The sequence below is a fragment of the Hibiscus syriacus genome, unplaced genomic scaffold, assembly GCF_006381635.1.
Source record: "Hibiscus syriacus cultivar Baekdansim isolate YM2019G1 unplaced genomic scaffold, ASM638163v2 tig00110346_pilon, whole genome shotgun sequence".
Lineage (NCBI taxonomy): Eukaryota > Viridiplantae > Streptophyta > Magnoliopsida > Malvales > Malvaceae > Hibiscus > Hibiscus syriacus.
This window is the reverse complement of record NW_024062697.1, coordinates 1049158-1193336: the sequence shown is the minus strand read 5'-3', so window position 1 is coordinate 1193336 and position 144179 is coordinate 1049158. Positions and strand designations below refer to the sequence as shown.

The 144179-nt window shown below is 34.6% G+C and overlaps 1 protein-coding gene, 1 non-coding gene and 1 pseudogene across 2 annotated transcripts; 2 read left to right on the top strand and 1 right to left on the bottom strand.

Annotated features, from left to right (window-relative positions):
- Positions 1–43946: 43946 nt before the first annotated feature.
- On the top strand, positions 43947–103106 carry LOC120120740 (annotated as a pseudogene).
- On the bottom strand, positions 60179–60284 carry LOC120120752. The gene has a single exon (XR_005515929.1). It is a non-coding gene; the product is annotated as a small nucleolar RNA R71 (small nucleolar RNA).
- Positions 103107–125158: 22052 nt separating the features above from the next.
- Positions 125159–127126, top strand: LOC120120739. Its single transcript, XM_039140285.1, has 3 exons — positions 125159–125278; positions 126561–126784; positions 126889–127126. The coding sequence occupies exons 1-3, from the start codon at positions 125159–125161 to the stop codon at positions 127124–127126; spliced, it is 582 nt and encodes a 193-aa protein (XP_038996216.1).
- The last annotated feature ends 17053 nt before the right edge of the window (positions 127127–144179 follow it).

The following is a 144179-nucleotide window of genomic DNA, read 5'->3' as shown; positions in this document are numbered from 1 at the left end:
GGGAAGGGTAGAAATATTGAACTTGGAGAAGTTCAAGAACAACATATAAATGAACATGAAGTTGAGCATGTTTCACAAGTTGTTGAGGAGAATTCAACATATTTAGAAACATAACCACTGCGTAGATCCACAAGAGAACGACGTGCACCTGAGAATTTGGATATCTTATTACGACACATGGAGATGTTCTTCTTATGGATCAAGATGAGCCCAAGACTTATCAAGAGGTAGTGTCTACCCCAGACTTAAAGAAATGGCTTGAAGCTATGAGATCTGAGATGGATTCCATGTCAGTAAACCAAGTATGGACTTTGGTTGAACTAACTGAAGGGGTCAAACCTATAGGGTGTAAATGGGTTTTCAAGAAGAAAATCTACATAGATGGTAATGTACAAACACACAAAGGGCGATTAGTCGCTAAAGGTTTTTGACAAGTTCATGGTGTAGACTATGACGAAATATTTTCCCCTGTAGCTATGTTTAAGTCCATCCGGATCTTGCTCACAATAGCTACATTCCATTATTATGAAATCTGCCAAATGGATGTCAAAACCGCTTTCCTTAATGGAAAACTTGAAGAGGATGTGTATATGACACAACCATAAGGTTTTGTCATTCCAGGAAATGCTGGAAAGGTTTGTAAGCTACAAAGATCTATTTATAGACTAAAGCAAGCTTCACGAAATTAGAATCTTCGTTTCAATGATAAAATCAAAGAGTTTGGTTTTATCAGAAATAAAGATGAGCCTTATGTTTATAAGAAGGCTAGTGGGAGCATTGTTTTTTTCCTAATCTTGTATGTAGACGACATACTCATCATAGCAAATGATATACCTACTTTACAGTCTATTAAGACTTGATTAGGTAGTTGTTTTTCTATGAAAGATTTGGGTGAGGCAACTTATATCTTAGTAGCTAAGATCTATAAAGATAGATCAAGACGACTTCTAGGTCTAAGTCAAAGTACATATATAGACAAAGTGCTGAAAAGGTTCAATATAGAAGAATCCAAGAAAGGATTTTTGCTTATGATACATGTCATTTCTCTTTCAAAGGAAATGTGTCCTTCAACTCCACAAGAAAGAGAACGGATGAATAAGATTCCATATGCTTCGGCTATTAGTTCTTTCATGTATGCCATGATATATACTCGACCAGATATATCGTATGCTTTAAGTATGACGAGTCGGTATCAAGTGAACCCTGGTGAAAATCATTGAGATGTGGTTAAAAATATCCTTAAGTACTTAAGAAGAGCTAAGGATAAATTTCTTGTCTATGGAGGGGAGGAAGAGCTTAGTATAAAAGGTTATACTGATGTCAGCTTCCAAACTGACAAGGATGACTCACAATTATAATTCGGGTTTTATGTTTTGTCTTAATGGAGGTGCTGTGAGCTAGAAAAGTTCGAAGCAAGACATAGTAGCTGATTCTACAAAAGAGGCTGAATACATTGCAGCCAGTGAAGCAATAAAAGAGGTTGTTTGGATCAAGAAGTTTATATTGGAATTAGGGGTTGTTCCCTGCATATCAGATGTTGTAGAACTTCATTGTGACAATAATGGAACCATTGCACAAGCAAAGGAACCCAGATCTCATCAACGATCTAAACATATTCTTAAGCGCTTTCATCTCATTTGAGAGATCATAGATCGAGGAAGCCTCTTACACAGCTCAGGCATGATCGTCACACTGAGTCACTCTGTATTAGATATGTGAGTGATTGGTTTTAGTGCTAGTAGGAGATTGTTAGAGTATGCCCAAAGACCAATCATATGATGATTGTAATAATATATTTATTTACCAATTTTATTGAATAAAGGAATTGCCACTATTATTTTCAGTTATGTGTCTGTGTTTAACATAAATTAACAGATAATAAAGTCCATATAATAACAATATTAAAAGATCCATAGTTAAGTATTATTATGGGCATGGACAATAATAATACACTTAAGACTAACATGTTATTGATTGATGACAAGGAGTTGTCATTGACATAGAGATGTCATAATTGATACATTATTATATTGCTAGAGAACAATGTATTGGATTGACCCATCATGAGCATATGTCTTGGATTATTATGTAACAGTCATAACATTGCTCATGCTGATGACTATATGTATGATCCTCAGACTTGAGATCAATGTCATCCCAACATATATTGTTGTATGTTTTTATACAATTAAACATGCTCCGTAACTGGTTGCATTATAAAGACTGTTATTGAATATATTTCGATATAAGTAGTGGGGTGTTTATGGTTAAGATAGGATTTGTCCTTCCTACATAATAGGAAATATATCACAGGCCACTTGATTGAGTGAGACTAGAAATGCATGGCCATGCTCGAATAAGTTGATATTTGATATCATATTCGTTAATTATAGTCTATTTTAGATATCAAGAAACAATACATGGGCTATACAAGTGTGACTATTCTAAGACTTGTGCCTATTCTAGATATAAAGGACAAAAGGATGTAATACATAAAAGAGTTAATTACGAAGATGATATGTCAAATCATAGTTTCATGTAACTTAGTTGATAATGATATATTGCTAGATGTCACTCATTGTATGTAATATTAGAATCGTTCTAATAATTACTACTAACGTTACAAGAACCTACAAGGTCACACCCTAGGATTGAAATGAGCAAAGATGTACAATTTGTTGTATGTTACTAAAATATATCTAGAGTTATGATATGTATATTTGATATACATATGATTTTAATTATCCCGAATATAGTAAGTAAACATTAAAAGAATGTAATTTAGATTACAACTCTTTTAATTGGTATATATAATTCAGAATAATTAAATAAGTTTTAAATAAACATTAAAGATTATAATTCAGATTATAAGTCTTTAATGTATATTTAATTGAATTAATTAAACAATATTTTATTATTAATTCAAAATAACCTTAAAACCCTAAGATATTAGTGTAATGGATATAAAATGGTATGTTAGGTCTAGAGCCATTTTTAACACACACACATAAACCTTCAGTTGTTTTTCTCTAAATACAGTTCTGGGGAAAACAAAAAAATTCTCTCAATCGGATGAACTGAGTAAAGGCCGAGATATGATTTCGTGGAGGCTTACGATTCGAACCGATCTACACCACCAGTATTCATTGTTGTTCTTGCTGTTTTTCAAGGAATTCACTGTAAGTATTCGCATCCCTTCCTCCCGATTTTGGTTTTACATACTTGGGTCGCTGGTGAGACCATCGAGTTTTGTTTCCACTGCGCCATGGGGTGCGCCGACGGTCCCAACATCTTTTACTTGTGCTTCATAGTAAATACGTGTTTTGAAATCCCTATACTCTGGCACTTTTCAGAGTAAGGCATAATAATCGATACTATTATTAATCAATATTTTGATGCTTATATAAAGGAACAATGAGGCAAACTTAAACAATTATATTAAAGAGAGGTAATGAGAAAGTACAATCTTTTGGGATAAGAAATATGAGACATTACATAAAGAATAAAGATTGAATACGGTTGATATCAAGTGTCGAGTCCTTCTATTTCCTCACCCAAGTCTTTCTTGAAAGTTAACATATGTCTAGAAGATTCAGATTGTACTAAGGATGTTTGAGTATGAGAGCTTCTCCCTTAACTGTTAGGCTTCTGAGGGAATCCGACACTTCCAATCCTGAATATTCGAGTAGTCCATTATGGATTTTCAACTTGAATCCTCCTTTGGTTTCAAGATGCCCATTTTTTCATCTTGAACCCCTTTTTATTTTAATTCGTTTTTCATTTTTTTTCTTTTTCTTTATTCAGGTGTAATATCAGTTGACTGAATCAGAATTCACAGGATTAGGCAAGTCTTCTCCATCCATTTCAATCAAAACCGAAGCTCCTCATCTGATTACCTTTTTCACAATATAGAGACCTTACCAATTTGTCATGCACTTCAATCAAAAGTCTTTTTGCATAGGGAGGATCTTTTTCATCCTAAATCCCCTTCAAGAAATTCTCAAGGTCTGACTTTCTTGTCGTAAGCTCGTATCATCCTTTTTCTGTACATCTGGCCATGGCAGATAACTCTAATTCTTTTTTCTTCAATTAAATTCAATTGATCAAACCTATTCTGAATCCACTCAGCCTCAATTAGTTTCAGCTCCATCAATACTCTCAGAGAATGGATTTCCACCTCAACGGGCAAAACTGCTTCCATCCCATATACTAGAGAGAATGGTGTTACGCAGTAGATGTCTGAACGAATGTATGATTAGAAAGTAGAGTAAAAGATAATTTCTCATGCCAGTCTCTATTTGTTTCGATTGTTTTCGTGATGATATTCTTGATATTTTTATTTGCTACCTCTACTTCCCCATTCATTTTGGGCAATAAAGAGCCGAGTTGTAATGTTTGATCTTGAACTTCGTGGAAAGTTCCTTTATTAAATCATTGTTCAGATTTAACACATTATCTATAATGATCATTTCTGGTGTTCCATATCTACAAGTGATTTCCCTTTTTAAGAATCTGTAAATTGCTACTTTTGTGACATTTGCGTATGAGGTAGCTTCGACCCATTTGGTTAAGTAATCAATGGCCACAAAGATGAAACGTTGTCCATTTGATGCCTTTGGTGAAATATCCCCAATGAAATCAATGCCCCACATTGAAAATGGCCAAGGTTCAGTCATTACATGGAGTGATGAGGGAGGAACATGTATTTCGTTACCATGGATTTGGCAGTTATGGCATTTTTGAGCAAAGCTGATGCAATCTCCTAATATCGTTGACCAGTAGTACGCAAACCTTAGGATTTGTTTGGCCATTGTGAAGCCATTGGCATACGTTCCACAAATCCCTTCATGGACTTCTTCAATTATCTTTTTGGCCTTAATCTTATCTACACATCTCAACAACACTTGATCTTTGCCATTTTTATACAAGATATCTGATTGCTTGTGAATCTATATGCTAAGGAAAACAAATATGTGCAAGTGTACACAATCGGTGTAAGTAATATAGTAGTAAGTTGAGTTATCATCTCATCAGGGATTTGTGGGAATTTTTGATGTTTTGCTATAGCGAGAATTAGATGTCAAGATCTAGTCCTGAAATTCTTGTCGAAATAGAAAACAATTAGTATATGAAGATATAACCAGATGGAAAAGTATTATCGAGGCAAGAAATATTGTGAAGTAGGGTGTGCATAAAAGTTTGGTAAAGGTAAGGAAATTTTGCAAGAGTAAACAAATAAAAATTGTCGAGATAAATAGAAATGTCGAGTTTAATATATTCAAGAAAAATCTCACACAATCATACTTCTTACGGAGCACTTAGGTTGGTTTTGCTATGGTGAGAAGTTATTTCACGATAAGAATAGTTTAGTGCACTATGCTTAGGTTGCCTGACAGTATTACTAGAGTATTCAAGGACGGTTGCTATGACAATACTACTCGACATGAACTACAACCCTTGGTTTGTCAAACTATTATTGTAGCTATACCCCTCAACGTAAACTGCAGTATTTTCTTATCCTACTCAAGTAGCTACCCCTTTTAGTCGAATGAAACCCTCCTTATCTCTAAGGCATAATAGAACCTCACCATCCCACATTAGTTCAATTGTTCACGTAGATTTAGCCTAACTCTCTAGATATTAGGCATCTATTCCTAGAAAAATGGCAATCTCTCGAAAACTCTTACAAAGTCTCAGAATGTTTTTTCGAGGCACCAAACTGTCTCTCAACAACTCTTATAGCTTCAAGGAAATTTATTAAAACAATGAACAAAACAACATTAAGCAAAAGAAAATTTCATCATTCATTAATATATTTAAATAACGTTTCATCTAAACAATAACCAACATCAAGTAAAATAGTTCATGGTGCAATAAATATCATCCAAAGTTAGACATTCAGTACAAGCCCATTAAGTGAAACAAAAATTAAGAACAAAGGAAGAAACACTCCCGAGCATAGGTCTACTGTGAGATTCTGATCACATTCATGCTTGCTCCAACGGCCAGCCTCTCTTGAGTATGGAGGGCACCAAGGACGGTCGAGTGAGGGAATTGTGGAAAATATGGTGTTGCAGTCGTTTACTACAAGCTTAGGGTAGTTCATCTCCTTGATTATCTATTTTTAGGCGATTATAATGAGGTATTTATAGTGGGAATTTCTAGGGTTTTGTGTTATTTTAAATTCCCTAAATACTCTCATTGACTTACCCTTTTTATGAATGATATAACAGATGGAAGGGGTTAATTTCCTTGATGAGGGCATGATTGCACGTAAGGATGAAGCTGGGCAAATGAAGTCAGTAATTGTCAAGCCACGTCGGATCTGCAAGATAAATCTTGCCTCGACAAGAAAAATATGTTCCTCACTATCGTCTTCTTATATTTCTCTAACCCTGGGAAATTGTTTTATCTCGCCAAATAAATTATTCCTTAGTTATTTCCTGCATCAACACAACCAACAAAGAACATTCCTCATCAGTAGCATCAGTTAAACCAAATAAATCTTGCCTAGGCAAAACTTATCTACCACATACAAATATAACCTAAATGCAACTATAATGCTATGACCATGACTTTTAGACACAAAAACTTAAGTAAAAAGACCTAAAATATAGTATTTTTATGGAGTTATCATACCCCCAAACTTAAGCTATTGCTTTCCCTTAAGCAATGGATAATAAGTAGTAGAAAATTAAATTGCCATGGCAAAGCAAAACAATTAGGACAATTATGTGCTTTAAAATTTCAGCCCTCAACAAAAAGTTTAGCCTCAACATGGTAGACTGTACGAGAAGTCAAGTACCTTTCCTAGGTTAAGATTCTTTGTCTATGCGTGTCTGTGATTGTATAACAATTTATGCTTTAACATAGTTATGAAACTCATAAGTAAGCGCTTCTGATTTGCCAAGGCATCAAATTATTTATCAAGCATAGTTTTACTCCTACTTATTCAACATGTAACTTCAACTTTTTTTAAGCATACTTCAGGGGTAGTCAGCTCATAACAACTACCATCCCACACTCTAGGTAAAAGGGAGCATACCTTCCACCCCAAGGTAGTCAGGTAGAGTCATTCCATGACTACTTTTATTCACTCATATGCAAAGACAACCATTTATTTATGAAATTTCCTAGGTTAGGCCGACACATAGAGGAATGTCCCTTTATGCTGAGGCATTTTTTTTGTAATTCAACACAATTAGAAACATTAAGGAGTTCAATTTATCCTTTCAAACATTTAATGCCACGATGTACAAAAAGTTATTTCCTAAAAATTTTCTAAGCACCTTAAGAAGAGAAAACATACAATCGTGTTCAAAGAGTCACAAAGAATCAAGTCCTAAGGTCGGTTCTAGCTTTTAACAGTCATGTAAAATAATTCTGACCTAGGTAATAAAATTTTCTTTCATCATCGGGTATCATCAACTTTTTCCAGCAATTATCATAATGAAATTTATGCCATGACAACAAATTTTTCAACCAATTATTATCAAAAAAGAAAAAACTAAGTACGGAGTACAATATCTCCCCCAAACTTGAGGGATGCATTATCCTCAATGCATGAATACGAATGCAAATGCAAATGAAAATTACTCTAAAATGCTAATGCAAATGCAAATGAAAGAAATATTACCTCATTGTGGTAGAGAGGCTTGACTGAACACGCGAGTTATGCGTTGTTTGAGAGTTGGGTGCTTTCGGATCCAATATCTCCTGAAGGAAGCGAAGAAGGAGATGACATAGTAAGATGACTGACTATGTGCTAGAGGTGACGTCATGTACTCGGTGGACTAGTTGGTAATGGCATCTCCTCGGTGTGCGAGGGCTTAGAAGGGATGTCTTCAGGTTGGCTTGGTTCAGGATCAAGATCTTGTTCAATATTGAGATTAGGGAGCTATTAAGATACTTGTTCTAGAGTCGATTGGTCAGGAACTAGGATAAAATCATCATCATCAAAGAATTCAGGCGGGATTTCTTGAGTGTTCTCGGAAGAGGAAGAGGAGGAGTTGAGATATTTATTTGTTTCACTGTGGCCTTCTGTATGAATGAGGGAGACATGCGTGGCAAGAGGAGTAACACCTATGGGCAACTTGGGTGGAACATTTTTGGCTGAGGCATGAAATGTAACGCCGCCTGTAGGGACCGACTAGCATAAGATTTCATTCAGAAAAGGTGGCACATCCTTATTTCTAATCGGGAGTATCTCCTTAAAGAAAACATTCATTTGTGCATCTCGAGCCTTGACATAGTTGAAGAAAGTCTACATGTGATCTTCTAGACACTCCAACCGCTCTCGCGTCTCCCTAGTAAATGTGACCACTGCTGTCATTCTTGCCGCGACAACATATTTTTCTCCTCGCTCCAAGCCCTCGTATAGAGCGTTGTCATCAAAACTTATAAGTTATGGTACCGTTTATTAACTATGCTTTTCATCTTTTTTATGATTCCATAACTTATGAGTTTTGATGATAACGCTCTACACGAGGGCGTTATTAGATGTCATCAAAACTCATAACTCATAAAGTCCTCGAAAGGCTCCTCAGGGACTTTATTCTTCCTGCACAAAGCGGTTATCAAATTGGGGAAAAGAAGGTTATCTTGGGTCCTCTTTGCACACTCATGGATCTACTAAAAAATTATATCATCCATATCGATCGCGCACCCGTAAATGATAGAGTGGAACAACTTCAATCATCTCACCAACACTGTCATGTTGTGTGAAGTGGACATCAACTTGCCTTTCAAAAAGTGGTTCTACAGTTCAGTTACTGGCTTAAGGGCTCGACGATCCACATGCTTATGGTTGAGCGTATTCCCTTCAAACTTTGCCCAAGAAAACATAAGTCTTCCAGCACATCATCGTATATTTCTTGATCTGCCTCGACAAGAAATTTTTTATGTTGATCTTCCATGTTGCTGAGCTTAAAGTAGTGGGTTGAGGCCGAGGGAATAAACTGGATGGATTTCCGTCTAACATACACAATGTGCTGGGATGGGTCACCTAGGTGGACGTAGAAATCTCACACCATTTCTGGCGCCATTGCCTTTGAGTTTTGGGTTAATTTCTCCCACTTATGCTTCTGGACGAAGTAGACGATTTTGTATAAAAAATAATGGGTAATGAGTGATTTTTTGGGGATAAAATGGTAAAAAAAATTAAAGGGAAAAAGATATGGCATTAATGAGGGAGATAGGTGATTTGACTATTAAATAATAAATTAAAGGGAAAATATCTTTCCCTCTTAAAAGTGTTGCCAAAACTAATTCTTTAGGGTTTCTCTCCCTCCCATGAATGAACTTAATCCTTAAGCTACCACGTGTACCATTGCTACAAAAAGAAACAAAAATAGAGAATAAAATAGGAATAAATAATTCAACCAATAATAAAAATTAAAAATAGATTATTTATATACAGAGTGCAAATTTTTTGTTTCCTAGGCAACAAAATTTGTTCAGGAAAGAAGGGTAAACTCTTGGGCATCGTGAATTAACGACGCCAATTTATCACGCATGATGGGTGCTCCATTGTACGCCTTCAGTCATTGACCATTCACCTTAAAGGTTGACCCATCATCCAGGTTCTTGATTTCTACTACGCTTTGACTATGGACTTGATGTACGATGAACGATCCTGACCATCTAGATTTTAGCTTGCCTGGAAATAGCTTGGGTCGTTAATTATGGAGCAATACTTGTTGTCCAGGAAAAAATTGCCTAGGCAAAAAATTTCTGTCATGCCATATTTTCATCTTTTCTTTGTAAAGGCGGGCATTTTCATACGCCTGAGCTCTAAATTCATCCATTTCATTCAGCTTCAATAATCTTCTTTCTCCAGCAAGCTGTGCATCCATATTTAGTTTCTTGATGGCCCAAAATGCTTTGTGTTCTAATTCCATAGGTAAATGGAACTCCTTGCCATAGACTAACTTGAATGGGGACATTTCGAGTGGGGTTTTGAAAGTTGATCGATAGGCCCACAATGCATCATCAAGCTTTGGCGACCAATCTTTGCGCTTTGGGTTGACCACCTTATCAAGAATCTCCTTGATCTCGCGGTTAGAGACCTCACCTTCCCATTAGTCTGGGGATGGTATGCTGTGGCAATTCTATAGCGCACCTCGTATCTCTTCAAAGCCTTGGCAATTAATTTGTTGTAGAAGTGAGTACCTTCATCGCTGATAATTGCTCGTGATGCTCCAAAACACGCGAATGTGTTTTTGTGAAAGAATTTCAACACGATCTTGGAGTCATTGTGAGGTGTGGTCATGACTTCAATCCATTTGGAAACATAGTCTACCGCCAAGAGTATATACAGATCCCCAAAGAACGATGGGAAAAGTCCCATAAAATCGATCCCTCATACATTGAAGAGATCAATTTCCAAAATGTTTTTCCATGGCATCTCATTTCTATTCGATATACTGCCAGTACAGTGATAATGATCACATGACTTATAGAAGTCATGCGCATCCTTGAATAAGGTGGGCCAGTAGAAGCCGGATTGAGGTACCTTGGCAGAAGTTATCATCCCATAAAAGTGCCCTACACACGGGGATGTATGGAAATGAAATAGGATCTCCTTATGTTCTTCTTCAGGGATACACCTACGTATTATTTGGTTTCCACATTGCTTGAAAAGGAATAGTTCATCCCGATAATAGTGACGTACATCATGTCTAAATTTTTTCCTGCCTTGGCTAGATAAATCTAGAGGCAAAACACAACTAATAAGAAAGTTAACTATGTCAGCGTACCACGGCACTTCCGTGGCAAATAAGATTTTCTCAACGGGGAAATCCTCCTGAATATCATTCATGTCGTGGCAAATGTTTTTTTTTCTATAGCCAAGACAAGTGTTCTACTACTTGGTTTTCAGTACCCTTCCTATCCTTCACCTCCAAATTGAATTCTTACAGTAATAATATTCATCTAATAAGCCTATGCTTTGCATCTTTTTTATTAACCAAGTATTTAATGGCATAGTGATCAGTATGCACAATGACCTTAGTTCCTATAAGAGATGGCCTAAACTTATTAAAAGCGAATACCACAACATGTAGTTCTTTTTTAGTGGTGGTATAATTAAGTTGTGCATCATTAAGGGTACGACTAGAATAATAGACATGGAAGATTTTACCTCTTCTTTGCCTTAGCACTGCCCCTACAACTAAGTCACTTGCATCGCACATTAGCACAAAAGGGGTATCCCAGTCAGGTGGCATAACAATTGGTGCCGAGGCAAGTTTTTTCTTCAGATCAGTGAACGCGTTGAGGTATTTATCATTGAAAATGAACGATTGATTTTGATTAAGCAACAGACAAAAAGGATTTGAAATCTTTGAAAAGTCCTTTATCACCCGCTTGTAGAGTCCTGCATGCCCTATGAAGCTTCGTATACCCTTCACAGTACTGGGTGAAGGCAAATTCTCAATTATTTCCACTTTGGCTTTATTAACTTCGATGCTTTGGGGAGAAATTTTGTGTCCTAACACAATTCCTTCGGTCACCATAAAGTGGCATTTCTCCCAGTGTAGCACAAGGTTGGACTCCTTGCATCGCTTCTCATTTTAGATAAATTATCGAGGTATCGATCAAAGTCATTACACAAGAAGAAAAAGTCATCAATAAATATTTCCATGAAATCCTCCACAATATATGAGAAAACGACCATCATACACCTCTGAAAAGTTGTTAGAGCATTACATAGTTCGAAAGATATCCTTCTAAAAGCATAAGTATCATACGGGCAGGTGAAGGTGGTCTTCTCCTGATCTTCATGTACTATGGCGATCTGATTGTATCAAGAATACTTGTCAATGAAACAATAAAATGCCTTGCCTGCTAACCGAACAAGCATTTGATCGATGAAAGGAAGGGGAAATGGTCTTTCTTCGTTGCCTTGTTAAGCTTTCTATAGTCCATTTAAATCCGCCAGCTCGTAACGATTCTTGTAGTCAAAAGCTCATCATTCTCATTCTTAACCACAGTCATGCCACCCTTCTTTGGCACGCATTGAACATGAGTATCCTGTGAACTATCGAATATGGGATAGATCACCCCAACATCAAACCATTTTATGATTTCCTTCATCACCACTTTTTTCATTATCAAGTTACGTCTCTTTTGTGGTTCCATAGAATTGCTATGGCTATCTTCTAACTGGATCTTATGCATGCTTATTGTAGGGCTGATTTCTTTTAAGTCAGCCATATCCACTCGAGAGTTTTTCTGTGTTGTGACAAAACATTCAACAAACTTCCGTCTTGCTTGGGGGTTTGTCTAGAAAAAATTATAATTAGTAAAGTTTCATCACTACCTAGATAAACATATTTCAAATGTAATGACAACGGTGTAAGTTATAAGGTATGTGCATGCTATAGCAAAGATTTTGGAGGAATAAATTCATTGAAATCAAGGGGTTCAAATCTCATACCTGGTCTAGTTTGAAGTAGACTAGATTGTTCCACTTCCAATGAATCATCTTCAAACTTCGTACTTGCTTTGTCTTCAGTATATACCTCATCTACTTCAATCAAAAAACTTTTGCCTAGGCAAATATTTTTGTATGCTATGTTCAAACAAGTTTCGACTAGGCAAAAATTATTGTGTTTCTCAAATTCTAAAACATTGTCTTGGTAAACAAGTGTACACTCTTCCTTCTGGAGAATTTTGTCTTGGAACAGATTGTCATACCCATCAATATGTAAAAATTCACCTTGGTTAAACTTTTTTGTTCCAGCTTCCTTCAGTGAATCAATGTCTTCAATGTAATTGCATTATTCAAAATCATCAATGTATTTAATAGTGTTTAAGACATTGATCATGACACTTTGATCAGCCACCCTCATTGTGAACTCTCCCTTCTCACAGTCTATTAAAATACACCTGTAGCTAAGAATGGACATCCAAGAATAATAGGTGCATTTTTATCGCTCACAATATAGATTAAGGAAATCAGCAGGAAAGACAAACTTTTCCACTTTAACAATCACATCTTCAATTCTTCCCTCGGGACGAACGTGTGACCAGTAAGCTAGTTATAAAATAACTGCAGTTTGTCGAGCATTACCCATTCTAAGCTTCAGAAATATGGACTTGGGCATCAGATTACGCTTGACCCCAAGTCACAAAAAGCTCTTCCAACATATTTATCACCAATGGAACATGGTATAAAAAAATTGTCAGGATCTTCTTGCTTTGATGGAAGTTTACTCATTGCCAAACAATATTCTGTTGTTGTGGCAACAATTTCTACTCTTTCCACCTTTCTCTTCTTTGAGACTATGTCCTTCAAGAATTTGGCATTGGAAGGCATTTGCTCAATGGCTTCAAGTAGTGGAACATTGATATGCAGTTGATTAAGGACATTATCAAACTTTCTGAACTGGATCTCCTTATTATACTTCTTCAATTACTGAGGGAAGGGTGGTGGAGGTATGATTTCATCCGCTGCAGGTGGTGAAGAAATTTTTGCCTTGGCAAATAATATTCCACCATTGGTGTGATGACTTTTTGAACCCTCGTTCTTTTCCTTCTCCTTAGGCAGTTATTCATGTTTAGAAATTTCAGCTTAAACTTCAAGTTCTACATGTGTGGTTCCTTGGATAGAATTTCTTTCTTCTCCTCCCAAATATATCATCAAGATTAATTTGGGTACCACTCCTCAATGTGAGCGTACTGCATTGCTCCTTTTCATGGGGTTTAGTGACCTGAGTGTACTAGGTAGACTTCCTTGTGGGCGAGAGTGTAGTTCTGTGGCAACTTGTACCACTTGATTCTCTATTTCCCTCAATGATAAGATATGGCTTTGTATTAGAGTTGCTTGGCTTTGCAACAAATTGCCTTGATTCTTGATTGTTGATGAGTATTCGTGTATTAAGTTCTTTGTTGAAGCCATTAAATTTTTTGTCGAGGCCATTAATTCCTGTAGTGAAGCTTCGAGGGAGTTAGAATTTGTCAAAGATGCATTACTTTTATTATTACGTTGCCAGGGCATCTGTTGATGTTGCGAAGCTGAGTGTTCAAAAATGTTTTTGTTGTGGCCTGTTAAAATTTCCTGCATAATTATGATTGTTGTTCTTTTGATTACCCCACAACAAATTTGGATGTTGTCACCATCCAGGATTGTATGTATTGAAGTAGGGGTTCTTGTTGTTGCTTTTATTGAAGTTGCCCATGAAATTGACGGACTCCTGGTTTTCTGGGCATTCACTCCCATGATGGTTGCTACGATAAAAGATGCATGCTGAGTTAGTTGCCTTGACTTCTTTCACCTCATTGGAACACTGCAAAATTTTCAACATATTTGTTATAGCATCAAGTTGAGCAGATACATAATCTTTACCATCTAGTTTGTATACTCCAGCCACTCTTCTTCCGGTTCCAAGCCTTGCATATGGGAATTGATAGTCATTGTTGGCTATCTGATCAAGTATATCAAAGGCTTCCTTGGGTGATTTGTCAAGTAAAGTTCCATTTACCGAGGCATCTAACATCATATAAGTAGGTTCGTAGATTCCATTATAAAATATCATGAGTTGATTCCATTCGTGGAATCCATGGTTAGTTCACTTGCGAAGCAAACTTTTATATATGTCCTAGCACTCGTACATAGATTCATCATCACCATGGTAAAAACTTGCAATGTTATTACGGAGCTGGGTATTAATATTGGGCGGGTTATAGCGAAACATAAAACTTTTGCATAAGTCAGCCCAAGATTTCATTGATCCAGAAGTGACTCCACTATGCCAAGCTCTTGATCGGTCACGTAGAGAGTAAGAGAACATTTTAAGCTTCAACACGTCTTTGTGCACTCCTTGTTGCCTGAACGAATCACAAACTTCAAGGAAAGCACACATATGATGTCTAGCATCCTCATTAAGCAAGCCACCAAATTGACTGATGGAATTGAGCATGTTAAACATCACCGGCTTGAGTTCAAAGTGAGCTACCTTTTTTAAGTGCCACGATTCTAGGATTGAGATCGATAAGAATGGGATTTAAGTGATCTCGTATAGCCCGTGATCTTGTAGCATTTTGGGGAATACTATTTGCTGTGACATCGGGATCTACCTAGTCTTCCATATTATTGTCAGCTTGATATTGTATTCGATTCATATAGTCTTTGGTATACTGGTTACATCACCATTTTTTGATTGACTGTTTGATCTTAGGGTTGAATGATATTAATGGTTCATCAGCAGATATCATGGTCATGCAAAAACCAAAACCTACAAAAGAAAATAAGAAAATACTTAGGTCTCTGGCACTTAAGTTGGTTTTGCTATGGTGAGAAGTTATTTCACGCTAAGGATGATTTAGTGCACTATGCTTAGGTTGCCTGGCATGATAGTATTCAAGGACGGTTGCTATGGCAATACTATTCGGTGTAAATTACAACCCTTTGTTTTTCAAACTGTTGTTGTGGCAATACCCCTCAGCGTAAACTGCAATCCTTGCCTATCCTACTTAAGTAACTACCCCTTTTAGTCAAATGAAACCCTCTCATTATCTTTAAGGCGGATTAAAACCTAACCATCCCAGATTAGTTCTGTTTTTCACGTAGATCTACCCTAACTCTTTCTATATTAGGCATTTATTCCTAGAAAAATGGCAATCTCTTGAAAGCTCTTACAAAGTCTCGGAATGTTTTGGTGAGGCACCAAGCAATTTCTCAAAAGTTCTTATAGTGTCAAGGAAAAATATTAAAACAATAAACAAAACAACATTAAGCATAAGCAAGCATCATCATTCATTAACATTCAAATAATGTTTCATCCAAACAATAACCAACACAAGGTAAAATAGTTCATGGTGCGGCAAATATCATCCAAATTTAAACATTCAGTACAAGCCCTTTAAGTGAAACATAAATTAAGAACAAAGGAAGAAACACTCCGAAACAGAGCTCTGTCGTGACATTTTGACCACCACCATGCCTGCTCCAACAGCCAACCTCTCTCGAGGGCCCGACCGTTGCTCCGATGAAGCCAAACTATGGAGGGAACAAAGGACGATTGAGTGGGGAAACGGTGGAAAATAAGGTACTACACCCTCTTACTCCAAGACTATGGTAGATGTTCTCCTTGATTGTCTCCTTTTGGAGGGCTATAATGAGGTATTTATATTGGAAATTTCTAGGGTTTTGTGTCCTTGAAAATTCCCTAAATACCCTTATTGACTTAACCCTTTTATGAATGATATAACCGCTAAAAATGGTTAATTTCCTTGATGAGGGCATGATTGTACATGAAGAAGAAGCTGGGAAAATGACGCCAGTAATTGTCGAACCACGTCGGATCTGCAAGATAAATCTTGCCTTTGCAAGAAAAACATGTTCCTCACTATCGTTTTCTTATATTCCTCTAGCATTGGGAAATTATTTTGTCTCGTCAAATAAATTTTCCCTCAGTTTTTTCCTGCGTCAACACATCCAACAAATAACCTTCCTCCTCAGTAGCATCAGTTAAGCCAAATAAATCTTTCCTAGGTAAAACTTATCCACCACATGAAAATATGACCTAAATGCAACTAAAATGCTATGACCACGACTTTTATACACACAATAATAACTTAAGTAAAAAGACCAAACATATAGTCTTCTTACGGAGTTATCAATATCCTCATCGAGGATATACCTTATAGTCAATCTTTTTAACGTTCTTTTATCATTTTCAGTTGCTTCAGCAGGTTAAGCTCGATATTTTATATATTGGAGAATATCATAATACCACGGGAGACCATCATCTTCTTTCTCTTCAATATTACAACAATGGGCTGACATTTTTCATTTAGGCATCGACCATTTGTTTCTCTTCGTGCTGGAGATAAGTAAAAGAAATCTCTTCAAACTCCTTTATCAAATCAATCACTAGATTCTTGTACTCTATCAGCTTGGAGTCTTAAGTCATCCATTCTCTGTGAAGTTGGTAAATAAATAGAGAAAAATCACCAAATACTTTTATAATTTTAATATTGCGCTCAATTGCAGCTCGAATAACCAACATACATACTTCATACTCAACCATATTGTTTGTACATTCAAAGGTGAGTCGACTTGTGAAAGGATAATGATCTCTTTCAGGTGAAACTAGTATTGTCTCAATTCTATTTCTCACATCATTCAAGGCACCATCAAAATTCATTTTCCAAACATCATCTTTCGGAGCCTCTTCTTCTTTTGTAGAAAATATGCTCATCAAGTCCTCATTTGGAAATTCAAATTTTATTAATTCATAGTCTTCCAATACTTTGCTTTCTAGAAAATCATCAATGGCGCTTTCTTTCATCATTTTTTGATTCATGTAGACTATGTCTAATTTGGATAACAACATTTGATATCTCGCCATTATTCCAGTAAGAGTTGATGATTCCGTTATGTACTTTAATGGATCCAGCATTGATATCAACCAAGTGGTGTGATATAACAAATATTGTCTTAACCTTTTAGTAGTCCATACAAAGCATATCACATCTTTTCGATCGAGGAATATCGAGTCTCACATTCAGTTAATTTTTACTGAGGTAGTAAATGACTCGTTCGCTTCTACCAGATTCATCATGTTGTGCCAATACACATCCCATTGACTTCTCAAAGACAATTAAATATACGATTAATGGTTTATCTAGGATTGTTGGCATTAGGACCGGAGCGTTTTTCGTGTAACTCTTGCATTTATCAAAACATTCTGAGCAACTATCATCCCATACTCCAGGATTTTGTTTTCCCAATAATAGGAAAATTGGATCACATTTATCGATTAATTGAGAGATGAATCTGGCAATATAATTCACCATTCCTATAAATCCTCGTACTTCTTTTTATGTTCTAGGGGTGGTAGTTCCAAGATTGCTTTGACTTTATCAGGATATATTTTTATCCCTTTTTCACTGACTACAAATCCCAATAACTTCCCTGAAGTAGCTCTGAAAGTGCACTTGGTCGGGTTAAGTTTTAACTGATATTTTCTCAACCTTAGAAACAAATTCTTTAAGACCTCCAGATGTTCTTCTTCGGTTTATGATTTGAAAATCATATTATCCACGTATACTTCTATCTCTTTATGTATCATATTTTGGAACAAGGTAATCATGGCTCGTTGATATGTTGCCCTGACATTCTTTAGTCCGAAGGGCATCACCTTGTAACAAAATGTGCCCATATTGTCATAAATGTTATCTTTCCATGTATTTGGCATCCATCTTAATTTGGTTGTACCTAGATAAGCCATCCATTAAGGAGAAAAGAGCATGTCTAACTGTATTGTCGTCTAGGGTATCAATGTGTGGGAGCGGGAAATTATCCTTTGGGCTCACTCGATTGAGATCTCGATAGTCAACACACATCTGAACCTTACCATCTTTCTTCTGAGCTGGAACTATGTTTGCTACACATTTAGGGTATTTTTCTACTTGTAAGAAACCAACATCAAACTGTTTCTTTACCTCTTCTTTTATTTTTAACATCATATATGGCCTCATCCTTCGAAGCTTTTGTTGCACCAGTTTGCATTCTATCTTTATTGGCAACTTGTGTACCACAATGTCAGTATCTAACCATGTTATGTCATGATAAGATCAGGAAAACACATCTTTGCAGTCCTGTAGAAGGTTTATGAGATCCTATCTTCTCTTTTGTGAGATCGAAGTACCAATCTTGACCTCTTTTTTATCCTCATCTGTCCCCAAGTTTATTGTCTCAGTTTCCTCTTTATGGGGAAAATTTGCTTATCATCATGTTCTATTATTCTAACAAGTTCAAGATTCAACTCGCATTCCTTATCATCCTTATAACCCTAAGATTCTTATAGACATGTGTCATTTTCAAAATCAATTTGTGGTTCAGAAATATCATTATTTGAACAATTGATATCTAGAGATCTACGAATGGAAAAGGAGCATATTCAGCTGTGGAAAAGAATTTATGTTTGATATCTACCAAAAGAATAAATAATAAATAATTAAAGAATTGAATAAGATATTTCCTTTGGAGAGAATAAAGAGAAATCATCATTTCATTAAAGAAATGACGAATAACAATTTGTCTTTTACAAAAGCCCTATTATATTCGGGTTAAAATATAAGGAGTGCTTATAGAATAATGGGAGTTCTTCAATAGTGTAATTTTTCTTAATATAATCAATAGGACATGGGTGAATCGATGCCAATAGGCATTCTTCAGTAGAATTATCTGTGATGGCATTGATGATTAGGCTTCCCATAAAATCTTCAATCACTTCCTCTTCTTCACAGTCCCATGATTGCTTCAGTATGTCAGCGACAAATCCAAAGCTTTTGTGCTTTCCTGACTATATAATGGTAGGTTGGCCTATATTCGATGCCAAAATAATTCCTTGTGCAAACTGGAGGCAACCCCTCTATGATGCCTTGGATATTCTTGCCCAAAGCCTTTCCCCACTTTCGCTCCTCTAGATAATGTCTCTTTTGGCTGCATTTTTGTATTTTTTGAAAGCTGAGGAGTAGGAATTCATTTACCCTCAGGGATGAAAGTGGCATTAAAAAATTCCAAAGTCAAGAACGATGACTCTAATGTATTCTCATATACCCCTACGTATGGTACATCAATAGTGATAGAAGTAACGATATCTTCTTCTGCCTTGATGGTCACTTGAGTTCCATCAACGATGAATCGAAGCTTTTAGTGAAGGGAAGAAGGAACTGCCCCAACAATGTGAATCCAAGGCCTTCCTAGCAAGGAATATTAACTCGAATAGATGTCCATGACAACAAAATCTACTTCAAATGTTACAGGGCTAACTTTGAGAAGGATAATCATTTTCCCCATGAGTTTTCGTTCTGTTCCATCAAATGCTCACACGATATTGCCACAAACCCTGATTGGGGAAGCATCCACTGGAAGTCTATTTAGAGTGGCAAATGGTATTATATTTAGGGACAATCCATTGTCAATTACTACCCAGAGATAATGACCCCTTTGCAATGGGCAGTGATGTGTAATGCCTTGCATCTTCCTTTACCTTCCTCAGGTATCTCATCATCATAGAAATAAATGAAGTTATCTACTTTTATTTGCTTCACCATTCTGTCCACCCATTCTAATGTTATTCTTTCCCTAGTGCAACAAAAGAGATAATATCAAAATCTATGCCAGAGTTTTATGAAGTTGCTCCATAATGTTATACTCGATATGCTTCAAAAACTTAAAAAATTCCTGAGCTTCCTCGATCTTGACAAGTTCTTTCACTTTATCCTCAGTATCATCGATTATCACAGCTCTTGCTTTTTTAGTTTTTATGGGGGCATAGTACCTCCCACTCCTGGTGAAACCTTCAACTTCATCAATTTCTTCTTCTTGGTTATCTGGAGTATTGATTTGGCACATATAATTCCAAGGGACACTCTTATTACTTTTATAGGAAAAAGGCATCGGTGTCTTAATCACCATTCTAGATGTTGTACTTCCCTTGCCCATCTCATAGCTTGGTTTGATATGACAAGGATAGGTTTCTTTAACTTTCCTTCGACTTTACCTGGAACCTCTTCAGAAGCATAGACATCTCCTTCATTCTTTATTTTCCATTCCTCGAAGAATTGCAATTCTCGTTTGTCCATCAATTCTCGGATTATATACTTAAAATCTTGACAATCTTGGATTTGATGACCATCTTCAGAATGGTATTCATAGAAATTGTATGACTTCTCGGTTATAAACTTCTTTATGGGACTCAACAACCCTCTCTTCTTCATTTGTTCAAATACCCATTGCAATGGTGTCTTTACTTCTTTGACCCTTCTCTTGATTCTTCAGTTTTCTTCAATGGAATTAACTGATTGGTTTTGGTGATTTGGAAGTGGATTTACAACAACGCATGGTGCCTCCGAGTTATTGAACGACACCACTTTTCTTTTGATTAGATCTTTGACCACTATTTTAAAAGTGAGAAAACTTTCAATATTATATCCCTGGACATTTGCATTATATTCACAGGTCTTGATTTCATTGTACGATTTCAGAAAATATGGTTTGATCAGATCTAAAAATTTTGGTGACACTACGTTTGCTTTGAATAAACCCTGGAATAGTTATTTGTAGGTCATAGGGATTTGACTAAATGACGTCCTTTCTATGTTATTCTCACGTTTTGTTTCCCCTTAAGATGAGGAATTTCTAGTCTTTGTTTTGTTCACAGAAAAATTCAAATTGTTCATTTCTCCTTAAGTCTTCTTCACATATGGCTTCTTTGCAGCGTTTTGGCTACCAGCTATTTGCCCCTTCTTTAGATCTCTCTCAATTATTTCTCCATACATCACAATGTCGAAGAAGCCTTCAGTTACTACCCCTAGTATATGATCTATGTAGGGTTATTTTAGCGTGTCAATGAACATTGTTATAAATTCCCTTTCAACCAGTGGTGGATGTACTTGAGCAGCAATGTCTCCCCAACGTTATGCATATTGGCGAACGCTTTCATTTTCATATTTTGAATAGTAACTCTATCAGACATCTTGTCAGTAAAATGTTGGTATTGTTTTTTAAAAGCATTTGCTAAGTTTTTTCATGACCTTATATTGGCACGAGTCAAGTGATTGTACCACCTTGCAGCTGATCCTGTCAAGCTAGATTAAAAACAATGAATCAATAATTTATCATCCTTTATAAAACCAATCATTCTTCTGCAAAACATAGTAAAGTCTGTGACAGAGAAAGTTTTCCCATTGTATTTGTTAAATTCAGACATTTTAAACTTTGGGGTAGAATTAAATCTGGCAACAGGCTCAATTCTACTGTATCCATTCCATCCTGAGATCCTTGTATTACCATTTCTTTGAGAAAAATATCATTGCACCAATATTTTAGTGTCAGAGTATACCCAAAGAACAATCATATGATGATTGTAATAATACATTCGATTACCGATTTTATTGAATAAAGACATTACCACTATTATTTTCAGTTATATGTATGTGTTTAAAATAAACTGAAATATAATAAAGTCAATATAATAAAATTATTATTATTATTAAAAGATCCATAATAAAGTATTATTATGGGCATGGACAATAATAATACGCTTAAGACTAACATGTTATTGATGATGACGAGTTGTAACTGACATAAAGATGTCAGTACTGATAAATGATTATATTGTTAGAGAACAATGTATTGGATTGACCCATCATGAGCATATGCCTTGGATTATAATATAACGACCACAACATTGCTCATGGTGATAACTATATGTATAATCCTCAGATTTGAGATCAATGTTATCCCAACATATATTGTTGTATGTTTTGATACAGTTAAACATGCTCCGTAACTGGTTGCACTATATAGACTGTTATTGAATATATCTCGATATATGTAGTGGGTGCATATGATTAAGATAGGATTTGTCCTTCCTACATATTAGGAAATATATTACAGGCCACTTGATTGAGTGAGACTACAAATGCATGGCCATGCTCGAATAAGTTGATATGAGATATCAGAAATTATTCGTTAATTATAGTCTACTCTAGATATCAAGAAACAATAGATGGGCTATACAAGTGTGACTATTCAAAGACTTGTGCCTATTCTAGATATAAAGGACAAAATGATGTAATACATAAAAGAGTTAATCACGAAGATGATATGTCGAATCATAATTTCTTGTAACTTAGGTGACAATGATATATTGCTAGATGTCACTCATTGTATGTAATATTAGAATTGTTCTAATAATTACTACTAACGTTACAAGAACCTACATGGTCACACCCTAGGATTGAAATAAGCAAAGATGTACAATTTGTTGCATGCTACTAAAATAATATCTGGAGTTAATATATGTATATTTGATGTACATATGATTTTAATTATTCCAAATATAATAAGTAAATATTAAAAGAATGTAATTTTGATTACAACTCTTTTAATCGATATTTTATTCGAAATAATTAAATAAGAGTTTAAATAAACGTTAAAGATTATAATTCAAATTATAAGTCTTTAATGGATATTTAATTTGAGTTAATTAAATAAGATTTTTTTATTAATTCGAAATAACTTAAAATCCCTAAGTGGTTAGGGTAACTGATATATTTAAAGTGAGGTAAGGTCTAGCAGCCACTTCTCTCTTCAGCCGTTTTTGTCAAAACTATTTTTGGGAAAAGTAAATTTTGCTCACAATCGGGTGAACTAAGTAGAGGCTGAGATGTGTTTTCGTGGACACTTACGATTCGAACCGCTAGTGATCACCATTAGTCGCTGCTGCCTTTGTTGTTTTTCAAGGAACCCATTGTAAGTATTCGCATCTTTTTCTCTCGATTTCAGTTTTCCTACTTGGATCGCTGGTGAGACCTTTGAGTTTTGTTTCCACTGTGCCATAGGGTGCGCCGACGGTCCCAACATTCAGATGTTCTAGTACCTTAATCTTGGATTTCTCAATTTCCTCATGATCTGTAGCAGTGTATTTATGTGGGTTATTTTGTGGATTTGTAGTAACCATTTGAGCTTTGACGGCAGAAGATCCTACGAGATGCTCAGTAAGCTTTTCAGGCAAAATAACCAATCTAGGAGTAGATTCTGCAGCGACACGTTCAGAAGTTTCAGCCAATGTAGTACTTAGATCTTTTGTTGTTCCACCATGCAACCCAGACATTCTGGCCCTGGTATCATTTACCATGCTAGTTTAGCTTTCCATGATATGATCTATGATTGATTTATGAGATTTTTCCATTTTTTCCCCATTCTTGTTGTATCCTCAACAAATCTTCCTGTATTTCCTTTTTAGCTATTCAAGCTTAGCCTCCATGGTTTTTCTTTTGGTGTGATGAGGATTTGTATTTTTTCTTGCCAGTATCTTCTGTCACATAATCCTCTATGAATTAATTTTATTGTTCTCTTAAATATGAATGTAGGTTATTGGTAATGTATTATGAATGATAAAATTAATGTTTATACGAAATAAATGATGCAAGTAAAAATGCAAATAAAATGCATTGATCAAAGTAGTAATCATTCTGAAATAACTTTCAGCGGATGAAAAATTTTGCTCATTACAAAGGAGTTTGATTACAAATAAGGTCTAGCCCTCAAGCTCAACTCTACAATTTCATTCATGATTGTAATGACCTCCCTCACATATTCAAAGATTGGATTAGTTTTGACTTGGATAATCTCAACCCTGTTAGCCAATTCATTCGTATATCGAGCTACTTCACCCAATTGTTCTATGGCTTCACCCATCATACGTTCTCATTCTCCTACCAAAGAGTGGTAATGTTCATATGTGTTTTTCCACCCAGTATTGATAAGCTTGATTTCCTTTTCCAGGTTAGTAATTTGAATCCGACACCGTTGGAGCTCACCCTTCATCTCTCTGATTTCTTTCCGAAAAGCTTTATTTTCTTCGAGAGAAATTCTTAAGTCCTTTGATGTAGATGGAACTTGCACTTGAAGCAGCGATTGTTCAAGATGTGATATGTTACTTTTAAGTTCATCGTTCATGGCTTGAGATTGGTTCAACTCTTATTCAAACTTTATCTACAATTCTCCCATTTTTCTAGTGAGCTTATCCACTCACTAACGTTTTGTGGAAAATCTTTACATCCATGACTTGATTTCTGCTTGCTTTCTATCGAGAATACGATTCCAACCCTTCCTTTAAGACCATATTTCATAGTATACTATTCATTTAAATTTCCAACCCTTGGACTAAATTCTTTTCATCTTCTAATTCTTTCAGACTATCATCTTTCTCTTTCTTGAATTCTTAAACTCTACGAGTCTTGGCTTTGTATTGTTTTATCAACTCTTTCTTGTATGCTTCTAATTGCCCTGCTCTTTCCTTCTCAACTTATAACTTCTTGAACTTACACTTATTTTCAACCTCAAGACTTTTCATTCGTCATTTCATAGTTGCTAACTCTCTACCCCACTCTAAGGTGCTTTACTTGACCAAACTCCCCTTTTGTCTTGTTGCAACTTTTGATAATCATGCCTTAGGTTTTCTGAGTCAGCCTTCACCACGTCTTTTCTTTTCCTTGTCATTTCGACCTATTTGGTGTGAAATTCAGCATCGAGAGTTATCATGTAGTTTTCCCTTTCCATTTCTTCAATTCTCTTAGAATCTTTGGCTTTTTCCTCATCGAATTCCTTCCTCTAGATTTCCATATTCAAAGGAACTTTCCTGAATTGTTCTTCTATCAACATTGATCCTTCTCCAGAAGTTAAGGGGATTTTATCATTTTCCCTTTTAACTTTATAGGCTTCATAGTCAGGTGTTAGCATAACATCAACTCCAACTACCTTGGTTCAGAAAGTCAACCTCCATGAATAAGCCACATCTTTGACCTTCTTCTTATAATTGACTTCTTTCTAATCTCATTTAGCACTAGCTACCCCATAAGTCACTTGAATGAATTATCGAGCATCGTATTGTCTGAGGATTAAAAAAGGAGCATACGCGACTCCTCCCACAGTCTCAGAAGCACAATCCAATCCAAGTCACTGTATTTGAACAAAATTTGAGTGTGCATTAACCATGGGGTTTGCCATGCTATACTTTGATCATACATGTTCCTAAAGAAGTCAATCCACTGGTCTTTATGTGACGTTTCATTTCATTATTTTGTAAGATACTCTATAATAGGAGAATAATCCCTCAAAAAGCGATTGCAGTTGACTTTTTCTTCTTTACAGAAATTACTTCTGATCCAAATACTGAGTAGCTGAGCTCAACCTATAAAGCATCGTCCTCCTAGTCTCCTACATATATTTAAGAATCAGAAAGTCTAAGCTAGAATTGCAGGAACCAGATTCAGTTATCTCTTCATTTTTTTAACCAAGTCAACCGCATCTAACTCGATGAGCCCCAAACACTTTGGAAAATTACCAAACCATAGATCCCCATGGAAAACACATGGTTTCAGCTTTAATGGGGAAAAAGTACTCGAATTTTCCTTGTTACTGGTGCCCCCTTGGGCTACGAAACCCTCTATCCTAACCCATTACAGGAATAAATAGATCGATTTCAATACGAGGGGGTTCACTTTCTTATACCCATATGATGAATAAATTCCTACGAATGTATAAGGTCTGTGTACCCCAAGGGTGATTTGCTAAAACTCATACAAAGAATAAATTCTTACGAGAGTAAAGTGTTTACCCCTACTTACTTGGAAAGATGGTAGGGTATAGAGCTTATGTCATGTAAATGCACGTGATGTGTGTGAGGAGAAACATACAAACATTTGACTAAAAAACAAAAAAGAAAAAAACTCTCAATAGAAACTTTGACAGAGCTGAAAACAAAAATTAAATCGTTAGTATGAAAATTAAAAAGTAAAGAAATTAAAAACTTAAATAAATGGGTCATAAGCCAACTATAAACTCAAACTCATAATTTCCACCATTACAACAATGTATAAGCGACTGACAGCCTGACTCTCTAGTTCCCCAACAGAGCCGCCAAGCTGTCATAACCATTTTTGAAATCATTTAAAAAAAATTATGACTTTATTTGAGAAAAAGTGGGATTTTGAATTAATTTGAATTAAATTAAATATGAGTCGCCATCGACCTTTGGGTTAGGTAGGTTGAATACCTAAAAACGTCTTTTAAAACAATTTTAAGAAAAATCGATTTTAGACAAAAATTAGTCTACATTATCAAAGATTCATCTTTTGGATTCGGGATTCGATCACATGTGGGGAGTGATTAGAACCCCCACAACGCCCAAATATTGTTCCTAATCGCTTACACGTTGTTGCAAACGGTGGAAATTGTAAATTTAAATCAATATTTAAAGTATGATCCTTTTATTGAACATGTATTAATTTATTATAAATTAATTATTAGAGAAAAATCTTTGACTTGAAAAGAAATGTCGAGATTTGCAATCCTCCAACGGAAAAGCTATCTCACCCATTTGTTATCAGTAAAAGAATATTCTCTCTTTAAAAATATTAAATCAAACTAATATCAGAATTTATATGAAATAAATCGTCACTTTTTATCCAACAAACATAAATTGTCAATAATTGGATTTAAATAGAACAAAATAAAAATAAGATAAAATAACATAACATAAAAATAAAATTTATAAAAATATATAAAAATATAACTATCATTTAATAAATAAAAATGTTCGATTTATTTCAAGTTCACCCTTAATTCGAATGTTGTATTGAATCACACTATCTCTGTAAGGTGATGCTTTTCACACTCGTTCTACATCGAGTGTTCTTGAAAATATTCAAATAAAACACTAACTAGTGGATATTTTAAAAATTAATACAAGATAAATAAGATAAGATTAATTATAATGATATATATATATATATATATGTATACAAGAATTAAGAATATTTAGTAAATAGATTTACTTCCATAATAAGATATGATATATACATATATATATATATACTAAACAAATATAAACATATATATGACAAAGTGAAAAGAAACAAAATCTAACTATGCAAAGAATTAAAATATAGTAATGACTAAGATGAAACTAAGTATAAAATACCACATTAAAGTAATGTAAAAATAAAGTGGCTATTTATGTATTAATCCATATCATTTTATGTCAAATATTAAAATAGAATAATGACCAAAACACATGCATAGCAGAACTAACGGGGACCAAAATTGGAATAGAGCAATACATTTTAATATACAGGGGGCATCAAGGGTTAAAATGAATTTAAATATAAATTACCAACTAAAATAAAAGATTAAACCACTATGCATGCAAAGAGGCAAATAACGGTCCAATTTCATTAAATAAGGAATTAGCAAACACGATAGACATTTATCCAAAATAATTAGAAATCATATAGTGTATGAAATGTAGGCATAAAAAAATTAAAGCCCGAAATTAAATATGGAAGAACTTTATTTAAGGACCAAAATAAAATATTGAAAAACAAGTACGATCCCGAATGGGGTTATCCCACACGCTAAAATACGTTCGAGTCCTCTCCCTAAACTACATCGTTTCATCTCTTATATATATGGTTAAGACCAAGCCTAAACCGACCATTTCTTCTCATTTTACCTCATTTATATTTTTCATTACCCCTTTTGAGAGAATAAACTCTCTCACATTCCCCTTCTCCCATCCCATGGAGGTGAACCATCGAGACTTCCCGACCACCGTAGATCGACAGTCACGGGGAGGAACAATACCCCATAAACCTCATTTTCCCCCACTTTTAAATATTTAAAACCCAAAACCAACCCCTCATTTGAAACCCTAGAAATCTAAATATAAGGGAAAAAGAAAAATTACCTCCAGCGGTGGGTTTCTTGGTTCCGGTGAGGCTATCAATGGTTATATTTCCCTTAAAGGTAATTTTTATTTAGCTTGAAAGCTTTTTTTTTCCGTTAAAATGCCTCTTCCTTTTTTTCTTTTTATCTCCCTGAATATATTGATCGCCTCCCCCTTTTTTGGATGATTTTCCGGTAAAAATCATGAGATTTGTTCATAGGAGAATGATTTCCCTAGGCTCGGGTTGGTAAAAAAATCCCGATATTTCAATATTTATCATTTTTATTGGTTGTTTTCTAATTTAGTTTGTATATTTGATTGACTTGATGTGTTTTTCATATTGTTCGACCGAATTTGCTTATGATAGCGGCATGGTAGTCTTTAGGGGTGACTCACGTAGCGGGGATGCTGGAGGATGAGTGCTTGCATCTCAGGTGCTAATCAGTCAGTTCAGATTCCATCGGTCAGGGTAGGAACTGAGATGTATTAGGGTAGATCCCAATTTTGGCCCGATCTGGACCATTGGATGGGCCCAAATCGTGCGGATGAGAGTAGTGTAGTAATTGAGAGGTTCTAGAACCCTAATTATTTCCCTTTGTAGACCGTTGGATCTAGATTAGATCCAACGACTATAGATCTGCGACGTAGGAGTTAAGGATGGGAAACCCTAGCTGGTGGTATGGGTCATACGTGGGCTTTATCCATGTTAGGCCTGAATTGATGGGTTAGGCATGTGGGCTTGTTTCCTTTTGGGCCCAAATCGAACAGGTTACTTCAACTTGTATTCGATATGTAAAATAATAAAAAATAATTTATTATAACTATTTATTTATAAATTAATCATAAATTTAATTATTTAATTAAACCTAAGCTTAAAATACATATATGTGTGTATATACATGTAATAATAGTAACCTTTAATTATTAATATTTGTAACAAAACTTTAATCTAATATTAATTACGATGATAAATAACCATGATAAAATTAAGTAAAACTTGTTTAACTATAATAACAATAAAATAAAAAGGAACAAGTGAGAATATTTTGGAAAAAATTTAGTGTCTACAGAGACAACATCTAAATTTTTCTTGGGGTAATCAAGGGAGAAACAAAAACCATGTAGGCAATTTTAGTAGGCCACAACAAAATGTTTCTGAACATTCAAGTTTTCAGCATCCACAGATGCCTTGGCAAATTAATAACAAGAGTTCTGCATCTTTCTCAAATGCTAGTTCCCTTGAAGCTTCACTGCAAGAATTTATGGCCTCGACAAAAGATTTCATGGCTTCAACAAAGGCCTTAATGCATGAACACTCGTTAACAATCAAGAACCAATGCAATTTATTGCAAAGCCAAGCAACCTTATTACATAGACATAGCTCATCTTTAAGAGAGTTGGAGAAGCAAGTAGGACAAATTACCATGACATTATACTCTCACCCACACGAAAGCCTCCCTAGTGATACTGAGGCCAGTAAGCCTCATGAAAAGGAGAAATGTAGTGCACTTATAGTTAGGAGTGGTACCCAAATTAATCTTGATGATAAGTTTGGGGGGAAAAGAAATAAATTTCTTGCCAAGACACTATAGGAAGAACCAGAAGGTTAAGCCGAACAAGAAGATTTGCTGGAGGTGAAGGAAATGGACGAGAGTTCAGCAAGTCATCCTACTGATTGAGGAAAATTTATTGTCAAGGAAAACATTTTATCCCCACCTGCAGCAAATGAAGTCAGGCCCCCACCTCCCTTCCTACAACTGTTGAAGATGCACAATAACGAGATCCAGTGCAAAAAGTTTCTTAATGTCCTTGATAAGTTGTATATCAACATTCCATTGCTCAAAGCTATTGATCAAATGCCTTCCTATGCCAAATTCTTGAATGAAACTATCACGAAAAAAGAGAAAGGTGGAAAGAATAGAAAATGTTGCCACGATGACATAATATTATTTGACATTGAGTAAACTTTCACCGAAATAAAAAGATCCTAGCAAGTTTGTTATACCATGTTCCATCGGTGACAATTATGTTGGGAAATCCCTTTGTGACTTGGGATAAATCATAAATATGATGCCCAAGTCCATATTTTTGGAATGGGTAATGCTCGACGAACAACCGTGATTTTGCAACTGGCTAACCGATCACATGTTTGTCCCGAGGGAAGAATTGAAGAAGTGATTGTTAACGTAGAGAGGTTTGTATTTCTAGTAGATTTCCTCATTTTAGACTGTGAGATCGACGAAAATGCACCTATTATTCTTGGGCATCCCTTCTTAGCTACAGGGTGTATTCTAATAGACTGTGAGAATGGAGAGTTCACAATGAGGGTGGCTAATAAAAGTGTCACAATCAATGTATTCAACACTCTTAAATATGTTAATGATTTTGAATAATGGCATTGCTTTGAAGATGTTGATTCAATTGAGGAATCAGGAACATAAATTTTTGGCCAAGGTAAAATTTTTCATCAAGATGAGTATGATACTATGTGCCAAGATCATATTTTGCAAATAGATGATTGCAAAAACTTTTGCCACGATGATATTTTACGACTAAAGGGATTCAAAAATTTTGGCCCAGGAAAATTTTTCTGATTGAGGCAATTTAAAGATTTACTAAAGATGAATAAAAAATGGAGTTCGAGGATTATTCATTAGAGGTGGAACACTCTGGCTTACTTCAAGGTAGACCAGGTATGAGATTCAAACCTCTTGACTTCAATGAATTTATTCCTCCAAAACCTTTACTACATCATGTACTTACCTTAGAACTTAAACCTATTCCATCACTTTTGAAGTATTCTTATGTAGGTAGTGATAGTACTTTGCCAGTTATAATTTCTGCTAGTTTAACCCTCACACAATAGGGTAGTTTGTTGAATGTTTTATCGCAGTACAAAAAAAACTCTCGGGTGGACTATGACAAACTCGAAGATAATTAACCCTATCATATGCATGCATAAGATCATGTTAGATGATTTCCATAGCAATTCTGTGGAACCCAAAGGAGATTAATCCAATAATGAAAAAAGTGGTGATAAAGGAAATCTTCAAATGGCTAGATGTTGGGGTGATTTATCCCATATCCAAAAGGTATTGGTTCAGCCCGATTTAATACATACTGAAGAAGGTGGTGTGATCATGGTAAATAACGAGAATGATGGGCTTTTGACTATAAGAATTGCACGGGATAGAATATTTGTATGGGTTATAGAAAACTTAACAAGGAAAAAAACAAAGACCACTTCCCCTTCCTTTTATTGATCATATGTTTGATCAGTTAGCATGCAATGCATTTTATTATTTTCTCAAGGAATATTTTGGGTATAATTAGATTGCCATAACACCCGAAGATCATGAGAAGACTACCTTCACCTATTCATATGGCATCTATGCCTTTCATAGGATGCCGTTCGGATTATGCAATACCCCGAAAACTTTTCAGAGGTGTATGATGGCCATTTTCTCAGACATGGTGGAGGACATCTTGGAAATATTTATGGATGATTTCTCCATCTCAGATGATGACTTTGATCGATTCCTCGATAACTTATCTAAAGTGCTAAAGTGTTGTGAGGAGTCCAACCGTTTGCTAAACTGGGAGAAATGTCACTTCATGGTGACAGAAGGAATTGTGTTGGGACACAAAATTTCTCGCCTCGGCACCGAGGTTGATAAAGCTAGGGTGGAAGTGATTGAGAATCTACCTCCACCCACCACTGTGAAGGGCATAAGAAGTTTCCTATAGCATATAGGATTCTAAAGGCATTTTATCAAGGATTTTTTAAAGATTTTAAAGCATTTATCTCTTATGCTTCAGTAAAATCATCCGTTCGTGTTCAATGAGGATTGTCACAGTACATTCACGGATCTGAAGAAAAACCTTACCTCGGAACCAATTATTGTTCTACCTGATTGGGACACCCCTTTCGAGCTAATGTGCGACGCAAGTGACTACGTGGTAGGGGCAGTGCTTGGGCAAAGAAAATGTAAAATCTTTCATGTCATTTATTATGCTAAGTATACCCTAAATGATACACAACTTAATTATACCATCACTGAAAAATAATTGCTTGTCATAGTATTCGCCTTTGATAAGTTTAGGGCATACCTTATAGGCACTAAGATCATTGTACATATTGATCACTCTGCCATTAAGTACCTAGTGAATAAAAAGGATGCCAAGCCTATGATTATTAGATGGATACTCTTGTTGCAAGACTTTGATTTAGAGGCGAATGATAGGAAGGGTACCAAGAACCAAGTAGCAAACAACTTGTCTAAGCTAGGGAACAAAAACATTTTCCATGACATGAAAGAAATTCAGGAGGAATTCCCTGATGATAAAATATCATTTGACACAGCAGTTCGGGGGTACGCTGACATAGTTAACTTTCCAGTTAATGGTATTATACCTCCTGATTTATCTTACCATGGCCGAAAAAATTTAGACATGATGTACGCCATTATTATTGGGATGAATCGTTCTTATTCAAGTAATATGGAGATCAAATAATCCAAAGGTACGCCCCTAAGGAAGAACACAATGATATCCAATTTCATTACCATACATCCTCGTATGAAGGGCACTTTGGTGGGATGAGAATTACTGCAAAGGTCCTCCAATTTTTCTTCTACTGGTCCACCATATTCAAAGATACGCAAGACTTCTATAATTATGTGATCGTTGCCAACGCACCGAGAAGATATCAAAGAGAAATGAGACGCCAAGGCAACATATTTTGAAAGTTGAACTTTTCGAGGTATGGGGAATCGATTTTATGGGACCTTTCTTATCTTCCTTCGACAATCTATATATCCTTTTAGCTATGGACTATGTATCCAAATGGGCCGAGGTCGTGGCAACACCTAGAAATGACTCCAAGATCATGTTAAGATTCTTGTACAAATACATATTAACACGTTTTGGAGTTCTAAGAGCAATTATCAGTGATAAGGTGATAACTCCATAAAAAGACTATGTTTTTTGTCTTCCCACTCAAGTTATTGTGTGTCTAAAAGCCGTTGTCATAGTGCACTTAGGTCATATTTGCATGTGGTGGATAAGTTCTGCCTAGGCAATATTTATTTGGCTTAACTGATGCTATTAAGGAGGAAGGTTTTTTGATGCCTTTGTTGATACAGGAAATAACTAAGGAAGAATTTATTTTTCGAGACAAAAACTATTTTTCAGGGCTAGAGTAACATAAGAATACAACATTGATGAATAGATTTATCTTTCCGAGGCAATATTTATCTTGCATATCTAACGTGGCTCAACAACTGCTGATATCATTTTCCCAACTTCATCCTCACGTGCAATCACACCCTTCAAGAAAATAGACCACTTCCAGCCGCCTTTCCATTCATAACATGGGTAAGTCAACGAGGGTAATTAGGTAATTTCCAAGGACACAAACCTAGAAATTCCCACTTTAAATACCTCATTATAGCCACCCAGAGAAGAGAGGAAGTAAAGAGAGGATTTACCTTAGGCTTGGAGTAAGCGGCTGCATCACCTAATTTTTCACTGTTCTCCCACTCGACCGTCCTTGGTGCCCTCCATAGCTGGACTTCACTGAAGAAGCAGCTAGGCCCTTGAGAGTGGCTGGCCACTGGAGCAGTCATGGTGGTGGTCAGAATGTCATGGCAAAGATTTGTTTGGGTGTGTTTCTTCCTAAGTTCTTAATTTCCAATTCGCTTAAAGGGCTTGTACTTAATGTTTAACTCTTGGATGATACTTACAACACCATGATCTGCTTTACTTGGTGTTGGTTATGGTTTTGATGAAACGTTGCTTGGATGTTATTGAATGAATTAGTTTGTTTATGCATAATGTTGTTTTTTCATTATTTTAATATTTTGCCTTGACACTGTAAGAGCTTTTGAGAGATTGTCTGGTGCCTAGATAAAACATTCTTAGACTTTGTAAGAGCTTTCGTGATATTGCCATTTTTCTTGGAATATATGCATAATATTGAGAGTGTTAGGAAATATCTACGTGAATAATGGGACTGATCCCAGATGGTGAGGTTATAATCCACCTTATAGATAAGGAGAGGGTTTTACTTAATAGGATAGGGAACGACTGCAGTTAACACTGAGGGGTATTATCGTAACAAAAGTTTGACAAAACAAGGTTTGTAGTTCATGCCGAGTAGTATTGTTGTAACAACCGTTCTTGATTTCCTTAAGCATATAACAATAAGTCATTCTAGACATAAAGTAACTTTTCGCCTTAGCAAAACCAACCTAAGTGCTCCGTAAAGAAGTCTGTTTGTGTGAGGTTTTTCTAAATATATTGAACCCAACACTTTTAATTTCCTTAATAATTTTGATTTGTTTACTTTTACAATTTTTCCTTGCATCGACTAAACTTTTCTACACACTATACTTCATAATATTTCTTGCCTAGACAATACTTTCTCATTACTTTATTTCCTTTGGTACTACATTTTTTTGTTTCAACAAGAATTTCAGGACTAGTTCGTGATACCAAGCTCTAGCTATAACAAAATATCAATAATTCCCATCAATCCCTGAGGAGACGTTAATTCTACCTACTACTATATTACTTGCATCGATTGTGTATACTTGCACAAATTTGCTTGCCTTATCATGTACATTTACAAGCAATCATGAGGGCACCCACTTTGACAAAAATTTAATTGCCAAGGTGTTGCAAAGATATAGGATGCGCCATAAAATTACTACATCATACCATCCCCAGACCAATACATAGTGTAACATCCATCTCCTATATACTTTTCCGTACACGAGATATATATGTCACATCATTTTTAAAACAATTCTTCATTTGAAAACCTGTAAAATTTTGTTTCTTTTTATAAGACATTTTAATTAAAACTAATATAAAACATGCATTATTTTAATTACATAACAAAACGTATCATTCAAATGTTTTTGAGAGTGTTTTTACTAAATATATTACATGCCAACTAAATACATCAAAACGTAGACATGTATGTCATATTGTTATTGATGAGGTGGCCCTTGCTTCGATGTCCGATAATCTCCTTACTCCGCTTGTAGTAAAATCCTACGCTTGAAAATAAAATACGCTAAGAAATTTCTTAGTGCGTCATAAATAATCATAAGAAAAATTCTAAACACAATTTTTATCATTACAATTCAAATTTCCAATAATTCTTTCAATTCATTAAGCATTTAATGGTTTACATCGGTAGCGCTAATACTGTCATTTCTCAACCATTACTATAATCTATGTGGTTTGCATACCCATTACCAATACAAAACTCCACCTCCTTATTATGAATTTATTAGGTCTACACATATAGTACCCATACGGAAATTCATACACTTAGTATGAATTTCTTAATTTTACACACATAGTGCCCATAGGAAAATTTATACACTTAGTATGAACTTCTTAACTTTTTGCACACAAAGTGCCCATACAAAAATTCATACACTTAGTATGAATTTCTTAACTTTTTGCACACAAAGTGCCCATACGGAAATTCATACACTTAGTATGAATTTCTTAACTTTTTGTACATAAAGTGCCTATACAAAATTCATACACTTAGTATGAATTTCTTAACCTTTTGCACATAAAGTGCCCATACAAAAATTCATACACTTAGCATGAATTTCTTAACTTTTTACACACAAAGTGCCATTTGGTAATTACCATACATATATCAATCAATTATACTTTTATGACTATTGTACACATAAGTACATATTAAATGCACTCACTTGGCTTGCCTCGCTTTGGTATCCAAAACGCAAAGTTGATTACTCCAGAACTTGGCCTTTTCCTTTTGCTTTCTTAACTCGAGAGCTTTATTTATAACTATTCAATATCCATTATATACATGTACAATATCAATTGTTAGTATATTTCCTAACAATTACACTTAAACTTTACTCAAGAGTACCTACTATTAACTTTTTTATAACAATATCAGCCTATTTTACAATTTCTGGCTTTTTAGTATCGATCCCCTACGATGGTATTGATACTACTATACTATGGTACCGATACTCTATTATGGTATCGATACCATTTTTGCATTATGTTTTTAATGGTATCGATACGTTTCTCAAATTATCGATACCCCCTTTCGATATCGATACTGATTGCATCAGTACCGATACTACTCAACTGATTCTTCCTATTTTAGCCTATAGTATCGGTACTGTTCTATCATTACCGAATACCATTACCCATATTTTCCATTTTTCCTCCCCAAACATACCCAAATTTGGTCAAATTTCCTTATGGTTACCCCATAAATACTATTTAACTCTTCTCTACTTATCCATACTAACTTTCCTTCATTTAGCTACTTAAAACATCTAGCATCCCTCAAGATCAATTGATTTTAAGAATCACACCACATTTTCTAACTTGTTTTTAAACTCATCCAATGCTTCTTATCTCTCATTTACCTCTTTGACACGTCAAATCTACTAGTAAACATCAATAAACACTCAAATCTACTAGTAAACATCAATAAACAATCATATCTTAACATATCATTTCAAAACCCATTTTCTTAATTTTCTATTATTTCCTCCATCTCATAGTTTAAATTTTATATAACCTTTCCTTAAGATTACATGTCACTTAAGGTTACAATAACAAACCAAAATCAAAAGAAAACATTAGCTAGATGAAGTTTACCTTAAGCTATGGAGGAACACTCTCAACCACGGGAATAAGAAAAAGAGGAAACTAACTTAGAATAGGTTTTTAATTTCCCCTTTTTCTTAAATCCCTTATTTGAAATGGGTTTTAAATTCATTTCACTTAAAAAGACAAAAATGCCCTTTCATTAATCTATCTCTTACAAATTGGTCTTACTTAAGTTATTTCTTATACTTTGCCATTTACTCAATTTAGTCCTCCAAATTTTTAATTTATTTCAAATTAGTCACTGACCTACTATTTGGGGTATTACAATTCTCTCCCTTAAAAAATTACGTTCTCGAATTTAAAGAAGTACCTGAAACGAAGAGGTGTGGAAACTACTTCCTCATTATCCTCCACTCTTTCCCAAGTAGCTTCTTCTACCTTATGATTGTGCCAAAGCACTTTAACTAACATAATCCTTTTTTTACTTAATTCCTTGGTTTCTTTAGCCAAGATCCGCACTGGTTCCTCCTCATAAGTTAAATATGGGATATATATGATTTGTACCTCCTAAGCATTGATACGTGAAAAACATTGTAGATCTTGTCCATGTCCGGAGGCAAAGCTAACTGAAAAGCTACGGGTCCCACCCTTTTTAATATCTCATATGGCGCAATAAATCTCGGACACAACTTTCCTTTTTGCCCAAAACGTAATACCTTTTTCCAAGGCGATACTTTCAAAAAATACTTTCTCTCCCTCTTGATATTCTATTTTTTTCTTTTCAAATCTACATAGGACTTCTGGCGATCTGAGGCTATATTTAGATTGCTCTGGATAATTTTCACTTTATCCTCCATATCTTTCATCAAATATGGGCTAACCAAGTCTCGATCTTTCAGTTCAAACCAATTTAATGGTGTTATGGATTTTCTCCCATACAAATCTTCATATGGGGACATCATAATGCTTCCTTGATAACTATTATTATACGTAAATTCCGCTAAAGGAAAATACCTCTCTCATGATCCTTTAAATTCAATCACACATGCCCTTAACATATCTTCTAATATATATATAGCTCGTTCTGACTGCCCATCTGTCTGCGGATGAAAAGCTGTACTAAAATTCAATCGAGTACCTAATGCCTCATGCAAAGACTTCCAGAATCTTGAAGTAAACCTTAGGTCTTGATCAGACACTATCGATCTATGCACTCTATGAAGTCTGATTATCTCTTTTAAATACAACTCTGTAAACTTATCCATCGAGTAATCTACTCGAACTGGGATAAAATAAGCCATCTTGGTCAATCTGTCCACGATTACCCATATCAAGTCCTTTTTACTTGATGTCAAAGTAGCCCTGAAACAAAGTCAATAGTAACTCACTCCCACTTCCACTCAGGAATGGTTATCGGTTGTAGCAATCTGGAAGGCACTTGATGTTTAGCTTTCACTTGCTGACATGTCAAACATTTTGCCACAAACTCCGTTACAACTCTTTTCATACCAGGCCACAAATAACGACTCTTCAAGTCCTGATATATCTTATTCTCGCCTGGGTACATCGTCAAAGGGCTATAATGTTCCTCACGAATAATATCTTTCCTCATCTTTCTTGGCTTACGACAATCTCCTCAAGCATTTCTCATCTCGACCTTGCAGATCTTTTACCCGATCAAAAATCATCGGCTTTAACTTTAATTCAGCAATCACATCACCATCTTCCTTTAAAGGCATATGTGCATCTAAAGCCCTTAAAATCACAAAAGTCTTTCGACTGAGCGCATCTGCTACCACATTAGCATTTCCTGGATGATAGTCAATAACTAAATCATAGTATTTTAAGAGCTCAATCCATCTTCTCAGCCTCAAATTTAGCTTTTTATGAGTCAACAAATATTTTAGTTTTTTATGATCCGTATAAACATGGCATTGCGCACCGTACAAATAATGGTGCCAGATTTTGAAAGCAAATACTACTGTTACCAATTCTAAATCATGCGTTGGGTAATTTCTCTCATGATTCTTTAGTTGTCTTGAGGAATGAGCCACAACTTTCCCTTCTTGAATCAGTACACAGCCCAACCCATTATGGGATGCATCACTATAAACAACATAATCTTTACCTGACTCATGTTGCACAAGCACTGGGGCCTTAATTACTATTTTCTTTAGCATTTCAAAAATTTCTTGGAATTTATCCAACCAAACAAAAGGCACATCCTTTCGTAACAACTTAGTTAGTGGCAGAGCTAACATTGAGAAGTTCTTCATGAATCGCCTATAATAACCAGCAAACCTCAAGAAACTCTAAACTTTCATAATATTCTTTAGGGATTGTCAATCTACTATGGTATAAATATTTTTCGGATCCAATCTTATGCCTTCTACATAGACTATATGACCAAGGAAACTAATCTCCGCCAACCAAAATTCACATTTAGACAATTTTCCGTACAATTTGTTTTCACGAAATAACTGAAGAACCACTAGAAGATGAACATCGTGTTCCTCTCTTAACTTAGAGTACACTAATATATCATCTATAAATACCACAACAAATTGATACAAATAAGGTTGGAATAATATGTTCATTAAGTCCAAAAATGTTGTCGGAGCGTTAGTCAATTCAAATGGAATTACCACGAATTCGTAATGTTTGTACTGAGTCTGAAAAAATGTCTTTGAAATATTATTCTTCTCAATCTTTAACTGATGTTACCCTTACCTCAAGTCTATCTTAGAGAACACTGTTGCACCTTATATTGATCAAACATGTCATCAATCCTCAAAAGAGGATACTTGTTCTTTATCGTTACTTTATTTAACTGACAATAGTAAATACATAACCGTATAGACCCGTCATTCTTTTTCACAAATAGCACAGGTGCTCCCCAAGGAGAAAAACTAGGTCTGATAAACCCTTTATCAAGTAGCTCTTACAATTGTTCTTTTAATTTCCTTAACTCTGTTGGAGCCATTCAAAACAGAGCCATAAAAATAGGTTTAGTACCCGGGTAAACCTCAATCCTAAATTCTTCTTCCCGATCTGGAGGTAAGCCCGACATTTTTTCTTGAAAAAACCTCTAGAAACTCCTTAACTGTGGGAATATCATTTAATCTCACTCCCGGCACTCGAGTGTCTATCACATTAGCTAGAAAAGTATCCATCCCTTTGACATCATGTTTTTTGCAGTCATGGCTAATATCACATTGGAGGGTAATTTAACTTTATAACCAATCCCTATAATTTTGGAGCCTTTCGTATCCTTTAAGAATAATCGTTTACAGTGACAATCTACCCATCCATGATGTGGAGACAACCAATCCATGCCCAAAATGATTTCAAACTCATCAAAGGGCAACTCTATCAAGTTTTCCAAGAACACAACCCCTTGAATCTTAATTGGACATTTTCTATACACCCTAGCCACCCTTGCACTTTGACCCATAGGATTTATCACTATCATTTCACTAGAAATTAGTTCTAAAGGAATCCCTCTAGTTCTAACCAACTTGGTACTAATATACGAATGGGTAGTACCCGGGTTAACTAGAATAAAAATAGGCTCATCAAAAAGTTGGAATGTACCAATTATAATCTCCGGATCATCCTGATCCTCATTGGTCTCTATATTATAAATTCAGGACACTCCCCTTATCTCTTGTTGTTGGCTAGCCTCAGATTGACCATCTGATCTTCCTCTACTTCTACTTAGTACGGCTACTGATCTTTCAGTTTGTGCTGATCTCTCTCCAGACTTCTTGGATAATTTCTTGCATAGTGACCAGATTCACCACAATGAAAACAAGCTTCGAAGAGTAATCTACATACTCCCCATTGTGGCCTTCCGTATGACTGACATAAAGGTCTCTCTCTAACAGCTCTACCCAAGCTAGTAGCAAAAGAATGAGACTGCTTAGTTTTCTATGAAGCTGCAACATAATCAGCTCTGTTAGTGTATCGGGAACCTGAGCCCTTGCCTCTCTTAGCATAATGTGTAGATGAAGACATTCCCATCCTTTTTCCAATCTTCATACTTTGCTCCACTGCTAGAGTCTCCTCTTGAGCTCTTTCAATAGCCTTAGCTCTATTTATAACTTCTTGTAGGCTAGACAAGTTTAAGGCCAACATCATCTCTTTCAACTTAGGCCTCACCCTCAATAAACCAATCTCAATGAGCTTTTTCATTAGGAACTACCTAGATAGCATAACGGCTAAGTTTATTATATTCATCACACTCGTGCACTGCTCGATTGCCTTGCTTCATGCTAAGAAATTTCAGCAACATGGATCTCATAAACTTCTCCCTGATATACTTGTTCTTGAACTCATCTTGGAAAAATTGTCAGCTCACTTGTTCGGGCGATACATACATCGTCGTATTCGTCCACCACACCCGAGTTGATCCTCAGATTAATGATATAGCTCCGCCTAGTTTTCCATGATCAGAGCACTACAAACTTTCCAACATCACCTTAACATCATTCAACCATAAATCCACGTCCATCGAACCTTCACTTTCTTCTCCCCTGAACTCAGAAGGTCCCAAACTCTTTAACTCCTTAGGAATTAACATTTGACGTGCTGGAGGAGTAGAGGGAGGCAGAGGAGGTTGAAACCTTATCAAAATAGCATCAAGAGCTTGCATGAAAGCTCCAAACTCTGGCACCCTTATGTGCCGGTACGCTGGCATTCTCAGACGGAATCGGATGTTCCCTATTCTCCTCATAACTTCCACTACTCGATCCATCTCTATCCTCTTGTTCAACCGCTCTTCTCGAATTCGTAGAATCTGACATCTAGTATACCATACATAAATATAATACTTAAGTTAGTAAGGAGAGACATTTTTCATATTCTTAATATTCTCTATCAGTAACCTTGACATCTTAGTTGCATGTAAACCATTTTTACATTAAAATTACACTTGATTCGGTCGAGAATTGGCTAAATCTATAGCTCAGATACCAATAAATGTAACACCCATCTCCCAATATCTTTCTGTACACGAGATATAGATGTTACATCACTTTTAAAACATTTATTCCTTTGAAAACCCGTAAAATTTTGTTTCTTTTTATAAAACATTTTAATTAAAACTAATATAAAACACACTTTAATTTAATTACATAACAAAAAGTATCATTCAAATGTTTTTCAGAGCATTTTTACTAAATATATTACATGCCAACTAAATACATCAAAAAGTAGGCATGTATGTCATACTGTTACTAACGAGGTGACCCTTGCTTCGATGTTCGATAATCTCCTTACTCTACTTGTAGTAAAATCTTAAGCGTGAAAATAACACACACTAAGAAATTTCTTAGTGTATCATAAATAATAATAAACAAAATTCTAAACACAATTTGTATCATTACAATTCAAATTTCCAGTGATTCTTTCAATTCATTAAACACTTTATGGTTTACATTGGTAGCGCTAATACTTTCATTTCTCAACCATTACTATAATCTATGTGGTTTGCATACCCATTACCAATACAAAAATCCACCTCCTTATTATGAATTTCTTATGTCTACACATATAGTTTCCATACGAAAATTCATACACTTAGTATGAATTTCTTAATTTTGCACACATAGTGCCCATACGGAAATTCATACACTTAATATGAATTTCTTAACTTTTTGCACACAAAGTGCCCATACAAAAATTCATACACTTAGTACAAATTTCTTAACTTTTTACACACAGTGCCATTTGGTAATCACCATACATATATCAATCAATTATACTTTTATGACCATCGTACACATAAGTACATATTAAATGCACTCACTTGGCTTGCCTCGCTTTGGTATTCAAAACGCAAAGCTGATTACTTTGGAACTTGGCCTTTTGTTTTTGCTTTGCTTAACTCGGGAGCTTGATTTCGATCTATTCAATATCCATTACATACATATACAATATCAATTATTATTATATTTCCTAATAATTACACTTAAACATTACTCAAGAGTACCTATTATTAACTTTTCTATAACAATATCAGCCTATTTTACAATTGTTGGCTCTTTAGTATCGATACCCCTACCATGGTATTGATACTACTATACTACGGTATTGATACTATATTACGATATCGATACCATTTTTGCATTCTGTATTTAATGGTATCAATACATTCCTCATAGTATCGATACCCCTTTCGGTATCGGTACAATCAATCAATATCGATACTACTCAGCTGATTCTTCCTATTTTAGCCTACATTATTAGTACCGATACCATTACCCATATTTTTCATTTTCCAGCCTGAAACATACCCACATTTGGTCAAATTTCCTTAAGTTTATTCCAATAATACTATTTAACTCTTTTTTATGTATCCATACTAACTTTCCTTCATTTAGCTACTTAAAACACCTTAACAAATTTTGTTTCCTAGACAATATATTTTCCATTATGTACATAAATAATTTATCTTTATTTTATCTTGCACGTGTTATTTATATTTATATTTATTCTCTAACATTGTCTCTTTAGTAATCTATTGACAAATGATAACTTAGGGTTACAACTCAAACATGGGAGGAAGTAAAACCCTAGTAAAATAATTTGGGTGACACTTTTGAGAGGGAAAAAAATCTTTTCCCTTAATTTTATTCTTTTTTATCCCATCAAAAATCTTTTTCATTTATTATCCTATCTCACTTTTTATTTTTCTTTTATTAACCCCTAGAAAATTGCTTACTTACCCACCTTTTCTTAAAAAATACCCCTTTATTCTTTTCTCTCTCTCCGTTTCTCTTTCTTTCCTTTTGATCTTTATTTTTTCCTCTTCCCCCAAAACCTCCATAGTTACCGTCTCAAAGTTCAAATATTTCACTTTCTTCATTCAAAATCTTCAGCCAAGTCGATATGGTTCATTCGAAATCAAACCCAGGCGCTTCCACTTTCTTCGTTGCGGCTACAAACTTCCAGCTCTTTCCAAATGACGACGTTGAGAAAAAGTTTAAAGTGTTGCAAAAATTACAACTCTAACTTGAAGATGGCTTTGTGTTCTCTGAAGTCAATGAGGAGTCTTTCGGGCATAAAGTGATGGATATTGTCAAGAAACACAAGTGGGTAAAGTTTTTCCAGGCACCTGAAGGCTATGGCGTTGGTGTTAGTAAGAGAATTCTACGCAGATTTGGGAGGTCAAATGTTATTTTAAACTGGGCAAGGTTGTAAACCAACACAAAAAGTTCTTTGCTGAGGCGGACTTGCAAACTTATGATGGAGTGCTTCAAGATTTATGCTTTGATTGGGCATAATTTGAAGGTAACGCCCCAAACCGGAAGCCAATTCAACTGTCGTGCCCTCAAGATGATAACTAAGCTATAAAACCATTTCATGAAGGGCAAGCTGATGCCAACATCCCACGACACAATTGTGTTGTTGCGGCGATTATTGTTGCTTCATTCAATTATATATGGACGGTCCATTGATGTCCTAAAATAATCTTCAAACAAGTCCATGAGTGTGCCAAGCAGGCTAAAGGTAATTTACTTTTTCCAAATCTAATCACTAGTCTAAGCAAGAAGAAGAAGGCTCCCGAGGAGCCCTTGGAAGAATTCATAAAGTCCAAGGAGGGGATCACAAAGAAAAAGCTATCTAAGCTGATGAGTTTCGATGATAATACCCCGGTTGAAGGACTTGAACATAGTGCAAAATATATTGTTGCAGCAAGGATGACTGTTTTTGTGACCGCCACACGAGAGATGAGAGAGTGGCTCAAAAGGTTGGAAGGTCACATGCAAATATTCTTTCATTATGTCTAGTCGAGGGATGCCCAACTAAATGCATTCTTCAAGGAACTGTTGCCAGTTACCATTGAAGATCTACCATCCTTCCCTGATGAAATTTTGTGCAAGTTCATACCAATAGGTGATAGTACATTCTTTTCTTTGGCACAAAATGTTTCGCCAGAGTCTCCAGTAGGTGTCACCCCCTTACCACACAATTATATATGGTTCCTGATAACGGACAAGGCCAGACAGATGACTCCTTTAGTTCAACATCTTTCTCCTCCTAGGAGTACACTCAAGTGATTCCCCCCAAATTATTAGAAGAAGAATTTACCCCTGCCAAAGTTGTTGTTGAACCAGTTCTTACACAACCCACCCCTGATCAGTCACCAGATTTGCCCACCAAACCAGTTATTGATACCGAAGCTAGCCAGTCCTTGAATAGACCTGGTAAAACCTCACCCACCTAGGAGATGTAACTACAAGATAGTCATCCCAGGACTAGGTGTCACATCAAACGCTTAGTTGTCGTGTTGTTATTTTTCATAAATCACCGCAACCATTAGACGAAATAGGATCTACCAGCCCCCTCCTCTCAAGTGACACTGAACCCAAGCGTCTAGCAAAATTGACCCACCACAATGAGGTACCTCTTTACATTTACATTTGCATAGCATTTTAGAGTGATTAACTTGCCTTGGTTTTCATGCATTGAGGAAAATGCATTCCGTTTGATGGAGGTGTTGTGTTTCACACTTAGTTACTTGCATTGATAATGATTCGTAGAAATACTTGTGTTCATGGCATGAGTTATGGTTAAGATAGTTGATTGGAACGAATTAAGGATGCCCGATGATGAATGAAACTTTTTATTGCCTAGTCCAAAATTATTGTGCATGATTGTTTAGAAGGATAGAACCAACTTTAGGACGTGATTCTTTGTGATACTGTTAACACGATTGTATGCTTTATATGCTTAAGGTACTTTGGAGTCTTTAAGGATAAAACTTTTGTGAGACGTGGTATAAAATTATTGAAAAGATTAAGTTGAACTCCTTATCGTTTTGAATTTTTTTGAATTACAAATAAATGTCTCAACATAACTATAGAGGGACACTCCTCTTTGTGACGACATTACCTGTAAACCCCTTAAATAAATGGTAGCCTTGGCACACGAGTGAATGAAAGCAGTCATGGTATGACTCTACTTGACTAGCTCGGGGGTGGGAATTATTCTCCCTTTCACTTAGAGTGAGGCACAATAGGTGTGATGAGCTGACTCCCCTTGAAGCAGTGTTGAAAACAATTGAAGTTACAGGTTGAATAAACAGTAGTGAAACTATGCTTAATGAATAATCTGATGCCGGTAAAACAAAATAACTTTCTTAGGAATTTTCTATATTCGTTAAGCATAAACTAGATACAATCATGAACACATACTGACAAAGAATCTTGACCTAAGGAAAGGTACTTGACTTCTCATTCAGCCTAGCATATTAAGGGCAAACTTGTTGTTGAGGGATTAAATTTAAAACCACATTATTTTCCTAATTTATACTTGGCTTTGACACTTTATGATTCTATTTCTCATTATCCATTGCTTGAGGACAAGCAATAAATTAAGTTTGGGGTGTGATAACTTCGTAAAAAGAGTATATTTTAGGTCTTTTACTTTATTTATTGATTGTCTAAAAGCCATTGACATAGCATTTTAGTTGCATGTAGTTGTATTTAGGACATATTTGTAGGTGGTAGATAATTCTGCTGAGGCAAAGTTTATTTGATTAATCTGATGCTGATGGGGAGAAGGGTTGTGTGTTGCTTGTGATGATGCTGGAAATTACTGAGGAAGAATTAATTTGCCGAGAAAAATTAAATTGCTAGGCCAGTGAAACAGAAGACGATTACAATGAGGAACAAATTTTCTTGCCAAGGCAAGATTTATCTAGCCAGTCTGACGTGGTACGAGACAAAATTGTTGATGTCACATGGACAACTGTCCAATGCACCTCACGTGAACTCCTGCCACTGCTAAGAATTTGGGACCACTATCTGCTACCATTTTATTCACATAATGGGTATGAAAGCAAGGGTATTTAGGGAATTTCCAAGTACACTAAACCGTCCTTGGTGCCCTCCATAGCCAGGCTTCACCGGAGCAGTGGTCAGCCATCGAGATAGATTGGCCACTAAAGTAATCATGGTGGTGGTTTGATGTCACGGTAGAGCTCTGTTTGGGAGTTTTTCTTCCTCTTGTTCTTTATTTCCAAGTTATTTAAGGGCTTGTACTTAAAGATTATTTTTTGGATAATGTATACCACACCATAAAATGTTTTATTTGGTGTTGGAAATGTTTGGATGACACATTATTTGATGTTAAATGATGATTAAGTATGTTTTTTTTAATCTTGTTTTGTTCACTGTTTTAATCTTTTACCTTGACACTGGAAGTCTTTTTGAGAGATTGTCTGGTGCCATTAAGAAACATTCCTAGTCTTTGTAAGAGCTTTTGAGAGATTGCCATTTTTCTAATCCAGGATGGCGAGGTTTTAATATGCCCTATAGATAAGTAGAGGGTTTTATTCGACTAAGAAGGGTAAATGCTTGAGTAGATAGGCTTGAGCTATAGTTGACGCTAGGGGTATTGTCGCAACAACAATTTGACATACCAAGGGTGGCAGTTCACGCTGGATAGTATTACCGTAGCAATAGATCTAGGAATACTCTAGTAAATCTTATAGGGAAACATAGGAGTAGCATACTAAATCATCCTAGTCATAGAATAATTTCTCGCCATAGCAAATCCAACCTAAGTGCTCCATTAGAAGTCTGATTGTGAGAGGTTTTTCAAAATATATTGATCTCAAACATTTTTATTTGTTTTGACAACTTTTATTTATTTTCCTTTGAAAATATTTATTGCCTCGACCAAACTTTTCTGCTCACTTTGATACTGCTCGCTTTTCTTTTGTTAATATCATTAGAGAATAATATTAGGACTAGTTAGTGTCACCTAGTTCTAGTTGTAGCAATCATAAAAAATTCCCACCAATTTATGTGGAGACTATAACTCACTTACTACTATATTACTTGTTTCGAATGTGTATACTTACACAAATTTGTGTGCCATGACATACACTTATACACGTGATCATATACCAAATGGGTGAATACTCTGGTCGACTCATTGGTACTAGCTCTAGAAACTAGTGCCAAAGTTCTCATTCGATACTCAGATCTACCCCCACAGTCGAAACTCTAATCGACTCTCCTAGATTGGGTTGATGGGGTATCCATGAACCATGACTATCCTTCCCTCTCAATCAAAGTCTGTGATGATCCTGTTGCCTCAGGGGCTCTCCTAGTTAGTCCTATGATCCCACTAGACTGCCTGACCCTTATACTCAGAACCCTCTCAACTGCCTTTGATGGTTGGATAACTCTGCTAACATTCTGGGACTATCTGCTGCAAGATGTGATCAGATGTCCATGTGTAGTCATTCTCTGAATCTACTAAAACGGTGCAGCTCTAACAAAACTAACTCTTGAACATGTCTACTCAACCTAAAGAAATCTCTCTCGTACTCTATCACAGTCTGATCCCCGTGAGCTAAGAGTACAAATCGCTTCCTTAGATCATTAGTGTGAGCCTCCCTTATGTATTTCTATCTCATCTTGAAGAGGAACTGCTCTCATGATTGTCTATCTTGCTCTATAGCCAACTCTATCATTTCCCACCAGTTAATGGTGTCACCCTTGAGCAGGGCTATGAAGAACTCAAGTTGACCTTCAGGGGTAAGGTGCAACTTTCGAAGAGTGTGGAGGGTCTCCTTAAGCCACTAGTCTACCACTATAGGATCGTCATCCCATGATCCGTGAAAGTCAAAGGTCTTGTATCTATGGAGCCTCACTACTAGAGACTCTTAGGTGTTAGTTCTGGCTAGAATGAGGGTGGTAGTGGGGGAGGTGGTGCAATTGAGGTACTGCGTAAAGACCTAGTGATTTTCCCAAGTACAGAGGTGAGGTCCCTGAAGAAGTTCGTCTCCTCAACCCCTGTGTCTACTAGTACCCATGTTGTACTTAATACAAGACGAACTTGTCATCAGTGTCGATTGTTAACAAGGCATAACTCTTATCTCTATCATCCTAACTATATGTTGGGTCGTTTTCCATAAGTTTGTTTTTGGAATAGAAAAGAAACAATCATTATTATCATCATTCCAATCGTTAAAGTAGTGTTGACACTCTAGAGGCATGTACACTCACAAATGTTGATGGACTCTAATCTGTGGTACCTAGGAATGACAAAACATGATGCTATGATACAATTAAATTTAACACCCTAATCCAGTATGACTCGAATACCAATGGATTAGAACGTCACACGGGACCACAAAAATGGTTAACCCAAAACTTTTCTTTAAAAACTAATTGTAAAACATCTGAAAAAAATCCATCCATTGTAAAATAAAATAAAACATAAAAATAAAATATAGAAACAAAATATAGTTACATCTAAATATAAATTGATCTACAATAGTACATGTCCTCTAATACAAATCAAGATGTACTCCGAAGCCTCGGTTGTGTTGGAATATCTGGTGGTGAAAATGCTCATGAACTGGTCACCTAAGAACTTGTGCTCAAAAACACATTTCATACATTGAGATGATGAGCTTTGTGCCACACTAATAATTGTATTGTACTACATGCATTCACTAAATGGGTTGGTTACTGGCTTAGGTATGAATATATGTAAAATGTTGATATGAACTATTGAGTAGGCACCATGGTGTGGCTGAGGGTTCTGCATCTTGGATCTCACACACCACTTTAGCCTTCTTAGAAATACTATCGAGTATTTGGGGTAAGATCCAAAACTGCATCGAAAATGTACACCTGACTGACTTACTCCGTTGAATTTTGGGGCATCTGCATCGAGTCGACAACTAAAGTTCCCTGGAACTGACTGGGATATCCACCTGAACTGTCGTATTATATTAAAGAGACTCAATTATCTAGATTGTTTCTTGAGCGTCAAACAAGGCTAGTTTTATATAACCCTATCTGTTACTATTTCTAGCTATTTTAAAAATAATTAGTGTTATTACTTGTAGTTTAATTTGTTGCCATTTTAATGTTATTGAGCCCCTCATGTCTAACCCCTTAATCATTGGGTTATTTATCCAAAACTATTCACTAGTACAGATACTTACCCCTTCAGTATCGATATTGAATATTAGGTATCGATACCCACCTTTTGGTATCGATGCCTACTAACTCATATATAGTAAAATGGGAGGGTAGTACAAATACTCCTAGACGGAGTATTGATACTTTGGTGCTAGGGTATCGATACTGTCTTGAGTATCGATACCAAAAATGGATACTAAAATCTACTAAGTGATCCCAGTACCGATACTCCTACTGAGAGTATCGATAACTAACCCCCAGTATTGATACTTCCAGCTTACAATCCCCTTGTTTTGTACTATCTGACGAATAGTATTGGTATTTTTCTTCTAGTACTGATACTCATGCCCAGAAATACCTTGTTTTGGGTACAAAAAATGCTAAATTTCTACCTTAAAGGCCTAATGAGGTCCTCGACTTTTATTAAAGTCTTATGAGGATTAAAAGGGGTCTAATAAGACTATTAACATACTAAAAACATCAAAAGATGCAACCTACCATAGACATGCTTCATATCTCGTACAGCCTACCAAAACTTATCTAATGATCTTCATGTGATAGAGTAAACTTAGGAGTATGTTACATTTGATTTCTAAGCTGTTTGAAGTGTCCAAGGCTCAACCTAAGACAAGTTTTTCCTTCCCCTTATTATTAGAGTTTTCTCAAACTTCTCTTAATACAGAAGGATCAAACACTTGAGTTCGTAACTTGATTTAGAGGTTAAGAAGAGTTTAAGAATGATTTTTAAGGCTTTAACTCCCTAAAAATATATCGAAACACATAAGTTCCTTAAACCACCACAAAACCCATATTTGGTTAATATGAGAAAATAGAGAGATTAAGGGTTTGATTTGAAGCTATGGATATGGATGTTAAGAAAATTACTTTTAGGATTCCAAACTAAGGTTGAAAGGACACCAAGTTCTCATATTTTCTCTTTCTAAGTTGAGAGGAAAATGAGAGAGAAAAAGAAAGAAGATAAAGTGAATTTGGAGAAAAATATGATAACGGAACGTGAGATCTTCAAGCCATTAAGTGATTTCAGCTTTTAAAATTCTTAATGGTGTAATTACTCTTTTAGTCCTTCCTCTATCATCTTGATATTAAAAATACATACTTTTATATCAAATGTGCACAAAACAAACCCAATCTCAAACCCAATTGGACTAAGCTTCCTTGCAAGGCTAATGAGTTCATCTAAAGTACTCTCGGGTTACCTCAAACTCCTAACCTAAAATTTGGGACATTACAACTCTTCCATCCTATAAAGAAATTTTATCCTTGAAATTTACCTGGATAGAAGAGGTGAGGATACTAGAGATGTATATCATTCTCAGTATCCCAAGTTTCCTCCTCAACACCATGGTTCCTCCATAACACCTTTATTAGAGAAATCTTTTTGTTCTTGAACTCATTCGCATCCCTTGCTAATATTCTGACAAGTTCTTCTAAATAGGTCATGTCTGGGATAATTTTGATTTAGTATAGCGGTATGATATAGGAAGGATCAGAACGATTTCTCATGAGCATTGATACATGTAGTACATTGTGAATACTCTCTAACTCTTGGTGGCTAAGGGTACGCTATTGGTCCAACTCTCTCTAACACCTTGTAAAGCCCTATAAAGTACGGAGTCAACTTTTTTACGTCCAAAGCTAGGTATTATCTTCCATGGGGAAACCTTAAGGAACACTTTATCCCCCATAGTAAACTCAATATATTTACGCTTCAAGTTTGTATAAGATCTCTGCCTATCTGAGGCCTCCTTTAGTAGACTCTATGATTTGGTTGAGATCCACTATCTTACCCTCACTACACTCTGTCCAACATAACACAGTCCTACACTTGTGCCTATACAAGGCCTCATATGAAGCCATCTAAATGCTTGACTAAAAACTGTTGCTGTAGTAAAACTCCACTAAGGGCAAGTGGTTTCTGACTGGTAGTCCATGAAATGTTCTCTAAATACTTGAAGTAAATTGAGGATCTCTATTTGATATGATGAAATTTGATACCCCGTACAACCTCACTATCTCATAGATGTACAAATGAGCTAACCTCTCTAAGGTATAGTCTATCCGAACTGGAAGGAAATGGGTTAATTTGGTCAAACAGTATTCTATGACCCAAACTACTTCGTGTCTCTATCTGGTAATCACTAAACCGTTTACAAAGTTCATGGTCACCTTGTCCCATTTTCACTAAGGTATCTGAATAGGCTGAAGTAACCATGAGTGAACATGTTATTCTGCCTTAACCTAGTGACACACTAGACTTCTAGTGACAAACTATGACACTTCCCTTTTCATGCCCAACCACCAATACAACTGATGAAGCTCCTGATATAACTTGTTACTTTATGGGTGGACAAAGAGGGGACTGCAATGTGCCTCATGGAGAATCTTACTAAGAAACTGAGCATCTGTGATTACACACAATTGGCCCCTAAAATACAACATATCTTTATCATGAAACTCAAAACCAGGGGCCTCGCCCTGGCGAACCTGCTCAACCCTAGTCCTTAACTGGTCATCTAAACTCTTTAATCTTATGATATCTACTAAAAACATCATTTCAACTCACAACTCAACAACAACCTGCCTTTACTGATTGAACTTAAGTGTGATAGGAGGGCTCGAAACTCTGTCATTGATTTCCTACACAAGGCATTTTCTACAACATTTGCTTTGCCCAGATGGTAGCCAATCACGTAGTCATAGTCCTTAAGTAACACAACCCACCAACATTGTCTGAGGTTTAATTCTTTCTGAGATAGTATGTAACATCCCAAAATCAGGGCTAGTGACTAAAATAGAAGTTTTGAAAATTTGAGGTCTGATTTTGAAAAATTAGAAAGTTTAGGGACTTATTCGGAAATATTTTGTGAATGATTAGTTAGTAAATATGTGATGAAGTAAGGGAAAATTGGTCTTTTCAAAGGAAATATTTTTATTTTCCCTTTATAAGGAATTAACCACATGGAATGAGAAGGAAAAAGGAAAGGAAATGAAAAGTATGAAGAGTTTGAGTCTTCTTCCTCCTTCAGCCGTTAACCCAGTTGTTAAAGGTAAGTTTCATGTTGGTTGATAATTTCTTAAGTTTAAGTTTGGTTTATGTTCTTTAGATGATACTTAAGCTTAAGGAAAGCTTAAGTTGTCTTAAAACTAAAAGATGAAGAAGTTAGAAAGGATTAAAGATAAAAGGTTTCTACGTGAAATCTTGAGTAAGAGTTAGAAAATAATTTTTGAATTGAAATTTAACTTGTCAAGGGTCTAATTAAGAAGTTAGAAGTAATAGAAGTGAATTAAGAATATGTTGGAAATTTAGTAAGATTCTTTATTTTAAGAATTATTATGTGATATTGAAGATAGAGAAGTGTTATATGGATATAAGATGGTATGAGTTTGTATAGTTGAGGTTAATGGTATAAAAGGAGTTCAAAAATGTGAAGTTTAGGTAAGTTTTGGTAAATATTCGGGGTAAAAAAATGTATTCTGGGCAAGGAGTAATCGGTACAGATTCATCCAGTACCGATACTTCAAAGGAAAAATAGATGATATTTAGAGTAGTATATCTATATTATATGAATAGTATCGATACCATAAGCTGAAAGACGATAAGTTATTCAAGGAGTATCGATACCTTAGGGGTAGTATCGATACATAGGGTATCGATACCATAAGTCAAGTATCGATACCATTTTTAAATAAGGATTTCATAATCGGGAAAGTGTATCGGTACTAGTGAGTAGTATCGATACCACAGTGAAGGAAGTATCGGTACCATACCTTGAGTACCGATACTACTCAAAGTAAAAATGTGAATTAGCTACTTCTTTTAGTTCAAATTATTGATAATTGGTTATCAGTGATTAGAATTAAGATATTCATATCAATTATATGTATTATGTAGATATCGATCGAAAACAAGTCCAAGACAGTTCGAAGCTATAAGAGTGTACAATAGTTGTACCTATATGAATGGACTAGTGAGGCCAGGTGAGTGCATACTAGTAGGAAATATGATTTGATGGAAATTAGACTTGCGATAAGTCTGTTTTCGACATTTTTAAAATATGATTATATGAGTAGAATAATGATTATGATTCTAGTGTGTGAATATGCCTTGTATGTATTACATGTATGAGATTTATGTGAATATATGAGAAAGGATATATGGGAAACATATGTGAACAAGAGATGACAATGACATACATGTTTATATGAACACATGAGAAGTGTTATAAGCTATGTGACATATGAATGTGGAATCATATAAAAAGTGACATGTACATGTGAATATGTCTATGCGATATAAGTGATATGAACTTTCATAAATGCCCATGTTATGTGAGATGAGAGCTAGGGGTATAGCTGGCATGCCAAGAGTCGAGGGTTACATAGGTCTTTCGGGACATATACACATGTCCTTTGGGACATGTGCATAGGTCCTTTGGGACATATTTCATATGCCACTCAGTGAACCCTTATACGAGCTATGGTGACAGCATATGTGCACAACCTCATTGTACTCGTATATCTTTAGTTCTCACATGTGTACATGGGCTATCTAAAAGATACAACATGAGTAAATTCTATGTGATGTTATATGTTTGTTTGGTGATATGATATGATATGATATGATATGATGTGTATGAGTGTTAAAGATAATATGATAAGATAAAAGGGATTAATGATAATCTATATGAAAGTAATAAGAATGTAGATGGTGATATATGTGTATATGTGTATATGTTACAAGAAATAATATATGCTTTTGTATGATATGATAGCATTAATTACTCATGCATTGTTAGAAGTTATAGTTTACATTAGATATTTTATATACCTCACTAAGTCATCGACTTAGTGTGTGAGTGTTTCACACGTAGGTTTCGAAAAGATTGAAGAGCAAAGGGGAGAAAGACATGTCAGATTCTCCTTTCCGAATATCATATCAGAAACGTCTTTTATGTATTTTGTTCAATGAAATGTAGTTGACATGTAAGATAAAGTATTTGAATTGTATACACTCTGATAAGTTTTGTAAACCATTTTTATTGGAATAATATGATGTTTTATTTAATATTAGTGAGAAATTTTCATTATTGTGTAAAAGGAAAAGTTTTGAGAGAAGTCAATGTGACACCTCAGACTCGTATTTGGATCAGATACGGGTTAGGGGTGTTACATAGTAGATACTTGAAGCTCTTATGATTGGTGATAATGTGACACTTCTCCCCTGATAGGTAGAGTCGCCAAATCTTCAGGGCAAACACTATTGCTGCTAACTATAGGTCATGGGTGGGGTAATTGCGTTCGTGAGGTTTAAGTTGATGGGATGTGTAAACTATAACCTTACTCTCCTGCATCAATATGCATCCAATACCATTTAACGAGACATCGCTAAAAATTTTGAAGTCTTTACCCAAATCGAGTTGGGTCAACACTAAGTCTTGAGTCAATATGACTTTAAACTATTTGGAGCTTTTCTATCGCTTTTTACTCCAAACGAATGAGACTCCCTTTTGAAATAGTTTGGTTAGTGGAGCAACCATCATTGAGAATCCTTAAACGAACCGAAGATAGTGCCCGACTAGAGCTAGGAAACTATGCATCTCAGACATCTTTTTAGGTGGCTCCCACTATACATTGACTTGAATTTTCTTAGGGTCAAATCAAATATCTTCTATTGACATGACATAACCTAAGAATGAAACTTTTGGTAGCCAAAACTCACACTTCCCAAACTTGGCATACAACTGGCGGTATCGAAGTTTTGAAGGATGATACAGAGATGGTAGTTATGTTCTTCTTCTAATTCAGAGTAAACTAGGATATCATCAATGAATACTACTAAGAAGTGATCTAGGTGTGGGTGAAAGACTTGGTTCATTAGATCTATGAATTTCATCAGGGCGTTGGTGAGTCTTAATGACTTTATCAAAAACTCATAATAATCAAATCTTATCCTAAAAAATGTCTTTTTCACATCAGTGTCCTTTACCTTCAACTGATAATAACCAAATCACAAGTCAATCTTAGAGAATACACACGCTCCTCTAAGTTGCACAAAGAGATCATTAATTTTAGAGAGTGGATAACGATTCTTGATGGTTAACTTGTTCAATTGTCTGTAGTAGATGCACAACCTCATCGACCCATCTTTCTTTTTACAAAAAATAGTGGCACTCCTTGTTGAGAGATACTCGGCCTGATGAAGCCCTTCTCTAACTACTCATGAATCTGAGCTTTCAACTCTGGCAGTGTCTGATAACTCTCCAAAAGAGTTATCTTTCCTAGCCTTTTTCACCTAGATTTAGTTTGAGCTTGAGTATTTTTATAAGTATTTTAGGATTATATCTGTTTAATTTTACATATTTTACAAATTGAGAATTTAGTGGGTTGTCTAGGGTTGAATTTGAATTTTGTGCAGAAAATAAATACACTGATGTCGTAGCATTGTAGGAAATGTTGAGTGGATACTGCAGCAGCTGATAAATCACCAGATGGTTAGAAGAAAGTTTTGGTTGGGCAGCTGGCTTGGGCAACTGCCATTAGGCTGGAAACCACCTAAAACGTGGAAATAATCTATTGGAGGATGAAAATCTCCTAAAACTATAAATGAGAGTTCTTTGCAAGCTTAAAGGAGGACGATTTTGAAGCCATTTAAAAAAGTACCATCTCCACATTATTCCATTGAATGCCATGGAAGCTTAAACCCTCTGTCAGGGATTGATGCAGAGTAAGGAAAGCTCGTTGAGTATCTGTCGTAACCGATTTTCACCCGGTACGACTTTTCTTAGCGGAAACCATGTAAATAAATGGTTTTTAATGGAAATAATGGGAGACTCCATCGACCTTTTGGGTTAGGTAGGTCGAATACCTAAAAATCACCTTTTAAAAGTGTTTTTAAGAAAACATCATTTAAAAATAAATCAATCTACATATAACCAGAAGTTCATTCTTTTTAGTAATAAAAAGGGATTCGGGGTCGATTACACTTGGGGAAGGATTAATACCCCCATAACGCCCAAAACTGGTACCCCGTCGATTATAAATTGCCTCTAGTAGTGGAAATCTAAGAATTTGAATATAAATTTAAGTTACGATACTATTAATCGAAATTCAACTATAGTTTTTATATAACGGAAAATTCTAAGGAGAAATAGAAAATATTCCAATATTTCCAATCAAAGAGAAAATAATCCATAAATACTTTAGGACGAATATTTCTCTTTCTAACTGAAATAATAAGAATATTATAATTTGTCCCAAGAACTCAATATTAAAATAATTTGATATAACCAAACTAAATATAACTAAAGTATGCATATTTGAGTTTTTTAGGTTTCTTCAAGTTAGGTATTTATTTATTTTAAAATATCAGAATAGAGCATCTAGTTACTTTAAGACAGTACTTTCTTAATATTTAAAAGTAAATAAATATTACCCTTTAATCCAATTATGAAATTGGTCAAATTATACTTATGAGTCTTTCATATATATATATTCATGAAACTAAAATGAAATGAATAAAAAATAAAGAGCAATAATTAAATGAAAATATTTAAAGTATTAAAATATAAAGGACAATAAAAAATCCAAAATTACAATTAATAAGCGACCAAAATAAAAAATTGAAACTATAGCACCATATTTATAAATAAAATAATAACAGAATTAACTAATGAATAAAATGAAAGAAAATAGAAATTAGTATGCAAAAATTGAAATAAAATAAATAAAAAAATATTGGTGACTAAACTATATAAAACGCCTAAACTAGGAGGACTTATGGGTGATGAACCCACTAACTAGTGACTTAAATGAAAAAAACACGCTTAAAGTACTGGAACCAAAACGCAAAACTCAGTAAATATACAGGGAATTAGACGCGATTTAAACATAAAATTAGTGGCTAAAATGTAAACATGTGCTAAATATTCAGGGGCATGAGAGGGATTTTTCCAAAATAAAAATATAGCCTAATATATTTATCTAAAAAACTAAAATTAAAACCGAAAAAAATTAAACCTTCTTCCTCTCTTCCCCGCTCATCTCTTCTCTCTTTTTCTTATCCCCTCACTTCGGTACCGCTCAACCAACACAGCCCACCAACGTTGGCCACCAATTTAGTGGCCCTTACGCTCCGACTGGTGACCCTAGTGACTGAGAAAGACCAAGCAAGGGTCTAAGAGATCGAAAGCTTCTTTCTTTTTTCCTATTTCTCTCGACCGAGAACATCCAACCCCCAAAAAGCCACGAGTCAGTCGTAAACACTCCCAGACCACCATCATCGGTGGTCGGACTACCAATACGAACCCCCTATGACCTTCAAACTTTCTCCCCTTCAACTCTTAACTAAAAAACGAAACCTACTCCGGCGAAGATACAACTTGGGCTAAGATAAACATTCAAACTCTTTTCTGTTTTTTTTTTATTTAACCTAATGTTTGATTTTGAAAAAAAATGAAAAATAAAGCTGAGAACAAAAATGAAATATAACCTTTGCTCTGTTTTTTCCCCAAATTGTTTTGTGTATTGCTGGTATCCAATCATTTTACATACTGTTATGGGATTTTTATAAGCCCATTTTGCATATATAAATTAAAATTTGACATTATCTTTTTATTTTGTGATAATGAGCTGATTCGGGATGTAGGGCATTGGTGGCCATGGATAGAGCTATCGACAATGTGAAACATTAGGGACCATGGGCGTGGCGGCTGCTAGAATGAGGAGAGGCAGCTGTCTCATATTGGAAGCTGTTGGAAGCCACAGGTGGAGGGGCAGTTGTTGTTGAAGCTGGTGAAACGTGGAGCAAGGGAGTCCATGGCTTGGTTGGGGTTTTGGCAGCTGTTATGTGGAGTGGAGAACCAGTTGTCATTGCTGGAAGCTACTAGAACATGGACAAAGGTAAAACTAGTGATTATAGTATCATCGGTAGTCAGCAGATTACAATTCGAAGCCTACTATTAAGAGAATGAGTGACATTGGATATTTTTAAACTTTGTTGATGATATTTTGGATTGATTATTTTATGTTTGTATTGCTACTACTTTTATGTTCTTTTTGCTTCATGATTACTTGTAGAAATATTAGTGATTAAAAGTATGGTGTTTTCAATTATTTTCTAGAAATATATTTGATTGATTTGTTGTACACTTTTGATAGCATTGGTATTGTTTTTTCAATTATTTTCTAGAAATATACGTAATTGATTTGTTGTGCACTTTTGATAGCATTAGTATTGCTGAGTAGCATTATATGTGTTGAAAAGCATACATCTAATTGTTTATCTTTGTTAATACTTTGAATCCTTTAATTAATGAAAATTGATTAGAGTAATTCAAAGGATTTTAGTCATTGTTAATCGCATAAAAGTAGAATACTATGCTTACTTGAAGTATGATTTGCATTATATTATTCCATGTTATTCGATTGCTGGCTTGACGCTCTCTATAGTGATGTAGCATGACCTGATGTTTCTTAATTTAACTTTTATATCCTTTAATAGCATCTTTTTTTCATACCCATCATTTCTTTAATACTTACAATTATAATGAAGAACATTTTGCTCTATGTGGATACGATGCTCGTAGCTCTTTGAGCTACCACTTAATAATTGGGAATTGGTGTATACTTGCAATTAAGCTATGGCATTTTAGCACCCATTAAGTTTTTGGCACCATTGTCGAGAAGCATCGGTATGATTTAGAGTTTTCTTTCATTTGTTCAGTTTGTTATTTTCTTTTCTAGGTAATTTTTAGCTTTCATTTTTACTAGTGTATGCCCTACAGCGACAAAGAATTAGTGCCATTTGATCAAGAAATTGAGAGGACTTTTAGGAGACATCACCACGAAGCTACCAGGAACTGAACAACTATGGCTAAAAAAGGGAATGTTGTTTTACCCCCATTGCCTACCCCCATTTCCCGGTGGCTATGGGGTGGGGCAACCATTTTATAATATGGATTATCATGATCGACCTATACGATAACTTGTAATGCCAACGTTGGATGATTTGTATCCAGGCATAGTGAGGCTAGTTATTAATGCTACAAGCTTCAAGTTGAAACATAACTTAAATGCTACAATCTATGGGATAATATGGTGGGTTTGTTGATGAAGATTATAGGGCTCATTTGAGAACGTTCATGAAGGAACGTGATTTGTTTATTCAACAAGGTGCCCTAGAGAAAGCACTAAAGCTAACGTTATTTCCTTTTTCGTTGTGTAATAAAGCAAATGCTTGGTTGAGTTCATTGCCACTAGGTGTTATAGCATCTTAAAATAAGCTAGGACAAAACTTTTTGTTGCAATTTAATTCGTCGAATATGAATGCCAAATTTCAAAATGATCTAACTTCATTCAAGCAAATGAAAGATGAAAGCTTGTATGAAGCATGGGAAAGATTCAAGGATTTACTGCGAAAGTGTCTTATGCATGGGTTCCCACATTAGAATCAAATGGAGATGTTTTACAAAAGGTTAAATAATGAAGCTTATGATATTTTGGAAAGGATCTTAACTAATGGTTGCTAATACCCTAATACGAGGTATATGTTTGGTCGACGCAACGCTACAACAATAGATTCTGAAGCTTTCAACTCTATGGCATCTCAAATTTAGTATCAATAAATATGGTAAAGAAGTTGCAAAAAATAGGGGGAATATATGAGGTCCAGGCTGCTTCAATTATCACTTGTGTTTATTGAAGCGATAATCAAAACTTTGATGAATGTTCCCAAAATCCAGAGTTTATCTATTATGTGCGAAATTATCAAATGAGTGAAAATGATTTTGACAACAATTATAATGTTAATTTCAAGAATCCTTTAAATCTTTCTTAGTGAAGCCAAAACATTTCCAATTTGCAACAATAACATTATTAGCCGTAACATTATAATCAATAGCAACCAATGTCGCAGCTATAAGCACAACATCCAGTTGCACAGCCACAACAAAGGCAAACTTATCAAGGGCAATCTTCAACCCAAAATTCCCCTTTATCATCTCTTGAAGCTTTGATGAAAGAGTAGATGGTGAGCCAGTCAGTTTCGTTACAGGATATATATAATCAAATGGGCCAAATGACAAATGCTCTTAATAATCGGTTACAAGGAACGCTACCTAGCAATATTAAAATCCAAAGCAGCAAGGTAAAGATCATTGCAAGGATATTACTACAAGGAGTGAATTCATATTGGGCAGTCAGTTGAAGAGCCTCAAAAAAATGATGTGGAGGTTAATAAGCATGGCAAGGGAAAAAATGAAGAAGTTAGAGCCACCTGTGAGTCGTACCACAACATCAGATGCATGACAGTGTAGCAATTCAGATTCATTGCCGACAATAACACCTGCAACATCTAATGCTCTGCCAACTTTAGTGCCTTAGCACCAACATCCAAATATGCCTCCACCATTTCCACATACTTCAAAAAAGACAAATAAAGATCAATAATATAATGCTTTTATTGATCTCCTTTGCCAACTCACAATTAATATTTCGTTGATTGATGCTTTAGAGAAAAACCCAAATTACATCAAATTCATGAAGCAAGTTCTTTCAAAGAAAAAACGACTTGGTGAATTTGAGACTGTTGTTCTTACCTAAGGATGTAGTGCCATGGCTACAAATCAATTTCACCAAAGCTTAAAGATTCAGGGAGTTTTACTATTCCTTGCAATATTGGTGATACATTTGTAGGTAAAGCTTTAAATGACTTGGGTACTAGCATAAATCTAATGCCATTGTTAATCTTTAGGAAATTTGGGAGCGACAATGCAATACCAATTACAAACTCGCTAACCGCTCTACCGTGCATCCTAGTGGAATTGTGGAAAACATGCTTGTGAGAGTAAAGAAGTTCATTTTTTTCCTGCGAACTTCATCATTTTAGATTGCGAAGCAGCTAAAGATGTTTCAATCATTCTTGGTCACCCATTCGTTACCACGGGTTGAGCCTTAATTGATGTTGAAAAGGGAGAATTGAACATGCGTCTAAGCAATGAATATATCACTTTTAATTTTTTAAATGATGTTTATTATTTAAATGAAAGTGTTGAATGTTTCTCACTTGATGTGATTAATATCGTTGCATAAAAACACTAGGAAGAATGTTGCAACACATATATTTTCACTGGCAATTCGGAAGCAATTAAAGAATTATTTGATGATGCCAAGGGTGAATGTTATTGCAATTATCTGTAGAATATTGAACCTATAGAAATTTTTGATTGCATTATTCGAGCTCTGAAATCGTCTATTGAAGAACCACCAGAGCTCGAATTGAAATTGTTGATAGAACATTTGAAATATACTTATCTTGGAGATAATGAAACACTATCAGTCATTGTGGCAGCACAACTTATAGTATCTTAGTAAGCTTAGTTGATTGATGTGCTGAAGCATCACAAGAGAGTGATTTCTTTGAGCATCACATATATAAAAGGCATTAGTCCATCATTTTGCATGAACAAAATTCTTTTGGAAGATCCTAATAGTATTTTGATCAAACATCAACGAAGGTTAAATTCAATCATGGAGGAAGTGGTTAGAAAGGATATTATAAAATGGTTGGATGCTGGAATCATATATGCAATTTCAGACAACAATTGGGTTTGCCTTGTACAATGCGTTCCAAATAAAGGCGGAATTACTATAGTGATAAATGATAAAATTGAATTAATGCCACCAAGGACCACTACTAGATAGAGAATATGTATGGAATATAGGAAGCTCAACAAAATGACGAGAAAATATCATTTTCTATAACCATTCATAGACCAAATGTTGGACCATCTTACCATTAAAGTTTTTTACTATTTTTTAGATGGATATAATGGTTATAATCAAATTGTTAAAGGATAAAACAACTTTCACATGTCCATATGGTACCTCTGCTTTCTATAGAATGTTTTTTTGGTTATGTATTGCTCCAGCAACATTTAAGCATTGCATAATGGTTATATTCACCGATATGATTAAAAATTATCTTGATGTATTTATGGATGACTTTTCTATGTTTGAGCAAGATTTTGAGAGTTGTAGTATTGAGAAGATATGAGGAGACCAACTTGGTTTTGAATTAGGAGAAATGAAATTACATTGTAGTGGAAGGTATAGTGCTCAAGCACCGTATTTCCTACCGTGTCATTGAGGTGGACAAGGCAAAAATGGAAGTTATTGAGAAACTGCCACCTCCAACTAATATGAAGTTAGTTCAAAGCTGTCTTAGTTGTGCTATTTTTAGATAATATTTATCAAGGAATTTTCTCAAATAGCTAAGTCGTTGTGTTCTTTGCTGGAGCAAAATAGAATGTTCATTGTTGATGAGGAAGTGTTTAAGTCCTTTGAGACAATTAAAATGAAGCTAGTGAATGCTCTTGTCATTGTAGCACCAGACTGGAGTTTATCTTTTGAGTTAATATGTAATGCTAGTGAATTTTTTATTAGTGGAGTGTTGGGGCAACATAAAGAAAAAGTGTTTCATGATATACATTATGTGCGCAGAACATTAAATTATGTTCAAGTTAATTACATCACAACTGAAAAGGAGTTGCTCGTTGTAGTGTTTGCTTTTGACAAAATCCATTCTTACTTAGTAGACACCAAAGTAATTGTTTATACTGACCACTCAGTGTTTAAGCATTTATTTGCTAAGATGGATATAAATATTAGATTGATCTGATATGTGCTCTTACTGCAAGAATTTGATATTGAGATTCGGGATAAAGAGGATCTAAAAATTAGGTGGCTGATCACCTATCTAACTTGGAATCAGGTAGTAAGGATGGTAGTATTTTAGTAATTCCAAGTAATTTTCCAAATAAGTGACTGCTTGTTGCTAATATATTACTGTGGTATGATAATTTTGCCAACTATCTAGTTAGTGGGATGATGCCACTCGATCTTAACTATCAAGGCATAAAAACTTCATGAGGGACGTGAGGTAATACCATTGGGAAGAGTCATATTTATTCAAATAATGCAACGACCAAATCTTGAGGTGACGTTTTACTGAATGTAAACAACAAATCATTCTATAACATTGCCACAACACCCCTTATATAGGTCATTTTGGTGGTATGTGTACAACAACGAAAGTACTTTAGTGTTGTTACTATTGGCCATTGCTATTCAAAGATGCCAACGAATTTGTAAAGCACTGTGATCACTGTCGTGAACGGGTAATATTTCTAGGCGAAAAGAAACACCAATGCAACCTATTTTGAATAATAAACTTTTTAATGTTTGGGGCCTAGATTTTATGGGTCCTTACCCATATTCTTGTGGCAACTTTTTTATTTTTATAGCCGTTGATTATATATCCAAATGGGTGGAAGCTTTAGCTTTGCCAAACAGTAATGCTAAAGTGGTGTTACATTTTTGCACAAAAATATTTTCACTCCCTTTGGAACACCCAAAGCATTTATTAGCGATTAATGATCTTAATTCATTGGAAATCAAGTTGTTAGAGCATTGAATCATTATGGTGTGAAGCATAAGATCACTACAATATATCATCCACAGACCAATGGCCAAGCCGAAGTTTCCAATCAGAAAATTAAACAAATCCTTAAGATGGTTGTGAATCTTTCTAGAAAATATTGGTCACAATGCCCTAAAGAAGCATTAGCATTATGGGCTTATAGGATTGCTTACAAGACTCCATCGGGGATGTCTCATTATCGTCTTGTTTATGGAAAAGCTTGCCATCTGCCTGTTGAGTTAGAGCATAAGCCTATGTAGGCATTGAATAAGCTAAACTTTGAACTAAATGCTACGGGGGAAAATGAATGCTAGAGCTTAATGAGCTCGAGGAGCTCCGAAAAAACTATGAGAGTTCATGAATTTACAAAGATAAAAGAAAAAAGTTGCATGACCAAGATATTTTTCCACGACAATAACAAGTTATGTTATTTCATTCATGATTGATGCTATTTCCAAGGAAGTTGTGATCTTGTTGGATGAACCGTTTTGAAGTTCTTAAAGTTTTTCCTCATGGCGCTGTGTTACTAAAGAACTTGGTGGATAGAGGCATATTTAAAGTTAATGGGAAACGTTTAAAGAACTATTTCCAGCAATAAAATCCTAACATTACTTTAATCACACTGAGTGATCCCCTTGATTTTTAATTTATTTGCATTTTAAATAAGTTAACTTATTTGACATTTATTTTTCTTAGTTCTTATTTTTGTTTTATTTGTACATGATTTTATTGTTACATTCATAATCTCACTTACACTATGAAACTTGATCTTCACTGAGCAACACTTTTCACTCTGGCATGCATTCAATGTTTTTACTACAGCTACAGTAGTAACCGACCGAGCATATATCCACTATGGTAAAAGTAATTATGAGTTGTAAACTATTTATCCCCCTTAAATTTTTAATCGACAACCTTATCCAATCATAATCGTACATTAAAAACAAAATCTTATCCCTCCACCCTTGAATTTTGAATTTTTAAAACCAATATTTATCCCCTCTTACACGCCACTCATTTAATCAAATTTACTTTACTCTTTTATTTTTCACCCTATTTCCTTTTCTATAACTCTTTGATATCTCTCTTCTCTAACTAAACTTTACCCAATATCTACCATAGAACCAAAGAAGAAAGTAAGCACGAAGCCATCTGGACACACACCCACACTGCCACTGCAACACTTGTCTATTGTATACCTTTTCGTACACAAGATACAAAAGTCACATCACTTTTAAAACATTTTCTCATTTGAAAACCTGTAAAATTTTGTTTCAAATTTTAAAACCACACACTTTAACACAATGATAAAATATTCATAGAGATATATTACTAAAACGATCATTTTAAATACAACACAAAATATTTTCTTAAGTTCAATTACATTCCAGCTAAGTTTCAAAATGAATATGATTATCCCAATGTTACTGATGAGTAAACCTTAATTGATGATAGTTGTTGCTACTAATGCACTCCTTACTTGAATAGTCTCTGCTTTTACCTACGCATGAAAGCAACAAAAGTTAAGTATTTACTTAGTGAGACCAAATATTGTAAAGAAACATTAATGTATACATAAGTATATCATAGTTATTTAGTTTCGCACTAAATCTTATACTCCCTAAGGATCTTATATATCCTCCTCAGTTAAACATATTTTCATTCACACAATCATCATAATTATTCTACGTATGCCTAGTATACCTATCTTTCTTTATATTTTTCTTTTTCCCATTATCTCTTTAGTAATTATCCTTTATTTTCATTTATAGCATCCTTTCATGCTTATAATGCACCGTTATGCATTTCATTTATGGTATCCTTTCATGTCGTTAATACACCGTTATGCATTTCATTTATGGCATCCTTTCATGCCGATAATGCACCGTTATGCATTTCATTTATGGCATCCTTTCATGTCGTTAATGCACCGTTATGTATTTCATTTATTCATTCATCTTTGAGCAGTTCATACTCTAAAATTCATTCATAATATCCTTTCCATAAACATAATGAAAACATATTAAATATTGTAAAATACACATTAAATTAAAACATTCTAATTTGAATTTTTGTGAATCTTCTTCATCTCAAATAAATACAATAAATGTACTCACATGGTAATCCTTACTAATAAGATGTAATGATGTCTGGCTATTCAGTAACTTTATCTTTGTCCTTTTTCTTGCTAGACTCAGGAGCTTGGTTATGATCTTTGGCTATGGAGAATAGCACTTTCACGGGAAGAAAAATAGAAATAGCTTAGTTTAGATATATATTTTCAACAAAGTCACTGACCTGATATTTGGGGTATTACAATTCTCCCCTTAAGAAAAATTCATCCTTGAATTTAAAGACTTTATGCTTTTACCACATCACCTCAACAAGAGGAATGGTCTTGTTACGCTGTTTCTTGATTTCTCGAGTCTTGATCCGTATTGGTTCTTTTTCATAATTCAAATCTGATATAATCTATATTCCCCTTAATGTAAGAACATGTGATGAATTTGATCGATAATTATTAAGCAACGACACATGAAAAACATTATAGGTCTTGTCCATTTCGTGAGGCAAAGCTAACTGATAAAATCTTATAAGCTCCAATAATTCTCTGACTCAGTCCAAACCGCAATACTTCCTTCCAAGGCGATACTTTCATTTTATATTCCATTTCTTTCATTAAATCAGGGCCAACTAGATTTCAATCTTTTAACTGAAACCAATTTAATGGTGTTCAACCTTTTCTCCCATATAAAGTTTCATATACAACCATCTTGATATTTAATTAATAATTGTTATTGTAAGCAAATCTACTAAAAGAAAATATTTTTCCCATGATCCCTTGAAATCAATTACACATGCCCTTAACATACCTTCCAATATCTGAATAGTACATTCCGACTGACCATCTGTCTACTGATGAAAAGGTCGTACTGAATTTCAATTTAGTATCCAAAGCTTTATGTAAGAATTCTGAAACCTTAATGTGAATTTTGAATCTCTGTCGGATATGGTCGATACTGGAAATCCATGTAGTAGAACTATCTCTTACAAGTATATCTCATCATATTTATCCATCGACTATTATGCTCGTACTAGCATGAAGTTAGTTGTCTTGGTAATTCTATCCACAATCACCCATATTGAGTCTTTCTTGATAGGTGTTAAAGGTAGCCTTGTAACAAAGCTTATAGTGACTCGTTTCCCCTTTCCATTCATGAATCGAGATTGATTGAAACAATCCAAAAGATACTTGATGTTCAACTTTTCCTCTAATACTACGTCAGACACTTTGCTACAATTTTCGTGATTGCTCTTTTCAAACCAGACCACCAAACTGACTCTTTAAATCTTATTTCCATCTAAATGCATAGTCAATAGACGTAATGCCTCAAAAAGAATATCTTTCTAAATTCTTAATCGTCGAGAATACAAAGTCTCCCATGATAATACGAACATCAGTCGAACTTGACCTCAAATGTCCTTAATATCTTTATTTTCTACTTATACAAATCTTATCATGAAATTTTCGTCTTTCCTTTGTAATTCTCTTATCCAATCTAATAAAAACATCAGCTTCATCTTTGATTTAGCTCATAGTTCCATTTTCATTCAACACTAATCACATATCCATATCTCGAAAAACTGCAAAAGATTTCTGACCAAGTACCTCTGCATCAACATTGGTCTTTCCTACAAGATAATCAATGATCACATCATAATCCTTTAAAGGTGGTGTCCATCTTTTCTGTCTTAGGTTCAACTCTTTTTAATTCCACAAGTACTTTAGTCTTTTGTAATTAGCACAACTATAACACCACTCACCATACAGATAATGGCGTCAAATCTTTTAAGGTAAACTCGATTGCTGCCAACTCTAAATCATATGTAGGGTAATTCCTTTTGTGAGTCTTTAACTTTATCGATACATGTGCCACAACCTTACCTTTTTGCATAAGCACATTTCCTAAGCCGTTAGGAGATGTATCAGTAAAAACACATAATCTTTACCCGACTCAAGTTGTATAAACACTAGTGCCTCTATTAAAATCTTCTTTAGCATTTTGAAACTCTCTTGACCCTTCTCTGTCCAAAAAAATATACATATTTATTTCAAAACCTGGTTAGCAGCAAAACTTACATCGAAAAGTTCTTCACTAACCTTTGATAGTAACCAGCAAACCCCAAAGAAATTCAAACTTTAGAATCATTCTTTGGGAGTTTCCAATCTACTACAACATGAGTTTTTCTTAGGATCTACTGTTATACCTTATGCCAAAACAATATGGCCAAAGAAAGCCATCTCTACTAACCAAAATTTTACATTTGGGTAGTTTGGCATACAACTTCTTCTCTCGAATAGTCTTATTTAACTGTAAAAAAAACTATGCATAACCACATAGGTTAATCTTTCTTTTGCTAATAACACAAATGCTCCCCAAGATGAAATACTCAGGCTGATAAAACCTTGATCAATCAACTCTTATAATTGAGCCTCTAATTCTCTTGACTCGCTTATGTCATTTGATACGAAATCATATAAACATGTTTAATACCTTAATAGCCATCAACCTTGAATTCCACCTCTCGATCTGGAGGTAACCCAATAAATTCATCTGAAAAGACATTTATAAATTCCCAAGTTTGTGAAATTATCATACAATTCTACTTTAATTATTTGAGTATCTATCACCTTATCCAGAAAAGATATATATATCTTTCTGACATCATTTTCTTTACAATCATTGTCAATATCACCTTAAGCGATGATTTTACTTTCTCTGCAAAAACTATAATTTCCATATCCTCTGCATCTTTCTAAACTAATCATCTCTGGAGACAAACAACCTATACCCAATATGATCTTAACTCATCAAATGATAATTCCATCAAGTTTACCGGGAACATAGCCCCTGGAATCTTTATCAAATGTTTACTACATGTCCAACTCACACTTGCACCATGACCCATTAGGGTTTACTGCTATCGTCTCACTCGAGTTTAAGTTGAATAGAATACTTTTATTTTAAAATATCTTATTTTCTTCTTGAGGTAATCCGTGTAATTTTTTACCGGATCCATTAAAAATATTCTCAAGCAATTGAAATATTTTCTATCTCAACTATGAAAGTCTAATTATCCACATCATTTAATTAGAAGACTTGACAGATTTGTAGCAATAACTTAATAGCAGTTAATGCTAAAATTACACTAGTAACCAAATTTACTTTTTTCATATCAGTACGAACTTGACACTTTTCCAGGTTCTCGAGAATTAATCTCGATTCTAATTAATAATTCATTGAAGCATGAAATGGGTAGAAAATCCATTTTAACAAATGACCTTCTAAAAGTAACTCTATTAAGTCCATAAAACTTGACATTTATTTTCAAACAAACTCTTAATCATTTGATCCGTTAATGACTCATCTTTCTATAAGCTTTTAGCGGTCAATGTATTTACCGTTTACTCATTTCCTCTTACTCAAATTAACAATATTTTAAACAATTTAATGCTTCATTTAAATATTTCTCAATCATTTAAGCTTACCTGAAGAAACCTCGAAATCATCACTAGATTCAGAAATCTCCTCTGGTTCCTCATCTGGTTCAACTTGTCTTGTAAATCGTTCAAACTTTTTAATGGATTCCTCAAATACAAAAACCTCGTTAAACATTGGGGCATTCCTTTCACATAATGGAGGAAAATCACTAGCAACTTCTACTCTTCTAAGGCATAATACTAAAGTCATGGCGGATTCTCTTGGGTCAATTTTGATATTGACATTCTTTTCAATATTATTAACTTTCTTACCTTTGTCCTTAGTTTCTGACATCTATTAGGACATACATATTAATAACACTCAAGTTAGAAGGAATGACATCAATCACACTCTAACTGACACCATATCAGTAACTTTGACAATATTAATGGCATGTAGTCCTTTTTATCAATTCAATTAAACCCGGTTTCGACCGAGAATCAGCTAAACATGTAGCTTTGATACCAATAAATGTAACACCTACCTCCCGTATACCTTTCCGTACATGAGATACAAATGTCACATCACTTTTAAAACATTTTCTCATTTGAAAACCTGTAAAATTGTGTTTCAAATTTTAAAACCACACACTTTATCACAATGATAAAACATTCATAGAAACATATTACTAAAACCATCACTTTAAATACATTACAAAATATTTTTTAAGTTCAATTACATGCCAGTTATGTTTCAAAATCAGTATTATTGTCCCAATGTTACTTATGAGTCAACCTTAATTGATGATAGTTGTTGCTACTGATGCACTCATTACTTGACTAGTCTATGCTTTTACCTACGCATGAAAGCAACACGCGTTAAGTATTTACTTAGAGAGACATAATATTGTAAAGGAACATTAATGTATACATAAGTATATCATAGTTATTTAGTTTTGCAATAAATCTTATACTCCCTAAGGATCGTATATATCATCCTCAGTTAAACATATTTTCATTCACACAATCATCATAATTATTCTTCGTATGCCTAGCATACCTATCTTTCTTTATATTTTTCTTTTTCCCATTATCTCTTTAGTAATTATCATTTATTTTCATTTATAGCATCGTTTCATGCTTATAATGCACTGTTATGCATTTCATTTATGACATCCTTTCATGCCGTTAATGCACCGTTATGCATTTCATTTATGGCATCCTTTCATGTTGTTAATACACCGTTATGCATTTCATTTATGGCATCCTTTCATGTCGTTAATGCACCATTATGCATTTCATTTATTCATTCATTTTAGAGCAAATACTCTAAAATTCATTCATAATATCCTTTCCATACACATAATTAAAACATATTAAATATTGTAAAACATACATTAAATTAAAACATTCTAATTTGAATCATTGTGAATCTTCTTCATCTTAAATAAATACAATAAATGTACTCACCTGGTAATCCTTATTAATAAGATGTAATGATGTCTAGCTATTCAGTAACTTTATCTTTGCCCTTTTTCTTGCTACACTCAAGAGCTTGTTATGATCTTTGGTTGTGGAGAAGAGCACTTTCACGGGAATAAGAAGAGAAATAGCTTAGTTTAGATATATCTTTTCAACAAAGTCACTGACCTGATATTTGGGGTATTACAACCACCATCAGTATCTATATAGCAAGAAGTCACCCTGCCTGAAGATGTGATAAAATTTGTGGATGACGAGCAAAGGCGATAATATGAGGAGGAATTTTTTTGTAGTGATTTTTGCTTCGAATAGGGATTCAACTTCTCTACTGAGGAGGAGAACCAAGTTTTTATTTATATTTCATAAATGATCACAAGGCGAGGATAGGAGAAATTTTAAAATCACCTCGGCGATATCAACCAACAAGTTGTTTGGGAGTTTTACAGCAACCTTACCGATCAAACCAAATGGTTGTTGTTCATTCATAAGAAAATAGTCCATTGGAGGACGAAACCCATTAATGCTTTGTTGGTATCGCTAATGAGCCTTGTAAGCATCCAACGTTCATTGAAAATTTGACTAAAGAAGATTTAGAGCAAGTTGGACGAGACTCTGTTTGCCTAGGAGATCATGGAGAAGATCGACGATTGACATTCGCACTATCAAGAGACTAGATCTTCATCGGGATGCTAGGGTATGGTTCATTTTTCTCCGAACTCGTCTAATGCCCACTATGCACTTTTCTTCTATTACTAAAGATAAAATATTGCTTCTTCATTCTATTTTCTCAGGTAGAAAAATTGATGTTTAGAAGATTATATCTGTTGAAATGTTTACTTGTGCTCGAAATACTTTAGGCTATTTTATATTTTCCATTTTTAATCACTGCACTATGCTATCAAGAACAAGTGGATTCATTATCTTCTTAATAGATTATAGAGAATCGTAGCTCAATTACCCATGTTGCTATGAGGCAAACATTACTGAAAAAAGGGCTAGATCCCAATGTAGCTCATGAAAAGTCATCTACTCCCATTGCTACATCGCAACTTCCGTCTTTTGATGACCAAATTTTAGAGGAACTGAAGAGTGCTATAGCATATCTTAGTGCTAAACAAGATAACATCATGGCGTTGCTGAGCCACACTCTTCAGAATCAATCTCAAATATATAACATTCAGATCTAATATTGGGAGTATGTCAGGAGTAGAGATTTAGCAACCAAGAAGATGTTTTCCAAGTTGTTTACAGAAGCAGGAAGAATGTTTCTAGCTTTTCCAGTAAAGCTTTTGGAGGATCTGATGTAGCCATCCATGCATGATGTTGGCCATATCTCAGCAAGTATAACAGTGCTAAATCTACACAGTCGAATGGTGAAGAAGAGGCGATGGCTACTGATACCAAATCGTCTAAAGCTGAAGACGAAGGGGATGGTGATGAAAATGAATGAGAGAGAGAAAAATAGGTGGAATCAAAAAAGTCCACTGAAATAGTTAAAGTGGCATTGGAAGATGTTGATCTTGTGGTGGATTAACAAAATTTGAGTAGTGAACAGTCGAAAGAGAAAGTAATTGAAGGAGATGATGCTCCAGTAGAGCAATCTGCGGAACAGTTGTTAGATCTAAATGAAAATAAAGTTGCAGGAAATGCTACAACTGCTGAGGAACTTGAATCAGACGCAATAAAGGTTCTAAGAAAGGCATTAATACTTTCAAGTAAACTACTACTGCAAGTCCTCCTGAGGGCACTCTTATTACTAAGGTCGCCACACTAAGAGACCAGAAGAAGCGAAGGTAAAGTGCATCCAACACTCTTGTATCTGTTGCTTTTATGGCGAAAGCTACGTCAACGTCAGCCATTCAGAAATTGAAGAGCTCGATAAAGGTTAAAACAAAAGTCATGTACATTTAATTATTCACAACCATGAAAAAAATTCTATAATCATTGGGAATCATCAAATTATTTCAAAAACTATTTTAAAAACCAAACAAATGCCATAGTAAAATTATGTTAATGACTATCAATTCAAATTCATCACTATGAACACTACCTCCCCCAAACTTAAAGAAGTCATTCTCCTCAATACATGAAAGCTAAATTAAAATGAAATGTAATGCAAGGTGCCTTGGCTAACTCTATTTTGGTAGCGGTGGGGTTGTCTTATGCATCATATGCTTGACACACCTTTTTTTTAGTGTGACAATGTGCTGGTCAGATTTGGTTTTGGTACATATCTTCATTAGACTCATCAGGTGGAGAAGTCCACATTCGACCAGTAGTTTAATGTAAGTGATTCCTCGTCGGTGGTTTTACAGTTTGTTCTCACATTACAACATGAGAGACCTCTTCATTTATTGCATCGTTTGTTCTAGCAACAAATGGGTCTTTTTCCTGAGTAGGTTCAACATGGCTTTACCCTTGTCCTCATGTTTAGGAGTCTATTATACTAAAAAATAATATTAAAAGAAATAAAGATAAGAAAGTAAACAAACAAACTATCGAAATAAAACAAAAATTGCAATAGCAGAAAATAAAGAAGGTTGAATGAAAGTAAACTCCAAATTATGAATTGATATGAAAGTTTTATCACGTTCGATTAGAGAACTAGTATAGGCCAAAATGATCCACACATATAATAGTTTCACTCTCAGTATGTTTTGTTTGGGCATTTCATGTCTTCCATATAAGTTCACCATCCTTTAGCATCTATCACAAGATTTCTAGAAATCTTGGGTATACCAAAATAGTGTAGGCCAATAGAACTTAGATTGTATGAACCTTGCAGCAATCCTTGCTCCTCTAAAATACTCTCCACATGAAATAGAATGGTAGTGTTCATCCCAATGATAATAGCGAACATCGTGAATGAACTTGCTCTTTCCCTAGCTATTCTATTTAGGAGGCAAAATATGACTAATGAGAAAATTGATAGTCAATGTACCACAAAATTACCGCAGCAAATAATAATTTTTCATTAGGAAATTCCTCATTAATTTCTAATTCATTCCTTACTTCTTTTTCAAGACTAGAAATATGGGAAGCTATTTGGTTTCCAATCACAGACAAATTCTCATTACATCCATGTAAGCATACTTAAGGTTTGAAGGTAAGAGCTTTAACTCTATTGTGGATGCATGCTCAAATAAGGGTTTGGGAGGAGTAAATTTAGTAGCATTTAAGGGTTTGAATTCCATACCTAGTCTAGCTATGAGTAAGCTAGACTGTTGCAAATCCGTTGGAATTTACTCAAGCTCCTTTTTCTCATCTTTATCGAGCTCCAATTAATCATCAGTGTGTAAAAAATTGCTACAGCAAAATTTTGTAGCTTCCTCTTTTATTGTATATTCCACATCATGAAGCGATTGACACTCCCTAGAATCATCAGTATATTTGAGAGTGTTGAAGACATTGATAGTTACCCCTTTTTCATCCACTCCTGTTGGTGGGGTTTATCAGTTATTGTAGCAATATTATACTTGTATTCATTGATGTCACTCTTTAAACCCCCATCCTTGTTCTCCACCGAATATGAGTTTTCTTGCATCTTCGAATCTTCATACACAATCTCATAGATGGGTTCTTCGAGTGTCTCCCCCTAAACTTATCTTCTTGGTTGTCTGGGTTCTACTGCTTAGTGTGGGTTCACTAAACTACTCCTTTTCATGAGCCTTAGTGACTTCAGTATCACTTGGTAAATTACCTTGTAGGCATGCATGTAATGTTGTAGCAATTTGCCCCACATGAGTTTCAAGGCTCTCAAAGCCAAACTCTGACTTCGTTGCAATGCTCATCGACTCTTAACAGATATGGTGTTGTCTTGCAAAAGAGCCTTCGTAGTCACTATAAAATCTTGGAGAGTAGCTTCCAAAGAGTTGGTATTCGATGAAGATATTGACCCATTGTTGCTATTTTGCCATGGTAAATTTTTCTGAAAATCTAGAGGTTCAGTCATGTTATATTGTTGATTGGAGCTGTTGACATTGTTGGCTCTTTGATTTTCCCATTAAAAATTAGGATGTTGATGCCATCCTTCGTTGTAAGTATTCGAGTAAGGGTTGTTGTAGCTCCTATTGAAGTTCCCCATATAGTCGCTAGACTCATGGTTTTCGGGGCACTAGCTCATATGATGATTTCTATAGCAAATGACACAGGAATAAGTTGATGCCTTGACTTCCTTCATTAGGTTGTTGGAGAGACTTTAACATCTTGGTAATGGTGGATAATTGAGCTGAGATAGATAACATCCAACTCAAACGTTCCTTGAGCTCTTCTCCTTATTCCTAGCCTCGAAGAAGGGAATTGATAGTCATTAATTGTTATCGTATCAAGGATATCAAATACTTCTTTAGGAGACCTGTCCAGCAAATTTTGGTTTGTTAAAACATCTAACATCATCTGTATTGGAGCATTTACACCATTGTAAAACATAATAACAAGCGTCCAATCATGGAATCCATGGTTCGTGCACTTGCATAAGATTCACTTATGTTTATCCCAACACTCATACATTGAATCATCATCAGCTTGACAAAAAGAAGCAATGTCACTCCTAAATTGGGTGTTCATGTGCAATGGATTATGCCACAGTAATATTTTTTGCATAAGTCTGACCATGATTTTATCGAGCCAGAATGTACTCCACTAAGACATACCTTAGCTCGATATCTCAAGGAATATCGAAATAAATTCATTTTAGCACACTTTTATGCCAAAATGAATCACAAACCTCTAAGAAAGCACGAATATGTTGCCTTGCATCCTCATGAGGTGCACAACCAAACTTTCCAATCAAGTCCAACAAGTCAAACATCACCTATTTGAGCTCGAAGTTGAATGCCTGAATATTGGGAGCTATAATTCCAAGGTTGATATCGTCTAAATTGGGAGCTAGATGGTCTCTAATAGTAAGTGGACGAGCTACAACTCCATCTTTGCAGATTGCTATAGTATTTTGGTATGTAGGGTTCTCAACTGGATTTTTAACTCCGTATATGGTTCTTTCAAACTTTGAAAGCATATTCTTTGATGAAAGAGTTGTTTTATTTTAGGTACCAAAAGAAACAATGGTTCCTTATATCCTCTACGGATCATGCAGTATCACAAATCCTAAAACAAATGAATAAAAATTACAAGTAAATTTATACAAAAAACAAGAAATAACATAGTGCAATAACTAAACTTAAAATCACCAGATGCCAATCCCCGACAACAACGCCAAAAACTTGTTGCGCGTATGATTTATTATGTTATGGCACACAAATATGTGAAAGTATGCACAATCGAACAAGTAGTAATAATGATGAGTGAGTATCGTCTCCACAGGGACTGGAGGAATTTCCAAGTTAAGTTAAGTTATTAAATATTTTTAATAATATTTTCATAAAATAAATTTTGAAATTAAATATATAAATAAAGTAAAATATGTAAAAAAAAAATTCAAACTCAAATTTTGTGGACTTTGAAATATTTTTAAAATATTTGATTAAGTTCAAAAAAATTATTTATTTATTATATCAAAATATTAGAATTCAAACTACAACACCTATAATTTAACAATATCTCATATTATTATATCAGATAGAAGATTAGACAACTTAAATAATGTGAACATTGTCGAATCTCATACGACAATAAAAAATATCAATCTATTTTAACATTTCACAACCACTAGCCATAACCACATGTTATTATATATTTTGTACTTTATCTTCTATAATATATATTTCAAATAATTTTGTTTTATAATATATCTTCATGTAATACAATTTCATTATAATTTAAATTCTAATCTTAACCAAAATTATTGCTATATCTATAATTACTTTCATTTCTTAATTTTATAAAATAACCAAAAACTTAAATATTAAAATAAAAAAGATGACCACTAAAACTAATAGGGTGTTCAAACAATTAATTCGACCATCGACCAAACTGAATTACCATTAATTGAATTAACCGAACTTTTATTTATTTAACCTCTATAATATATATTTCAAATAATCTTGCTTTATAATATATCTTCACATAATACAATTTCATTATATTTTAAATTCTAATGTTAACCAAAATTATTGTTATATCTCTAATTACTTTCATTTCTTAATTTTATAAAATAATCAAAAACTTAAATATTAAAATAAAAATATGACAACTAAAACTAATAGTGGTGTTCAAACGTTTAATTCGGCACAGACTGAACCGAATTACCATTAACTGAATTAACCGAATTGTTTTTCTTTAACCGTTAACCAAACCAAACTTTTTTTTTAAAACAAATATTAACCAAACCAAACAAAGTTCTATTATTTTGGTTGGTTAACCAAATTAGTTGAAATTTTTTATAATTTTTAAAATTATATTAATTTAAATATAATATATGTATATTTTTTATTTGAGTTATAAATTAATTATGTATTGATAATCTAATGAATCTAGTGTGATTAAAACAATAATCAGGTATTAATTTTAATGGGTTTGAACTTAAAATATGTTTATAATATATATTGTAATCACCATTTGTGTGATGCCACCACCAACTTCGAAGCAACCCCATACCCCAAGCCATCCCTACTCCAAGCCACTAGCTTCCCACTATGCCCTAGCTGCCAACTGCCATGAGATAACTCCCCTCTCCTCATCAACAATCAAATTAGCAAGAAAAGTCACCAAATCAGCAAGTAAAAATTATTTTGATTTTTGAAAGATGTAATGGGTTATAAAAAAATGCAAAATTATATTGTAATAGGGAGAACAACATAAAAAAAAGGGGAAGGAAAATGAAGTCAACCTTACTTTCGGTCATTGGTGTTTTCCAACGACCGGAGCCTCCTTTTTAACATTCAAACGATGAAAAGCTTTATATTGACGAGGAGACCAACATGCTTCGGAATGGCGACGATTTGACGGTCCGACTGTGACATAGAAGGCAAGGAAGCCGAGAAGTCTCAACCTTGATTCGCCAACGTCAGGGCAATTTTTTGCTAAACCAAGGTCATAAACATGTCCTGAATGCCGAGATGAGCGCCATGGTCTGTTTTGGAGTTCAAAGCCCACTATGGCGGCGGTCAATGCAGCGTCGAATGGCAGCAAGCGGTGAGGCCTTTCATCGGTTTCTGGAAAATAAAGAGAAAATGTAAAGAGTTTTTTTTACAAAAGAGAGAAGTGAAAATAAAATAAATAGAGGGCTTTATAGTCAAAGCGAAACAACATCATTTTGAGGCCCCATACCCGTGTGTTATGGTAGCTATGGGATATTAGCATATCAGGTCCTTCGTAGTTTGTAAGCCTTCCATTTTGGCCATTAAATGAAACTTTGTCCTCTTTATTTCGAGCCTCATATTTACTTTACATATTATTTTCATCATTGTTTCTTTGATAATATATATATATGCATATATTTATACCTTGGACATTTTACTTCAGTTCATTTATGCTTTGGTAGTGTATATTTTTGTTAGTTCACTTTATTCCCTCATTCTTGTCTTAGAAGATGAATGCTAAGTTTATACTTTAGACCTTAGGATTCAGATTTTGTTCAATTTAGTCACTGTATATGATTTAGTACTTAAGATTTAATGGTTTATCGCATATTATATCCTTAATATTTTGTTTCTCTGATGGTTTAATCTCTGAATAATGGTTATTGTTTCCTCTCATTTTTTCTATGTATATATATAAAAGTGTATGTATTTTTTATTTATTTATGTGTATTTTATGCATATGCATATTTTAAAAAACTCTCATGAAATGTTATTGTTGTTCGCTATTTTTATAAAAAAAAAATTACTCGTATGCTTTCAAGAACACTCTATCGTAAAATGGGAGTGAAAACTATTGCTTGAGCGAAGTAGTGCGATTCGATATGATATTCGAAAAAAGTGAACTTGAAACAAATCAAGTTTATTTTTATAAAATGATAATTATTTCATTTTTATTTTATTTCAAATAATGCAATACATGTTTCTTTAAATAGTAAGTTATTTTACGCTATTAGTAATATTCAATTTACATTCGATTTGTGCTTTTTGATAACGTGGAGGAGGGGACATTTTTTGTATAAAGGAGAAATAGATAGGATAGCCTTCCCATTATGGGATGTGCAAATCCCGTGATTTCTTCTCAAATTAAGGAGTGTTTACTAATAATTATTTGAACTAAATTAATTAATATTAAATAAAGGATCACACTTTAAATATTGATTCGAATTTTTTAATTTCCACCACGACAACATACAAGCGATTAGGTACCGATTTTTTGTTGTTGTGGGGGTGTTAACCCTTCCCCACGCGTAATCGACTCCCGAATTGTAACACCCATAATCCGTATAATTATACCTATACAAATTATAAATATTATCCGAATTTCTAAAACCATTTTTCAAATAAAAAACGATTTAAAATTTATTTTCTTAAAATTATAAATGATATTATAAAAATAATGTATCATATAAATCATGTTTTGTTGTAACCAATTTAATTCAAAAGATTTTTTTTTATGAATAGTGAACAGTACCAGTGAACAGTACCCATGAACAGTGGGGAATCGGTTCCCTGTTGGGGTGAATCGGTTCCCCTTTTACAGTAACTGCTACAGTAAGCTACAGTAACTCCGAAAATACATATAAGTTCATAAAATTCCATTTTTGTTTCCAATTTTTGTTCAACAAAGCAAATAAAACATAATAATTACATGCCACTAATTAAGTCTACAATACATCTTAGGATGTCTTACTGATAAAGAAATATACTTCTTGATGCTTGATGTTGCCTTGAACTCTCTATTCCTCTACGGGCTTTTTACCTATGCGTGAAAATCATCATACGCTAAGTATATCTTAGTCAGGCAATTAAAACAATAAATAGTGCAATACAATTCATGCATGAATTTAGATTTCAAATCCAATGCCATAAAACCATGCTAATAGCATATTCATTATTTTACCATGATCAAAATATCATAACTGAATATAAAAATATTCTTTCCAAAATACTTTTCATTCATTCCAATAACTCGTAAGCTTATTTGCAAAACTTACCATTTATTAACGAATAAACCATAAACCATAGACAATAGCCCAATATACAACCCTGAGGACCCTGGGTACACGAGTTAACTATAAGCACCGTAGTGCTAATCTGTATGACACATAAGGTCGTGTCCACCATCTGTACTAAGTATCCTTAAGTACAGTCCCGTATGGCACATAAGGTCGTACCCACCATATACACTAGGTATCCTTTAGTGTATCCCGTATGCAGCCTGCTGCTGGACTCTATGGCATGCCAACTATACCTTGTCCCTCAATAACTGACTTGGGCATACAGTCTATTTTATTTGATCCATCAATGGAAAAGTATATTATCAATATTTAACATTGGGCAGTTCATACCCAAAATAACATTCATGGTAAAATATCACATTTTCCAAACTCAATGCATTATAATTTCAATCTCTGACATATCAATGTCATGTCAATTTATAAAAATATGATATAATATCATGCTGATAAAACAAGGTCGACTTATCGCAAGTCTTCCTAATGATGTATAAAACATTCATGTATAATTTCATGCATGTATTGCACTCACCTTGACACTTTATAATTTTCCAAAATATAAGCCTCACTATTGTCCACAATAACCCTTTTCTTTTATACTCGAATAGTTTTGAACACCGAGTAAATCACAATCTGTACAAAATATAAATTCATACCTATATATGTTAGTATTGTACTAACATAAAAATATTTCCAAAATAAATTCCATAATCATACTTCAAACTATTCACCACAAAATACTTTAACATTTATTAATTCTTTTTAGTATTGGAACCAACTTTTTCAATTTACTCAAAATGGTCCTTCACCATTTTACCACCTAAATCCTTAATACCAAAAATTCCAGCATACCACATCAATTATATAACACTTACACAACAATCCCTCAATTTTCCAAAATTTACGAATTGATCTCTAACTTTTCAAAATTTATGAAATGGTCCTCAAATTTTCTAAAACTTGTAGCATACTTCCTTCATCATTTTCAACCCATTTATAATTTTTCCATAATTTTCTCACTCAAACAATCCATGACCAAAACTCATAGAACAAGTTCTAAAAAGATTAAACATGTTCAAATCATCACACATGCTTGAATATGAATCTACTACCTCACAAACATCAAAATTCATCATCAATTTCATGATTCTTTATATGAACACAAACCCTTAAATTTGGGATCTTTGAACACCAACAAGATTACCATGCAATATTGGTACTAAAAGATAGAGTTTTTCATGTATAAAATTTTCTATTTACAACTTACTCAAAATCCTAAGTAAATTACTTGAAATTTGAGTTGAATCTTTCCCTTACCTTGAGAGAAAACCCACGGCTGATTTGGAGAAGAAGATAGCAAATTTGGATGCATTCATCTTATTTTACTCTATATTCACTATAAATGAATATTATATTCATTTAATTGGGATATGATCAAATCACCCTTAATGAATCTTCCTATTTACCATAAAACCATGACAACTCATCTTTATCATAATTCAAAGTCAAAGATGAAATATTTTGACTTTAAATTTCTGAATTTTCCCATGAAATTTCAAAACTTGCATTTTAGTCACTAAATTCCAATATTTCGATTAAATCTGAAAAATTGCATATTTCCATACCAAATTTATCTAATCCAAAATATTAAAATAATATTTCCAACTATTTTATAACATCCTTCAAATTTTTGTAAGATTCCAATTCAATCTGAAATTATCGATTCCTTACCGGTTTTAACCATTTCACATTTTTCTTTACCGAATTCCAAATTCAAAATATAATTCCATAAAACCCCACTCTCAAGAGTAAACTATCTATTTATGAAATAAAATTCTTTTCAAGAACTTTAGTACTTAATTTCCTAAAATTTCTTCCAATTTTTATACTTTAACCATCAAACTTTCAAAAGTTACATTTTGGTCAGTAACCAAAATTTGGGGTATTACACGAATCCTTCAAAATGAATCATTGATAACGCATACCATTTTTTGTCTTACAAATGATTTTTCTTAAAATTATTTTAAAGTACGTTTTTAGGTATTCGACCTACCTAGCCCAAAGGTCGATGGCAACTCCCAAATCAATTTAATCAAAATAAACACAAAATTTTTACTTTTCCCAAATAAGTCATAAATTTGAGGTTTCAAAAGTTATCTTATGATTCTTTCGTTGAATTTTTTTTATTATTATACATTCTTTATGTAAATAGTTATACTAATGTTTAAGTTCATGTTTTCAGCTTCACCAAAATTTCTCTCGAGAGTTTTTCTTTTATTTTTTGTTGTTTTATTTGGTCGAAGGTTTGTGTGTTCCTCCTCACACACCTCACGTGCATATGACATAATCTCCATACCCGAGCTTCATCCCAAGTAAGTATGGGTACACATACCTTATACCTTCGTAGGAAATTATTCCTCATATGGGTATAGGGAAGTGAATCCCCTAGAATTTAACCTAGATCTGTTTAATCCTATAATGAGTGAGGATTGAGGGTTTGGCAGCCCAATGAGGAACCAATAGCAAGGACAATTTGAGTATACTTTCCCTGTTAGAGCCGAAACCATTCATGTAGTGAACCATAGAATGGTCACCCTAGGTAGGGCCATACAGAACCTCTGTCTGTTAGTACGTACAAAAATAAGTAAACATATAGGAGGATCGACTCTCAACCTTTACATTTTTCTTTAAATTCATAGAATTGATTTCTTTCCGAATGAAAGTTATAAACTAGATACCATGCGGATAAGATTAATTTCTTGAAATAAATCATTTTGGGTAGAAAGCTTGTCCATATAGGATTGTTGTTTAATAAAAGTATGCTTAGGTAGATATCATGATTGGGTAGGTGCTATATTTATCTTTAAATATAATCTTTTAACCCTATTGATTATCTTGCATGTACTAACTCATTTCTTCTCATTTTTGTGTCATTTATCGCCTTTTTTGCATTGTATGTTCATGACATAATGGAATGGCATTGATCCCTAATTGACTATCGAATAGAAATATTTCATAAAAGGGAGTAAAAAGTTTCAATCAAATAGCCGAATACACAGACGTACACTGATGGCTAAAGGAAGTCCATAGAGAACAAAGATAAAGCATCAACCTATTTTAGATCAAGCGAGAGCATGTTTGTAAAGATGGACTATATTGTAATAATGTAGACTTTTGTCTCTAATGAAACTTGTTTTGGATATCCATCTTTGGGACTAACACTTTTTGCAATCGCATTTGCATTTTTGCATTATGCATGGTATTTATTTAGGCATATTTACATGCATTAATCATGGATACATGGATTTATTTAGGCATGATGTATCGCCATATGTTGCTACCAGAAAGCTCAGGGCACACCACTGATAATTGTAGGGCATTGAAGCGCAAGGTCCAAAATCTGATTGATTCAGGGGCATGAACATTCGATGTATAATGGGGCATTATGATCAGGAGTGGGCTACGACATCCGTCAAGATTTTTTTTTTGCAATCACATCAAAAGCATTTTATCTTGTTTGAACTTGTTTTTCTTTCTTTCTTCCTATGTTTAAATGTTTGTAAGTCATTTGACATTAGAACATTTTAAATAAAATGTTACCTTCTGAGCTTATAAGAAATGAGAAAATTTTAATCTTGAAATTCTTTTAATATCAACTCAATTAAAAGCTCTTTAATAATTGAGGTTATAAATATTTGACAAATGACAATATTGAACTTCTACAAAACAAGAACCCTTAATCCTAATCCAAAAGCTACACCCGAATATCACACCCTTCTATTATTGGGACCAAGATAACCATTGTTGAGTTAATCGATTGACAGAATCGACCAAGAGGGGGTGAATTGGCAATTAAAATTTTGGTGGAAGCTTTTGCAGAAAATTGAAAGTAATTGCACAGCGATTTAGAGTGGTTCGACTTTATCAACCAAAGTCTACGCCCACTACCTTAGCTATCCACACTATGGATTTTCCAACAAATTCACTAATTTGTTCTTTCTTTTGAGGACAAAGACTAACCTTAAAGCTCCCTCAAGAATTATACCCCAAATTCTTGAGCACACTCTTTTTCAAAGAGAAATACACAAATTTGCAAAATTAAAAGGAAAACCTCACAAGGTAAGATGTTTGCACAATTCTAGAATAAGAAAAGAACACTCACAAATAATTACAAATGAGCACAAATGGTGTTCTTTGAAAGCAAAATGAATATTGAAAGGAAAATTGGCTTGATTTGCACAAACTTGGTGTTTGATGCTTTCTCTCTTGTTTCTCTATGATTTCTTATCAATCAAAGGCTTCAGAACTTGTTTAAATACACCTTGAATAACTTATAAACGTTGGGGATGATTAGTGAAGATCATATAGCCGTTTTAGTGTGAAAATAATTAATAAAACAGCTTGGAGCGTGGGGGAATCGGTACCCCCCTATGGGGAATCGGTTCCCTAAGTGTAAAATTCAAATATTTCGACCGTTATACAAGGGGGAATTGGTACCCCCTGGGGGGGAATCGATACCCCTTGGGGGGGAATCAGTTCCCTCTGAGCAATCTGGAATTTTTGGCTTTGAAATGGTTCGAAATACTTTGTAAAATTATTTTGAGATTGTTTTAAGATTAAAACTTAATTTTACACTTGAGTAAGGATTAAAAATTATTTTTGAAAGATTTGGAGTAATGTTTTGATATTTGAATAGTTATATTGAATATACTTAGAAAATCATTTGGAAAATCTTAAAATTCATTTAACTTAATTTGTTATTTCGAAATATCAATATGTTTTCAACAATCTCCCCCTTTTTGATATAACAAAACATTTTAGTAATTTTAAGTTTTGAAATCAAGTTTTGAAATTACTCCCCCTTACTTTAACACTTCTCCCATTTATCATTTAAATTTAAAACACATTTAACACTTCTCCCCCTTTTTGTTAAATCAAAAAGACATTTTAAAGAATTTAAACAAGGTTTTGAAATCATTTAGCCAATTGATTATATATAATATAAGCTGCTAAGATCACAAGCAAGAGAAATGTTAGCCATTAGTTTCATAATCAATATTCATAATTAATGTGACATGGCAAAATTGGTCATATATCTAAAATGAAGTAAATGATGCAATAATGAATAAATTTAATCACACCAAATAGATAAGTTCTCACCATTCATAAATCCAAACAAATTCAAAATCAATCAATCCACAAATTCAAACATTCCAAAATATTCAAAATGTTAAAAAAACAAGTTTGGAGTTCAAAGCAAAACATAGAATCACATATCAGGATCAGGAGGAGGAAAACGAGCTCGCATAGCGGCCATTTCGTGAGTGAGTTCATTAATACGCGCGTTGGTTGCTTCGTTGTTTGCACGCATCTCCTAAAGAATTTCTAATTGTTGAGCTCCCATTATTGATAAATGAGACTCTATAGAAGTAAATCGCGAATCCATGGTAGCAAATCGAAAATCGAATGTCTCCATAAAGGATTGAAAATATGGAGGCATTTGATGCGTTTGTTGTGCTTGCTCCTCGGGTTGCTCAGGCTCATCTTCAGCTTCATCGATGTCTCGTATTAATTGCTCAAGCTCGAGATTGTCATCAGCTTCTGGTGGAGCTCGTGAAGAACTAGCTCCCAGAGTATTTGCAGAGGATCGAACCCATTCACCGGTTTCCTTATCCTTTATCCATCCTGCTCTCGTTAAGGAAAGAAGATTAATTTGTTTCTTAAGGGAAAAAACGACATCTAGACCGACTCTGAGCCCAGCTTTGGAAAATAGATTACTCAAAATGCAACCGTAAACTAGAGATGAACATAGCTTCTTATTAGGAACAAGATTTACGGTTTCAACAATTTCAGCAAAAATAATCTGAGGTAGTTTTATTTTAATATTGTTTTCAAAACAATGTTACCACCAAAGAGCTAAGGCTCTAAGAGTAGAATAACGACCTCCAGATGGTCGAAACCACCAAGAAATCATTAGATGAAGAAAACGTTCATGAAGGTCTAAGACACTTGCACTATCCCTTCTTTTATAACAAGATCCTAAGATTTGTTTTTCATTTGAAATACCATCGTTATCTAATCTGAATGTATTGGTTATGTAAGCCGAGTCAATATATAAGAATTGTCCTAGGAGGTAGGAACAAATTCCTATGGTTTCGGTTTCAGTTTGGTTTTTAACACAAACGACATTAGAATAGAAAATACGAACAAGTTGATGGTAGACAATGGGTTCAAGATCAAAAAGTTTGTCAAATTTCCACTCTTGTAAAAGAGGAAGATATTTAAAATTAATATCTAACATAGCTTGACGAGAAGGAATATGTTCTTCTCTAATTTTGTAAGAGTCGAAATATTGATAATACCAAAAACGATGATTTCTAGGACCAGGATGATTGAAGCACGAATTTTGGATAGTCAAATTAGGATCAATGGGATTAGGATTAAGAATTGGATTTTGAGGATTTGGAGGTGGATTTGGTTGACGGTGTGAGCGACTAGATGATGACCTAGCACGTTTAGGACTGGACATGGTTTAGGAAATCATAATAGAATGGATAACCTGCAATTTAGAAAACACATGTATGCAATTCAATCAATCCCAAAACTCAATTGAGTCCTCAATATTTCAAGGTTCTCTAAATCAATCCTAATGGGCAAAGTTTTTGAAAACTTTTGAAAAATATAGTTTTGAGAAACAATATATGTATAGTTTTTATAACAACAACATAATTCAATCAAAACACAATAATTTGAAAATCAACACAAATTTTTTTTTATATATTTTTTATTTCGAAAATTTAAAAAATTTTGGAAAATTCTTGTGTTTTTGATGAAATTAGTTGTGATATCTAGTTTCTAATCACTAAACAATCAATGCCCGATCTAAAGTTCATCCTAGAACTAATTAAAACTAGTTCTATGTTCATAAATTGATGAAATAGAAGTTTTTGAAAAATACCTTGAAGGATTTCGGATTTGAGTGAGATTAGATGAAGTTTGCACATTTTTGATGATTTCAACAGGTTTAGAAGATGATATTTGAAGTGAATTCCGATTAAGAACGTTGATTTGAGGCAAAAATTGAGATTTGAGAGAGTAGAGGAGTGATAGGCGGCAAGGAAGAGAAGAGAATAGGGTTTGAAGTTTTGAAGGGTTCTGCCCGTATATATCTAGAACCCCAGGGGGTATCGATTCCCCTGTGGGGGGAATCGGTTCCCCTTCAAAGGGGGAATCGGTTCCCTCATGGGGGGATCGATTCCCTATGCACCAAAATGCTAAAATCTAATTTTAAACACCCAAAATGCTAAATTAATTTCCTCTAGTGGTATTGGCAACTCATATATTGAAAATTAATCATGTTCAAACAATTAAATTAATCTTTAAACGATATTTGAACATAAAATTAATTTTTCATCAAGAATCATAAACTCCCCCTAACTAATAGCAATGAATGCAATCAAAAATTACTATTATAAGCATTTTTCATTTATTCTTAAAAGTGCTAAAATTATTTTAAACACTAAGTGAAGATAGGCTGGTCAAACCTAATTCTCTCCTAAGTGTCCAAAATCTTTCCTTGTCTAAAGGTTTTGTGAAGATATCCGCTAATTGGTGCAAAGTATCAACAAATTCTAGAAATACATCTTCTTTAGTGACATGGTCTCTAATGAAGTGATGTCTTATTTCAATGTGCTTAGTTCTAGAGTGTTGAATGGGATTTTTAGTGAGACAAATAGCACCAGTATTGTCACACTTGATAGGAATGGTACCAACTTCAATTCCATAATCAAAAAGTTGTTGTTTTATCCATAATACTTGTGCACAACAACTACCAGCTGAAATGTATTCGGCTTCAGTGGTAGATAATGCAACACAATTTTGTTTCTTTGAAAACCAAGAAATCAGCATATTTCCAAGGAATTGGCAAGTACCAGAGGTGCTTTTCCTATCTAATTTGCATCCTCCATAATCCGCATCAGAAAAAGCATGCAAGCTAAAGCTAGAGTCTCTAGGATACCAAAGTCCTAAACTAGGAGTGTCTTTAAGGTATCTAAAGATTCTCTTAACAGTTAGTAAATGTGATTCCTTAGGGTGTGATTGAAATCTAGCACATAAGCAAACACTAAACATAATGTCTGGTCTACTTACAGTTAGATAAAGTAGAGATCCAATCATTGACCTATATAATTTAACATCTACACATTTACCTCCTTCATCTAAGTCAAGCTTTGTTAAAGAGCTCATTGGAGTGTCATGAGGTTTGCCATTTTCCAGTCCAACCTTCTTGAGCATATCTTTGACGTACTTAGCTTGATTGATGAAGATGCCATCTTTTCTTTGCTTGATTTGGAGTCCCAAGAAAAATGAGAGCTCCCCCATCATGCTCATCTCAAACTCACTTTGCATTAGCTTAGAAAATTCTTGGCAAATAACATTATTAGTAGAACCAAATATTATATCATCAACATAAATTTGAACTACTAATAAATCTTTACCTTTATGCTTTAAAAACAATGTAGTGTCAACCTTCCCTTTTGAAAAACCTTTTTCAATTAAAAAACTTGACAATCTTTCATACCAAGCTCTAGGAGCTTGTTTTAAACCATAAAGAGATTTTGTCAATTTAAGAACATGGTCCGGAAATTTTGAATCTTCAAAACCTGGAGGTTGTTCCACATACACTTCTTCCTTTATAAAACCATTTAAAAATGCACTTTTAACATCCATTTGATATAATTTAAATTCATGAAAACATGCAAATGCTAATAACATTCTAATTGCTTCCATCCTAGTTACGGGAGCGTATGTTTCATCATAGTCTATGCCCTCTTCTTGAGTATACCTTTAAGCAACAAGTCTAGCCTTGTTTCTCACTATATTACCACTCTCATCAAGCTTATTCCTAAATACCCATCTAGTACCTACAGTAGATTTATTACTAGGCCTTTCAACTAATGTCCATACTTTACTTCTCTCAAATTGATTTAACTCTTCTTGCATAGCCATAATCCAATGTTCATCATTTAATGCTTCTTTAATATTCTTAGGCTCTATGCATGAGATAAATGCAACATAATTACAAATATTTCTAAGAGAAGATCGAGTTGTTACCCCTTTGGATAGATCACCTATAATTTCACCATCCTTGACATAGTTGTACTCTCTTGGATAAGATACTTCCCTTTCTTCAATGGTTGGATTCTCAAGAGGATCATGAGTTTCTTCATTTTTCGTTTCTTCCTTTGATGATGGTTCTCCAACGTCATGTCTAACGTCATTTATAACACCTACATCATCATTCACACAAGAATCCTTCCTCGGAAAGGGATTATCATCGAAAACAACATGTATAGACTCTTCTACAACTAAAGTTCTTTTATTAAATACTCAGAATTTAATGAATAACCCAAAAAAATTCCTTCATCACTTTTAGCATCAAATTTGCCAAGGTTCTCTTTACCGTTGTTTAAAACAAAACATTTACATCCAAAAGGATGAAAATAGCTAATGTTAGGCTTTTTATTTTTTAAAATTTCATATGGAGTTTTCTTTAAAATTGGCCTAATCATTACTCGATTTATAACATAACAAGCGGTATTTGTGGCTTCCGCCCAAAAATATTTTGGCAAATTATTTTCACAAAGCATGGTTCTAGCCATTTCTTCTAAAGTTCGATTTTTCCTCTCAACAACTCCATTTTGTTGAGGGGTTCTAGGTGCTGAAAAATTATGGCTAATACCGTTAGAGTTACAAAATTCAGTAAATCCAAGATTTTCAAATTCAGTTCCATGATCACTCCTGACACTAGTTATAGAGTAACCTTTTTCATTTTGGATTACTTTTGAAATGTGATGAATTGTTCTAATGCTTCATCTTTAGTACTTAAAAATAGAACCCAAATATATCTAGAATAGTTATCTACCAAGACAAATGCATATTGTTTTCCACCCAAGCTAGTAGTCCTAGTTGGCCCAAAAAGATCTATATGGATCAATTGTAATACTCTACTAGTTGATACGTCATTAATGGATTTAAAAGAAATTCGCTTTTGTTTTCCTTTAGCACAAGCATCACAGATTTTATCATTATCAAATTTAAGCTTAGGTAACCCTCGAACTAAATCACCTTGAATTAGCCGTTGCAAAACACTCATACTAGCATGTCCTAGTCTCCTATGCCATAACCAACTATCATGTTCATCCTTAGCCACTAGGCACAAATTAGTCATATCAATAGAATCTAAATGCACCATGTATATGTTTCCTATTCTATGACCAACAAGCATAATCTGATTAGATGCAATGTCAATAACTTTACAACCATTAATATCAAACATGATATTGAATCCTTTATCACCAAATTGACTAATACTCAATAGATTATGCTTTAATCCATTCACATATAAAACATTCTTAATTTGTATGGAAGAGGTATTACTGATAGTACCAATACCTTCAATGTGACCTTTTGAATCATCACCAAAAGTCACTTCTCCTCCATTTTTGGCGTTAAGCTTAATGAACCGGCTTTTGTCTCCGGTCATGTGTCTTGAGCATCCACTATCAAGGTACCATGAGTTTGAATTTGTTTATCGTGCCTTGTAGCAATGCTCCTTTTCCTACAAACATAGATTAATTTCTAATTTTTGGTACCCAAATTCTTTTGGGTCCATATTCATTAGTTTCCAAAATCCTAGTCCCCTTAGGTATCCATTTGTGTAGGATATCCTTATCTTTAGTAGTAATGAGCTCCTTAGGAACCCATATACTTCTAATGATTTTTCCATTAGAGGTTCTTTGGGGACCTCTATGATTGTAGTTTTTAAAACTTTTTCTAACAAAGTTGGATTTTGAATTTTCTCCACTTTCAAAATGTTTTGTTCCAACTTTATCAAAAGAAGCTTTAAGATCATCAATTTTCTTTTGATGATCATCATTGACCTTTGAAAGTAAATTTTACAAATGTAAATTTTTCTTTTCAAACTCTTCCAGTTTGATTTGCAAATCTTTGATTTTACTTTCAAGATCGTTGTTGGTTTTGGATATGAGTTTATTTTCATTTTTCAAATTTGAAACATCATTTTTGTATTTTAAAAACAATTTCTCATAATCCAAAGCCAACCCATTATATTCCTCTAATAGCTCATCATAGGATAAATCATCAAAATCAGATGAGTTAGAGGTTACCTTAGAATCTTCCCCGAATGCCATCAAGCACAAGTTTGCTACTTCTTGTTCCTCTTCATCGGAACCTTCTTCATCGCTCCATATAGCCACATGAGCCTTGTGCTTATTCTTTGATTGACCCTTCCTCTTTAATTGTGGGAATCATATTTGACATGCCCTGGCTTTTTGCATTCATAGCAAATAATCGGGTCCTTTTCTTTTGGTTCATTTTTGAGGCCTTCATTTCGTTTGAATTTTCTTCCTCGGTAAGGTCTCAACATTTTTCTGAACCGTTTGGCAAACAATGCCATTTTCTCGTCATCGTCATCTTCATCCAAATCACTCTCATTTTTTGTGGATTTGAGAGCAACTCCAATGTTTTTCTTCTTTTCCTTCTCCTTTGGTGTCTCTTTAATCTTATCAAGGTCCACCTCATCTTCAAGAATCATTTCATGAGTGAGGAGTGAACCGATTAGCTCTTCAAGAGTTAAGGATGTTAGATCCTTAGACTCGATGATTATCATCTTCTTTGATTGCCACGATTTTGGGAGGGAGTACACTAACTTCCTCACAAGCTTTTCATTTGAAATGATCTCTCCATATGATTTGAGACCATTGACAATCGTTGAAAATCTATCCGTCATAGCTTTGATATCTTCATTTGGTTTCATCCTGAAATTTTCATAGCTATGCTTTAGAATACTAATTTTAGATTTCTTTACCTCATCGGTACCTTCATGAGTGACTTGAAGTTTGTCCCATATTTCTTTGGCGGTTGTACAAGATGAAACTCTTCCGTATTTATCTGGTCCAAGAGCACAAAATATGATATGGATAGCTTTGGAGTTGAGCTGGAACATTTTTGTCTCTCCTTCACTCCATAATCTTGGATGAGTGAGAGGCTTGAAGTATCCTTCTTCTACGACATTCCATGCTCCCATGTCACTTGCTTGAATGAAGTACATCATTCTATTCTTCCAATAGGCATAGTTAGCCCCATTAAAGAAAGGAGGCTTGTTGACGGGCATCGAATCGAGACCGGAATCGAAGTTTGAAGCGGAGGCCATTGATGACTTTGATTATCGATATAACTCTTCCCGAATCGACTCAAGAGGTGATTAAACCTTGAAATGAGTTAGGCTCTGATTCCAATTGTTGAGTTAATCGATTGACGGAATCGGGCAAGAGGGGGGTGAATTGGCAATTAAAATTTTGTTGGAAGCTTTTGCAGAAAATTGAAAGTAATTGCACAGCGATTTAGAGTGGTTCGACTTTATCAACCAAAGTCTACGTCCACTACCTTAGCTATCCAACCTAAGGATTTTTCAACAAATTCACTAATTTGTTATTTCTTTTGAGGATAAAGAGTAACCTTACAGCTCACTCAAGAATTATACCCCAAATTCTTGAGCACACTCTTTTTCAAAGAGAAATACACAAATTTGCAAACTTACAAGGAAAACCTCACAAGGTAAGATGTTTGCACAATTCTAGAACAAGAAAAGAACACTCACAAATAATTACAAATGAGCACATATGGTGTTCTTTGAAAGCAAAATGAATATTGAAAGGAAAATTGGCTTGATTTGCACAAACTTGGTGTTTGATGCTTTCTCTCTTGTTTCTCTATGATTTCTTATCGATCAAAGGCTTCAGAACTTGTTTAAATACACCTTGAATCACTTCTGAATGTTGGGGATGATTAGTGAAGATCATATAGCCGTTTTAGTGTGAAAACAATTAATAAAACAGCTTGTAGTGTGGGGGAAACGGTACCCCCTATGGGGAATATGTTCCCTATGTGTAAAATTCAAATATTTTGACCGTTATACAAGGGGGGAATCGGTACCCGCTGGAGGGGAATCGGTTCCCTCCGAGCATACTGGAATTCTCGGAGCCAAACCATTCAGGGGGAATCGGTACCCCCTTGGGGGGAATCGGTTCCCTCTGAGCAATTTGGAATTTTTGGCTTTGAAATGGTTCGAAATACTTTGTAAAATTATTTTGAGATTGTTTTAAGATTAAAACTTAATTTTACACTTGAGTAAGGATTAAAAATGATTTTTGAAAGATTTGGAGTAATGTTTTGATATTCGAATAGTTATATCGAATATACTTAGAAAATCATTTGGAAAATCTTAAAATTCATTTAACTTAATTTGTTATATAGAAATATCAAAATGTTTTCAACAACCATCCACTACTACGAAGAGATAATAAAAGGGCTTGGCATTCAGATATGTGTTAGTAGCGGACAAAATGGGGCATCTCATGTGTATGATCTTGCAAAGCTTATTAGATTATACTTCTGTGGATGACGTTTGATGATGATCATGATCTTCATAGATGGAATAGTTGAGTAGATGAATTTAGTTTAGGTCAGTTGCTTAGAAATTTAACTCTAAAGATGAAATTCCCTTACCTCCAACGACACCCAAACTATAATAGATACTTCTTAACGAGCTTAAGAAATCTTGAATCCTGATACCTATAAAATTAATGAAATATTTTTATAAGGTGAATGCAATAAACCTAGAGCTATTCCACCAAAGCAATTGGTTAAAGAGATAACTAAAAAGCCTAGATTTATGAATAGATTTTATTCAAATCCTGACATTGATCAGATACATGGCAGTTCGGTGTTTGATCTATTGTGGATGTCAGGTCAAAGACTTTGTGACAAGATGAATCCCTCGGCTATGCCAAAATAATGCCAAACTAACCTGTCAATCCTGAAACTTGTCAAAGAATTGTAACTATGAAAGATTAAAAGAGCAGTTAATTCTTTTGATATTCAATGAACTCATGTTTTGTGATTTACTTCAATTGTGAGCCCAAAGATGGGACATTATTTTAGTTTATTCAACAATAAAAATCCACATATTCTTTTAATTTCTTCATTGAATTTTTTCAAAGGAAGAAAATCATTTTCAAACAAGATAATCTCTCCAGAAGTATATCTATGAATTGAACAAATATCTCTCAGACACAGAAGTTCATGATCGAAGTTGGGGCAAGGGAAGCCGAAATTTTTGGAGGCAAAATTTGTTGGGGCAAGAAGTACAAATTGTCACAAGTCGAAGTTTGCAATAGTAATCTCTGGTGGAAAATGAAGACAACCAAATCAGGAAGAGCATGAAAAATGATGGTGCGTCCATTCCTGACTATTGGTCAAGAAAGCATGCATCAACATAAACATACACGTCACAAGAATTTGAACATTTGCATCATACATTCATCATCACATGCAATAAAGCTTTGTTTCCCCTCTCATAAGGATGTCTTTATAATCTCTTTTGAGAAACTAATTTCGTCTTTCTCAAGATTATTAATCTAAGAACATCAATCTAGCCTTTCTTAAGATTGCTTTCCCTGAAATACTTATTTCATTTTTCTTAAAGGCCATTTTCTCCTCTCACGAGGACATCATCTAATTTTCCTTTCTCAAGATCATTTTGTCCTCTCATGATGAAAAATTCAAAAAGTCATTTTTATTAAAAATCAAAAACATGAAATAAACTTCATCTTGAAATCCATAAAAAATCCAAGATAGTCATTCATAAATGCATCATTTTTATAGATCTTTTAGGAAAGTAAAGTTTGGTGATGACTAGACGTCCTCAACATGAAGGAACAACGTCGTTCACATATTTGACGTCCTAAAATGAATGATCAGATCTTCTGAAGGCAACTAGATCTCCCCAACATGAAGGAGCAAATTGTCTGTCACCTTTGAGACAGTTTCTCTTGAAACAGATTTTGTCTCACTTGAGAAAATTTCTCTTGAAACATAAACCTTTGAGATTGTTTCTCTTGAAACCAATTTCGTCTCACTTGAGACAATTTCTCTTGAAACATAAACCTTTGAGATTGTTTCTCTTGAAACATAAACCTTTGAGATTGTTTCGCTCGAAACAAAGTTTCATCTCGCTTGAGACATTTTCTCTTGAAACATAAACCTTTGAAGTTGTTTCTCTCGAAACAAAGTTTTATCTCGCTTGAGACAATTTCCATTGAAGCCCAAATTTTGAAGTTGTTTCACTTGAAACAAAATTGATCTCACTTGAGATTATTTTCCTAAAAACAAATTTCGTCTCGCTTAAGACAGTTTTCCCTCGAAACACAAATTTTGAAATTATTTCATTTAAAATAAATTTTGTCTCACTTGAGATAGTTTTCCCTTGAAACGCAAATTTTGAAATTGTTTCACTAGAAACAAAGTTTCGACTCACTTGAGATAACTTCTCTTGAAACAAATTTCTTTTCACTTATTTGTTTTCACTCAAATGTAGAATATTTGACAGGAATTTGAGGAGTTAGCAGAGAATTTCATTTCACAACCCCATGTAGAAGAATAAGATTTCATTTTAAATCAATCGTAAAAGAATAGGGATCAACAATTCCAATGGAAGGGTTCACAATGAGGAGAACTTGTAGCTCGGGAATTCAAGGAGATCAGGACAAAAATGGTGCTTTAAATCTTTGCTCTATTCTTTTTCCACAACAACGAGCAAGGAGGAGCTGTTGTAGTCACCATCTTTGTGCTACCACTACCAAGTTTACAACACCATACCCCAAGCCATCCCTTCTCCACGCCAGTAGCTTCCCCACCATGCCCTGATTGCCAACTGCGACGAGATGAGTCCCCTCTCCTCGTCAAAAACCAAATCATCAAGTAAATTCACCAAATCAACAAGTAAAACTAATTTTTATTTTTGAAATATGTAATGTGTTACAAAAACCCCCAAAAATCATATTGTAAAGGAGAGAACAACAAAAAAAGTGAAGGAAAAAGAACTCAACCTTACTTTCGGTCATTAGTGATTCCTAGCGACTGGAACCTTCTTTACAACATCCGAATGGTGAAAAGTTACATATTGACGAGGAGACCAACATACTTCAGAATGACGACGATCTGATGGTCCGATGGTGAGATCAGAGGCAAGGTTTATTTTGGATTTCAAAGGCTACCGATGGTGGTGGTCAGTGTAGCGGCAAACGACAGCTAGCGATGAGGCCTTTCATCGGTTTCTGGAAAATACAGAGAAAAGGGAAAAAGTTTTTTATTTACAAAAGAGTGAAGTGAAGATAAAAAATTTAAAAAATAGAGGTCATTTTGAGGCCCTATACCCGCATGTTTCGATAGCTAGGGTATATTTGCACACCAAGTCCTTCGCAGTTTATAAACCTTCCATTTTCACCATTAAATGAAACTTTGTCCTCTTTATTTTGAGCCTCATATTTACTTTACATATTATTTTCATCACTGTTTCTTTGATAATATATTTATGCATATATTTATGACTTGGACATTTTACTTCAATTCATTTATGCTTTGGTAGTGTATATTTTTGTTGTTTCATTTTAGTCCCTCATTCTTGTCTTAAAAGATGAATGTTGAGTTTATACTTTATACCTTAGGATTCATATTTTGTTCGATTTAGTCACTGCCTTTGATTTAGTATTTAAGGTTTAATGGTTTTATCGCATATTCTATCCTTAATATTTTGTTTCTCTTATGGTTTAATCTTTGAATAATGTGGTTCTTGTTTCCTCTCATTTTTACTATGTATATATATTAAAGTGTATGTATTTTTTTATTTATATTTTTATTTATTTATGTGTATTTTATGCATATGCATATTTTAAAAACTCTCATGAAATGCTATAGTTGTTTTCTATTTTTATAAATGTTTTTTACTCGTATTCTTTCAAGAACACTCTATCGTAGAATGGGCGTGAAAAGCACTGCTTGAGCGAAGTAGTGCGATACGATATTCGAACGAAAAGTAAAGTTGAAATAAATGAAGTTTATTTTTATAAAAATGATAATTAATTCATTTTTATTTTAATTCAAATGATGCAATACATGTTTCTTTAAATAGTAAGTTATTTTACGCTATTACTAATATTCAATTTACATTTGATTTGCGGTTTTTGATAACGTTGAGGAGGGAACATTTCTTGTATAAAGGAGAAATAGATAGAATAGTCTTCCCATTAGGTATGTGCAAATCCCGTGATTTATTCTCAAATTAAGGAGTGTTCTCTAATAATTAATTCGAAATAAATTAATTAATATTCAATAAAGGATCACACTTTAAATATTGATTCGATTTTTTTTAATTTCCACCACGATAACATACAAGCGATTAGGTACTAATTTTTTGGCGTTGTGGGGGTGCTAACCCTTCTCAACGCATAATCGACTCCTGAATCCTTCAAAATGAATCTTTGATAACGCAAACAATTTGTTGTCTTAAAAACGATTTTTCCTAAAATTATTTTAAATGGCGCTTTAACGTATTCGACCTACCTAGCCCAAAGGTCAATGGCGACTCCCAAATCAATTTAATCAAAATAAACACAAAATTTCGACTTTTCCCAAATAAGTCATAAATTTGAGGGTTTCATTGAAAAAGTATTTGTTCTTCAAAAAAGACGTTACGACATATATAATATATAATATTTAATAATTTCGATTAATTCTATTAATTAACCAATTTTGAACCAAATTAACCGGTTCCCTGACCGAAATAATTCGTTGACCGACTGAATTAACCAAACTAATTTGGTTCGGCCGGTTAATTTGGTTAAAACCGAATAGTAAACACCCTAAAAACTAACCTAACTCTATAAGAATCCTAAATCCTAAACCACTATCCTAGACAAAAATCGAAGGTGGTTTAAAATAGGGAAGGCATTTTCCATCCAACATGCTTTTCAAAGATATTACATGTATGCAGAATGTACACCGTAAAAATGGTTTTTTTTTTTATGATGATGATGAAGAAGATGCACAAGCCTTAACTATTTACAATACTTAATATAAGGAGGGCTTAAAATATTCCTTTCAATCAAAGGTACGATGAGAGCAAAAGCAATAGAGAAAATGTTCAGCACGTAATTCTATGGAAGAGGAAGTTTAGCCATTCCATCAGTCACCATATTTCCTTAACAAGGAGTATAAAAAATTCTATATACCAATTACTGTTACAAAATGAGAAAATAGCTCGAACAAAGGGAAATAAATCACAACCCAACTTTGAATCATTGAGAAGACGAATGGTTTGTAGATTGCCCAACTGAATTTGTAGAAATTTCAAACCATGAGACCAAACATGTAAATCAATATAGATAGTCCAGAGCTCAGGTTGAAGGGGGAAGTTATGCCAATCAATTTATGAAAACCGGTTATCCAGGCCCTCTCACTTGATCGAATACCCCACAAACAAAGCAAAACCTAGTGATTGCGTCAATCGCTGCATTAGTATTGAGACAACAATAGATATCACGCGAGGAATTCCACTTCATAATTGTCGCTTGAAGGGCAACAGAGGAATCTGCAGCCGGACGAGTGGTATAAAGTGTAAAGATCAATCGTGAATCAGGCAAAGAACATCCTGCATGGTCGAACAAGAATCGGTGAACAAGAACCAGTTCCTACAATTCTAAGTTTGCCATAATTATTTCATATTATTTTAATTATATAAATATATTAATGGAACTTTTGGTGTTAGATAGATGAAATCTAAAAAAAAAAAATTAAATAATTAGATTCCACGAGACCTATATCTAGATAAATTCGTTAATATGTGGATAAATTTATGTGGACTTAATGAATTTATCCTATATTATAATAAATATCGTATTTATCAAAATAAAATTTAAATTAAATTATTGGGTCAAATAATTAACCCACTTGAATTATCAGTCTAATTTTGCCGAAAATTTGCGAATTAAACTTCCATTTTGTTATTTTTAAGTAAACGGTCAACCGAAGGTTAGCGCAAACCCGAGAGGAAGAGAAACAGAGGAGAAGACAGCCTTCAAGAATCTTCATAGCAGAGAGTATCAAGGTCACAAGAAGAAAGTAAGGTTTTTTCCCCGTTCTTTTACCTGTTTGTATGCGTCTCCTAATTAAAAATTTTGATTACCTTTTCCAAAGGTGCATTCAGTGGCCTGGAATTGTACGGGCACCAAGCTTGCTTCCGGTTCCGTTGAATCAAACTGCTCGAGTCTGGCATATTGAGCCTCACGGTCATGTAATCCCACTTATTCTTCCATCATTCTTCCCTTTCTGGGTAGTTTTCAATTTTCCACGGAAACCGAAGGAACAATTATCTCTGGCTATTTTGAATGCCGATTTTTTATTACATCATTAAGAATGAATTAGAAGTGGATTCCAGATGGGTCTTCGTTTAATCGTTCTGATGAGTATACTTTTGCTTATGCTTTTAGGGTTGTATAAATATGTAATTAATCTCTGTAATTCGGCAAATTTTTATATTTAGTCTATGTACTAAAGTGTTTTAAAAAAATTAAATCCTTTTGATTTAAAAATTCTAACCCACTCATTGACACTTTTAATGTTTTCCGCCAAATTTTGCTTACTATTGGATATGCTCACTGAGCTCAAAATGATTTGCTTCTAAAGTTGGTATATCCGCACAAGTTTATTGATGACAATCTTGACCTAGAAATACTAATGATATCCATGATTGGATTATGATCTTTAAATCATAAAAGAGAAGCTTTAATTTTTAGCTTTTTATGTATAGAGACCAAGTATCTAACTTCAATCAGGTACGAGGACGGATGATATATTTTTTCCTTTTAGGATAAACACACAGTAATAGGAGCAGTTTTTGATACCTTGGCAGCTAGCTACCTAAGCTTTTTGCATCCGTTTTATTGTATCCTGGATGTTGGAAATTTAATAATGTTTTGTTGCTAATGGCGATTTTGTAATGTTTGGTTCAGGGAAAGGCTAAAGATATTGAATTGAAGGGACACACTGATAGTGTGGATCAACTTTGTTGGGACCCTAAACATGCTGATCTCATAGCGACTGCATCTGGTGATAAGACTGTTCGTCTATGGGATGCTCGAAGTAAGTGAATGCTGTTTTATGTTATTGTTTGGAAAACTGAACTTGTAAGGGAAAAGGCATCTATAGCTTGTACGTCGTTGCTGTGATTCTTATGTTGAATATCATGAACACTACAGTGATTCTGAATGAAAAGCTGCGTATTGAATATCATCATCTCACTTAGTTGTTTAACCACCAGATAGTTGTTTACCTTTGCCTGCATTGGCTTTTGCAGGCGGAAAGTGCTCCCAGCAAGCAGAACTTAGCGGGGAGAATATAAACATCACTTATAAGCCTGATGGGACACACATAGCCGTTGGTAATAGGGCAAACTTTACTTTCCTATGTCACTTGGAACATTTTACATGCATTTGATTTTTAGTTTTCGTAGAGCAGTTTTTGTTGCATTGTTTCATCTCGATAACAAATTAGTTTATCATTGATCTTACTCTGTTTTATTTCTCTGAAGGATGATGAATTAACAATAATGGATGTTACAAAATTTAAGCCAATTCACAGGCGCAAGTTCAGTTATGAGGTATTGTTCAGTTTTTGCTAATTTGCTCTCTTCTCCTTGGTTATGTTATCACCTTTGAAGATGTGGATTTTGGTAATCAATTGATGCTTGGATTAGAGGCCTTGTTCTATAAGTTTTAGTTTTTACATAAAACATGTAAAGTACCGACCACTTTTAAGTGCACAATGCATTCACTTGATACATTATTGGCATTAATGGAATATCATCATCATTCTTTGGCCTTTTCAGAGTTAACTCTTTGGAAATAATGGTTAATCATCGAAAGCTAGAAATTGTTACTTAAGTTGTACAATTAAACGGATGAATAAAATTTCTATTATTCTAATTCATGTTGAGTCATGCACTTCTTTGTCCAAGTAAATAAAATTGCTTGGAACATGACGGGAGATATGTTCTTTCTGACAACGGGAAATGGTTAGAACATTTTCTTTGTTAGCAATTGTGCTTCACTCTTTGATTCAGAAAGTATTAATTATTTCTCGTTAGTTTAAAGGATGTTTATGTTCTACGTGATGGTTCTTCTTTTCTAAGGTACTGTTGAAATACTTGCATACCCATTACTTTTTTTTTTTGATAGGAATGGAAGGCCTCGTTAAAAACCCCATTCTTGATTAATGGAGCTTGATATTAAACTCCTTAATCAGCGGAAGGAGGAAAAGAGTGTCTTACATTTTATTAATAATAAAAAGTTACATAAGATTTAACCATTACACCAAACTGCAGTACATAAAACTTAAAAACTCCTCCTGCCCTAAAAACCTTTACAGTGGACCAGAAAAACCACAATTTACTCCTAACAATTAACCTATCTCAATCTTTGCTAACTTGTCTGCCTCCCCATTGCACGCCCTTGGAATCAACCTCACTGAATGTACCTTGCCAGTGATTAAAGTCAACATCTGATAAACTAGAGGCGAGAAAAAAACAGGAGCCATAATCGGGGCTTGAATCCATTCCACTGCAGACTTACAATCACTCTCAACAATCAACCTACCGACAGATTCCCAACGTGATGACAAAAATATTTCAATGCCTCTTTTCATAGCCTTTAACTCAGCAAGTGGAGGAGTTCCTTGACCAACATTCTCTGAAAAAGTCAAAAGTGTGCAGCCCTTCCAATCTCTTAAAATACCTCCTATTCCTCCACCCGAGCCATCTCGCCTAACAGCTCCATCAACATTCATCTTTAGAAAATCAACTGGGGGGGAATCCATCGAATGACACGACAGTCTTTAGGTTTTGATAAAGAAAACCCATCTGCAAGATGGATTACCAATCAGCACATCCTCCTGTATTGGTAGCTTAGGGAACTTGGCTAGGAACCATTTACTGGCAGATATTTTGCTGTTGGGAGTGCTGATTCCTTGGTTAGCCTTTGGGATATATCGGAGATGCTTTGTGTGCGAACATTTACTAAGCTCGAGTAAGTTTCTCCAGAATTCAAAACTTCTTTTCAACTTCAGTCATATTTTTCATTGGCATGAAATGACCATTTGTGCTCCCACAGGTGGCCCGTCCGGACAATAAGCTTCAATTACACAGGAGACTATATTGCCTCTGCCAGTGAAGATCTATTTATTGATATAGTATGCATTGGTTTGGGTTTCCTTATCCGTAAATAGTTCATAAAAACTATTGTATTCATGTTTCTGCTGTTGTCTGAAACAGTCCAATGTTCATACTGGGTGAACTGTGCATCAAATTCCTTGTCGAGCTGCCATGAATAGCGTGAAATGGAATCCAAAATACAATTTACTTGCTTATGCTGATGATGATAAGAACAAATATTCAGCCGATGAAGGTGTGTTCCGGATATTTGGCTTCGAAAGCAGTTAGTTGATGTAGTTCTTGAGCTCGAGTTGAATATTTGCCATCTTCTCTACAAAAACCCCGGGCCGATGCCCTGCCTTTAAATCTTATGTATTTTGGGATATGTAAACAATTTCGTTTTTTTAACAAACTTGAGTTCATCGGCCGCACATGTTGTGTGGCACGTGGATAATGAGTTAACTTATAGGCTTGTTTGTCAATTCTGACTTCTGAATATTCAGTCCGATGATAATACAGTGGAATACCCCGAGCCGATGCCCGACCTTATTCAGCTATTCAAAATGTACTGGAACTTGGGGGAAAGATGCACATCCGAGTTGATTTTAAGAAATAAAATGCACGACTATCTTTTTATTATTTGAGGCGGATAAGATTTTATTGTGCAGCTAGCCTAAAATTGATCACACAAGTCGTGTTGCCATTGAAGATCCCTTTTCTCAGGTTTGTCAAAATAATTTCAAATATGAACTGGGATTTTGGCTCTGAAACCGAGGAGTTGCTGGTTGAATGAGTCAGGTCAAGAAGGTTACACAATCGCCTCGGCAACACTGTAGTGGTGGAGTTAGGCTCATATATTTTCTGTGATTACAATCCTTCATTAACGGACCAAGATGCTTCATCCCTGATGAGAAGTCAACCCGGATTTGGCTGTAATCCTCAATTGAAAGCCAAACCCGAGAAGCAAACAAGAGCAATAGTGATCAGGTACTGAGACCACCGTGTCACACCCTTCGATTTAATCCCAAGCAATCAACAAGGATGCCCCAGAGCCCCGCATGGAGAGGGTGGGAGATTCCAATGTATATTTGGAAACCAACAAGCCAATCACCGTCTGAACTGCGAAGAAGGCCACCGACAACACCATGGTTGTTCTCGGGGTTGAGGGCACCATCCGTGTTTAGTGTAATCCATCATGTAGGCACTGGTTGCCATTGAATTTCCTTTGACTAGTTCAGAACATGATGATTCGGGTTGTAAGGAGGCGAAGAACGATAGTGGGAAGCCCAAGTCTTGTTGTAGTTGAAGATAGCATTGTTGGGAAGCATGCTTGTCGAGAAGATCGTCGAATTTCATCGCTTCCAAACCTTCCAAAGAAGAAAATAAAACATAAAATTCCAATTGATAGCAGTGCCTGTGAGGAGGGTAATGGAGTGAGGTTTTAGAGGAGCCATTCGTGAAGGGGAAGCTCGAAAAAATTGGGAATTTACTGGGTTTGGGGGATGGAGAGCCAAAGGTCTTTAGTTGGTTCACAGACACGGAGAATGTGCAGGGTAGTTTCATCTCCGGATCTGCAGACATGACAAGTAGGGTCATCGGTAATATGGTGGTGAAAACGACTGTGATTGGTGAAAAGTTTATTTCTTAATGATGAATATTTTATTTGGTTAATATTTTGTTATTAATTAATTTGTATTATCTTATTTTATAGTGCTACTTTAGGTTATTTATGTTTGAATATGTGCAGGACTCTATTTTCCAAATAAACAATTAAAAGGCGAATTAAACAATTTTTCCTATTTTTTGGTAGAAGTCAACACCAAAACTGATTAGAAGATCGATCCAAGCACAAACTCTAAATAAATTTATTTAGGAATTAAAAGTTGTAACTAAATTCAAACATCTTAGATTTTATTATTTATTTAATTAGGATTTTGGTTTGCTTATAATATCAATTAGGATTTTAATTATTTATTATTAGGATTTTTGGTTTAATATTTATTAGGAATTTAATGTTTTAATTTTCTTGAGAATTAGTATTTTATTTTCTTTAGGTTTTCTCAAGCTATAAATACCCATCAGGGTGAAGCTTGTAGATGTACAAGTTTAGAATTCAGTATAGAATTGGTTCTGGCTTTTCTTCGTTTTAGGTTTTGAGTTTAATAAAATTATTTTTCTTTTTCATCTTCTTTCTTTCTACATGCCAAGCATGATCTCTACCATGCTTGGCTAAATTTCCTTTAGCTGATGGTTAAGTGAAGACTCAATCCATTCTCGTGAGAATTGCAGAAGCGATTCATATCTTCATATTTCTTTCTTGATTTTTGGTAGACAAGGGGAGGTAATCAACCTTCCTTCAAACATCTCAACATTTTCAATCCAAAGAGCGTGCATTGGTTTGATCGAAGTTTTGATGTACAGTTGGGGAGGAGAATCGGCTCGTAGAAAGTTCGATTCCCTAAGAACAAACTTAGCAGCGGTCTGCTAAGGGAAATCAAGATCGGGTTAGATTCTCATTGAGACACCATAATCCAAGCACGTGTTTTTCCAATTCCAAGCCAGCATTGGCGTTAATATCGATAATCCAAACATGGGCTAAATTTCACGAATTGGATTTGGAAATTAGTTCACCAGAGAGAAGAGCAAGTTACAAGGGTTGAGCCTTATAGACTGCAACTAGCAAGTATCCAGAGTAAAATTTATTTCACTGATCGAGACAGATTGAGGCGAAGCGAAGCTGGAGGCTATCTCTCATCTTAATTATTTCTTTACAATTTACTTTTCTTTTTTCTTAATTTTATTTTATTTTTTTCTTTAATTTTATTTTTTTTAGTTTACTTGATTATTTTAAACCATTTTTTTTAATTTTCTTGTTTTACAGATTTCTTGGTTAAAGATTAATTCAAATTAATATTAGAACTTTTCGAATCCCTATGGACCGACCCCTTCTTCCTTATTCTGCATTTTTAGCTACTTATATGAGAAAAATGGCTTATTTATTTGACAATTATGACGCTTGTCAAATTAGTGTCGTTGACGGGATCACGACCAAAATTTCTTATTAAAGTTTGTTTTGATATATGACTAGGAAAAATCTAGGCGAACTAGCAGATTGGGTACCTGAGATCAAAGAACTAGCCCGAAGAATACGTTCACGTACATTAGAAGAAAGACAACAACAACAAAATCAACAATTTGAATCCAATCCAAAACTTAATTCGAATACACATTTGGATGTTGAAACCTTCTCTGACGTCGAAGAAGACTTCGAGAAACCAATTCCAATGGATCAACAGACAATCCGAAAATTAGCTACAACAGCTTCTGAACAACAATCGTTATACATCGCATTCCCTCATTGAGAAACATCATTTGAGCTGAAAACGCGTTTGATCCATCTTCTACCTACTCACTGTGGAATGCCCAACGAAATTCCTCACAAGCATCTTACTAAGTTTCATCTCGTTTGGTCTAGCATGAAACCACATGGAGTATCTGATGATCAAATTAAACTTCATGTTTTTTTTCTTTAGCCAACTCGGCTAAAGATTGATTGTTTTATTTACTTCCTAATTCTGTTAATACATGGGCTGATATGACTCGTCTTTTTCTTGACATGTTCTTCCCTGCAGCAAAAGCGAGTAAATAAAGAATGAAAATCTTAGGAGTACAAAAAATAAATGGAGAATCATTGTATGACTACTATAATGATTCAAGAAACTCTACGCTAGTTGCCCACAACATGGATTGTCAAAACAAATACTTATTTAATACTTTTACGAAGGATTACTTCCTTTGGAGATGAAGATGCAGCTAGCGGAGGAGCACTCATTGATATGACTCCACATGCAGCTAGAAATGTAATCTCAACTATAGTTGTAACTCTCAACAATTTGGCTCTGTGAGTGAACCCACTTGATGGGTTCACGAGATAAGTACAATTTCTTTGGAAAATAAAATTGATAAATTAGTTGATATTGTTCAATCTCTTGTTGTAGGCAAAATAGGTACCACTAGACTTTATGGAATATGCAGAATTTCGTACCATCCCACGAATTGTTTTTCGACGTTATGAGACGACAATGTCACACAAGTTAATATAATTAAAAAAAAATTGAGACCACCCCAGAGACAGTATAAACCTAATGCAAATACATATAATCTACGATGGAGGGATCATCCAAATTTCAACAATGGGAAAAACCCAAGGCCAAACCAAGCGTATCAACTGAGGCCACCTCTACCCCAGCAGTTCCAACCGCCACAATAATCATTGGAGTCCATCGTCGAACATTTGGTGATATCTCAAGAATAATTTTAGAATAGAACTGAAACTCACTTCCAAGAGCTCAAAAAACAAATGAGTCAATTGGCTCAGACCGTGGGACGAATAAAATCACAGGGAAAACTACCATCTTAAACCTAGGCGAACCCATGAGAAAACGTTAATGTCATCACCCTTCAGAGTGGTACTATTATCGCACCAATCCGTAACGAATTTGTCTCAGAACCAAAGAAAGAAAAAGAAGAATCAAGATCCCATAAAGAAAAGGAAGAAGTTGACTCGAAATCCCAAAAGAAAAGAAATATGACTCACAACTTCTTCCCATTTCAACTCCCTTTGCAACACCACCTCCTTTCCCCTCGGGGTTAGTAAAATGTGATAAACAAGCGGAGGGAAAAGAAATTTTAGACATTTTTTTAGAAAGGAGAGATAAAAATACCTCTCCTCAAGGTAATCCAAAAAGTGCCAAGATATGCTAGATTCTTAAATGACCTTTGCACAATTAAAAGGAAACTCACCGGTAATGAAAAGGTAAACTTAGGTGAAAATATTTCATTTTTTTTTCAATGTAAGCTTCCACAAAAATTAAAGGATCGAGGTATGTTTGCTATAACTTGTAAAATTGGTAAAGTAGGAATTAAACGTGCTATGTGTGATCTTGGTGCTTCTATTAATGTTATGTCACTTTATGTGTACAACTTACTTTTGCTGAGCCTTTGAAGGAAACTATAGTAACGATTCACCTCGTCGATAGATCCGTCATCTATTCCGAAGGACTTCTTGAAAACGTACTAGTTGAGGTAAATGAGTTAATTTTTCTGGTAGATTTCTATATCATCGACATGGAAACCGACCGAACCAACACCTCCTCTAAAATCATTCTTGGTTTCCTATTCTTAAGCACGGCTAACACTAAAATTGACGTTAGAAGCGAAACTCTCACCATGGAGTTTAACGGTGAGATGTTAAAATTTGATGTTTATAAGGTGGTGAAATATCCTGGCTTTGTGACTAATGTTAGCTTTGTCGATATAATTAAGCCTTATATAAATGAACATGTTGAACATAATTTTTTTGATGAGTTGTACAGGAATTTGAAGGTTGAAACTGACATCGCTTCTAACATGGCTCGCAGTCACCAGGCGAAAAGCTAGGTAAGAATTTAAATTTGATGCCTTATCAATCTAAATTTTTTCCATCTGTTTTGCAGGCATTAAATTTGGAATTAAAATAGCTTCTGAAACATTTAAAGAACACATTTTTTGGTGAACTAAATAATTTATCGATTTTGAATAAACTTCTAAGGCTAAGAATAATCCGAAGAAAAGTTTGTGAGAATAATATATCTACAAGGATAAAAGGAAAAAAATCTATGATTGTAGAATTTCTTCAATGGAAAAAGCATATGAAGTGGAGGAAGCATATCTCTAAACCAGGTCATCGAGTTAACAACGTTAAACAAAAGCTCTCTTATGGGAGGCAACCCTTTTTACTATTTACTATTTACTTTTTTATTTTTATTTATTCATTTTTATTATTCATTTTTCTTTATATATTTAGGCACCTAAGGAATCTATAAATTCAACCGTCACTAAACACGGGGAGTATCTCTATTCTTTCTCCTATTCTTTAATTTTACATATTGGGACAATATGCTTTAAGTGAAGGGGTAGAGAAATTAGAGAACACTTGTATCGAATTATCATTCTCTTGTTTATATGCTTGAAATTGAGTTGCCTTGATTGATTTGTTGAAATCGCTTGTTATTAATCTTGAATCTTGTTTTGTTTCATTGATTACCTTATAAGTTTATTATCACGCTTTTATCGAATTTAGGGTGCATGATGGTAAAAACGGCATGATTAGTACTTTTCCATAAAAAATTTCTATTGATGTTCCATTAATCTGTTAGTTGATATGTTTCTTGACTTGATACAAATTACCCCTTTTTGTGAGATTTGAGCCTAAACGAGCATATCTTCTTATTCTTGATCATTTGTTTGATTGAGTGCACCGGGTTAATTTTGATATTCTAGAACTTGTGATTAAACGAATATCAAGATCACATATTGCAACTTGATGCTTTAAGATGATTAGGGAACTTAGGATTAACCCACTTCTCTACCTAAAATTGCCCATCCGTTTATATCCACCAGTGAACCAACTTTGAGCATGTACCATTTTCTTTGTTTTTACCACATTATAAAAACTTGAAACCTTTCAATTTTATTTTAACCCTCTCATGTTACCCTTTTCTAGACATGAGATAAAATTGTTCCATGAATGAAAAATCAAGGGAATAAATAGGAAGCATTCCAAAAAAATATAGATCAAACAAAGCATTGAAACATGACAAAAAAGCAAGAAAAATCTCAAAAAGAAGAAGGGAAGAAAAAGGAAAATTTTGATTGTTTGATTACGTTTTTTCGAGTGTGTTTACTTGGTTGAATTCATGGCTCAAACTCATATATTTTACATGTCCTGTCTTGACTTTTGAACCCAATTTTTTGGCCTTTTCCTTACCCTAAACTAAGAGCCGTTACAACCTTATCAAACACCCTTTGATTGAATGCATCTTGTTCGAACGAGTGGTGGAGACTTTATTTTCTTACAGGCCTATGGTAATGTCTTTATTAATCCTGGCTTTGAGCAATTTCTTTTACCCTAAACACTTTGAGTGATAATGAGTGAATCCTTGTGAGGTATTGAGTCTTATTACGTTGAAATTGATGGATAATTTAGATATCTTGGCTTTTTACTTAAATTCTCACTAGTTATGTCTATTTGCTCAACTTTTACCATGTTTTCAATAATTGATATGATCATTGGCTTGTTTGGTTTTCTTGATATATTATGAGACGAAAGATTGATGATTTGAAATTTTAATAATTAACTAAGGCATGCTTGTGGATAAGCATTGAATAAGTGATGGGGAATTTGATGAGTCTTTTATTTTGTTAATATTTTTTTATTAATTAATCTATGATACTTCTTTTATAGTGCTAATTTTGGGTTATTTATGTTTGAATCTGTTCAAGACTCTATTTTCCAAGAAACAACAATTAAAAGGAGAATTAAATAGATTTTCCTATTTTTGGGAGAAGTCAACGCCAACTCTGATTAGAAAATTGATTCAAGCAAAAACTCTGATTAAATAATCTGATGAGTAAGATCAAAGGAGAAAGACAAGGCAAACCACAATTATTTATGAACTAAAAGTTGTAACTAGATTCTAACATCTTAGATTTTATTATTTATTTAATTATGATTTTTGTTTGCTTAGAATTTCGATTAGAATTTTAATTATTTATTATTAGGATTTTTAGTTTACTATTTATTAGGAATTAAAGTGTTTTAATTTCTTGAGAAATAGTATTTTATTTTCTTTAGGTTTTCTCAAGTTATAAATACCCATCAAGGAGAAGCTTGACATATGTACAAGTTTAGAATTCAATATAAAATTAGTTTTGGCTTTTCTTTATTTTAGGTTTTCAATTTAATAAAATTATTTTTTTTATTCATCTTCTTTCTTTCTACACACCAAGCATGATCTATACCATGCTTGGCTAAACTTTTATTTAGTTGAAGGCTAATCGAAGACTCGATCCATTCTCGCGAGAATTGCATAAGCGCTTCATACCTTCAGATTTCTTTCTTGTTTTTCAGTAGACAAGGGGAGCAATCAACCTTCCTTTAAACATCTCAACACTTTCAATACAAATAACGCACATTGGTTTGATTGAAGTTTTGATATACAGTTGGGGAGGAGAATTGACATGTAACAAGTTCAATTCCCTAATAATAAACTTAGCAGTGGTCCGCTAAGAAAAACAATATTGGATTTGTTTCTCAATGAGACACCACAATCTAAGAACGGGTGTAATACACCCGGATCCCGGGTTAGGAGTTTTGGGTTAACCCGATATGGACCTTAGGTAAGTTCCTTGGCTTTTAGGAAACCTTGGCCCTAAAACAAGAAAAATTAGGCTAAGCTTGAGCCCAATAGTGGACAAAAATGATGTCTTTAGTTGTCATCCAAAATAAGAGGGACCAAGAAGGTAATTAGACCAAGGTTCAAATAAAAAGCTAAAACCTATTAAAATTTGATTATTCCACGTCTAGAACTCCTTATCCCTTTTTGCTTCACCAACTCTTGTTTTCTTCTCTTCTCTCATCTTCATCTTTTCCCTTAAGCCAAGGAAAAAGTTTGAAACTTTATTATTTTTCAAGTGTTGTAAAGGGAAACTAAGGTAAGAATCACGACCATATCACCTCTAGCTTCATTTTAAACTCCTAGACATAAAGTTTGGCCATGACTTTAGATAATGGGTTTTGGGAGGGCTTAAGAAACCTTTGAGTTTTAATATGATTTTTAAGAAGTTTAGACCTTTAGAAGTGTTTTTAAACCTTTCTTAACCCCTAAATTTAGTTAGTAACCTTTGCATTGCTTCTTGTTACAGAAAGAAGTAGGTGAGAGCTATAAAGCTAGGAGAAGGAGAAGCTCACCTTGGGTTGAGCCATTGTCATTTCTAGAAGCCTAGACACTCAGGTAACTCACTTCTAACTTAACTATACCATGTATAGGCCATTTCGATAAAATGTGGTACGTTGTATGAGCTTGAAGCATTTCCATGGTAGATGTATAATTTGGGTGTTTCAGCATGTTTTCAGACCTATTTATGGCCCCTAATATCAAATAAAATACTTAAACGTCAATTGGGGAATTCACTAGGGTTTTGGGTAGAAATATAGGATATTTCGAGCCAAAACAGGGTTTTTTCGTAGCAGGGGTATCGATATTGGTCTTATAGTATCAATATTGTTCTCTAGTCAAGATTAAAAATAAACATTTTTAAAAGTGGAGTATAGATACTCATTTATAGTGTATCGATATTGAGGTCCTAGTTTCTATACTGGTTGGGTGGTATCAAAACCAGTATAATATAATACAATTTTGGTACTACTACTGAGTATCGATACCAAGGCAGGAGTATCGATACCCCAAGAGGAGTATAGATATCATGGTTATTTTCAAAAACATCAAACCTAAATTTGGTCGATACTCAATTCAATATCGACACCCAGAGCCAGAGTATCGATACTCAACCAGGAGTATCCATACTCCCTTGTCCAAATAGCCTAATCAGTCAATAGGGTATCGATACCAATAGGTGAGCATTGATACCAATGGTTTATTATTGATACTAAGGGACCAATATTGATACTTAACAATTTTAGATAATATTTCAAAGGATGTTAGATTAGACCTGAGGTACCCCAAACACACTTCAATAACAACAATAAGACTTCAAGCGATAACAAAAAATAATATAAGAAAAGTAGAAACATTAACAACTAGGGTTACATAAAACTAGCCTTAACGCTCAAGAAACTGTCAGGACACCCGAGTTCCTCTTAGTAAATTTTGACAGTCAGTGGATATCCAATGTCAGTGCTATGACACTTTTCTTGCCAATTAGGCGCAGATTCCCCAATACTCAACGGAGTGAGTTGACATATCTACGTTTCCAATGTAGAATTCTAGATCTTACTCTGGTGTACATAATGGTATATCGACAATGCTAGAAGGGGTGCATGTGCTCCGAGATGCAAAATCCCTCAATCGTACCATGATGTCAGCTATAGATTAGTAGCTCAGTAGTTGCAAGTTTCATACCTTTGCTACTAGCCAATTCATTTAGTGAATGCATATAGTATAATACAGTTATTAGTGGGGCACTGAGGTTATAAGCTCACTGTATGGAATGTGTTTCCGTGTGCTGGTTCTTAGGGGCAATTTTTAGGGATTTATCATCTTTAGATATTCTAGTGCAGCAAACCATATTCCCAAAGGCCTTTAGAGTACGTCTTGAGTCGTCTTTAGAGGGCATGTATTATTATGGACCCTTTTATGTGTTTAGTCATAAATTTATTTGGTACTATGTATTCGTATTATGTATATGTATTTTGGGAGCTCCTCATTTTTTTGTAAACTCATAACATTATCATATTTTATTTTTATGAGCATGTATGATTATTTTCAGTAAACTATAAACAATTTTTAAAGAAACTTTTTCGGTCATTATTTCGGTAGTCTCGTGTGACATTGTAACCTTTGGGGTCAGATTGTATTAAGGTATTACATTTAGTGGTATCAGAGCGTCCATGTTTAGTCGTTCTTATGACCCGCGGGTTAGAATCAGTCAGCGTTTGTGTATGTGCATGCCTCTAGAGAGTGAGACGTATATTTGAATAGTTTAATTTTGAAACTTAAAAGAGTGAGACATATAATAGTGAAAAAAATATAAGTGCTATTGTTTATTGACTTTTTCCAATAAAATATTTTGACATGAACAATTTTAAAAACTAAAAGAAACACATTTAGTGAGACTGAGAGTATTTTATTATTATTTCATGCTTGATGTTTCTTTTGACGTCCCTTTAAATTTTTAATATAAATATTTATTCAAGTAAAAATAAAGATTAATTTAAATTTGTATGTTAATATTGTAAAATTGGAAAAAATATTTATTAAAAATCTAGATATATAAAATTTTTAAAATTTAAGATGGTATATGATTAGATCATAAAATAAAATATAAAATTATTTAAATTATATAAAAATAAAATATTCAAAAGATATAATAACTTTTAAAACCCTCGAATCATTTTAAATAAAGCTTTTTTTTCACAAAAATAAAAAATAAACTGATGTGATCCAATTTAGCATCATGTTTACCATGGCTATTCCACCCTAACAAGGGAAAAAACTTTCTAACTTTACACATATATATGTTTATTTCAAATGTTATATTATAGTTATTTTCATATATATAATATCTATGGTTATTATAATAACTTAATCATTAATATATGAGATATAAGTTATTATATACTATAGTTCACATTCTTATATTATACATTATATAAGTTTATATACTTAGTTTATTTCTTTATGTTATGCACATAGGCACATTCAGCCAATACTTGGGAGCTACATTTCATCATACAACATCAAGGATACTTGCATGAGAACGATTAAGAGAGCATAAGGAGCAAATTGGTGAAAAGTTGTCTAGAGGCCGTGAGCTCATAGCTGGATTGAGCTAAAGATTTGAGCTACAAGATGACCTCCTTTCAGCTGGGGAGATGCACCATCATCATCACCACTTAGGACACTTCAAATATGTCCTAAGTCAAAATTTGTGAAATCGTACCTTTTCGTGAATAGTTACCACCTCAAGAGGTACCTTTTCACAAGGAGCTGCCATAGTGTTCACCATGCTACAAGTCACCTATGGCCAGCTCACCTTTAGCTCATTTACACCATAAGTAGCTCAAACATGAAGGGTTATCTTTCTCAAATATTGTGACCTTTCATGAATGATGCTGCCCATGAAGATGCCTTTACATCCAAGAGCATGCTGGTGAAGACATTGTAATCATTGAAGGCTTAAATCACCATGGGACACGATATAAAGCTTCATATATATTCGGCCACAACACATGCTATGCACATGAGAGCATTTGGTGCCAACATAAAGAGATATAAGCCCATTCGGCCAAAGAGAAGAAAATGGCACCAAGATGAACAAGCATGCCTATTCAGCCAAGGGAGATGTATTCCCATCCTTAGTCGAATCATCAAGCCCCTTCATGAAGGGATAGCCGAACCAACACCAAGCCTATAGACATATTCTTTTATTTTGAAGAATTATGTATCTTCCTAAAGTCACGTATCTAGCCGAAACATCATGTAACCATTCGACCAAGCCCTCTCATTTCCTATAAATAGAGTGGCTTGCCATCATTTGTACTCATATCATCTCATATATAAAAATTACTCTTGTGAGTTAATTTCTCTTCAAAGTTCTTTGTTAACTTTATCGATTAAACAAGTATAATTCCTATACTTGTGGCGTCATTCCTTCCATCCTGATTCCTAAATTCCTAGATTAATAACTAGTGGGTTGAAGACACTATCACCACCCCTCAAACAAGTTTGTGAAGACCGGGATTGTGCTCCTTGGGACTATTTCATCTTTGGTGTGTTTGAGATATAACAACAACACCATCTCCATTTCAACATCAACACTATCAACTTCATCCATCAAGACCATCATTTCCGCAACCATCTTTATCCATACTATTTCATTTCATTATTTATCTTATTATTCCATTTATTATTCCCATATTAATCTTATTTTTTTCTTATCTTATTTGCAGCCCAAGCTTATAATTCAAGGACATCAGTACTTGTCAATCCTAGATCGGGACTCAATAAGGCTATCTACTCTCTTCTCCCAAAGCGTGTAGATCAACCAACATCAAGCGGTAATCAGAGCATAGTTGGATTGCCAACAAAAGTGTCATTGGCGTGCAAAGCAAAAGAAAAAGACTCCTTCAACAAAATTGGAGTGCAAAAAGAAATGAAAAACAAAAAAATCAGAAAAGAAAAAGAAATTCAAAAAAAGAGAAAACAAGCCAAGGAAAATTGCTCTACCATTACAAGAACATCAAAGAGGCCATCTACACTAAGAGAAGATAACTTTATTGTTTCTTGAGAACGGTTACAGTAAGTGTTGTTTCTTGAATTGTAAGTCACCTCTTCATTTTCTATCCTTTCATTTTCCTTGTCTTCAACCATTTCCTTCTTTTTAATACCTTGAATCATTTCTTCTACATTTCCATTTTCTTCTATTCTTTCTACCCTAATCCTATTTGCAGCCGACACACACAAGGAAAGAATTAACTTGTTATAATCTTGAGTATGTTCCTCAAAGGACTTAGCAAAAGAAATTGAGTGGGAACAAGGCTATTGAGAGAGTGAGATCAGAAGGGGAATTGTTAAAAGCCATAATTATATTCCCGAGAGTAAACTCGAGTGTTGAGTGGAGTGATCCTATCATTTCTTTGGAGTGAATTTTGAGAGGCTTTGTGAGTGTGCTGGTAAGGTTTACTTTTTGTTTTATTTGTCTACTAACCATGTCTCAAAGTCCTAAAGGAAATGCAGGTCAATCTAATTTGCAAATGCAAGCACTGATTGGAGAAATGATGAGAATGTTTCGAACAGAATTTGATGCTCTCCATGAGAAACTAGACCAAAGATAAGATCAACCACAAACTCGAAACAATGATACTCCTTAGAGGCAGCAACCTCTTCTAGAAGATGATGTCCTAAACAATTATGATGAAGAAGACCCAGCATTGATACATGGACCTAGGTGTGCCAATGTTGATGATAACATGAGCAATATAAAAATCAAGATTCCTCAGTTTCAAGGAAAAACTGATCCGGAAGCATATCTTGAATGGGAAAGCAATGTGGAACATGTTTTCAGTTGCCATAACTATTCTGAACTTAATAAAGTAAGATTGGCAGCCATGGAGTTTGTCGATTATGCTTTGATATGGTGGAATCAACTTATTATTACCCGGAGGAGGAATGGAGAGAGACCAATCTCAACATTGCTCGAAATGAAAGGTATCATGCGTAAACGTTTCATTCCTACCCATTATCACCGAGACATGTTTCAAAAATTACATAACCTGAAACAAGGCCAACAAAGTGTAGAGGATTATTATAAGGAAATGGAAGTGGCAATGATCTGAGTTAATATTGAGGAGGATCATGAAGCAACCATGGCCAGATTTCTTGCTGGACTCAATCCCGAGATTGCCAACACACTAGAGTTGTACCATTACATAGAACAGAATGAAATGGTGCAAATGGCTATGAAAATAGAGAGGCAATTACAGAGAAAAGCTATATCTCACACTACCATGCCTTCGAGATGGATTCCTAACAATTTGAAGAAGTCTACTCCTACTCCTATCAAGGAAAAATCCGAATCATCAAATGCTTCCCAAATTGGTAAGGGGAATCGAGGAAAATAGATCCCTGAATAATCAAGAGACATTTGTTGCTTTAAATGTCTTAGGAGGGGGCATGTATCCATACAATGTCCCAACCAAAACACCATGTTATTACTTGGAAATTGTGAGATTGAATCTGACCATGAAGAAGAAGAAGCGACACCGCTGCCAACGGAAGTTGAGGAAGAAGTTGAAATTGGTGCTCCGGTGGAAGGTGAAGCCTTAGTGGTCAAAAGAAGTCTAAGTGCTCAAGTAATAGAAGACAATGCACAACGGGAAAACATCTTTCATACCTACTGCTATGTGAATGAAAAGGTGTGTTTCATGATCATAGACGGTGGAAGTTGTACCAATATGGCAGGTACCATTTTGGTGGAGAAACTGGGATTTAAAAAATGTTGAATCCATCGTAAATCGTACAAATTACAACCATTCATGATTCTTTTACCAATCAATATTCATTCAACCATGAAGGGAAGAAGATCATCCTAACACCCTTAACGCCTAAACAAGTCCAAATTGATCAAATCAAGATGAAACATAGTGTTGAGGACATGAGGAAAGGAAAATTGAAGTTAAGCCAGGAAGAAAATAGTCCAAAAACAAGTGCTATACATCTAAGTTCTTGTTACAAAGATGTTTACAATCAATATTCATTCAACCAGGAAGGGAAGAAGATCATCCTACACCCTTAACGCCTAAACAAGTCCAAATTGATCAAATCAAGATGAAACAGTGTGAGGACATGGGAAAGGAAAATTGAAGTTAAGCCAGGAAGAAAATAGTCCAAAAACAAGTGCTATACATCTAAGTTCTTGTTACAAAGATGTTTATTGACAAGACGCAAAGTTGAAGATGATTTTTCTAACCTTAACAATGTAGGAGTTTTCTTTGATTTGTAGGATGATCTAAGCGACATAATCCATCAATTTGGTGAACTAAAATATGTGACTTTTCAAGAGCCAAAAGGTGCAACTATTAAGAAAAGGATGGTAATTCTTCATTCAAAGGATGTGATCCTTCAAGAATCAAGAGTTATGCCTAATGAAAACCAAAGGGAAATGATTATTCATCCAAAGGGCGTGGCTTATGAGGATATCACTATTCCAAGAGTCATCACCTTTCATGAATCAATGCATATCTCTATTGAAGAACAAAGGGGCATGATTTTTGGAAAACAAAAGGGCACCAACGTTCAAAGCCAAATGTCTTCAATAGACATGAACTTTGAACCTACATTTTACAGGAAGTATTTCTTAACTTTAATTTTGTTCAATCACATTTTTACTAATGAAAGTTTTATTTCTTTTCAGATCAAGAACTTCCAATGCATTCTTTCAAAAGATATGAACCTTTTCATAAAGGTATTTATCGAATGGAAGGACTCAAGGAAAAGAAGATCTTTCGATTTGAGGATAAATCAATTAAAAGAAGGGGAGGATGATGTGATCCAATTCAGCATCATGTTTACCATGGCTATTCTACCCTCACAGGGAAGAAACTTTCTAACTTTACATATATGTTTATTTCAAATGTTATAATATTATTTTCATATATAATCTATGGTTATTATAATAACTTAATCATTAATATATGAGATATAAGTTATTATATACTATAGTTCACATTCTTATATTATACATTATATAAGTTTATATATGCATGTAGGCATATTCGGCCAATACTTGGGAGCTACATTGGAGCTAAATGGAGCATGCAACAGCAAGGATACTTACATGGGAATGATTAAGAGAGCATAAAAAGCAAATTCGTGAAAAGTTGTCTAGAGGCTGTGAGCTCATAGTTGGATTGAGCTGAAGATTTAAGCTACAAGATAACCTCCTTTCAGCTGGGGAGATTCACCATCATCATCACCACTTAGGACACTTCAAATATGTCCTAAGTCAAAATTTGTAAAATCGTACCTTTTCGCGAATAGTTGCCACCTCAAGAGGTACCTTTTCACAAGGAGCTGCCATAGTGTTCACCATGCTACAAGTCACCTATGGCCATCTCACCTTTAGCTCATTTACACCATAAGTAGCTCAAACATGAAGGGTTACCTTTCTCAAACATTGTGACCTTTCATGAATGATGCTGCCCATGGAGATGCCTTTACATCCAAGAGCATGCTGGTGAAGACATTGTAATCACTGGAGGCTTAAATCACCATGGGACATGATATAAAGCTTCATATATATTCGGCCACAACACATGCTATGCACATGAGAGCATTTGGCGCCAATATAAGGAGATACAAGCCCATTCGGCCAGAGAGAAGAAAATGGCGCCAAGATGAACAAGCATGCCTATTCGGCCAAGGGAGATGCCTTCCCATCCTTAGCCGAATCATCAAGCCCCTTCATGAAGGGATAGCCAAACCAACACCAAGCCTATAGACATGTTCTTTTATTTTGAAGCATTATGTATCTTCCTAAAGGTCATGTATCTAGCCAAAACATCATGTAACCATTCGGCCAAGCCCTCTTATTTCCTATAAATAGAGTGGCTTGCCATCATTTGTAATCATCTCATCTTATATATAAAAATTACTCTCGTGAGTTAATTTCTCTTCAAAGTTCTTTGTGAACTTTATCGATTACACAAGTATAATTCCTATACTTGTGGCGTCATTCCTTCCATCCTGATTTCTAAATTCCTAGGTTAATAACTAGTGGGTTGAAGACACTATCACCACCCCTCAAACAAGTTTGTGAAGAACGAGATTATTCTCCTTAGCACTATTTCATCTTTGGCGTGTTTGAGATACAACAACAACACCATCTCCATTTTCAACATCAACACTATCAACTTCATCCATCAAGACCATCATTTCCGCAACCATCTCTATCCCTACTATTTCATTTCATTATTTATCTTATTATTCCATTTATTATTCCCATATTAATCTTATTTCTTTCTTATCTTGTTTGCAGCCCAAGCTTATAATTCAAGGACATCAGTACTTGTCAATCCTAGATCGGGACTCAATAAGGCTATATACTCTCTTCTCCCAAAGCGTGTAGATCAGCCAACATCATAAACGACAAATATATTCAATTAGCCTTCAATGGCATCATTCAAGACAACAGATGAAATATTAACAGGACAATTAGTTGAATTTATTATTATAATATGTGACTTAAATATTTTCAAGTATAATCATTTTTTCTACTTGAAATTTAAGTTCAAATATAAAGAACCTAACATAAGACATGTCTATCAATTTTATTTTTTATTAAGTCAATAAGTTCCATCAAAACATATTCAAACTTAAATTAGAAAGTGAAATTTAATGGTAGGATGATAAATGAGACGAGATAGATCATAAGTTGTTATATTTCAACTTGATTAGAGTCCGATCAACACTCAATTCAAATGGATATGATTTGATCTCGAACTTGACTCGAATTCTTAACGAGCCAAAGCAAACTAATATATATCCGATTTGAAAAGTTTGGAGCAACTCACCAAAATAATATTTTAATGGATAAATTACATGTTTAGTACTTAAACTACCAGCTTTGGTACCTATACTTTCAATTTTTCCAAAATCATACTTAAAGTTTAGTTTTTGTTTCCTTTTAGTATCCGCCTTTAAAAGCTTTAGTTTTTGTTTCATTTTAGTACTCCGTGCAAAATTTAACGTCAAGTTTTGAAAAAAATTGGAAGTTTAGGTACTAAAACTGATTTTTAGGTATTAAATGCATAATTTACCGTATTTTAATTTTTTGAATTAAATTATTAATATCTATATTTATTAATTATTTTTTAGTGCAACGTAAGGTTTTCATATATTTAAGGTTTAGGTTCGAGCTCGAGTTCTAACTTCAATCGAGTTAAGCTTAAGAATATTTTGAGTTTAAATTTTCTGAAGTCTGAATTGAGCTTCAATTTTTAATTTCAAATTTGAGTCGAACTTTATAACTTTATACACCGAATCGAATTAAATTTAATATTAATTTTTGAAGTTTAAATTGATTCTAACAATATTTGAACGCGAAATTTCTTATTTACAAACCTAGGTAATAGAATTTATTAATCAAAGTATTAGTACACTAGTTGGATTATTAATTGCTAGAAGCTAGAGAGTGGTTGTTTGTATAAATAGGACTATAGTTTTATACAACGAGGCGAAGGCGGACTTTATCCAATACAAAGAAACAACAAAACATCATGTGGAGTCGGCGTAGGAGCTGACTAAGCAAACCAAAAGCTATTGCTCAACGCCATCTTTATATTGCCTTTTTACTTTCACCACATCATGAAAAACTTTAAAAATTAAAATAATAGCTAATTTATCATAAATGAAATGTTAGAACTTTTAAAATAATCTATTACTTTCATGATAAAATATATAGTATCAATATTTTAATCATGATGATGAGATAACATTACCACATTTACTAGATATTTAAAAGAGAAAAGTTTTATTATATAGAATACGATAACAATTAAAATTAAAATAACTAACTAATAAAAGTGCTTGCTTTCAAAGGGTTTACTTTCAAATTTCCAAGTCTGATTGGAATGTGATAAACCCTTGTTGGGAACTAATCTTGTAACACCCTTAACCCGTGTTTGTACCTAAATATGAGTTAAGATATCACATAACATTTATTTATTTGAAACTGATAAAATTTTATTTCTTTTAAAATTTCAAATTTAACATTTACTATCAACTTATTTAATCACATAAATTCATAATGTAATATTTTAATTTCTAAATCATATCCATTTTCAGCAGCAACTCGATAGTTTAATACTATTTTATATCACAATTAAAATTGCCTAATTTAAAACTCAACCGATTATTCTGTTTAACATAATTTGTTACTACGCTCGTACATAACCGCTTAGCAACTTATCATATTTGCACGTCTCTTCATTAAATTTTCTCATACTATTTTTTCTCATTTTAATATAATTCTTGTAACATCTTTATAGGTGAATCATTTGTAATGTCTATAATCGGTGCATTTAAAACAAATTCTTTTGGTTGTTGTCTATCGCCACACGATCACCCATTGACAATAACTTATTATTATAATTTCACATCATGCATATAGATTTTCTTAAGTTAAATATATATGGTTTGCCCTCAATTTATCCACAATTTAGATTAAGCAACCATTTCTCCCTTTACATTATACAGTTATCAATCTCACCACCTTCATCCCATATTATATTTATTAGATCTTCCTTGTTCCAATCAAACATATCTAAAGAAATTGTTGTTAATACCAAAATCTACTTAATATTTAACCTATTTAACTCATACCTTTCAAATCGCACAACAATATTATGTAACACATATATTTTAATACCAAACATTGTATGAAAACATAAAATAAACCCATTTAATCATTTAAATAAGATTTTTTTAAATTATTTCATATACGAATAATTTATAATTCAACTTTTCATCTATAACCATTCAATGTTAAATAAAACCTATATAAAACTTTACTGTTATAATCAAACATAATAATAAATTAGTATTGTCATTTATTTCTGTATTGTTTCTCTCTTGTATTGTTCCTAATTTTTCTATACCATTCCTTTCATTATACTATTTTCCTTTACCTTAGTATTTCTTTTATTATACTTTTTCTTTTACCAATTCTTTTTGTAATGCCCCGAATCTCGGGTTAGGAGTTTTGGGTTTATTTGAAAGGACCTTAGAATAAATTTCCATTAGCTTATTAAGAGTTGGACCCAAATGGAATTTATTTGGGCTTCAGATGAGCCCAATAAGAATTTAAAAGGTTGTTTTTAATATTGACCCAAATATGGAGTGACTATGGGAGTAATTACCCTATTTTTTTCAAATGAAAACTGAAAAGTCTGCCACATTCTCCTCTTTTTCATCCATTTGTTTGTCTCTTGTCCTCTATTTCTTCATCTCTCTCTTCTTCTTCAAAAACCAAGCAAAGGTTGGACCTCTAAGAAATTTAAGCATTCATTGTGAATTCTAAGGTAAGGGCCTCAATCTACATCTTCCAAGCTTCAATTCAAACTATCAAAACCAATATTTGGCCTTAGTAACCAAAAATGGGTTTTAGTGGGGTTTATAAAATCTTAGGATTCTAATATGTTTTTGGGGAGTTTTGAGTTGTAGAAATCGTTTCAGATCTTTCCTTAAGTCTTGGAATGAGTTAACAACTTATTTTCATTGTTTTACTTAGTGAAAGAGCAAGGGGAGAGCTCTAAGGCAAGGGGCAAGGAAAAACTAGTCCTTGGTTGATTTGGGGATCTTCTCAGCAGCTAAGAATCAAGGTAACACGATTCTACCTTGTACATACCCGCATGTAGGTCATTAAATGTGTATGAACAGTTTGTTTGGCTTGTGGAAGCATGCTAAAGTATATCCATGGTAAATTATGCATTTGATGTTTGTAAGCATGAAATATGACTCCTTTTGACATCTAAGACCTTAAATAAGACTATTAAAAATGTTTGCTAGTCTTAGGGGAGTGAATGGGTGAGTTTGGGATGTGATTTCGCGCTCAAAACAGGGCACTTCATTCGTCAGTATTGGTACTGGAGAACATGATCGATATTGTTCTTCATGGAAGGCTAAAACAAAGGCAATTTGTGAGGGTATTATGATACTCCCTCAAGAAGTATCGATATTCGGGGTTCGATCTCGATACTCAAGGGGTGGTATCAATACATCGAAGCTATTTTATATTATTGGCACAATATCGATACCATCGTTAATTTTAGGCAATTTGATTCTTTCTATTTGAGTGATCGAGTTTGGGTGTTTTGAGATCGTATAAACTCTAAATATCTGATACAGGAGAAAACAATCAAGTTAATTGAAATCAGACCTAGAAATCAAGCAAGTTAGGATGACATAAGATTGACCTTTGGATGACTCTCGGGAAACGATTAGGACACCTGAGTTACTCTAGTATTATGACTAGCGGTGCTTAATGAGTTGAGCAGCTCACGAGAAGTTTAAACTTGACTCGGTCAAAGCTCGGTAAAAACTCAACTAAGGTTGACTCAACTCGAGCTCGACTCGAGACCCTAACAAGTTGAGTCGAGCAAGGTCCAAATCGACTCGATAAGTTTGTGCACAACTCGATAAGTTTTTGAACAACTCGTTAATTTTTTATATAATTTTCAGTAGTTATCTTAAAAATTATTTCATATACTCAAAAATCAAACCTTATTTATAATTTTAATTTATTTATGGATTGATACTTTGCAATTTAGACTTTAAAATTAGTTCATACACTATTTTGATAAATTTTTTAGTTAACTTTATTAATTTATGTTTATATTAAGTTCTATATATTATTAGTAGATTTTACCTATAGTTAAGAAAATAAGGTAAAAATTTCGATGAGCTTACAGAACAACAAGGCGAGCAATGGGCATCGAGCTTAACAAGTAACGAGCTTAATAAGTGACGAGCTTAATGAGCAACAAGTTTTCTTAACGAGCACAAGTTGAACAAAATTTTAACGAGCAACGAGTCGAGCAACAAAATTTTTTAACAAGCACGAGTAGAGCACTGCCTAACTAGTGATCGACTTGCTAGATAAACACCCCTAATTATGACAACCATCCTCTGTTTGTGAAATATCCATATATTGTTTGATCAAGTACGCATCTGATGCATGTAAAATTTTAGATCATACCCCTATGCTCGAATAGGTTTGGGATGTGAGCTTCCGATGCACATAAAATTTTGGTCCTCACTTCGACCTCTCTGGTATCTGAGATAGACTAGGGCTCTAAGTTTCGATGCACATAAAATTATAGTTCTTACCCCAAAGCTATCACGTTCTTACCCCGAAGCTATCACGTTCTAGATAGGATGTTATGCTGTTCGAGATGCACATAAAATTCCTCCGACCACATCATTAGGCCTATATCATGTTTTTTTGTATATTTGCATGTTTATGACTTTATGCATCGGTATGTTCATATATTGAATGCATGTAGTATTGTATAGTAATTTTTGTGGCACTGAGATTGAGCTCAATGTATCAAATGTGTTTTCGTGCGCAAGTCAATAGAGGATTGTTAAGGAGCCTGTGGTACTGGTACATTCTAGATCAGCTATTTCAGAGTATGTCTTTAGTCTGCTAGAGGGCATATATTTTATATGGACCTTGTATTTTTTCAAATCATAACTCTATTTTGATTTAAAACATATTAGTTATATTTGTACGTATTTGGGAGACTCTTGTATTTTGTAGACTTTGATTTTGATTTTGTTTATGTTATTGTGAATGATTATGATATTTTATAAACGTTTTGAAAAGAAATTTTTGACTTGGCCATTTCGATGGTTCCGTGTGACATCATAATTAATGGACCTTAGAGTCAGACTAGATTAGGGTATTAAATTTAGTGATATCAGAGCATCCATGTTTAGTCATTCCTAGGATCTACGAGTCAGACTCAGTAAACGTCTCCGTAAGTATATGCCCCTAGAGTGTCAAGAATACTTAAGTTTATGTAATGATGATAGTGTCATTTCTTTCCTTTCTAATTGCAGGATTAGCTTATGATTGATAGTACCGTTCCTAGTCATGAGGGTAAGGAGGAGAGTCATGCCTCCCTTGCTGGTGATACCAGTGATGATTTTATCCCAGACTTTGAGTACAAGTTTTCTACAGATGTTGAAGTTAATGAGACGACCTTCTTTTGTCACCTGACCTCGACTCTTAGGCAGATTGTTTAAGCCATTTTGAGTTCATCTGCTATTCCACCTCCCACACTGTTACCCCTAGTTTAGCCTATTATAGCGCCTCATGAGTCTCTGATCAATAGGCTCCGTAGGTATATGACCATCGACTTTTATGGATTTGGAGATAACAATCATATCTCTACAGAACAGTACCTTAGGGAGACATTTCATATCTTACGTTAGTCGCACCTCACTCCAAATGGAAAGCTAGAGTGTGTCACATCCCTTTTGAAGGGTTATAGGATTAACTAGTGGGAGACCGTAGAGTTGGCGATGAACCCAGAGAGACACACCTAGGAGTAATTCTTATTAAAGTTCAGAGAAAAATAATCGAAGAGGTTTGTACCGATGATTTGAAAGACCAGTTCTTGCACCTAACCCAGGGTGATAGGACTGTACTAGAGTAGAAAAAGAGTTCATTTGGTTGAGTTTTTATGCACCTGAGCTCGTGTCGACCAAGGCTCACTACTGTAGGAGGTTTAGGGAGGGCCTCCACTTGGACACTCTCTCTCATTTAGCACTCGACCCTCTCTGTATCTTTGTAGAGCTAACTCATTATGAAAAAGTAGTTGAGAGGATTCTATACAAGAAATCTCAGGTGATGAACAATTAAGTGGGTTAGAGTTGGAGGGCTCTAGAGGCCATTAGGCTATCTCAGTCATCAGGGATGTAGGCCAGGGCACCCAGAGTTTAGGGAGACCACCATCAGGGTTGTCTAAGGAAGCAACTCATAGTTTATATCGTGGAGGTAGATTTGGCTCTTACAGGAGACCCTTGTCATCAGTTACTGGATCGAGCGCAAGTAGGTCAGAGTGGGCACCAACTCACCCGGTGTGCTCAACCTGTGATATGAGGTTCCTAGAGGAGTTATCAAGCGATATGTGGTTGCTTCAATTGTGGGTCTCTAGATAATTTTTTCAGAGACTGTCCCAGATATCAAAGTTCACTCCCCTGTCATCATATAGAATTACAACATCTATTTAGTGAGACCTAGGGTTCTCGAGGAGTGGTAGAGCTATTTTAGGGTGGTACAGTAGATGCAATGCTAGATCCAAGATCAGTCAGGATCCTAAAGTAGCCTCATGCCAGTATATCGTTTGAGCCCATGAAGAATGCGATGTTGTTGATGTGATCTTAGGTATATTTACAATTTTCTCTGTTCTTGTTATCATATTAGTATATATGGATTTCACACACTCCTATGTTTGCTATGATCTAGTTAGAGAAAAATATCCCAGCGAAAGATTTAGAGATAGGGGTCAGAGTATCTAGTCCCTTAGGATTAGATGTCTTCGTTGACAAGGTTCACCAACAATGTCCCATGGTACTTCAAGGTCAGATATTCCTAGCCGACTCGATGGAACTACCATTTCAGGAGTTTAATGTAATCTTAGGCATGGATTGGATTTTAGAGCACGATGATAGTTTGAGGTGCAAGGCGAGGTAACTTGAAAAGTAACTTAAACTTTTCAATGATGATGGGACCAAGGTAGTGATGGCTAACGAGAGATCAGATTGCACTGCCAAAATTGTTTTCATCGTTATAGCTTAGAGATTGTTGAGTCAATGGTGCAAAGTCTTCTTTGCTCTTGTGTGGACACACGATTTTCTATTTCGATGCTTAAGGATATTCGTACGATGCAAAAGTTCAACGATGTATTCTCGGAGGAGTTACCAGGGTTACTGTCCGATTGTGAGGTTGAGTTCAGTATAGAGGTATTACCAAGTTCTTCTCTGGTGTACATTGCTCCCTATCTCATGGTCGGCATAGAGCTAAAAGAATAAAGAATCAGATCCAATAGTTACAGGAAAGGGGTTTCATTCGACCGAGTTTTTTGTCTTGGAAAGCACTAGTCCTTTTTGTCAAGAAAAAGGATGGGTCGATGAGGTTATGCATCGACTATTGGTAGTTAAATAAGTTGACTATCAAGAACTACTATCCTCTCCCTAGGATATATGATCTCTTCAACCAGCTAAAAGGAGCATATGTGTTTTCCAAAATTAATTTGAGATCAGGGCATTACCATTTGAAAGTTAAGGATGTCGACAATGCCAAGACAAATTTCAGGACAAGATATAACCAATTATGAGTTCCTTGTAATGCCGTTTGGACTCACCATTGCCCTTGCGGCATTAATGGATTTGATGAACTGAGTATTTCATCCCTACCTAGATCAATTTTCTAGTTGTTTTCATCGATGATATCCTTCTACCCTCTCGGTTTGAGGAAGAACATGATCAACACATTCACATCATTCTACAGACACTTTGGGATCGTCAGTTATATGTTAAGTTTAGGAAGTGAGTATTCTGGTTGATAGAGGTTGTATTTTAGGGTCATATAGTAGAAGTTGATGGCATTCGAGTAGACCCTTAGAAGATTTAGACATTGTTAGAGTGAGGACCACCTAAGAATGTTATCAAAGTGCATAGTATCTTAAGCAAGTTAAAATAAATCCTCACTCAATGATTACGACACCATTAATCAAGTTACTTCAGAAGGAAGTGCCTTTTGCATGGAACGAGAAATGCCAAAAGTGTTTTGAGCGGTTAAAATAAATCCCCACTCAAGCTCCAATTTTGACACAACAGAAATCGTGTAAAGACTTCACTGTGCTTAGTGATACATCAATAAATAGTTTGGGATGTGTGTTGATGCAATAAGGGAAATTAGTGGCCTATGTGCCTCGTTAGCTCAAGCCTCAAGAGTGAAACCTTCCTACCAATAATTTGAAACTTATCGCGGTGGTTTTCACATTGTTGATCTGGAGGCACTACTTGTTTGGGGAGAAGTGTCTGAATTTTGTTGCTAAGTGCTTAGTGTGCCACCAAGTTAAGGCATAACAATAGGTTCCCTAAGGATTACTGTAACCGGTTTTAATATCGTAGTGGAAATGTGATATAGTGACCATGGATGTCGTATCTGGTTTACCGATGACAATATCCGTATATGATGCAGTATGGGTTATAGTGGATCGATTAACCAAATCCACTCATTTTCTTCCAGTTTACATGGATTTCATGTTATAGAGATTGGCACAGTTGTACATCCGCGAGATTGTGAGGTTGTATGGAGTTCCTATATCAATTATATCTGATAGAGATCCATGTTTCACCTCTCAGTTCTGGAAAATGCTACATGTAGCCTTAGGTACCAAGTTACACTTTAGCATCGCCTTCCATCTTCAGACAGACGGGCAGTCTGAGCGTCTTATTTAGATTTTGGAAGATATGCTTAGGTGCTTTGTTTTAGATCTTGAGGGCAGTTGGGAAGATCATTTGCCTTTGGTGGAGTTCACGTACAATAACAGTTATCAGGCAAGCATTCAGATGGTTTTGTATAAAGCCCTTTATAGACGTAAATGTAGAACACCATTATGTTAGACAGAGCTTTACAAGTGTAAGATCCTATGACCCAACTTGATCTGAGAAATCAAAGAGAAATTTTATTTAATTGAAAGTCGGTTGAAAGAAGCTTTTGACAGACATAGATCGTATGCCGACGTAATGTGCAAGGATATCAAGTTTACAATGGAAGACAAAGTGTTTATCAGGTTTCCCCATGAAAAAATGTATTGTAGTTTGGTCATAAGGGTAAATTGACTCCACCAGTGGCTTATCGATTAGCTTTCCTTCTAGAGTTAGAGAGCATTCACAACGTGTTCCATGTTTCCATACTTAAGAGATACTGATTTGATTCGTCCCACTTTATGCACCTTGAGCAAGTTAAAGTAAGTCAAGACCTAACTTACGTGGAAGAACCGATTCGAATCCTCGCTAGAGACATTAACGAATTGAGAAACAAGAGGATTACATTGGTGAAAGTTTTGTGGAAGAACCATGGCGTAGAAGAGATGACATGGTAAACTGAGGAAGACATGCAACTTTAGTACATATCTTCTATTTAGATAAATTTTGAAGATGAAATTTCATCTTAGGAGGGGAAAGTTGTACCGCCTTAAATCTTGGGTTAGGATTTTCAAGTTTATTCGAATAGTTTTTAGAATAAATTCCCCTTAGCTTATGAAGCGTTGGACCTAAATAGAATTGATTTGGGCTTGAGATGAGCCTAATAAGAATTAAAAAGTGTGTTTTTAATCTTGACCCAAATATAGAGGGACCAGGGGAGTAATTCCCTATTTTTTCAAAAGAAAGCTAAAACCCGATAAATAGGATGATATCACGTCTGCCATATTCTGCTCTTTTTCATCCCTTTGTTTGTCTATTCTCCTCCATTTCTTCATCTTCCTTGTTCTTCAAGAATAAAGCAAATGTTGGACCTTTAAGAAATTTAAGCATCCATTGTGAATGCTAAGCTAAGAGCCTCATTCTACATTTTCTAAGCTTCAATTCAAGCTATCAAAACCAAGATTTAGCCTTAGTAACAAAAAGGGTTTTATTGGGGTTTATGAAATCGTAGGATTCTAATATGGTTTTGGGGAGTTTTGAGTTGTAGATATCATTTCAAGTCTTTTCTTAAGTCCTAGAATGAGCTAAAAACTCATTTTTCATTGTTTTGATTAGTGAAAGAGCAAAGGGAGAGCTCTAAGGTAAGGGGCAAGGAAAAACTAGTCCTTAGTTGATTTTGGGACCTTCTCAATATCTAAGAATCAAGGTAACACAATTCTAACTTGTCCATGTCGCATGTAGGTCATTAAATGTGCATGAATGGTTTGTTTGGCTCATGAAAGCATGCTAGAGTAAATTCATTATAAATTATGTATTTGGTGTTTGTAAGCATGAAAGATGACTCCTTTTAACCTCTAAGACCTTAAATAAGACTTTAAAAAAAATTTAGTCTTAGGGGAGTGAATGGGTGAGTTTTGGGAAGTGATTTCATGCCCAAAATAGGGCGCTTCAAGTCATCAATATTGGTATTGTTCTTACTGAAAGAATAATACTGATATTGTTCTTCATATAAAGGGTTAAAATAAAGATAATTTGTAAGGGTAGTATCGATACTCGGAGTTTGGTATATATACTCAAGGGGTGGTATCAATACCGTTGGTAAGTTAAGGATTCCATAATGCAATTTTGTTATCTATATTCATGGAAGTATCGATACCAAGTGTATAGTATTGATACTCCCCATAGGATTATCGATACCAGGGTATTTTTCAAGACATCGAAGCTATTTTTAGTGTCGATGCCATCGTTAATTTTTGGGTAGTTTGGTTATTTTAATTTGAGCGATCGGGTTTGGGTGTTTTAAGGTCGTACAAGCTCGAAAATTGTGATACAAGAAAAAATAATCAAGTTAACTGAAATCACACCTAGAAATCAAGCAAGTTAGGATGACATATGATTGGCCTTTGTGTGATGCTCGAGAAACGGTTAGGATCACACTAAAATTACACTTGTATATATATATATATATATTACACATTTTCTTCATGTACAATAAAATTGTGCATATGTAACACATTTATAAATTGCTCTTTTTAACCATTGGGTGTGACCCTGTAGTTCCCTATAACGTTAGTGGTAATAATTAGAACCATTCTAATATTACAAAAAATAAGTGACATCTAGTAATATATAATTGTTACCTAAGTTACAGGAAGTCATGATTTGACATAATATGTTCATGACTAACTCTTTTAATGTATTATATTCTTTTATCCTTTATATCTAGAATAGGCACAAGTCTTGGAATAGTCACACTTGTATAGCCCATCTATTATTTATTGATATCTAGAGTAGACTATAACAAACGAATAATTTATGATATCCCCATATTAACTTATTCGAGCATAACCATGCATTTCTAGTCTCACTCAATCAAGTGGCCTATTATATATTTCCTATTATGTAGGAAGGACAAATCTTATGTCAATCATTCACACCCCACTATATATATCGTGATATGTTCAATATCAGTCTTTATAGTGCAACATGTTACGAAGCATGTTTAACTATATCAAAACATAATACAATACATGTTGAGATAGTAATGATCTCAATTCTAAGGATCATACATATAGTTGTCACCATGAGAAATATCTTGACCGTTGCGTAATAATCAATGACATATACTTATAGCAGGGTCAATCCAATACAATGTTCTCCAATAACATATTCATGTATCAATTCTAACATCTCTATGTCAATGACAGCTCATTGTCATCAATCAATAACATGTTAGTCTTAAGCCTATTACATTGTCCATTCCCATAATAATACTAGACTAAGGATCTTTTAATAATAATCATATTATTATATGGACATTATTATCTTTTAGTTTATTTAATGCAAAGAAATATAACAAAAGAAAATAATAGTAATGTCTTTATTCAATAAATACGTTAAGAAAATATGTCAATATAATCATCATATGATTAGCCTTTGGGTATACTCTAACAATGACTTTACGCTCTGACATGTTCATGTAATGAATGCATGTAGTATTACATAGTTATTTTTGTTGCACTGAGCTTGTGAGCTCATTGTATGGGATATTTTTCTATACGTAGGTCAGTAGAGTATCTATGAGGAGCCTACCATACCAATACATTCCATATCATCTTTTTCAAAGTATGTATTGAGTTAGTTAGAGGGCATGTATTTTATATGGACCTTGTATTTATTTGAGTCATAACTATATTTTGATTTAAAACTTATTGGTTGTATTTGTACGTATTTGGAACACTCCCTTATATTGTAAACTTTGATTTTGATTTTGTTTATGCTATGAAAAATGATTATTATATTTTATAAATGTTTTGAAAAGAATTTTTAGGGTTGCCCATTTTGATGGTTCTGCGTGGCATCATAATCCATGGACTTTCGGGTCAGACTGGATTAGGGTGTTACACTTTTATTGTTCTATATCTTTTGTTGTATGGTATATTTTACTATATTGTTACTTTTACTGTATTATTTCTTTTAGTTCATTTTTACAGACCAATTTATAATCATGAGAGTACATGGCACACGAGTTCGAAATGAGTTATTTGTATGCATGCAATATAAACTGCCAGCAACTATATGGTACATTAGTGCCCAGTGTCCAGTATAATAACTGCATATGTCTGTATGGCACATTAATGCCTTGTCTGTAGTATGACTGCCTAGAATATGTAATTGTATGGCACATTCAGTGCATTGTGATTGCACCGTAGGTATATTGTATTGTAATGTTGATAACTCCGTAAAAAGACTATATTTTGGGTCTTTTTACTCAAGTTATTGATTGTCTAAAAGCTATTGTCATAAGAGTTTTAGCTGCATATAGTTGCATTTAGGGCATTTCATTGCATGAGATGGAAAGTTTTGTCGCATTTAGTTTTTCTTGATAAAATTATTGTCGCTGATGAGAATGGTTGTGTGTTGGTTGTATTTATGCAAATGATGGGAAATGACTGAGGATAGAGTTATTTGCCATGACAATTTTAGAGCGAGGGCCAAAGGAACTGATGATTATGTCCGTGAGAAAATTTTCATAGCGACAAGTTTTTCTTACAAGTTTGGACGTAGTACAAGACAAAGTAGTTGACATCATGCAACTAGCTTTCCAATGTACCTCACGTGAACCCCGTGCCCTGTTGATAATTTGGGACCACTGTCATCTGCCATGATATCACATTTTGGGCATGAATTTAAGGGCATTTGAGGGAATCTAATGGGCATAAAACCCTATAAATTCCTCACTATAAATAGGAAATGATGCCTACGATTTCAAGAGACATTCTTACCTACCCTAAAAGCTTTGAAATGGCAACTACAACTCATTCTTCTCCACCGTTCTCCTCTATTTTTTTTCTTGGTGTCCTCCATATTCGGGCTTCGTCGGAGTAGCTGCTAGGCACTTAAGAGAGGCTAGCACGTTAGAGCAGTCATGGTGGTGGTCTGACGTCATGACAACAACTCTGTTTTGGGAGTTTTCTTTACCTCGTTCTTCATTTCTTATATGTTTAAAGGGCTTGTACTTAATGAATATTTTGGGATGATTTTAGCCACACCATAAATTGTTTTACTTGGCATTGGATTTTGTTGGGATGGTGTTTTTACTTTTTGTTTAATGGATGAGTAAGTATTTTTTTTTGTTTTATGTTGTTCTGATCATTGTTTTAACTTTATGTTGTAGCATTATAGAGCTTTTGGGTGATTACCTGATGACATGACATAAAATTATTAGTCATTGTAAGAGCTATTGATAGATAGCCATTTTTCTAAGAGTATATATCTATTCTTGAGATAGTTAGGTTAGATATACATGAACAAGGGAACTAACCCAGGATGGTGAGGTTTTAATCCGTCTTAGAGATAAAGAGAGGGTTTCAAGCGAGTAAAAGTGATAACACTTAATCAATATTCTAGGGTCACAGTTTACGTTGAGAGGTATTGATGTGGCAATAGTTTTATCAGGCTCCTTACTAGAGATAACCTAGGATCACTTCTAGTAAATCATGTCCAACAATATAGGCATAGCGTACTTATATCATCCTAGACATAGAATAACTTCTCGTCTTAGCAAATCCAACCCATGTGCTCCGTAAGAAGTCTGTTTGTATGAGGTTTTCAGTCTTTATTCAGAAATCATATATTTCTTTCCTTAGCAATTTTTTTATTATTTACTCTTAAATAAATTTCTTGCCACGACACAAAATTCCTGTTCACTTCACTTCGCAAAAATTTCTTGCCATAGCATATTGTTTTCCATCTTTTCATACAATCTGCCACAACATATATTTTCCTTGTTTATATCATTAGACTTAGACACTTAAGATTAGTTAGTGACACATTTTCCTAATTATAACTTGCTTTAAAGAATTCCCTCAATCCTTGTGGAGACGATACTCACTCATTATTATATTACTTGCATCGATTGTGTATACTTGCATAGATTTACATGCCATAACACACATATTTACACACAATCAAGTTTTTGGCGTCGTTGCTGAGGATTGGCAACTGAAGGGAATTTTTAAAGTTTTTCCATAGCAAGTCTTTCTTGTCACATTTTTGTTTTAGTTTTACTTGTTTGTTTTCTTTATTTATTTTGTAGGATTTTTTGTTGCATGACCAGAAGAACTATCGAAGAACCATTACTACCCATTGAACTTGAAATTGAGTAAATTTTTAGACAAAGGCAATGTGCTCAGTGTGCCTAAAACAATATGTATCGATTACAAGATCAAGGTGGTGACCAAGTGGAGGATCAGGTAGATTCAAATACCATATCAAATAATATTCACATAAATGCTGCAAGACCACGTGCTATATGAGATCACTTAACTCCTATTCTTGCTGATCTCAATCCTGGAATCGTGGCACCCAAAATTCAGGCAGCCCACTTTGAGATCAATCCAGTGATGTTCAACATGTTGAACTCGATCGGCCAATTTACAGGCATGCCTAATGAAGGAGCTAGTAAACACATTCGTGTTTTCCTTGAAATGTGGGACTCGTTTAGGCAGCAAAGAGTTCATAAATATGTTCTAAAGCTAAAGTTATTCCCCTAATCTTTGAGTAACCGAGCAAGAATTTGGCTTAGTGGAGTCCCATCTGGCTCGATGGAGTCTTGGACATATTTGGGCAAAATATATTTGTTGTGGTATAATCCGCCCAACATAAACACGTAACTTCGCAATGTCATAGCAAGTTTTCCTCAAGCTAATGAGGAGTCAATGTATGAGTGTTGGGACCGATATAAGAGTTTTCTTTGTAAATGCACCAACCACAGATTCCACGACTAGACTCAAGTCATGATGTTCTATAATGGAGTCAATGCACCCACTCTCATGATGTTAGATACCTCTACAAATGGTATTTTGCTTGTAAGTCACCTGAGGAAGCTTTTGATATCCTTGATAAGATAACCAAAAACGATTATCAATTCCCCTCTACAAGTCTTGGAATTGGTGAAAGGTACCTGGGGCATTTGAACTTGACACCAAAGATTCTGTGTCCGCCCAACTATCTTCCATAACAAATATGATGAAAAATCTACAACGTTTCAATAAGGTGAAAGAACTAAAAGCAACCAGCTCAACATGTATTTTTTGTTATAGCAATCACTATGAGAGTGAATGCACTGATAATCAGGAGTTTATCAATTTCGTGGGAAATTTCAATCGAAGAAACAACAATCACCCCTATTCTAACACCTACAACCCATGATGGTGTCAACATCTTATTTTTTATTGGGGTAATGAAGCAACTCACTATAACCACGCAAGCAACTTAAATAGGCTAAAACAAAATATTTTTGAACCTTCAAATTTCTAGTATCAATATATATTGTGGAAAAATATTAACAAATGTTCAGCGTCTTCCTCAAATGCTAACTCCCTTGAAGCTTCTCTGCAAGATTTTATGGCTTTGATAAAAGATTTCATGGCTTCAAAAAAGGCCTTGTTGCACAAACACTCATCAATACTTAAAAGTCAATGCACCCTTTTACAAAGCCAAGTAACCTTGTTGTAAAGACATAGATCATCTTCGAGAGCGTTGGAGAACCAAGTGGGCCAAATTGCCACAAAACTATATTCTTGTCCACAAGGAAGCCTCCCTAGTGATACTGAGGCCACTAACCCTCATGTAAAGGAGTAATATAGTGCATTTACACTAAGAAGTGGCTCCCAGCTTAATCAAGAAGATAAGTTTGGGTGGAAGAACCAAGAAATTTCTCGCCATGGAATTGTACTAAAAGAATTTGAAGGTCCAGCTGAAGATTCTGTTCAAGAGGAATTGCCTATAGAGAAGGACAAGGATGAGGGTTAAACCAGTCATCCTACAGATGGAGTAAAAACTAATGCCATGGAAAAAGTTTCAGCCTCATCTGCAACGAATGAAGTTAGATTCCCACCACCCTTCCCTCAACGGTTAAAGAAACATAACAATGAGATCCAGATCAAAAAGTTTGTTGATGTCCTTGATAAGATATATATCAATGTGCCACTACTTGAGGCCATTGATCAGATGCATAAAGGATGTCGTCACAAAGAAGAGAAAAGTGAAAAGACTAGAAAATGTTGCCACGATGAAAGAATATTATTCTGCACTGAGTAAACTTCCACCGAAGCGAAAGGATCCTGACAGCTTTGTTATTCCTTGTTCCATTTATGAAATCTATGTTGGGAGAGCTCTATATAACTTGGGGTCAAGTGTAAATCTGATGCCCACTTCTATATTTTTTAAGCTTAGAATGGGTAATGCTCGACTAACCATCGTGATCTTGTAACTAGATAACTGATCACATCATCGTCCCGATGGTAGAATAGAAGATGTCATAGTCAAGGTGGACAAGTTCGTGTTTTCAACAGACTTTCTCATTCTAGACATGATGTCGACGACAATGCACTTATTATTCTTGTGTGTCACTTCTTGGCCACTGGGTGTATCTTAATAGAATGTGAGAATGGAGAGTTCATTATGAGGGTTGTCGAACATATTTTCACAATCAGTGTCTTCAACACTCTTAAATATGTTGATGATTATGAAGAATGCTAATGCATTGAAGACATGGATTCAATGGAGGAAGCGGGAGCTGAAAGTTTTGGTCAAGGTAAATTTTTACAACTAGAGGAGTATGAAAATTTTAGCCATGGCAATTTTTCCAGAAGGAAGAGTACAGAAAAATTTGCCACGACGAGTTTTTCCAGACTTAGGCAGATGAGAGATTTACTGAAGATGAAGCATATATGGAGTCTGAGGAATATTCATTAGAGGTGGAATAGTCTAGCTTGCTTCAAGCTATACTAGGTATGAAATTCAAACCCCTTAACTTTAATGAATTTATTCCTCCAAAACCTTCACTACAACATGCACCTACCTTGGAACTTAAACCTTTTTCATCACATTTAAAATATGCTTATCAACTTAGTGATGACAATTTGCTAGTTATAATGCCTGGTAGTCTAACCTTCAAGCAAGAATATAGTTTGTTAAATGTTTTGTCACAGTATAAAAAAGCTCTAAGGTGAACCATGGCAGACTTAAAGGGAATTAGCCCTAACATATGCATGCACAAGATTCACATTTGATGATTTCTTTCATCAAAGAATTAGCCCTAACATATGTATAAGGAGTTTCTTGGGATATACGGGATTCTATAGGCGATTCATCAAAGAGTTTTCAAATATTTTCAAAACCTTTATGTCTTTTACTATAGCAAAATCAGCCGTTCGGGTTTATAGATGATTGCTTCAGCGCATTCAAGGAGCTGAAGAAACTTGCCACGACACCAATAGTTATTCCACCTTACTAGAATTCCCCATTCGAGCTGATGTATGATGCTAGTGACTACGTAGTGGAGGTGCTGCTAGGACAAAGGGAAGCTAAAATATTTAATGTGTTCTATTATGCTAGTCATACCCTGAATGACGCACAACTTTACTATACCACCACTAAAAATAATTACTTGTCATGTTATTCACTTTCGATAAGTTTAGGGCATACCTTATAGGCACTAAGGTAATTGTGCAAACTAAGCACTCCACCATTAAATACTTAGTGAATGAAAATGATGGAAAACATATGCTTATTAGATGGATACTCTTGTTGTAATAATTCAATCTAGAGGTTAAAGATAGAAAGGGTACCGAGAACCAAGTAGCGAATCATTTGTTTAGGCTAGAGAACAAAAAAATTTGCCATGACATGATTAAAACCAAGGAGGAATTTCCATACGAGATAATATTATTTTTCGCAGTAGCATCATGGTTAGATGATATAGTTAATTTTCTTGTTAGTGGTATTATGCCTCCAAATTTATCTTGCCATGGTAGAAAAAAAGTTCAGACATGATGTGCGCCATTATTATTAAGATGAACCATTCCTATTCAAGAAATGTGCCGATTAGATGATTCGGAGATACGTCTCCGAAGAATAACACAAAGAGATCCTATTCTATTGCCATACATCCTAATAGGAGGGCAATTTGGTGGGACTAAGACTGTTATAATCTGGCTTTTATTGACCCACCTTATTCAAGGATGCGTATGACTTCTACAAGTCATGTGATTACTATCAATACACTCGAAACATATAAAAAAGAAATGAGATGCCATGGCAAAATATTTTGGAAGTAGAGCTCTTCGATGTATGACAATAGAATTTATAGGACCATTCTCGTCATCCTTTGGCGATATGTACATACTTTTGGCTGTGGATTACGTGTATAAATGGGTTGTGAACGTAGTAACTCCTAAGAATGACTCCAAGACCATGCTAAAATTTTTATACAAAAACATTTTCACACATTTTGGAGCACCAAGGGCGATCATTATTGTTGAGGGCACCCACTTTGATAAAAAATTAATTAACAAGGCATCGCAAAGATATGGGGTGCGCCATAAGATTTCCACATCATACCACCCCCAAACCAATGGACATGCTGAGGTCTTCAACCATGAGATCATGCAAATACTTGAAAATGTAGTAAACTCAAGGAGTAAAGATTGGTCACCAAAGCTCGATGAGACACTGTGGGCTTACCGAACAACTTTCAAGCGCCACTAGGGATGTTCCCATTCAAGTGATTTATGGAAAGGCTTGTCATTTACCTGTAGAACTGGAACATAAGGCTTTTTGTGCCATCAAGAAACTTAACTTGGATGCATAACTTGCTGGAGAAAGAAGGTTATTAGAACTAAACGAGATAGAGGATTTTAGAGCTCATGCTTATGAGAATGCTCATCTTTAGAAGGAAAAAACAAAGAGGTGGCATGACATAAAAATTTTGTCTTGGTAATTTTTCTGGCCAATAAGTACTCCTCTACAACTCTAGGTTGAAGTTGATTTCGAGAAAATTGGAGTCAAGATGGTCGGGGCCTTTCCTAGTGCATCAAGTGCATTCCCATAGGGTAATAGAAATAAAGAATCTATAAGATTGAATAATTTTTAAAATGAATGGCCAAAGGCTGAAGGCCTATAATGGAGTACCCATCGTGCGTGATAAATCAGCGTTGTTGCTTCATAATGCCTGAGAGTTTGCCCCAATGCCTTTAAAATATCTGCCATGACAAATTATTTTTGCATTCTGTACATAAATGAATTAATTTCCTTTAATTTGAATGAGTTTTATTTGCTTTTATTATCCTTATTTTATTCTAAAATTTTATCTTTTAGCTTTCTTTTGCATAGGTGTAGCCTAGGGTGAGTGTTCACACATTGGAAGAGGTTGTGGCTCCAGCGATGGTAAAGGAGTTCTACACGCACTTGGAATGCCCATCTCAACACTCCATGTATGTCAGGGGTAAGCTCATTCTATTTACTTCCTTAGCCATCAACCGTTATTTCAAGCTTGAGAATGTTGAAAATCAGTACAAGAAATTCGTTGTCGACGCAGACTCTGAAACATACGATGGCATACTCGAGGATATTTGTTTCGGGTTGGCTAAGTGTGAAGGAAATGCCCCAATCGCTAGAGAATTGGTCGTCGTGCCCTAAAGCTGATAGCCAAGTTGTGGAACTATTTCATAAAGGCTCGCTTGATTCCCACATCCCACAACTCAACTATTGCTAAGGTGTCTGGTCCTGCTTCACTCAATCATATATGACTGATAGATAAATGTTGGAGAGATCATCGTCGAAAAAATACATGAGTGCACCAAAAATAAGAAAGGTACTTTAATTTTTTTCAAATCTAATTACTGCTTTATGCCAAAAAATAAAGTTCTCATGGAAACCCTTGTGGAATTTATTAACACCAAGGAGGGAATCACAAAGAGAAAGGTGTCTGCGCTGAAGAGTTTTGATGAAGAAACCCCATGTAAACTTTTGGACAGAGGTGCGAAAATTGTTGTTGCTGCAAGGATTGTTGCTATGGTGACTGCCACCTGTGAAACTAAGGAAAAGATTGAGTGACTAGAGGGCTATATGCAAACTTTTTTTCCAATACATCAAAGAAAGGGACACTAAACCCAACTAATACTTTAAAGAGTTGATGCCAATCAACAATGAGAATTTACCCACTCTCCCTCATAAACTTTTGCCCAAACCAAAGTCTGTTGCAGCACAAACTGGGAAGTGAAAATTTTCATATTGACTCTCCAATTGACACCTCCCCAATTGCTACACATTTCCCCTAGTTTCTGAAGAGGGAGGAGCATAAAATGATGAGCACCACAACCTAATATCTTCATAGAACACTCAAGTGCTTGAGGAAAAGTTGTTCATTGATGAGGAAGAGGCCCTAAAGTTGTTGTTAACCCAGATGTTGAGAACACTGCTTCTGGGCCAGCTACTGAGCAAACCACTGAATTAGCTGTCAAACAAGAAGCACGCCAGCCCATGGTAGAGCCTATTGAGAACCCACCACCAGAGGAGTTGCCAAGGCAAGTTAGTCCCCCAAGGACAAGGCATCGCCTAAAGCGTTCAGCCGACTGTGCACATGTTGCTACCTCATCACCACACATGTCAGAGGACACATATTTTGATAGCCCACCCCTACTCAAAAGATGCCACACCCATGCATTCAGCAAAGCTGAACAACCACAGTGAGGTACCTCCACCACCTTTGTATTTGCATTGCATTTAGACTAGCTTAATTCACTTAGTATTCATGCATTGAGGATAATGCATCCCTCAAGTTTGGCGGAGGTATTGTGTTCATACTTAGTCAGTTGCATTGATAATGTTTAGTAGGAATTTTTTTGTTATGGCATGAGTTAAGATTAAGTTAGTTACTTGGAATAAGTTGATGATATCTGATGATGATAAAAAAAACTTTTTGTCATGGCCAGAAATTATTGTACATGACTGTTGAGGAGGATAGAACCAACTCTAGCCCTATGTCTTAATTATTTGTGACTCTTTGAACACGATTGTATGTTTTCTATTCTTGAGGAACTTAGAAAATTTTTATGAAATAACTTTTGCGCCCCGTGGCATAAATTTTTGGTAATAAACTTAACTACTATATCAATACATAAAAAGGCTAAGTTAAACTCCTTAATGTTGTGAATTATGTTGAATTACTACTAAATGCCTTGGCATAGATGTAGAGGGACACTACTTTTTATGACGGTATTACCTCGAAACCCCCTTGAATAAATGGCAACCATAGAACATGAGTGAATGAAAATAGTCACGAGATGACTCTTCCTAACTAGCTCAGGGATGGAAGGTATGCTCTCATTCATCTAGAGTGTGGGACGACAGTTGTGATAGGTTGACTCCCCTTGTGCATTGTAAAAAAATTAAAATATTGAAAAATCGAAAATATTAAAGATTAAAAGTTTAAGTGTTGAATAAATAGGAGTAAATATTGTAATTAATGAATAATTTTATGCCTCGGCAAAACAAAAGAACTTACTTAGAGACTTTCTAATTTTGTCAAGCATAGACTATATACAATCACATATATACTTACAAAGGATCTTGGCCTAGGGAAATGTACTTGACTTCTCAATTAGTCTAGCATGTTGAAGCCAAACGTTTTGTTGAGGGCTGAAATTTTAGAACACCTGACTGTCCTGATTTATACTTTTCCATAGCATTTTATTTTTATGCTAACCTTAACCAAATTTATGTTTAAACATTTCCAATTGATTTTAATCATTATTCAAGCTTGAAAACAATTTTATAACATCATTAACACAAAATTCTATCTTTAAATTATCAAAATCCAACTTGTTCTTCATCTACTCTAATAATCAAACCCATGATTCAAGTATGGATACAATGAAATATTATTACCAAATGATAGAGAATTTAATATAGATCATTTTTCTATTTCATAACTTAATTCAAAAATCAAAGGAAAAAGGACTAAAATGAAGAGAAATAATAAAACATACCTTGATTCTTTTCATTTATGGTGCACGGCATATATAGGGAGAAAAATAAGTTTTCTTGAGTATTCTACAAAAAATATTAGGTACACATGGCTTAAATTCTAATTAAAATGAATTTAAAATTCATTTTAGTCCCAAAAGTCAAATATACCCTTAATGACTCTTAATATTTACCTTCATGCCATCATTTCATATCCATTTCCATAACATTAAATAAATATAAAAATCATATTTATTGATTTTTGTCTTTTCACTTTTAATTTTTCAAAATTTCAATTTAGTCACTTAAATTCAATTATTCGACTTTAACATGGAAAACCACTTATATATACCGATTCGTGTTAAATTATACTGATTAAAACTAGGAGTATAATATTATTAACCTCGTACTATCATCCTAGAAATATTTGTAAACTTATGATTCTATTCGATTATCCGAAACTTTACCGAACTTTATCATTTAATAGCTCTTTAAACAAATTTTGGATCGGAATATGAATTCTATAAAGAATCCATTCTTACAAATGAACTTTTTATCTATTGAATAAATTTTCTTCTTGGTAAAATTACCACTTTGGACCTCAAACTTTCTCAAGTTTCTACTTTGACCAATAAACTTTCAAAATTTACATTTTGGCCACTTTTCAAAATTTTGGGGTATTAAAAATTTGGAATTTGAAAGTTCCTGAAAGAATTTTTGGTTTTCTTTAGCTAGCTTTGAAAGATAAATTGCTGACGAATTTGATATGTTTCTCTTGACATCTCGCCCCCTCAACGGCTTGTGATAATTGTGGTGCTAATGAACAATCTCTCTTGTATATCTGATAACTCCATAAAAATACTCTATTTCTAGTCTTTTTACTAAATTTATTGCTCATCTAAACAAAGTATTCACATCATATTAGTTGCATTTAGTTGCATTTAGGTTATATTTGTTTATGGTGAATAAGTTTTGCTTTGGCGAAATTTATTTGGTTTGACTGATGCTGTCGAGGAGAAAGGGCTTGTGTGGATTATGTATGTTCAGGAAATTACCTAAGGAAGAATATTTCAGTCGCGACAAAGTATTTTGCAAGGGCCAGTTGAATAGAGAAGGTAAAGACAGTTAGGAGCAGATTTATCTCGCCAAGGCAAGGTTTTTCTTGCAAGTCTGAAGCGGATATGAAGGATTGCCTATGTCAGATGCCAGCTAGACGACTACCTTCACGTGCAAGCAAGCCCTAAAGATTATGACAACAACCAGCTGTCTTTCCTTTTTTTAGCTTGGAAAAGAAAATAACGGGTATTTTGGGAATCTTCACTTAAGCGAAACCCTAGGAGGTTTCCCTTTATAAATACCAGACATGATCGCCAAAAAGGAAGACAATAAAGTGAAAAGACCTTTAACTGAAGCGTGAGTGAGCAACTGTAGTGCTTCCCCACCATTTTCCAACCGATCGTCTTTGGTGTACTCCATAGCCAGGCTATAGCAGAGTGGCGGTCAGGCCTCGAGAGAGCCTAGCCGCTAGGGCAGGCGCGGTGTTGATCAAAGATGTCACGACAGAGCCCCCAGTTTTGGGAGTCGTTTTTTCTTTGTTCTGAATTTCTTTACTTTTCTTGGGGTTGTATTAAAACGATGATACTTTGGTTGACTTTTTGATAACATCATGAACTTCTTTACTTGGTGTTAATCTTTGTTTTGCCTAAACAATTATTTTATGTTTTATGAATAATGAATTATGATTTTTCTCATGACTGTTTTGTTCATTGTTTAAATATTTTACCTTGACACTGTAAGAGTTTCGAGAGAGTGTCTAGGGTCTAGGTGAAACTCGTCTTGACAATGTAAGAGCTTCAAGAGATTGACGTTTATCTATATATTGATTCTTAGATTCGAGAAAATTATGATAGATCTACGTAAACAATGGAATGGATCTGAGATGGTGATGTTCTAACTTGTATACTTAGAGATAAAGAGAGAGTTTCAATCTACTAAAAGGGATAGACGCTAGACTAGGATAGACAACGATTATGGTTCACGCTGAGAAGTATTGCTACAACAATAGTCTGACAAACCAATGGTTGTAGTTAACGTTCAGTAGTATTGCCATAACAAC

What these genes read in the sequence shown, in the direction of transcription:
- LOC120120739 (XM_039140285.1), top strand. Translation starts at nt 125,159, where the DNA reads ATGATTGATAGTACCGTTCCTAGTCATGAGGGTAAGGAGGAGAGTCAT. An exon ending in AGTTTTCTACAGATGTTGAA is followed by an intron (nt 125,279 to 126,560) that starts GTTAATGAGACG and finishes GCTATGATCTAG; the next exon opens with TTAGAGAAAAATATCCCAGC. An exon ending in AGTTTGAGGTGCAAGGCGAG is followed by an intron (nt 126,785 to 126,888) that starts GTAACTTGAAAA and finishes TCATCGTTATAG; the next exon opens with CTTAGAGATTGTTGAGTCAA.